The sequence below is a fragment of the Pholis gunnellus genome, assembly GCF_910591455.1.
Source record: "Pholis gunnellus genome assembly, chromosome: 16".
In the NCBI taxonomy this organism is placed as follows: Eukaryota; Metazoa; Chordata; class Actinopteri; order Perciformes; family Pholidae; genus Pholis; species Pholis gunnellus.
In genome coordinates, this window is record NC_136543.1 from 7,567,120 (window position 1) to 7,703,481 (window position 136,362).

General features: G+C 43.0%; 11 protein-coding genes across 13 annotated transcripts; 7 read left to right on the forward strand and 4 right to left on the reverse strand.

Moving 5' to 3' along the window:
• Window positions 1-2,517: 2,517 nt before the first annotated feature.
• scamp3 (secretory carrier membrane protein 3) lies at window positions 2,518-8,294 on the forward strand. The gene is made up of 9 exons (XM_079176069.1): window positions 2,518-2,937; window positions 3,266-3,346; window positions 4,577-4,690; window positions 4,967-5,087; window positions 5,209-5,337; window positions 6,375-6,534; window positions 6,675-6,776; window positions 6,861-6,978; window positions 8,122-8,294. The coding sequence occupies exons 1-9, from the start codon at window positions 2,884-2,886 to the stop codon at window positions 8,281-8,283; spliced, it is 1,041 nt and encodes a 346-aa protein (XP_079032195.1). The 5' UTR covers window positions 2,518-2,883; the 3' UTR covers window positions 8,284-8,294.
• A 1,318-nt stretch (window positions 8,295-9,612) lies between these two features.
• On the forward strand, window positions 9,613-15,599 carry rnf115b (ring finger protein 115b). The gene is made up of 9 exons (XM_079175681.1): window positions 9,613-9,693; window positions 11,403-11,461; window positions 11,649-11,706; window positions 11,793-12,004; window positions 12,563-12,631; window positions 12,741-12,819; window positions 13,081-13,174; window positions 14,036-14,151; window positions 14,563-15,599. Exons 1-9 carry the CDS (start codon window positions 9,616-9,618, stop codon window positions 14,683-14,685), a joined length of 888 nt encoding a protein of 295 aa, XP_079031807.1. The 5' UTR covers window positions 9,613-9,615; the 3' UTR covers window positions 14,686-15,599.
• Window positions 15,600-16,501: 902 nt separating this feature from the next.
• Window positions 16,502-44,216, forward strand: ash1l (ash1 (absent, small, or homeotic)-like). 2 transcript variants are annotated; one of them, XM_079176037.1, is made up of 27 exons: window positions 16,502-16,630; window positions 17,612-17,709; window positions 20,476-21,277; window positions 22,073-26,423; window positions 29,278-29,950; window positions 30,119-30,292; window positions 30,414-30,508; window positions 31,042-31,115; window positions 31,287-31,332; window positions 31,578-31,686; window positions 31,847-32,053; window positions 32,220-32,366; window positions 34,686-34,794; window positions 34,942-35,091; window positions 35,526-35,593; window positions 36,078-36,244; window positions 36,347-36,499; window positions 36,740-36,794; window positions 37,198-37,330; window positions 38,538-38,807; window positions 39,163-39,249; window positions 39,356-39,446; window positions 40,020-40,158; window positions 40,305-40,477; window positions 40,835-41,001; window positions 41,555-42,059; window positions 43,306-44,216. In XM_079176037.1, exons 3-27 carry the CDS (start codon window positions 20,663-20,665, stop codon window positions 43,395-43,397), a joined length of 8,850 nt encoding a protein of 2,949 aa, XP_079032163.1. In that variant the 5' UTR covers window positions 16,502-16,630; window positions 17,612-17,709; window positions 20,476-20,662; the 3' UTR covers window positions 43,398-44,216. The 2 variants fall into 2 exon arrangements, with proteins under 2 accessions (XP_079032163.1, XP_079032164.1); XM_079176038.1 differs by having other exon boundaries at window positions 41,555-42,032.
• Window positions 44,217-46,584: 2,368 nt separating this feature from the next.
• Window positions 46,585-51,662, forward strand: lrrc71 (leucine rich repeat containing 71; the record flags this gene model as incomplete). Its single annotated transcript, XM_079176243.1, has 13 exons — window positions 46,585-46,654; window positions 47,629-47,763; window positions 48,151-48,234; window positions 48,415-48,490; window positions 48,578-48,652; window positions 48,802-48,870; window positions 49,006-49,165; window positions 49,255-49,338; window positions 49,480-49,554; window positions 50,139-50,198; window positions 50,405-50,516; window positions 51,015-51,106; window positions 51,573-51,662. The coding sequence occupies 13 exons, from the start codon at window positions 46,585-46,587 to the stop codon at window positions 51,660-51,662; spliced, it is 1,182 nt and encodes a 393-aa protein (XP_079032369.1).
• Window positions 51,663-53,041: 1,379 nt separating this feature from the next.
• Window positions 53,042-56,012, forward strand: rps27.1 (ribosomal protein S27 isoform 1). The gene is made up of 4 exons (XM_079175519.1): window positions 53,042-53,092; window positions 53,705-53,813; window positions 54,451-54,561; window positions 55,758-56,012. Exons 1-4 carry the CDS (start codon window positions 53,087-53,089, stop codon window positions 55,784-55,786), a joined length of 255 nt encoding a protein of 84 aa, XP_079031645.1. The 5' UTR covers window positions 53,042-53,086; the 3' UTR covers window positions 55,787-56,012.
• A 2,607-nt stretch (window positions 56,013-58,619) lies between these two features.
• Window positions 58,620-66,309, reverse strand: LOC306708409 (small conductance calcium-activated potassium channel protein 1-like; the record flags this gene model as incomplete). Its single annotated transcript, XM_079176245.1, has 9 exons — window positions 58,620-58,847; window positions 58,994-59,063; window positions 61,713-61,840; window positions 62,253-62,363; window positions 62,448-62,589; window positions 62,999-63,120; window positions 63,759-64,058; window positions 64,778-64,873; window positions 65,452-66,309. The coding sequence occupies 9 exons, from the start codon at window positions 66,307-66,309 to the stop codon at window positions 58,620-58,622; spliced, it is 2,055 nt and encodes a 684-aa protein (XP_079032371.1).
• Window positions 66,310-72,077: 5,768 nt separating this feature from the next.
• On the forward strand, window positions 72,078-83,859 carry chrna11 (cholinergic receptor, nicotinic, alpha 11; the record flags this gene model as incomplete). Its single annotated transcript, XM_079175861.1, has 10 exons — window positions 72,078-72,129; window positions 73,963-74,102; window positions 74,311-74,355; window positions 74,682-74,791; window positions 74,885-74,964; window positions 77,250-77,417; window positions 77,511-77,705; window positions 80,396-80,482; window positions 81,581-81,690; window positions 83,137-83,859. 10 exons carry the CDS (start codon window positions 72,078-72,080, stop codon window positions 83,857-83,859), a joined length of 1,710 nt encoding a protein of 569 aa, XP_079031987.1.
• A 9,495-nt stretch (window positions 83,860-93,354) lies between these two features.
• On the reverse strand, window positions 93,355-104,983 carry snx27a (sorting nexin 27a). Its single transcript, XM_079175774.1, has 13 exons — window positions 104,572-104,983; window positions 101,815-102,040; window positions 101,502-101,694; window positions 101,061-101,125; window positions 100,296-100,400; window positions 100,050-100,128; window positions 99,600-99,763; window positions 98,624-98,713; window positions 97,763-97,912; window positions 97,372-97,500; window positions 96,968-97,027; window positions 96,724-96,772; window positions 93,355-95,855 (listed from the first exon to the last, which is right to left on the reverse strand). The coding sequence occupies exons 1-13, from the start codon at window positions 104,895-104,897 to the stop codon at window positions 95,785-95,787; spliced, it is 1,707 nt and encodes a 568-aa protein (XP_079031900.1). The 5' UTR covers window positions 104,898-104,983; the 3' UTR covers window positions 93,355-95,784.
• Window positions 104,984-107,075: 2,092 nt separating this feature from the next.
• On the reverse strand, window positions 107,076-109,034 carry LOC306708814 (ictacalcin-like). Its single transcript, XM_079176755.1, has 3 exons — window positions 108,915-109,034; window positions 107,545-107,690; window positions 107,076-107,383 (listed from the first exon to the last, which is right to left on the reverse strand). Exons 2-3 carry the CDS (start codon window positions 107,680-107,682, stop codon window positions 107,243-107,245), a joined length of 279 nt encoding a protein of 92 aa, XP_079032881.1. The 5' UTR covers window positions 107,683-107,690; window positions 108,915-109,034; the 3' UTR covers window positions 107,076-107,242.
• Window positions 109,035-112,510: 3,476 nt separating this feature from the next.
• On the reverse strand, window positions 112,511-114,442 carry LOC306708553 (protein S100-A1-like). Of its 2 annotated transcripts, none has more exons than XM_079176404.1 (3): window positions 114,305-114,442; window positions 112,880-113,041; window positions 112,511-112,754 (listed from the first exon to the last, which is right to left on the reverse strand). In XM_079176404.1, the coding sequence occupies exons 2-3, from the start codon at window positions 113,018-113,020 to the stop codon at window positions 112,596-112,598; spliced, it is 300 nt and encodes a 99-aa protein (XP_079032530.1). In that variant the 5' UTR covers window positions 113,021-113,041; window positions 114,305-114,442; the 3' UTR covers window positions 112,511-112,595. The 2 variants fall into 2 exon arrangements, with proteins under 2 accessions (XP_079032530.1, XP_079032531.1); XM_079176405.1 differs by having other exon boundaries at window positions 114,290-114,407.
• Window positions 114,443-118,148: 3,706 nt separating this feature from the next.
• trim46b (tripartite motif containing 46b) lies at window positions 118,149-130,646 on the forward strand (the record flags this gene model as incomplete). Its single annotated transcript, XM_079176447.1, has 12 exons — window positions 118,149-118,277; window positions 120,911-121,172; window positions 121,385-121,574; window positions 122,869-123,067; window positions 123,765-123,911; window positions 124,426-124,521; window positions 125,736-125,989; window positions 126,540-126,661; window positions 126,903-127,241; window positions 128,715-128,944; window positions 129,381-129,448; window positions 130,199-130,646. Exons 1-12 carry the CDS (start codon window positions 118,185-118,187, stop codon window positions 130,644-130,646), a joined length of 2,448 nt encoding a protein of 815 aa, XP_079032573.1. The 5' UTR covers window positions 118,149-118,184.
• Window positions 130,647-136,362: the final 5,716 nt, after the last annotated feature.

The following is a 136,362-nucleotide window of genomic DNA, read 5'->3' on the forward strand; positions in this document are numbered from 1 at the left end:
CCAAATCAGAAGTTTGGCCTCCAGTTACCAATCTGACCTGTTCTATGGTCATTATAGGGCTGTGACTAAGGATTCTTTTCTTCAATCAGTCGTATTTTCTCGATTCATCTTTTTTTATTGCTTGAATTTAATAAGATAACAGCCATAAAAACATGCAGCCCTGGGTTTTAATATTTCACTTAGTGTAAACATCATGGAGCAAGAGGATTTTTCTGACCACAGAGCAAATGGGAAGTTAAAGAATACTGGACGCTAAGCCTTTATCTTCTCACCCTTTAAGGCGGTCCTGACTCCATGATGATATCCATCACGCCAAAACCTATCCACATATATATATTTATTGTTAGTTAGTGTGCGCCTGCATGAACAGATCGTTCATGTGTGTGAAGATATGTTCATAAATAACAGGAGGATCCAGAAACAGGGCATGTACAGTATGAACATGGAGTGTGTGAGTACTGTATGCGAGCGTGACCTACGTGTATGTAATGGAATCATATGACTGCTCTCACCCATGTGACCCCATGTGACTTGTAGGAGAAGAGAATGAAGAGAGACTAGGCTGGATTGTTCAAGGGCATGAGGCCATGAAGTGTGTATAAACTAAAGGTGTAAGCCTAACATGTGACTGCAAGGGTATATGAGAAGTACAAAGACAAACCTATGAAAAGGCCCTTTGAGCATGCACACTTCATACAAGCCGGCACAAAAAAAGAGACAAAAAAAACTCACATTTAACAAATTCCAGGAAATTAACATTATTCGAAGCAAAAACAAATTATTTGAGATGAATTTTGAATGTGTTCAATGTAATAATAAAAAAAAACCCTACAAAAAATAGGATGAATGTTTCTTTTGCTGCACCTGAACATTTCCCTGAGGTTTAAATCTCACCTTCCTTCTGAGATTCTGAGCCCACAGAAGTGAGGGGAAATGATTCTGTCAAGACACAAGAGGGACATCTACTGGAAGAGGAGGGAGGTATCTTTTTATAACAGCCAAACATGAATATTAACCAACAGTTATAAAACACCAGGCAGAAACCATAGACCGAGATCAAACAGACAGCCTGTCTTTAGCTTAAAGCTAAATGCTGTGGAGCGCAAATTAGGATGATGGAGGGTTTCAGCAGACAGCGCTAGTAATAAAGGGATGTGTGTCCACTCAGGTGCTCTTTGGGTGCGTTCAGCCTAACAAAACGTTTTGGGTACTTTTATTAAAGATATGATATTCAAACACGGCATTCAAACTTGATCATTCGCCAACACCACAGCTCCCTGTCTGCTTCTTTTACACCTTCTCAAGGATTATTTCTCACCAAACGTAACGGTTTTATCTCCAAATGAATGTAGGCCTTCTCTGCAGAACTGTTGTCGGCTAACGTTGGCTAAACAATGTGCAAATGCCAAAAAGTAGAGATATAAAGGCTATAACGGCCCAGATTTAAAGAGGCATATCAAATATGTATATTAGCCACACCTCCTGGCAATAATATGAAATATCATTGAGAGAGCTCAAATAACAGTTTGATAGTAGGTTAGTTATTGATAACAAAGATGCTCTATTACAATCAAATTCATGTAGAATACTATTGGCTTGGCACTAATGGGAGTTCAGTGATGCAATGACAATCCATCTTTTATAGGTTCCTTGGTATGAACCTAGAAATGTCTCCTTTAAGGTAATTTACATTGTAGAGATAAAAGATAATTGTCTAAACCTTTTATTCTTTAACATCTGGCATATTTATATTATTACAGTTTTGGATTTGTGCGTTGTTTAAATCTATTATCATACATTGGCTACACTGGCTTCTTGTCCAACAAAGAATTGACTTTAAAATGCAGCTGTTGGTTATAAAGCACTGAATGGTTTAGGGCCAAAATACATCTCTGATCTGCTGCTGCCTTATGAACCATCCCGACCCCTTAGGTCTACTTTCTGTTCCCAGAGTCAGAACAAAACATGCAAGCAGCGTTCAGTTTTTCTGCTCCACACATCTGGAACAAAGTCCCAGAAAGCTGCAGGTCTGCTGAGACCCTCAGCTCCTTTAAATCAAGACTGAAGACGTTTCTGTTTGCTGCCTTTAATTTAACCAGATTCAAGGATATTAATCAATTTCTGCATTTTACTACTCCTGTATTTTATTTCCTACACTGCTTTATAGTGTTTAAACACATCAAAACATAAGGCAAAAGAAAAGGAGATTTAAAAACAATTAAAAACATTGATTGAAATATTAAAAACAGTCATTAAATGTTTTTATGTGAAGCACTTTGAATTGCCTTGTTCTTAAATGTGCTATACAAATAAACTTGCCTTGCCTTGCATTTGTGTTGTTATTTAATTGTTGGCAGCGCCACAGGGGCAGCGCACATGCACAGCCATGTCACGCCACGCCCCCTCGTGCTCCCACGTGTTCTCGCTCTCTCTCTGCCGCAGCAGCAGTCACATGACCGAGTCTTTGGCTGTCTACTTCCTGTACCACGGCTATTATTCTCTGCGGGAGACAAATAACGGATCTGTGGCGCTTATCCCTGCGACTCGGTGCGGCTGTTAACCCAGATTCCTGATAGACAGGACTGAACTGGGGGGAACAAACAAAGAAACGGGGCAGACAACCGTCAACCTGTCCGTACATCGTGTTCACCTGCCATCTAACGGGAGATGCCCACCGGAGGGGCGGGTAGCTAGTTGACAGGATAACACGACTACCCCGCCCGCCCTTTACATTTAGAAACAGACGCAGCGGTTCATCAGCTGGTACACAGACAGCTGCTCGTTTTTTGTCCTCCTCTCCGTGACTCACGCTAGCATTAGCAGCAAGTGGTGGCTAGTTGACGTTAGCTCTCTTTCCTCCCCCCAACACAACCCGCCGTCGACATGTCAAAATACACAAGCTTCCCCGAGCCGACGGACGACCACAACCCTTTCCAAGTGGGTGAAATGAAATATTAATCTTAACACCAGCCTGTGTCCGTGCAGCCCGTCACGGCGTGTTTGATGGATGGAAGCCATTGATGCAGCCGACATCCGTGTAACAGCGGGCGTGTTGTTGCTCATGTGACGTGTGTGGCTTGTTTCTGTTTCTGGGCCTTTGTGCCCTCCTTCATCGTTGCCCACTTGTGGCTCTTTCTTCACAATGAATGCATCAGTAGAAGCCTCTCGGGTTTGTTAAACGTGGATTAACGTGTCAGCAGACAGTGGAATGTGTCACTGTGATCATTTTAACAGCAATGTGTTCGCCTTTGTTTTTGTCTGCTAGGACCCTGCAGTGACTCAACACAGCAGCAACACAGGATATGCAACACTGGACCTGTACAACCCTTTTGATAATACTACTGGGGTGAGTACTACTACAACATATTATGGGGTATATAGATATATTATAGGGGATAATAGGGGATATGTATACTTGACATTCAGCATCACACACAGTCCCATATCATTCGTTTAATCCAGTTATGTTTGTCTGAAATGCCCCGTTTACGATTTGTTACAAACGTATAAGTGTGAAATTAGTTTAATGTGTTTCTACTCGTCAGATGTTTATTATGTCTACAGTTTATTTCAGTCTGCTCCCTGAAATGACTGCAATCTAAGGGAGGTTATCTGTTGTATAAACTAATGCATAAACTCATCCATTAAAAGTGAATTAGAGCATTTGAAACAAATTGTGATGAAAAGGCTTTTTTTAAATGTAAAACATGAATAAGTCATTAAATTAACTGACTGCATTTGTGCCTGCTATAGCCTGCGGATCAGACTGAACTGCCATTTAGTTTCACTTCCTACATTCATTTTATCTGAATTAATGATCAAATCACACATGATGGTGTCAGTTCAGTGATCTGGAGCCAGACTAGAGAAAGAGTGGGTAATAAAACTGCTGCGCCCTCCTTAATATGTCAGCGGAAACTGTGCTTTAGTGGTTCAATAGATCAACGCACATAAAATGTGTGTTTGCTGGACACACAGTGAGGCTGCAATCAGTCGTTTACTTATCCAGCCTTAACGAGGACTGGACTGGACTGGACACAAACGTACTTCATTATTACTACATTAAGACCGAAATATACGCATTGCCATGTGACTCACACCTCAGTTGCATGTTAAAGAGTTTAGTGTTTTTGTTGCTACGAAACGGCTTGGGTCCTTGGTACTTCCTGTCAGCTGGTCAACAGGAACTAAACTTGGACGTCGAAACTGAAGGAGTCTAGTTTTAGTTGCAGATCCCTTTAATCTCAGACCGAGCGCATGACCACAAGCAGCCCACAATGACTGATGACATTATTCTGTTTTTATCACTTGTATTAGAATAAAAATGTAGCTTCTAGAGTGAACGAAGCTCACACGCACATCTGTAAATGTTATGTCATTTCATAAAATTCTCCTTTTGGCATTATCCTTGTCATGCCACATTATTATAGCTTCAGTATAATGTTGTTTTATGTGAATGTATTAATATTCAATGGATAAAAAAAAAAAAAAAAAAGCTAGTTTCAATGTGGAAAATGGTGCACGTACTTTTTTTTGGATGAGGTCAAACTGATGTCTGTTTCTTTTTTTTTCCCAGCCTCCTCCTCCGTATGAAGCCACCTCTCCCTCTGCTCCATCTGTGCCTGCACAGACCCCACCCAGTAGGACAACACCCACTGAGCCTCGCAACTATGGCTCCTATACCTCGCAGGTAAACGTGCTGCAATGCAGAGACACTTGTTGCATGCTGCACTTAAGACGAGTGATTACCATCTGATTTATAATATCAGCGCATTCAGCTGCAAAAATGGGATTGTACACTTGTGCGCTAGATGCCAATATCGATTTATTCAGATGAAATCCTCTCTGGATCTCTTATGATAACAGGTCTTTCATATAATCCATTTCATTATTCATGACGCGCACACAACCCTCTCTCTTTTAAACTTGACTTGCATTTCTGATACTTCGTGTCTTGCTGCGTTAGACTGCGGTGAATGCTACCACAGCCGAGCTCCTGAGGAAGCAGGAGGAGCTGGAGAAGAAAGCCCAGGAGCTGGAGAGAAGAGAGAGGGAGCTCGAGTCACACAGCCTGGGACCTGGAGCCTGTAAGAGATGGAGGATAGGAGGCGATATAAATATCTGAGATACCTGAATGTTTTATGGATTTAATGATTTCATAAGACATCGCCGCGGGTGACGTTTTCCCTCCACTCTTCTCTTTATCAGCTCGTCAGAATAACTGGCCCCCGTTGCCTTCATTCTGCCCCGTGGGCCCCTGCTTCTACCAGGACATCAATGTGGAGATCACGCAGCACTTCCAGCGCACCGTCACCTTCATGTACTACTTCTGGATGTGTGAGTTCCTGTAACTCTTACTACGCGCTGACGTGTGAATTCCCATTATTGTTTTGGCAACATCAGTGTTATAACGTAGCATGGTTGTTGCTGTGATTGGAGTGAAACCTTAAAACCTCCATCTGTTGACGCTTAAGATGTATCAGTGGAAGGTGGTGGTAATGTAACCGAATCACTTAAGGGATCTGTGTGAAGGATTCTTAAAGTAGCCCATAACAGACAAACACTGGCTCTAGAGAGAGCCTTTTGCTTTTTTATGCTGTCTGAAGGACAGAAAAGTAGGGGAGATCGGAGGGTTATTCAGGTGGATGCAATCTGCGACCTCACCACCAGATGTCACTAACTCCTGCACTCATGTCTGTGGGATTCCTTCTGTACTGTCTGGAGTAAGAGCTGGAATGTTTGCACAAAGACTCTGACACTTAACTGCCAGATTGAGGAACCAACTGAAATCAGGGGCTGCCAAAAGGTAAAGGTGGTCTTCACCTACTGCACACAGCAACCATTTCCAATTGTTGGAAGTAACTAAGTTGTTCTTATTGAACGACCCAAAGCGTCAGGCGTCAGCACGCACACTGGGGGAAAAAACGTTACAGGGGTCTGTGTCCCATGCATGTTTGCATGGTTTAAATCCGGTTTATTGCATGAAATGAACCTTGATACTGATTATGAAAAATGACAGAAAGGGCGAGAAAGTGAGGCAGAAAGTCACCGCATAAGAGAAGAGAGTGGGCGAGCATAAAAAATGAATTAAGCCCTGGGCCGAGGGAATACCAAAAGAGCCAACTCCAAACCTCGCAGCAGGAAAAAAGAAGGTAATAAATCGCGTCATGTTGCATCAGCCAAAGTCCTGACAAGTTGGCCCCTACTGTAGAGAGGGGAGGGGAGCGTTGGCTGTGTGTTCTAGTCCACCGCTCTGTAATACAGCAACAAAGAGTCGATCCCTACACTCAGCTTGCACTGCTGTTCATTCTTCTCCCAACCGCTCCCGTTCATCCTTTTTGTCTCCCTTTTTATCCGATCTCGTCAATGTCCAGTCTGCACTTGCGCGCTGCTCCTCAACCTCGTCTCCTCCCTGGCCATGTTCTGCGTGGACACCACGGGTGGTGTTGGCCTGGGCCTGGCCATCCTGTGGGCCCTCCTCTTCACCCCCTGCTCCTTCCTCTGCTGGTACCGTCCTGTGTACAAAGCCTTCAGGTGTGTTGCGTCACTTGAATGAAAAAGCCCATCGACCGTAAAACGCGCTGGCCCGTTTGCTCGCCGGCTGCGTAAAGCATACGTGGCATTGAGCTGTTGCTTCATTATGCTCACTTACGATGTTTTTCTCTCCCCTGTAGGAGTGACAGCTCCTTCAATTTCTTTGTCTTCTTCTTCGTTTTCTTTGCCCAAGTGGTCGTCTCGGTCATCATGACGATTGGTATCCCTGGATGGGGTTTCAGGTATGACTAATAAACAAAACCACCGCTCAAGACAGATACATGGTTCTTTCCTCCGTTTATGTCTCCCCTGTCTCTTCCCCTCAGCGGGTGGATCGTGAGCCTGGCTGCTCTGAAATCCAGCGTCCCCGTCGGTGCGATCATGATGATGAACGCCGTCCTCTTTACTGCCCAAGCCGCCATGGGGTTCGTCATGCTGAAGAAGGTGAAAACTGAATCATTTTTGTTTACGTGCAGGGAACATTTTTACAGGTAGTGACTCAGATTAGGGTTGTATTTCTGCCATGGTGTCAGTCACACTTTCCCCTGTATCTAACTCAGGATGTGGCATTTTCATGGAACATGAAATCTGGTTATACACGTCCCTACACACGTGATCATGAACATATCCAGCTTTCTGATCATCTGACGGCAGATGTGTCTGAAATCCCGAACATCTCAGCCACTCGCTTCAGAGGATAACTGCAGAATTTAGCTTCTTCAACATGATTCGCCATCATATCTTTTATTTTATTTTACCAGCTAACTACGATGTAACTTGAGAATAAAAAGAAACCTTGACGAGGTATATACATGCTAAAGCATCCTGGATTCTGTCAGAGTACTCCTGCTGGCACATCCAGGTGTTATTATAGCCAGAACATGCTTTCCTTGCATACTGCAAAATGTGACCGCATGCAGTAGTACATCCTGGTATTCTTGGTACACTGCATTTGCCATACTATGTATTGGGACATACCAAATCCTATTATGGCATAATAAATAGTATGGTAGCGTGGACTTTGGAAGGTACACCTGGGCCAGGCTAGTTTCCATGGTAGATTAGGTCAATTTTCTTTCAACTAACAACAACCTCTATACCTGAAGTATCAGATTATAACCGAGATTTAATAAATAGTCAAATTTGAAATGCAGGCAATCGCACACAAAAGGCAGAAAAATAACTATAATTGTTAGTCCCAGTAAAGTACTCATTTAAATCCAATTAATAAGGGAAAGGACACGTAGGTCTAAGTCGACTTGAATACGAATGTACACTAATGAACTGTCTGGAGATACTGTGACATGAGTGGGTCACATTTCTGGAAAGAAGTCAAAGGGAAGAAAGTGAAATCAAAATGGTCATGCTGTGTTCGCACTTTCCACCTGCTCTGTGGAAATACTCGCACCCGCTGAGAGCCCAGGTGGTCCACCTACCGTGAAGCAGTCGGTAGATAACAAACGGTCCGAAGAATAGGCCCCGATATCGGGTTCTGCGTATCATATTCACCCTCACAATGTGCATGGCATGAGGATGAATTGCTGCATGTATCGGGTGTCAGCGCGCTCTGCTCTTCCCCTCCTCTAGGTCCACAGCCTGTACAGGCAGACCGATGCCAGCTTTCAGAAGGCCCAGGCCGAGTTTGCCACCGGAGTCATGTCCAATCAGGCCGTACGCCAGGCCGCCACCACCGCAGCCACCAGCGCCGCCACCAGCGCTGCCCAGGGGGCCTTCACCGCGCCTCGGTAGAGAGGGACGAGAGGGACGAGAGGGGTTGGGAGGGTAAGACGTGAAGGAGGGCTCATTCCTCTTGATAGAGGATCTGTTTAGGTATTTATTTCCCCAGAGGTGATTAGAATTTGATTGGGGCGGGGTGGGGGGGGGGGGATTTGTCTGTATAGTAACCCCTTGAGCAACTGAACATCAGGCCATGTGCATGAGACAGAGGTGGGGTTTTGTAATTTCTATCGATGTACAGGTCAAGTTAGCTACATTGCCAAACCGGGAGTCAACTAAATCATAAGTGTTGATTCAGGAAACAGAAAGATGGTGTGAAAACAATAACATGCTGAAGCTGTTTGAAACGTAGCGCACTCGTTACCGGTATCAGTGAATGCATGGAAAATGCTACTTTTTTTTTTTCTTTCTTTTTTAATAACAAGACGAGCTGTGTGCCAAGTAGGAAAGTTCTGGTCTGGATAGTTCCCATTTTTAAATGACCTGGATGAGTTTACAAAGAGCCAGTGTTTGAGTTGAACACTGAAAATGTTGCCATTCTAACATTCGACCCATAACTGAGTGGCTCAACGCTAATATTTTGTTGCTTTAGCGCAAACTAACACGTTTTGTTATCATCACTCCAAATGAGAATGCCTCTTTACCTATTTGCCAAAACCTCTCATACTGTAAAGAATATGTGTTTCTGTTACAATATATCTGTCACTGTTCTGTTGGTGCTGCTTGTGGTTCTTATGATTATTACACGTCACTGTCTTGGTTTTAATAAAAAATATATTGTCATGCGTACACAGTTATTATTGCTGTATCTCATTGTCAAGTTAAGTAACAGGATATGTATTTTGATGTTTTTAATGTTTTAAATGAGTCAAACCTCATTAAGTTCAGTATCCTGTAATGTCGTTAAATTACATTTTATAACTTGGATTGTGCTGCTCGTAACCAAGTTTGTCTTTAAAAAAAAAAAAAAGAGGATCCCACTTGAACGTTTTTTAGTCTCTGGCGACACCCACCATCCTCCAAGGAAACTGCATCCGTGATCCAACTTGTTGCTTTTTGAGCTCTTGGCTTCTTTTAGCAACTTGATCTTTGAAGCGGTGACCGAAGCAAATCTGATCATGAAGCTGCGGGTTAATGTGTGTTGTTTTTTTTACCCTGTATAAACTTTATTTATTAAAAATGACACTGTGAGGAGTGATAGTGTTGCCTGCTCTTTTAATGGTATTAATGTGCCGGTTTTCTGACATATGTCACGGGCACCAAACCGTCCGGTGACTGCTCTGACCCGTCGGAGACCTTTATGGACTGCCTCGCCGACGTCAGGCACTGGGCGTCACCGTGAAGATGGCGGAGGCTGCGGACACACCACAACACCGGTTTTTCTGTCACTGCTGTAAAAGTGAAACAAATCCCAAACTCCCGGTGAGTCACTTTGAAGCGTGTTTTTAATTCACCTCGTGGAGCCGGAAATCACCCATGCGGACGTGGAGGGACGTCTTAAGACGTTGACAGCGCTTTCTTTTTATAAACTTGTGTGAAGTGATACATTTCACTTTGCTCTCGAATTTAAAATAGTGGGACCACAAAAGCACACGTATGACAGCCTTCTTGTTGGTGTTTCTTTGCGTAAAGCATATGCGCCAAGATCTTACACGAGTTGGAGAGAGAGAGAATAAAATCTGGTGATTCACGTTGCCATATTTAGAAGCACCACTGTTGGCGACGATCTGTGTCCAGTTGTCTTCTGTCAACTGCGCGTGTGAGATGTAGGAGGGGCTGGTTGGGTGACATGCGCCAGCAGCGCTTGCAGGACTTCCTAAAAGTAGAGCCTAAAACTGCAAATGTGCCTTTAACCCCTGCAGCCCGATTTATTATGTCCGCTTATTGTATCGGCAAAGCCCAACTGAAAGATGAGTCGTTAACCTGGAGATTCATTTCTCCTGCTTGCTCGATCCGGAGCGCGCTGTGAAAGCCGCTGTTGGTGCCCATTTGTTGTGCAGCTGCCACTTTTAGTGGCACGAATAAGCACGCATGTTGTCATGATGGAACACACGCGCACGAGTGTGTGTGGGTGTGAATGAGAGATTAATCTGCTCTAGGCCAATATGTTCCCAAAACATGTGGACACCAATATGCAGATAAATGTGTATTCTATTCTTTAAAGCTTGTTTTTTTGGCATAGGATAAAAGGGATGATATGTAACAGGTCCCCAGCCGGAATCAAACCGGGGAAATTGCAATAACATCGTGCCTCACCACTAACCCACAGGAATGCCTCTTTTTTGTGTGTGTGTGTACATCCTGGTGGCCCAGTGGTTAAGATACCATACAAATTCAATGTACCTGGTTTGATTCTGACTTGCAACCTTGTTGCAGAAATTGACTGGAGCTCCTACTGTGGGCGACCTCACCAATGCTCTTGTGGTAGAATAAAAGCAAACGTCTGCAGCCACACTCTAAACTATTTCATCGTAAAATAACAGTAAAATACTGGCAGCAGAGACGCCAGTAATTTACTGTTATTTTACGGTGCAGCTATTGTAATTTATTTTAACAGTATCTTATCGTATATTGGATGACAGTATTTGATAGTAGAATAACTGGGCTTTAAGGTAATTCTACAGTATATACAAGTATGTTACCGTTTATTTACAATGGGTAATAAAATCTGCTACTTTTGCATATAATTCCCCACAACAATAACAAAAAAGTAGAAAACACAAGAACTCATATACAATACAATATTGCTGAAGTTTATTAATTGTCCTCAATCATTCATACCGCTGACTTTGTAAGACAGATAATATTATAGTGACTCACTGAACTTCACAGAAAATACTGTATGCTGATAAAATACAGTTATCTGCAGCTATGGTTAACTAACTGTTAATATACATGGGAAGGATGAATATTTACCTGTATGTTACAGGCATTATGAAATACTGTAAGATACTGTTGTAAATCCACCGTAAATTTACAGCAATTCATTACAGTGCAGGTCAAAAGCTTTACTAGAAGAATGTAGGCGGTTATAGCATCGGATTAATCATCATAGTTTTGTATTGAACTCAGAAGTTGGAGTTGCTGCATTCTTTTGGTCTTGTAGTGCATGTTTTTTTTCTTTTCACCAGGATTTCGTCTGCCCCAGATGTGACTCTGACTTCATTGAGGAGGTGACAGAAGACTCCAGGTACAGCTCCGTTTTGGTGTTTATATTTACTGTGCTTTATATCATAAAGTTTATAAAATGTTTTAAAGCATGCTCCTAAGCATTAAAATGCATGATGGTCACTGTAGCGGCAGTGTCAGGCTCTCAAGAGTTATGTTTTTAATTTCACACCACAGATATTAAAACCTATTAATATTTTTCTGCCTAGTCTTCTGCAGAACAGCACTTCGGTGGCCAGTGAAGATTCCAACTCGTTGTTCTCAGAGGTATGTCCCTACATATGGCATTTTAAAACGTCCACTCCTCTTATTCTGAAGCTCTGTTTGACATAGTACTTGGTCTCTCTCCCAAGTTATGGCAGCTGCTGTTCATGGAGCGCTCTGCTCTGCTGTCGCATCCGCCGTCTTCAGAGTCCGACCCAGATGACAGCGAGCAGGTATCTGCGGGTCAGAGCCGGCCTTCCCCAGTGTCGCCGGGCGCCGCTGAGGCCGGAGAACCAGAGTCTCCTCCCCAGCCTGAGCAAGAGAGGTCGCCCAGGCCTGAGCAAAGGCCTGCAGTGGAAGGGTGTGTGGACATGGTACACACAACCATCACCAGTGTGTACTGAACTCTGACCGTGCAAAAAATACTTTGTTCTATTTATGTCTTGTCATTTGCAGTACAAGGAAATAAAGGCATAGACATGACGAACCACCAACATATACAGCTTAAACACATACAACATGCTGTGTTTTTGCACAGATATTCCTTTATATTTTTCCTTTATTTCATAGTACATGTTCATAAGTTTCGACAAGTTTGCACATTCTTTTTTGTAATGTAAGCACTTCCTTATGTGATTGATTTGCTTCAAAAGGTGATTGTAGTCGGTAAAGCTTCAGTAAGCTTCCATACTAACGGCTGGATCTCTATGTAAAATCATTACTCTGCATTTGGTGCAGTCATGCAGTATCAGTATCAGACTAATATATATATATATATATATATTATATATTATTTACCAACTCCAAGTAAAAGTATGAAGGCCTGGCATGAATTTAAACTGCTGTAAATACAGTAACGTGTGTGTTTTCAAAGCACAATAAGGCAGACATCTCTGCTGTCTGTTTTCGCCCCTTCAAGGATTGTGCAGCAGTTCTTGGCCGGCCTGTTTGCCAACAACGGAAACCCCGGTGCTGCACCAGCTGCACTGTAAGCGCTTTTTAATTTCCGATTCACATCATTTACTTTTGATTTCATCTAGCGTTGTGTGATGACAACACCCCCTCCCTCTCCTTTGCTCTCTTTCTGTGTGTCTCAGAACCAGCATGCTACAGTTGCACTCAAACCCCGGGGATTATGCGTGGGGCCAGGGAGGTCTGGACTCTGTCATCACAGAGGTCAGTGGTATCAGAGGTGGGGATTTCTAAGCTTTGTGTTTAGTTTTAGCCTGGTTTCCTCCTCCTTCTCCTCCTTCTTCTTCTTTTACTTCCATCTCGATCAACCTTTTATAATGAAACACAAAACCCCCAAAGTCTGTTATTATTAAGTTACAAACTGTTCATTTCTTATTCTTTTATCCATTCCATTAGAACTCTGTTGCCTTCGTTTCCCCTCTCTGCCGCTCATGTCTCCTATGTCTCCTTACTTTCCACACCTAGTTGTTAGGACAGTTGGAGTGCACAGGTCCACCCCCTGCTGAAAAGGAGATGATCTCATCCCTGCCAACAGTTTGTATCTCTCAAGAACAGACAGGTAACAACTCAGCATGGCATCTCTTTCCCTCCTCTTTTTTTCCTTCTCTTTCTTCCTTCCCTCCATCTTTCCTTTTTTCCTCTTATCTCTCTTTTCCTTTTCCCATGATGGCTTTCCTTCACTCTTTTCCCCCTTGTATGTGCTTTTCTCGTCCTGTCTCTAAGCTCTCTTTATCTCCTCCTGCTTCTCCTTCCCTCCTCTTATCTTGTCTTCCCATTCCTCATTTCCTCATCCCAGCTTTCTTTCCCCCTCTCCTATTCTTCTACATCGTTTATTTTCCTATCTCTGCTTACTTCTTCTTATCTTTACTTTCCTCCTCACTTTTCCTTTCCTTGCATCCCTTTTTCTTTCCTTTCACCCTCCCATCGATCCTTCCCCCCCTCTTATGTTTCCTTTCCTCTGTCTGTCTTTACTTCCTCTTACATTTCTTTTCTTCCTCTCATCCTTCCTTTCCTCTTCCTACTTTGCCTTGCCTCCTCTCAATTTTCCTTGCATCCCTCTTTCTTTCCTTTCCTTCTCCTATCTTTTATTTACCTCTTCACTACTTTCATTCTGTCCTCCTATAATACATCCATCCTCTCTGTCCTAGTTACCAGTAATAGTAAGTAATTAATAAATGTTTTGTACTTAGTGAAGTAGTAAAAGTGGTATGAAAGTGGTATGTAAGCTTCTAAATCTTAATTCACACATCATTTAATTGGGTTAGCTACATAAAATAACAGAGGACTGCATTACAAAAGTGTCACTGTGTTACACTGTGTCAAACATGTTATGATGGGTTTTCTGTGTCTGCTTCTCTCTGTATCTGTTTCTCTCGCACACATTCTCATACTGTCTGTTTTTCTTGTTTGTCTCCCTCAGACTGCAGACTGGAGTGTCCAGTTTGTAGGGAGGAGTATTCATCAGGTGAATCTGTCAGGAAGCTACCCTGCCTCCATTACTTCCACAGTGAATGTATAGTGCCTTGGCTGGAGCTGGTAAGGACGAGGGGTGGATGATGGTCAGGGTTTGACGGTCTGTTAGATTTGTCATGAAGGTTTGAAGTGTCACACAACCTGAATTGAGGGTTGCGACGACAACACAGAGACAATGTTTTGTTACCAAATGTTTTAGTGCCTCTGAGCCTGAGAGAGCTATGGCCGGAGGCTTTGTGTTTTCGGGTTGGCCATCCAGTCCATTCTTGTGAATAATTATTTAGTAAATAATTCATATGCTAATTCTGACAATTTCACACAAATGTCTAATGGGATAAATTGATGGCATTTTGGATAGACATTAGCGGAGGCATCCGACTGCAAGGTGCAATTGTGGTCTCAGGTTGTACTGTAGATGCTGTTTTACCACTGACTTTTTGCCTTCAGATGAATACGTTTTTCTCCCTCCCCCAGCATGATACCTGCCCAGTGTGCCGAAAAAGCCTCGACGGTGTCGACAACAGCCTCCCGCCCACATCAGAACCCCCAGAAGCTCGCTCCATCAGGACAGAGCAACAGGAGAGGCAGGCGATCTGAGACACGGGCCAAGCAACTCTACCTCCTTCACTGTTTCCAAGAGACGCTTCTCACCACAGACCTTTCCCTCCACAACGACTGCTTTTAAATAAAATACATTACATGCATCACAGTCGTAACTTGCAGCTTCAACTCTTACTTTATTCATCCCTGCTGAGGACGTCTATGTTCTCTTTCCCAACATCGTCACCATTTTTAAGCTACACACAAGAGCGCCGTGCAGTTTGCAGACGAGACGTGGAGGTGATGTGTCCTTCTCGCTGCACTGCCCTCTTTAGTGGTTTTCTGAATGACTGACTTTGATGTCATGAACTAATCACCGCTGAGCTGCCTGTGATTGTCAAAGTGATGGGAATTCACAGAGTTATGAAGTAATGCTTTCATGTTAAGGCTCTTCGTACGATGATTTCTTACTGCTGAATATTTTGTTTTTCCACCCAGTCTGATTCAGCGTTTATATTAAAGCCTCCTGTGATCCCCGCCCTCTGCACCGTCTCCTTAAATAATCTTAAACCTCAATGGAAACATTTACTTGAATATGGAAGAATATGTGAAATACAGTACAATATAGCCTAATCCAATGAAATATAAACTGATACAAATGACAAGTGCACTATTAAGTTGACAGGAATATAAAATATACACCTCTGTTTCAATATAGTAGACAAATTGTTGGTTATGGGGCAGAATACAGCTGTGAGGGATATAGTGCTGAAACAGAATTAATCACCACCAATTTTGTTAATCGATTAAGTCACTTATTAAGCAAAAATACAAAACATTTGTTGGTTCCAGCTACTCTAATGTAAGGATTCACTGCTTTTCTCTGAATTATGTCACTGTAAATTGATGATTTTATTTGTAGGACTGTTAATCAGACAAAACAAGCAAATTAAAGAAATGATACCACTTTGCACCTTGGGTGACTTGTGATTGGCTTTGTCTTATTTTATAGACTTGTCAATTGGTCTGAGAAAGTCATGAACAAATTCATCTTATGACAATAAGCAGCTGCAGCCTTAAAGGAATATAATACGTGACTAATACAGCACAACCTACAGTATAATATATCGTATTATACATCTAACAAAAGATAAATGCAACAACAAAGAATAGAATATAGCACTGCAACTATTATTTTTTTTAAATAATTGAGCAGTTTATGAATCATTCATCAATTAATCATTTAGTTTATAAACTGGCAAAAAAATACTGACAAATGTCCATCAATTTATCCCAATCCCCAAGTTGACATGTTCAGTTAACATTTTTTTTGTGACCCAGAGTCCAAATCATTTTACAGTGATTAAAAAAACGAGAAACGCAGCAACTCCTCACATCTGACAAGACTGAAAAGACTTTTAACATCAATACACGGATCGATTAGCGGACTAATAGCTTCAGTAGAAAAGAAGAATTGCCATCTTCATGGAGAAGACTTTATTTATTTATAGGCTGAAGTGCTCCCGGTGCCGCCTCCTGTCTGTGCTGTGTTTATACTGTAACGTTATGTTGACACACGGTGCAGCAGCTGGGACCACGCACCGCCGGGTTGACAGTTGACTGCTGCATACCAGCAAACACACCGTTAACCGGCCGAGAACACAGCTGCCAAAGTCACCGACAAATACAGAAATACAAACATTGTTTTTTTGTCAATGACCGGGGCCCGCAGGAACCGACCGACATTTGCTCTCCTCTCCTTTCCTCTGCTCTCCCCTCCGCCCTCCTCGGTCCGTCCTCCTCCTCTCCTCTCCCTCCCTCCCTCCCTCCTCTCTGGGACTGAGAATGCCCGTGTTGTACTGACACAGTAGCGATACGGGCTGAGTAGACATGGAGGCCCAATTAACGAGAGAGGCCCGTGCTGACACATCCCGGCCTAGCTAACGGCGTGTCGGGAGTGGATTTTGGAGCATCTCGGGAGATATTACGGATACCAGTTGCTGTAAGGAAAAGGGATTTTAACACCAAGGAAGAAGAAATAGAAGGATATCCATTTCGGGTCTCTGTTGATTCAACGCAGCCGCCATTTTGTTGACAGTTAGTGTTTTTTTAATAACCTACACGGCGCTGCGACTGTTATTTTATAACCACCGGAATTTAATTCGCCACATTTTGTACGCGTGTGTTTCTGTCGACCTAACTGTGCGTTTGTCTCTGAGCCCACGTCGGAAGGGTTTTTCTGCTTTAGCTGACATGCTAGTGCATCGTTAGCCGTCTTAGCTGAGATGTAGTAACACGAGTGCCTACGAGAATGTGACGGAGATGTAAGATTATGTGCATCACTTGTCCGTTGTTGTGTCACATTCACACGGTTTACAGACGTGGTTTGAGAGCTGAAAGTGTTCGCTACTCATTTGCAGAACTGCACACAGTGTAAGTCAAAGCTGTGCCGCGCGACATTTGCTTAAATCAGGCTGCTGATGGATGGCTAGTTAGCTGCTGCCAGTGCCATTGATACACAGCGTAGCACAGGCTGTCTATTATTGGATGGTAGCTACTAGCTTGTGACAAAATAAACATAAACCTTTCACAATGCACGGGTTAGATTACTAGTGGCCACGCCATGCCTATTAATCGTTATTACCTTAAACATTTTGGAGATACATTTTTCTCGGGGGATGCTTTACATGGTGACACTCAGCTTACACCATCGCAACTTTGTGTTTTGGAGGTGGAAAGGTTAACAATCCGTGTTTGTACGCGGTCAGCAGCTGTGCAGTGATTTCTGTGTCTGCGTGCAGGACTACTACTTTGTTATAACCTATTTGGCTGATCTGAAAATAGCGCCACTATTTGTTACGCAATTGTAGCTTAGATATTTGAGACACCATTCTAATTTCAGGCTGTCAGGATATCACTAAAGACAACATTGAAGTAGCCCAAATCTTGACATTTTGCATGTTTTGGTTTTTTGGCAATTCAGGACTTGAAAGATTACAATATGTGGCCACCACGTTGATACACACGAAGGGAGGACACAGAGCCAAATAATGTGAACACCGTTTCTGGACAATTACAGAGGTGAGTGAATAAACGATTTGATGTATTTGCTGATTTGTTGCTGCCGTTGTTAGCAATCAGATTGCTCACTGCTCCTGTTATCGGTCCCTTCAGCCGGTGTCAATCTGATGTTTACGTGTCAGAAGCTAAATTACTTCATGACTGCGTGCACTGCAGTGTGTCACCTGCAACGGCTTCAGAAGCCACAGCAGCGTGTCTCTTAAGGCCGGATTTCCTTTCGATTGAGTCGCTAATTATGAGTGTGGTTAACCGGATGAATTTACTGAGTGAATGCGAGTAAATAAGGGCTGATGGGTCCTTGAGGGGCAGTGTTGACTGCACAGGAAACCGAGAGCAGATATAACGTTTCTTTGGGTTTGTTCAGTCCTCCGACAGCCAGCCACGTTTTTGCACAATATGAGGGAAAGTGTAAGTAACTGAAACGTAATACACGCATGTTGTGCCGTGTATTCATTTTAAAGCAGTTAAAAACACTAGAGGAACTTCCCCGGGCTGCTACAGACTTAGCATGTTTTCATGGTGCTGCTCTGACTGACACCTGTCATTCATTCCGGACCTATTTATTGTAGGTTTAAACATTACAGCCGCCTCTTTCGTTTAAGGCCACGGTGGGTTGTTGCATCTTCCGTTAGACGATATACATTAATGGTAGTAGTAAAGGAATTTAGGTGCTTCCCCCCCCCCCCCCCCCCCCCTCCCGAAACACGGCTCTGTATCTGATACCGATGGAGCAAAAGCCCCTGAAGTGACACGGAGCTCTGAGGGCGGACGCCAGCCCTCATGTGGATGAGGTTGGGGGTGGGTTGGTTGGATACTATTGCTATGGCCAAAGGGGAAATCGGCAGTTATGAACAACGTGTGCAAAAAGTGAGGAGGGAGGGAGAAAGGGGAGGAAAGAAATGGGAGGGGGCGCGGGAAGTTGTTTACTACGTCTCTGCCTGCTCTGCCATTTCTTAGGTTTGTTCTCCTGATATTGATTATCGATTCCACTGTTTTAATTTCTGACATTTGTGTTTTATACGTCCGTCGTCTTTAACTCCAGGCATGACTGATATCTGTCTTTTAAAACCAGTAGCGCTGTCCTTCTCAGTATGACTGTGAAACAACGAAATGACTGCAGAGTAGTGTTAACGCCTTTGTAAATACAAAAGCACCTTGATGCTAAACATGAAAGTGATATGCTTTAGTGTTTCGACTTATCAATCACGAATTAGAAAGCGATTCGGCCCAGTGTCGGATCATTTACAGGAGAACAAGTGCCAGTAAATGACCTGGCGTAGCTTGTTGGAGGTGAGGGGGATGTTTTGACTCCCCGGGCGGCTTCTCTCAAGACTTGTAGCCTTTTCAAAGAGTTCGGTACTACAGCGGCTTATTTCTGGCAAAGCTGCTGTCAGGGCGGAAGCAGCTAGTATCAATGTGAGCGCTTAGTGTGAAAGAATGAGGAGAACATTTGTCACTCTGTGAGAGACGGACACAGGGAATAGAGTTTAGGGCGGTGGGCGGGCTGAAATGTGTTTTTGATTAAAGTAGGAACACTGTGACTTTAGTTTTTGTGCTCTTGTTACTGCTTTCTAAGTTTGCGAACTAGAGTAGGAAGAGGACGGAAAAGCTCCAGGAAGACGGCGAAAGAACACAGAGATTGATGGAGTATTACAGACGAGAGGGAGGTGTGATTTGAGTGTGGTATGTGTAGCGAGGAGGAGTCTGCCGTTTTGAGGTGAAATAGAGTGAGTAATTGAAGTAAACACAGAAAAGCAGGGCGTGGGGGAACTATTGGCCAGACTCCAAAAATTGGGCTGTATGAACTGTGTGGTTCAACAACAACAAAAATCACTACTACTGTTTTCCACAGTCGTAATCCTAAACAAACATAGTCCAGATTTCTATTTTTTCTCTTGCCGCGACACTTCAGTGATGTGTCGACTTGTATGACTTTCCTCAGGCTCCATTAAGTGGCTCCTTTAGTGCTTTCCACTAATGTAGGGCGCAGAGAAACCGCCGGCACGTTGACGCTCTATCACTCACTCTCCGTTGCTGCTGGCGAAGGCTGGGAAAGGCGGCCGGATCCTCTTGCCTAGTCCCTGAGGGCCCAATGTGCTGAGGTCACAGTTCTGAATTGCCTGCAAATGACTTCATCCAGAGAAAGCACCTGCTTGGGGGTGAATCCGCATTAAATCACTCAGTGACCATGGGGAGCGGTAGACAACTTCATTGAATTGGGCTGTCCTCTAAGGTGCACAGCTGAAAACCATGCTGCTCTATGCTGCTGCTGTGCTGACGTAGGGTATGAGCACTTTGCCACCACTACAGGCACCAGTTTTCACTGCAACTAATGAGGGAACTTAAGGGATTGCTCATTTGGCATCTTATCTTGATACACCTTGGAAGGATGTGGCAGCACTTAGGGATTAACTGACTCTGGACCTCATGGGCATTTTAGTTCTCAGTCCTTTAAACCTAAGTTTACATTCCTCAGGTAGAAGAGCCGTGGATGTGCAAATAGGTCACAAATTGTTGTAGACTGAGGACGAACACACCATTAAAAAGTCACCCAGACAGGTTGAAGGACAGCCTATAACCAAAAAGATGATACAAATTGTTTCTCTCCGTCATCATTCATTCATTATAAGACATTTTATACTTCTCAGTTGTAGGGTGATGTTTAAAACTGTCACTGTTTGGTTGATGTTCTGTGTTGCGGTGACTAATCCTCCGTCATTCCTTTTTCCTTCTCTCTCCCTGCTATACCTGTCTTTACTCTAACAGTTGAAGGAAGGAGAAAGAGGGCTGGACTGCCGAGGAAGGGATAGAAGCCACCACAAAACAAGGAGAGCTTCAACCCTCACCGTTATCCCCCTCCCCCTTTCCCCCCTTAACCCTTACCCCATCCCCCAACAAAAACTCTACCTGGTATCCACATCCCTAGTAAACCTGCACACCCCGTAAAGTTCTTATGGATCCGAAAAATCAGGTGGGGACTGCAACTCCACCCCCTCCTCTCTCAGGAGTCCCCTCAGGGGAACGAGAGAAGGAGGTAGGGGGTGGAAAGAAAGAAGATGAAGAAGAGGAGGAGAAGAAGAGAGACAGAGAGAAGGAAGGCGCTGCCACTGTCTCCGCTGGTGCAGGAGGGGCAGGAGCAAGTGGGCCAGGAGGTGCCGGCGGTGACCAGTCCCATTTCTCCATCAAAGAGAGCAGCCTCTCCGAGGGCAATGTCAAACTTAAGATCGGCCTTCAAGCGAAACGCATGAAGAAGCCCCCTAAGATCTTGGAGAATTACGTGTGCCGACCAGCCTTCAGGGCCACTGTGAGGCATACGGGACGCGGAGGAGGTGGTGCTCGTGGAAACCGTGCCGGGGCTACAGGTGATGGGGCAGGCATTCAGAGCCAGAGTCCTTCACAAGGCAGGGAAAAAGATAAGAAGGAGAAATCCAGTGTCAACAGGCCGGCCTCATCGTCTTCATCAACCCCCTCTGCTAAAGCTCCTACGCCACCCCCTCCTGCGCCTCCTCTCACCAGCACTACCACCCTTTCACCCGCCCAAGTGAACGGGAGCACTCCGGCAAAAAGGGTAAGAACAGCCACTTTATCTATTTTGTTTCAGCAATGGATTCACTCTCTGCCAAAAGTTAATATTCAGTATTGACAGCCAGCATGTTCACTGTATTGTATTTGTTTCATGTACATACTTGTGTACGTTTACCTTACTTCCTTAAAATGTTATCAGTCAGTCGTCAGTGAGGCAGCGTTCCACAAAAAGGTCACCGCTGTAATGACCATGTCATTGCACAGATAAAGAGCGGAGCATAAATTGTTCTTTAGTTCTCTTTGTTTTCTCTGTTGGCGTGTCCCTATTCATCATGCACCGCCCCCTCCAATCCCCCTTCGTCTGTGTCGTCTATCCTCTGTCTCTGCACGGCCATGTCCTCTCCACCCCCCTCTCTAGCTCTCCCCTTCTGTCCCCAATCTGACCCTGATAAGTGTTATTGAGCCGAGTCTAACTTCACCCCTGGGCATGCCTGGGAAGCACAGAAAATCTTATCAATGAATTGCATTTTGTAAAGGGGGAACAGCAACGTATTTCTGATTGGTGGTTTGTATTTCTAGCTGGGGCTGTCTCTGGTCAGATGTGTTGGGTTCAATAGCACCATAGCTGCTTTAGATTTTGCCACATTTCTCTCAAATTTGTCATAAGATATCAGCGTATGACTTTAGTTAAAAACGTGTTCAAGCATTTTGAGGAAAGAACTTTTTGCATACATTCATACATTTAATATGGACATTTGTCAGTGTATTTCTTAAATGTAATAAATAATGATTAACTTGCCATCATTTTTAACTTGCCATCTCGTTCTTTATTTTCCAGGGTTCACCAAAGATGGATTGCAAGTCTGATACAAAGCCAGACACGAAAGCAGCCACCACCACATCTGAGAGACCCCTCAACCTTCACCGCCCTCCACCAGACAGCAAAACGCATCCATCTGGGAAGAAAACACCAACTCCACAACCCAACCCCCGGACATCTTCACCTTCTCCACCACTACCTGCATCAAAGGAAGCCAGCTTTGAAGCTGTTAAACCTGCTCCTCAATACCCCTTCAGCACTGAAAGTCAGAGAGACAAGGACAAGAGTGTTCAAAATTGGGTAGCACCCAAAATCACTGAGAAATTGGCTCAACTCATAGCAACTTGCCCACCATCAAAGACTCCTAAGCCCGCCAAACATACAAAGAGTGACGCCGCTCCTCCTCTCCCAAACTCAGGCTTTATGGCCCCCACAGCCAAGCAACGAGACAGGGCTATGGCCAATAGGAACACATATTCAAGAGTGGTACACCTTTCTCCACCACCTCCTGTATCACGACCGCCTGGTCGGCCCTATGGTTCGAGGAACAAAGACAGTGTGATGGAAAATTCAAGTGCCCTGACACCACAGAGCCAGGAGGACACAGACGGGGATGAGAAAGCTAGTAGCAGCAGCGATAACAGCATTGGCAACTGCAATAACTGCCTGTCAGCCATGTCGAACGACTGCAGCAACGACAACAGTAGCATTTCTAAGCCCCAGTCACGCCCAGGTCACTGCCTACCACACAACACATCTTTGCCATTTTGTCCCATTTCATCCTCTTCCACCAACTCAGCTGAGCAGAGGACAGTGAGTGCAGTGACACACCTGGGCTCCCCTGCTCTCTCACAAGCACACCATGCACGAGAGAGTCCTGCCTTGGCAGAAGAAAGCAATGCAAATAAGAGGGATCAGGGCAGTGACAGCCCTAGAGACTTTACCAAGTGCCCTCCTCCAGGAAAACCAGAAGGGAAAGACAAGGGGGCTAGTAATCAGTCACTGCGAGTTGAGAGGGTGAAGAGCTCTAGTCCAAATAAGCGCAGTCCCAATCGGGATAGTAGCCGATCCGGTCGGACCAGCAGTCCCGCTGAGCCTTTCAGACAAAGGGCATCTCCTTCACCGGAGCCAGATGATGACGAAAGTCCACTAACGCCCCTGAGAGATGATTCTCCTGATTCATCCATAGACTCTCCAGCAGAGCAGGACAGCAAACCCCTTAAAAAACGCAGGGGAAGGAAACCCCGCTGGGGCCGTCCTATGAACAAGATGCAGGGTCAAAGACCAGGCCTGGACAGTCCCTTCGAGCAGAGCAAAACCACCTTGCCTTTATCGTCAAGCTTGGAAACCCTGTCGCCACCAGTTAAGAGACCTGTGGGCAGGCCTCCAAACCCAAATAAGGTCAAACCAAATCCTGTGCCACAAGGTTCAGTGTCTCAGCTCTTCCCACCCCAGCCTAAGAAAAGGGGAAGGCCAAAGTCTATAATGCCACGGCTTGACGCTCCGGCCCGTGGGTGCCTTCCTAACAAGCTGGCTCCCTCCAAGGTCTTTTCCTCCTTACTGAAGTCTAAAGAAGAGCAGGATCCCCCTGTTCTTCACCCTGAGGTGGACCTGAACCCCCCTAAACCTATGCCTAGAAAACGTGGACGCCCCAAGCGGCTTCCTCCTACCTTACCCCAAGAGGGTCAGCCTCCCACGTTGGCTCCAGAGGCAGGGGACATGGGAGACAAACGGTTCCGCAGCAAAGGAAATGGGCAGCTAATCATGAAAACTATTATAGGCAAGATCAATAAGATGAAAAGTATGAAACGGAAGCGTATTCTCAGTCAAATCTTGTTAGGCCCAAGACCAGAAGACACCCCTAAATGCACCACCAGTGGGGTGGTCGGCTCTGTGGAAGCTGCAACCCAATCATTGTCGTCCCTGGCTGCTTCTTTTGGGGGGAAACTAGGGCCACAAATTAATGTCAGTAAAAAGGGCACAATATACATGGGTAAGAGACGAGGCCGCAAACCAAAATCAGCGAATAATGCAACAGCTACAACACCCCCACCAGAACCGTTCCTATCTCCAAACACCACTTCCCCTCTCCATCACCATCAATCACAGTCCCATCAACAGCACCAGCTCTCCTCCTCTGAGGTCTTTCCCTCCCCCTCCCTCTCGCAGTCTAGCGGAGGCCACAGTCCCATCAGCGATGCCAGCTTTGTGGAGCCAGGCTCAGTGCACTTTGCAGGTCACTCTCACTATTCTAACCCCCATCATAGCCACAACACGTTCTCTTTCCCTCCCCCAACCTTTTCCGCCCCTAATCCTCGCAACCCCGGCTCATCATCTATGGCCACGGCAGCTTCTCAGAAAAAGTCATCTTGCCGGGGATACCAGCACCACCACCATTATAGGCAGCACTACCATTATCATAAGCTTTCGCCTTCTCGGCCGCTCCATCCCACCTCCCCTGCTCCCCTCAGTGAGCTCAAAGAAGCCACTCCGTCACCAGTCAGTGAGTCGCACAGTGAGGAGACCGTGCCCAGTGACAGTGGTATAGGAACGGACAATAACAGCACCTCTGACCGTGGTGAGAAAGCTGGGGGTAGCTTGGGTGGAATTGGGATGCCGACTGGAATGGGCAGTGGATTATTAATGCCGGGGGTCATTGGTTCAGCTATGGGTCCAGGGGTGGGCCTTAATTCCAGAGGCAGGCGGCGTCACTCCGCTGTGCTTATGGAACATCCCTCACCCTCTCCATCACCCCAAGGGACAAGGTCATCACCAGATCCCAGGAGACCTCACCCAGCAGCTCCCGCTTCCTCCTTAATAGGACATAAGGACAAACATAAGCACAAGTGCAAACGCCGCACCCATGGATGCCCCGGCTACGACAAGCTAAAGAGACAGAAAAGGAAACGCAAGAAGAAGTACTTGCAGCTGCGCTCCCGGCGGCAAGACCCAGACTTTCTTGCTGAGCTGGAAGAGATTGTTGTGAGACTGAGTGAAATACGGATAGCACACCGGACCACTGGGCACCGGCTCGGCAGTGGAATAGGCATGGCGGCAGGAACAAGCAGAGTGCCAGGAGTGGGAGGCAGGGCCGGTGGTGGCATAGGAAGCACAAGTGGCCCTCCTCCACATCATTATGTTCACAGGGATCTCCTGCCTACAATCTTCAGGGTAAACTTCGGCAGCTTCTACTCCCATCCTGCATACTCCTGTGACCCATTGCACTATGTTCGTAAACCAGACATGAAGAAGAAACGGGGGCGGCCTCCCAAACTGAGGGAGTCCATGTCCGAGGTTCCCTTTGTACCTGGGCTTGGATTCCACCTCTCCAGTGGAGGCTTCTACCACCCCTCCTACAGCGTCCCCTACTCCTCTGGGCCCCTGGGTTTGGGCTATTACAGAGGCTATCCCCCAGCTAGCGCTCTGTATCCCCACCCACACCACCAGTCACCCCACACAGCCCCATCCCACCACTCTCACCACTCGCCGTCTTTCCCCCCTCCTCCCCCCACATCTTACATGCATCATCACCACCCTTCACATCTCCTGCTGAACCCCTCTAAATTTCACAAGAAAAAACATAAGCTTCTCAGGCAGGACTACCATGGAGGAGGAAGGTCCCCTGTCCTGTATCCACCCATGTCCTCTGAGCTTTCCTTCAACTGGCACCACAAACACAAACACAGACACAAACACAGAGAGCGCTGTGCTGAGGAGGACAGAGAGGAGGCGGCAAGAGGAGGATCAGCGAGCCGGGCAAGTACAGGGGTTTCTGAGAGTGGAACATCAGGGAAAGGGGAGCGAGTTGGCAGTTTAGGAATGGCAGAGTCTTTACAACGATGCCGCTTCGGACGAGAAACCGCCAGCACCAGTGCCAGCAAGCAAACTGCTTCCACTTCTGCCAACTCCCCATCTTCTTCCTCATCTTCATCTGCAGAAAGGTACAAGCGCAAAGAGAGCTCCATGTCCTGTCTAGGCCCCTCGAGGCTTGCACTGGGTAGCGGCTCAAAAGGCCACCACCCAGTAGAGTCTTGGTTCAGGATGGGCAGCTCAAAGGCAAGCTACTCTAAGCTTTCACGGAGTCACGTGGCACCTGGACAGGGTCCCTTCTCCGACGGGCAGGCCGAAGACCCAGCAGGCTGCTCAGACAGCGACGACGAGGAGCCTCTCAGTCCCGCGGAGGATGCGGAGCCCGGAGCCCATGATTCTCCAAACCTTACAAACCTGTTTGCCTCTGCTCTCACCCGCACTACGCTGAAAGGGGGCAGGAACAGAAAGACCGAGGTAGTCACAGAGAGCTCCACCTTCTCCCGCATTGACCGGCCGATGAGGAAGGACCGCTCAACATCAGCGGAAAGGAGAGAGTTGGGTAAGTCTCTAATTTTATTGAGTTTTAATTTGAAAGGAATCTGTATGAATGGGCTGCCTACAGCAGAGGCTCCACTGAAACTGATATAGGGGACAAAAGCATATGCATAGTTTATTTTGAATAATGAAAAGACTGTATAGTAACCAGTAACAATAGCAGCAGGGACCTATTTGCATTCAGTAGTTGCATTAAATCCCATATCGTTCCTATAGCCCTGTACGCCTTTGAGTTTGACGAGCTATTCAGCACAGAAAATCTTTTGACCCAAATTAAATTTGACATTGTTAAAGGTTATTGGAGTCAATTGTGCACCAAATTCATTTTCCAAAAATAGTTCCGTGTCTGCAGTTGTATCAGGAATCCTGTGGCTGAATATGATTGGCTGATGTCTGATGAGCCTCATGGCTTGGCACAGCTATAGTGAAACGGGCACAGCGTGCAATCCATTAGATCCAGCACTGGTTCCAGAACTATGTATTTGGGCAATAACCGTTTCAGACATTGCCATATGGCACAGCAAGTGTGCTCTCAAAGCTCGCTTGATCTCTGCTCAGTGAAGCCCGTGTATTTCCTGTGAAAATCGCTCACAGTGCTGAGAAGTTGCTTAGTGATTACAACTGGAACCATCCATACCTCAGTCATGGTTAGATCAAACAACACCAGAAAATGATCTGTTCTGTCTTTTTATGCCTCTCAGCTTTCTCCCTTCTGTACAAAGAAAACACTAAGTGGAATAGGCCACTTATATTTTAGTGAAAAAAGCCCCCTCGAAAGACAGTGACATCGCCTGTGCTTACGCTGTCTGAGATTTGGTAGCTCTTACTAGCGGTTACGGACTTGGCAAAAAAGTAATGACTTAAACTGGCTCCTCTGTGAGTGTGGATAGTCGCAGTTGACCACGGTTGATATAGCATTCCTGCCAGAGCAAAAGGGGTGGAGTGTTTTGTTAACATGCTATATTTAGTAGACATTTCCCTCAAAAGCCCACAATGCGAGGCCTCGTCCTATCCTTCAGTACACCCAGCACCTGGGCTGAGCTAATGTTGCTGATGTAAGACACAGCGCCGCAGCAATGGCCTTCATCAGTGTGACTCTGAATGTCCTCTGACAAAGGCCGATGTGCTTACGTGGGTTTATGTGCGAGCACCAGTAGGGTGGGTGTTAGTGTTTATGTGCGTGTCGACTAGTGAGATGTGAAGCTGTAAGGTCCCAGTTGAGGCATAATGGTTGCCGTTCAAACCACAGCAGGGTAATCCTGGATTACAGCTCAGGACTCGGGGGTCACCCAGCGGTCGCAGACTGTTAAGGTGGAGGAGGCCAAGGGTGGGGAACGGGCTGGCACACAAGACAAGTGGGGAATGATGGACGTAGATAGATGCATAGGTTTGCGAGTGAAGGCGTAAAGGATAAGACGGAGCATAAAAGAGCAGGTGTGAATAGGTAAACATCCAAATGTTCAGATTCTAAGTGAATGCCCAAATCAAAAGGAGAAAAAGCTAAATGTTTGTTTCGGTCAGCCAGTGTTAACTGAGCCATATTCATTCTGGATGACAACCTGTTTCACACCAGGCACTATAACCCATCATGACCACATGCCAAGCTGTTCACACAACACAGAAGAATGGGGCAGGGGGTCATGCAGTGTTTAATACTGTTAAACTCTCTGATAAGCTAGTTAATCGGTCATCCAACTTTGACCCGGTGTTACCCGGTGACTTGGGTCACGAGTAGGATCCCTGAGCCCACCGTGTCTCATCTTTGAGGGTCGCTGGACATGGAACAAGCCTCTTTCACTGATCCTGGACTCATGTCTGACACACACTGATGTGTACCAGTAGTAAAACTAGTATAGTATAAATCGAAATGTATATTATTTGGAATACTTTAGTCTGTTACAGTTGCTTTTTTGCAGCTTTTCCACCTTAGACGTGTTTGTAATATTCAGTATTCTTTTGAATTTGTGGCGTTTCCGTTCTGAATCTTATTCCATTAAAAATTTGCATTAATTATTGCAAAAATAAAACTTTTTTTAACAAGCAACGAAAAGTTTTAAAAGTCTTACCTGCTGATTCTGATTTTTGTGATTTTGTACCTAAAAACTATAATTGACAACAAGTCTCCAGACTAGCTTTTTTTCACCACTGTCCCGGAAACCATTGCAAAAACAATTGGCAGCCGATTGATATTTTGATCTTTATTTTGCAGTTGTGGAGGAATAAGTGGTCAAAGTTCTTTAGAAGTCAAGGATGAGTGTGAGATGAATTAAAAGATGTCGAAATTTACCGGGAGGAAGAGTTTTTTTTTTAAGGTCAAGCAAGAGGAGGAAGGAGAGAGAGGGTGAGGAGAACAATGTTAATGAAGAAAAAGACAAGAAGAGGAAAGAGGAAGATGTGTGAAAATGTTGTAATGTCAAAGGACGGGAAGTAGGAAGAGGTGAGGAAGGGTGAGATACGAGTTTAAGAATCATGTAAATGAGGAAACAGGAGAGATTTGAAGAGCGATGTGAGAATGGAAAGAGATGTAAAGCGGCAAGAGGAGAGAGAAAGTTGAGAGCAGCTAGGAAATGGTGAATAGATTAAGAAAACTACTCTATGTACTTGTGACCGCTTTCACTATTAAATTTGTGTTACAAATACCAGCCTGGTAGGACTAACATGGTCTTTGATGGTGTGTTAGTCAATTACTTGTATTTGGAGGTGTGAAACTCTTTCAAACAATCTTACCTCAGCTCCAAATTGTTGTCAAATTTGTAATTAATAAACATCCGTGATAGACTACTTTGTCATTCAGCTTAGGGACAGCCGTACGACAGTATCACACAGTGCTTATTCATTTTCTCTTCTTCTTTGACTAGGGTCATCATCAGGTATCCAAACGAGAGGCGTTGCCCTCTCGCCCCCTGAAGGGCCCGAAGGATCCATGCACCACCGGCAGCAGCACCATCACCAACCCTCCCTGTTTCACTCCCACAGCTCTGCTTCCTCCTCCTGCCTCTCCCCCTCACAGGACTGTTGCCTAGATGCTTCCCTGCCCCACCACTCCCATCGGGCACAGCCGTCCAAACACAGCCTGCACCACGTCAACAAAATCCTGCGTGCCAAGAAGCTCCAGAGACAGGCGCGCACCGGAAACAACGTGGTGAAGAAGAGGGGCCCCGGACGTCCCCGGAAGCACCCGTTGCCCTCCCCGCCACCGTCCCCGCCACCAGTGGTTGAGTTGAATCCGACCCGGCACAGGGACAGGGCGACAGAACGGCCAGCGGGGGGCCGAGGTTGGGAGGGGGACACTATTACAGATGCTATTGAGGCGGTAGTCCAGGGCCTGCGTCGAAAAAGTCAGAAGAAGAAGCGCTGGGACGGAGATGAGGAGGAAGAAGAAGAAGAGGAAGAAGAAGAGGACGGGGAGGTAGAAGAAACTGAGGAGCGATTGCCAGACAGAGAGGAGAACCTGGGCAACCTAGTAGCAAGGTCCAAAGCTGGGACAGGAAGAAGCTGGCTTACCCAGGACGAGCTCCAGCACTTTCGTGGGTAAGCAAATTTTAATTACACTGTTGCACATTAACCTTTATACTTCCTCTATACAGCCTCAGCTGTGGGTCACTGACAGAATATTCATGTTAGGATTCAATGCTGGTATATAAAGGAACATTATTCAATCCAGTCCTCACTAAAACCAAGTCACGGTTATATTTTTAGCTCGATGGAAAGCAAGCCAGATGGCCACTGCTCCCCGGACCGCCCAGCCACCGTCCCCCAGGAACAAGCTCCGCCCATGCCCATAACTACCCAACGGGAGAAGAGAGCAGCCAGACCTCCAAAGAAGAAGTTTCAGAAGGCGGGACTTTACTCTGATGTGTACAAGACCGAAGAGTGAGTTACAAAGAAATCTTAAACTACATCTCCTGATATTGACGTTTTATTTTAGATCAGGTTTTCTGAAGTGCTTGTAAACTGCCATGACATTTCACCATTTCTTTACCGCACCTTGTAGCCCCCGGAGTCAGCTTCTGCAGCTAAAGAAAGAGAAGCTCGAATACATACCTGGGGAACATGAGTTTGGATTGTTTCCATCTCCCATACATGTTGGTGAGTCTCAAATTGTTTAACTTTTTTTTTCAATGCTCCCCCTATTTTTGAAACACAGAACCTTATGTGATTACAACCACATTAACTGACCAGTCGTTTAAAACTAATCCAATCCAAATATTTATGTTTCTGGTGCTGTTAAAGAATTGACAGCATCAGTCAGGTTTCTATATGCGGAGGTATTACATTGGCCTGACTCGTGAAGTTTGATGAGTCAGTTTTGCTGAATAGAAGCCACAACTGCTCTTTCTACTTCAGTAGTTCTACATTTAAAGGGCCTCAGGGGTTACTCATCAAAACTCCCCAGATAACTCAGTAAACCGCTTCTGGGATAAGGAAACCACAGGTCTTTGTATCCAGCTATGATAGATGAGAAACACGATATGTTTCATCAAGAGGTCAAGCTTCTCATTTACATATGGTGTGTGAATATGAATGTGATTTATGTATATGGTCAAACATTGCTTCCCCTCTTCTCGTACGTTTCGGTTTCATTTTCGCCTTCCTAAATTTCCCCTGCTCTGTTTGTTCAGGGAAGTACCTGAGACAGAAGCGCATTGACTTCCAGTTGCCTTACGACATCTTATGGCTGTGGAAACATGATCAGGTGAGCAATCGTGTTGAGCACTAAGTGGTTTTTAGGGTTTTCCCATACTCACAGTGAATTATTATTGACAGGTAGTTTCAAGATGTACAGCCCCAGTGGAGGCCCACATAAGTACTTGTTTCTGCCTTTAAAACCCCTTTTTACATTTACCATTCTGTTTGTGTGTTTCAGCTTTACAAGAGGCCGGATGTCCCCCTTTATAAAAAGATCAGATCAAGTGAGTATCCGGCTTTGTTCAAGTGACTCAGCCAGAGTGTAATTTGGAGCCGGATCAATTCTTGTACATGCAGTTCTGTGTTGTACTACATTGGTTGTGTTGATTATTGAAGTCCTTGTTATCAATTATATGCATTGTTTGCAAAGCAGGAATTAAACATGATTGATGTTCCGACTGCCGGTCACACTTCACGAGGGTGTCAATAACTGTAAATGTAAAACTGTAATCCCCCGGTTGTGTCACAGATGTCTATGTGGATGTGAAGCCTCTCTCTGGTTATGAAACAACTACGTGCAGCTGTAAACCGCGTGAGGACTCCACTGAAAAGGGCTGCCTGGATGAATGTCTGAACAGGTAAAGACAAAACCTCAGCATGCAATGGCCACTTTTGAAAGGTTTCCATCTGATTATATTACAAAAATCAGTCCCCGGGTTAGTCTTGTTTGTTTACGACCGTTGTTGTAAAGATGTTTGTTTAGTAAAGAGTCATTCACTCTCATTTTGTCCATTGCAGGATGAGCTTTGCAGAGTGCTCTCCCAGCACCTGTCCAACTGGTGAACATTGTGACAACCAGCACATCCAGAGACACGACTGGGTCCAGTGTCTGGAGCGCTTCCGTGCTGAGGGCAAGGGCTGGGGCATCCGCACCAAGGAGACACTTCGCTCTGGACAGTTTATCATCGAGTACCTGGGCGAGGTGGTTAGCGAACAGGAGTTTAGGTGAGACCGTCAGATCACTCATGAAATTCTTGTGGTATGTGGATAGATTTAGAATATTCTGCGTCTGCAGTTCTGCCTGTTATGCTTCCTCCGTTCAGGGCGTAATTAATCTCGACGTGGAAACGAATGAAAAGCTCTCCTTTTAATCTCTCCTACCGTACTCCAGGAGCCGTATGATGGAGCAGTACTTCTCCCACAGTGGCCAGTACTGTCTGAACCTGGATAGCGGCATGGTGATCGACAGCTACAGAATGGGCAATGAGGCACGCTTCATAAACCACAGCTGTGAACCCAACTGTGAAATGCAGAAATGGTGGGTGTCATGGCAACTTCAAACCAGTTTCCCTGCTGATGTTCTTGTTGTGATGTTGGGTTCTCATCAAAGCACAGATTTGGCTTTTCAGGCACCAGTTATGGCGTTGGTAAACATTTAACGTGCCGTTAGCCTCTGGTAGCTATAGCTACTGACTCGGCATTAGTTCCCAAAACAATCACTGTTACCTGTTTCTCCTTTTAAAATCAGATTTTATGCAAGGTGGCTTTTCTAATATATCTGGGAAGTCACGCAAAACACCCACGTTTCATGTCCTCTTTAAGTATTTTAAGTCCATGTTTGTTAGCTTGCCGTCGTCTTCTTTTCTATCCTCGTTGGCACAGTTCAGTATATCTTGGCGTGTTACCAGCACCTATGTATCCGCGGGATAGTGTGACACCCACATGCATGTGTGTCCTTGTGTGCATGCACGGAACAAATAGAACACAGACCCACGCGTGGAAACGCAGCTCTGTGGCTCTGCTAGAGATCTAAAACTCCACAGGGAGCCTTTAATGACTGTCCGGTACATCAACAGTCACGCAGTGTATTAAGAGAGGCTGGAGAGCGGGAGACGCTGATTGGAAAATGTTCCAGCTTGATAATTCAGTGTTTTCTTTTCTAAATGCTTTCGTCACTTACGGTTAACAAACTGGAAAATGCCAGCCTATTACCTTAATAGTTTCAGTTAATTGCTTTCTGTTTGTGTGCCTGATGGTTTGGATGAGCTGGGTTTCTTTCTCTCTCAGTGAGAGGCAAACTGAGTATAGTGAACGTAACAGAAAGGAGAGAAAGACATTCACATGTAGAGAAAGAATCATTTTGATGATCAGATATGATCTTTCCAAACGGAGACGAGGCCAGTCAAGCCACTAAAGGTCCTCCTCATTTATGATTTCTCACTCATGTTATCAGATAATAAGGGTTTCATTATAAGTAACCACGCGTTCTTAGTAATCTTATCACTATTAAATACTGTTTGGGCACTTTAATGCATGAAGATGTGTGTGTTTGTTGTGCTGTTAGATTTCCTCAATGTGGCAGAAATTCTTTTTGAAGGTTCGTGGATTTATTACAGTTAAACCACTTTAACATGATAAGTAGCCACAGTGTACGCTTGCCATTATTTGACTGCCCTTGTTTGGGTATCTTACGCAAGCCCTAAAAGGGACACGTGTAGCAGGTGCACTTCATTGTGAACGAGAAAGCTCTGCCTTGTAACCCCAGCCTTATTCATGCGGCCGTGTGGCGGTAATCTGATGAGATCAACTCAGTCCGTCTCTGCCAGTGTTCACGGACCTAAATGGCTTAAGGGCCAAAACAATTCACTGGTTTCCTGAGGGATTGCTCTCACAGCATGGCTAAACCCACTGCTATTGTCGAGCTGGCTGAGCAGGCCTCTTGAGTGCGTGACTTCTATATGTGAGACCTACTCGGGTTTTTCTTTTAAGAAGTTGTTTGCATGCGTGCGGTAAATCTGCAACATGTGTCAGCACAGTTTAGAGGGTTTGATTGTGGACCTCTAACGAGCTCCAGAGAGTCCACTATCTAACCGTACCCTCTGCCCTCCAGCACAGACAAGCTCATAATCTAGGACACTGGTCGGTCTATATATGTGTGTGTGTGTATGTGTGTGTGTGTGTGTGTGTGACTGCTTGTGTGTATAATTTAGAGTGGCCGGGCTGAAATAAAAGACTCCACAAGGATGGAGGATTTTCAGCACAAAGCCTGACGAGTCATCCATCTTGTCACAGAAGAGAGATTACATGGAGCCGGGCCTTAGATACAGCTGTAGTGCCTGAAGACAATGCGCTGAACCAGCTTTTTACCCCTATAGAAGGAATAAATTATCAAGTGGCTGGCAAACAGAATAGTGTGCTTTATTCTTAGAAGAATGGTGAAAAGCTGGAGCACAGCTTTGGTTTGGAGAAGGGGATAATGGGGAGGACGGACGTGTTGAGCGGTTGCCAAATCGAGCGTATAAAAACCGGGGCCAGTCCTCTTCTCTTTTTTTCATGGATTTAAGATGCCTTAATTTAATTGTCATTCTAACGGGGCTAGTTTAGCATTGTTTTAAGTCAATATAGAAACCTTGACTTTAAACTTCACCAAAGGGTTAAAAGCTTGACCTGAAAATATGATCTCTCTTTACATTTGTTCGGAGGTGAATTTATCATTTGTAACTTTTATCTTTTAACTTCAATTTGTTATATTTACAGTTGTTAATTTGAATCCCATGCTTTATAATTAACGATAAAATGCATCACATATATGCTGCTTCCACTCACTCAGCCTCCCTGTGACTTCTCTCTCTCTCAGGTCCGTGAATGGGGTTTACAGAATAGGTCTCTTTGCTCTCAAGGACGTCATCAGCGGCACGGAGCTCACGTATGACTACAACTTCCATTCCTTCAACACCGAAGAACAGGTGAATCACCAGCGACCAGCTCCTCCCGGAATAACACTTTCTATATTTCATGTTTGGAGTTATCATCGCTGCTTCTTTAATTTTGGCTCGGCCCTTTTCTCACCTTTTTGTACAAATGAATGCTTTTTCTTTTCTTTTACTTCACAGCAAGCGTGTAAGTGTGGCTCAGAGAGCTGCCGGGGCATCATCGGAGGGAAGAGCCAGCGTATTAACGGCCTGCCTGGGAAGACCGGAGGGCCTCGGCGGCTGGGTCGACTCAAGGAGAAGAGGAAGTCCAAACACCAGCTCAAGAAACGAGTGAGTGATCAATGTACTTAAATGCATTCTTATCTGTTCACCCTTAAGATCGATAATACCAGAGAATAGCAAACAACCCTTTTCATTTCTTAAGAAAGAAAAATGTGTCCTTAATGTTTTTTTCTTACCTACCTGACTAGATTCCACCATAAGGGTTTGCTTGTAAACTCTTGTATATTGTTATATTACTATAGCTATCGCCTGACTAAAGAGTTTGGTAGTGTCTTATTAAATATCAGGTGCAGTGCCTATGTAGGTCACGAATGTGTATGAGTCTCAGAGGTGCTCTTATGGGCCACAAGGTGTCTAAAAAAGTAACTCAGGGTAGTCTTTTGAATTGAGGCTGAATGGTGTGACCTAAAATGTAGAGTGTACCATGGTATGTTTCCAACATGCTCTCTGCATCATGGTAATACAACGGTCTCTTTCTGCAGGAGGAGGAGTCGAGTGACAGCAACAAGTTTTACCCTCATCTCATGAAGCCCATGTCCAACAGAGAGAGGTGAACACACACACACACACACACACACACACACACACACACACACACACACACACACACACACACACACACACACAGAGAGAGTCAATTCATAACTGAAACAGAACTAAACTGTTTCCAACTTTGACACAAGGGGAATTCTATTCCGTTGCTAACGTTTCAGGTCAACTAAGTGTCAAACTTTTTGACAAAGGGTTTAAAAAAATGCACATTGATGGTAGATAGCTGACACATTTCTTCAATTTAAATGCAAAATATAACTTGTTGAACTATTACTTCTCAAATATTTTAGTACAAAACAACGTTTGGTTACATTTCTGAATCAATTAAATCAAACGTATGCGATTTTTGCTCTCAATCTCCGTACTTCCTTAACAGAATGGTGGAGTGGTATTAAGATTTTGAAAGTGTGGTGAGAGTTGATGTTGTCACTCGCAGACACATGCCACCTTCACACTTTTGTCCCCTCTGCCTCAATCCTCAGGAACTTTGTGCTGAAGCACAGCGTGTTTCTCCTGAGGAACTGGGAGAAGATGAGGGAGAAACAGGAGCTGCTGAAGAGAGAGGGTGAGCGAGAGAGGGACGCCAGCAGCCTGTCGTTGTACACGCGCTGGGGAGGAGTGATTCGTGACGATGGCAACATCAAGTCAGGTGAGTGTACAGCCTTTAGAGGTGTAAACATACAGTACGTGGTCTGAAATGAGGTGAGATTGTGTAAAAACGTCATCCATAATGCTCGTGCCTTGTTTCTAGACGTGTTCCTGACGCAGTTCTCGGCGCTGCAGACGTCGCGGTCGGTTCGCACGCGGAGACTCGCCGCCGCTGAGGAAAACACGGAAGTCACACGCACAGCTCGCCTCGCACACATCTTTAAGGAGATTTGTGACATGATCACCAGCTACAAGGGTTAGTGTCTGTAGTGTCTATATATATTCAGTATGTGCCAGTATGTAAGCACCAGTAGAGACCTTTCTATTGTACTATTCTATTAAATATTCTCATTAGTGTGACCTCTGGCTTTATCTGAGGTCTCATCAGTCCTCCAAACACATCTGTCAGCGCCTCTAATACCTAATGCCCGCTGAATGATAAGGCTCTGTGATTAAAACACGATGACAGGAGTGTTATTCTTCTGTCTTCCCTCAGATTCAGCCGGCCAGACACTTGCTGCTCCGCTGGTGAACCTCCCATCCAGGAAGAGGTAAGCGTGTGTAAAAGTGCAGACCTTGCATTTCGTCTGGTTCATTCATAATGTTTTACTTGTTTTCCAGACAGCAGTGTTGTTGTTTTATCTGGTCCATCAGTGTACAGCACCCACACAGCTTTTATCTCAAGCCACACATTTCAGCCGTGACAGCCTGTGCTTTGATTCTTTCCAGTATTGTGTCACTTTGAGTCAAAACAATAACAGCTCCTTTGGCTACATGCTACAAATACTGTCATGGTTGGCCACCACTGAGCCATACTTAACATCTCTAGAGACTCAATGATTTATAAGCACTACATGTTTTTTTTAAATAGTGTTGATGCTCAGACAAAAGGTTTTAAATGTTTTCAAACCAGACACGCAGAGACCAATCCTGCTGTTTGTTGTGTACCACCAGGAACAGCCAGTACTATGAGAAGGTGTCTGACCCTCTGGACCTGAGCACCATCGAGAAGCAAATCCTCACGGGCCACTACAAGACTGTAGAGGCGTTTGACACCGACATGCTCAAAGTGTTCCGAAATGCTGAGGTAGGCAAGGTGTCCCACCGGTTGTTAACATTGCTGTTTGTGTCTGTTTACATACATCATTTCTCTGTCGGTTGAGCTGCAAATGTTGCTGTTAGAAGAACTGAATATTTGAAAGGAGACTGTAGAAGTTAGCAGGGCTAAGTATCGCTTCAAAAACCAGTACCAATACCAGTACCCTTAAAGTGATACAGGTACCAACAGATCATTCATCGTGTGAATGGAAGCTGTTTGTGTGAGAAAGAAAGTACTTCCCCCGGAGCAGGGGCTTACTTTACAGTTGGAACTATCTTACAGGAACTAAATTGAGTCCCTGGTTCCTCTGGCCAAAGCTCAGGTTTAGATCCAGGTTTAGAGTCCAAGATGATCTTGATCTCTTTGGAAAGAGAGAAAAGGCTCTAAAGGACAAACCCACTGCCTAGACAGTCATCATTTGTAAATTATCTATCAAACTAAATGCTTAATCGATGTCATAGATCTTCTCTGCCTGTCAGATTTATGTCAACAATCATTAGAAAGATCAGTGTGATGATTGCATGAAAGCTAAGGCTGCTGAAGCATCCAGTCTTCATCATTTAATAACACTTATCACAAGAACACTCGAGTCTCTCGAGTTTAATCCCAGAATCTTAAGAGCCCAATCAATATCAAAAAGCCTCATCAAAAGGATCATTCAAGCTGTTACTGTGCAGCTCTAATACATTTTCCCTCCCACTCACTCAGTTCATTTCTTTTTTCCTGCCTCGCACACAAACACCTCCCAAATGGGATACAACTTCATGACTGCTGATCCTCTGCTTATATGTTCCAGGCCCTTTTTGATTTACATCTGTATAGCTTAAACAAGTGCCACTTGAAACCTCTCAGAGGTGTTTACTGTTCAAGTCATAGAAGTCTGAAGTGGACGTCTGAATTAGATTCACCCTTTGGTTCCAAGGCCCTGCCAGACTAAAAATAGCATGAGGGGAAAGTGGTTTATTGTTAAACTGAGAGCTGTGAAATTGTGGCAGCTGCAGAGACGGTTTTGAATGCATCTTTCTGTGCATGCTTCTGCTTTTTATATACATGACGTCTCTTTATGCAGTTTTGAGGTCTGTTGTCTTTGTGTCGTACGTCAGAACACACAACTTAACAAAGATGATTTCCTGTAAATTCATTGTTTTTGGCAACAACAACAAATTTTAACTCTTTTTTTTTTTTTTTTCACCAGAAATATTACGGCAGGAAGTCATCGGTCGGCAGGGACGTTTGTCGCCTGCGTAAAGCCTACTACAGCGCACGTCATGAAGCTGCTGTCCAGATAGATGAGATTGTGGGCGAGACAGCCAGCGAGGCCGACAGCTCGGACTCGCTGGAGCGCGACCATGGCCACCACGGAGGAGGAGGCCCAGGGCCGCACGACAAGGACGACGACGTCATCCGCTGCATCTGTGGAATGTACAAGGATGAAGGCCTTATGATCCAGTGTGAAAAGTGCATGGTAAGAAGCGAGGTGTCTAACATGCATAACTGTAAAAGATTGGGTGACAAATCTACATTTATAGTAGCTTAGAAAGAACGTCGGATTTCCCATCATGCATTCCGTCCTCCTGTGTATATTATCTGTTATTTTTATTCAACAATGAGGGTTAAAGATATTGATTGAGACTACCACAGATGCGAATCAAGGAGATTGTTACAAATGTGTTTGTCTTTGTTAGTAATGCAGGTTCAGAACATAACCGTTATTCTTGCCAGAGTTAGTCACTGTCGATACCAGCTCGGGAGTAATTGATTCAACTGTCCTTTTTTTTTTTTTGCATTCACGTGATTCAACAATTGATTGGTCTCTCTAGGTGTGGCAGCATTTTGACTGCATGCGGCTGGAGACCGAGGTGGAGCACTACCTGTGTGAGCAGTGTGACCCTCGGCCTGTAGAGCGGGTACGTCTATCTCCTTGAAAACAGCCATCAATGCTGAACCTCAGTCTCTGTCTTATCACCACCCTTCTCCATCTGATCTCACTCATATGTGTTGTTGTTGTTACAGGAAGTTCCCATGATACCCCAGCCCAGCTACGCCCAGGCCGGCTCCGTCTACTACATCTGCCTCCTCCGAGATGATCTGCTGCTACATCAAGGTATAGAACCCAGTCCTTCAGTCCTCCAATGTTTACATCCATGTTTACTAGCTTGCTGTGATCTTCCTTTTCTGGTCCATTGCTGTATTTCTTTGGCACATTAAAGCCACTTGTAGACAAGTGAAATAGTGTGAAACCATTGGCAGGACTGTGTATTGCATCACCCACGTGAAGCAACACACAGTGTGCATATGCCAAACAAAACGGGGACCCACTCATGGAAAGATCTACTCCATGGTGTTACTAGAGGTCAGAAACTCTGCAGAGAGCCTTTAAGTTTCTCTTTAAGCTATGTTTATTACAATTTTAGTCAAGGCAATTACATGTAATTCTAAACAACAGGCCTTGTATTGTAGCACGGGGTTGAAGTGAATTTTATGTTTCCTATGAGAGCTTTTTACCTATAAACGTTTTAAAGTGCCGAAATGCTTTCCAGCTCCGTAAAACAATTGTTACTGCACTGAGTCGTTACACTCAACCTGTCAGTTGACTTCTGTATCGAGGAGCCAACTTCTTGTAATATTTCACCATTGCAGACCAGAAACCTGTCAAGTGTCTGTGTCTTGTGTGCAGGTGATTGTGTGTATCTGATGAGAGACAGCAGGCGCTCACCTGAGGGACAGCCTGTCAGACAGTCTTACCGTCTCCTGTCTCACGTCAACCGAGACAAACTCGACATCTTCCGAATTGAGAAACTCTGGAAGAATGAAAAGTAAGTTCATCAAATGTAGTACTTTGAACAACTAGCATGAAGCACTGTAGATACCTGCCGGTGAGAATAGATCATTATTGTGCTCATCAAGTTGCATTACGGTGTTTAACTCGCTGGCGTTTTCTGTGTCCACTCAAACTCTAAAGGGGTGAGAGATTTGCCTTTGGCCACCACTACTTCCGTCCCCACGAGACGCATCATTCTCCATCACGGCGGTTTTACCAGAACGAGTTATTCCGCATGCCGCTCTACGAGATCATCCCCCTCGAGGCAGTGGTGGCAACCTGCTGTGTCCTCGATCTCTACACTTACTGCAAAGGTGAGAGGAAACACACGATAACTCACACATGAGCCATCTGAATGGAGTGTTTCTTTTTACCTATTGAATTAGTCATTCTTTCTGAGGTTTCTTTTTAAAGCTCAGTAAATTGTACACACAGGTATATGGGTTATACCCACCTCTTTTTCTAATAATTGTAATATATAGGAGAGCATACCCACTTGCTCCTCCGTAACCTACCTAACTACCAAGTAGTACACCCACCTCATCAACAACCACTACACCACTGACCTCAGACATGCTCGAACAAAAACATAGCGGAACAACTATCCACTGTTTTCACATTTTCTAATGACGTTAATTCCTGGCTAATACAAAATGTGTTCGTTCCTGCAGGACGGCCGAAGAGCGTAAAAGAGCAGGATGTGTACATCTGTGATTACCGCTTGGACAAGTCTGCTCACCTGTTCTATAAGATCCATCGGAACCGCTTCCCAGTGTGCACCAAGCCGTACGCCTTCAACCACTTCCCCAAGCGGCTAGCACCCAAAAGAGACTTCTCGGTGAGAGTGGTGGGGGGTGCTGCACTGGGATCTGTTACTGATTTATAAACACTGAAAGATATTTTAAGAGTCGGAGGTAATATTACAGCCCGGGGAACATTTCACTTCGGGCACCTCAGAAAACAAATGAGAGAACCCACAACTGCTTTTTGTTTCTAAATCAAAGCGCGTTGTTTGCAGTGAGCCGCATTCAAGTATCTGTGGAATGTTGTGTGGATTTTGTTATGTTGACAACTAATTATGTCCCATGTAAATTGTAATGCTAGTAGACTTGAGGAGAGTTTTTGTTAGTTTAGTTTGTTCTTGCTTTCATGGAGGACCGGATGGATAAGTTTCACATTAAATTAGTCCAGGGCTGTGTCAGGGAAACCTCACAGAAAACTAAATGAAGACGACTCTCCTAAACTTCTCCTGTGATTTATAAACTATGATGCACTGATTTTATTGTCCATTTGCAAACCCTAACTATCAGAAACCAAAGTCGGCTAAATTAGATTTAAAAAAATACTTGAAAATACTGTTTGACCCGGGACTGATTGTGACATTTTTGCAGCCTCACTACGTTCCCGACAACTACAAGAGGAACGGAGGTCGTTCTGCCTGGAAGAGCGAACAACCCAAAGGAGCCGCAGGCTGCGAGGACGACGGCTCTTCCTGCGACCGGGGCGACGACTTCCCACCCGAAGCTGAAGATGGGAGAGAAGGAGGAGAAGAGGACGACATGGACACGAATCCAGACGAACCTGAACTTCTTTCAGCTAAGCCCAGAAGAGCGGAACGGGAAGCTGAAGGAGACGAGGGCGAAGACGACAAGGACGACGACGACGAGGACGACGACGACGGGCAGGAGTCTGAGGAGTGCAAGGAGCTGGAGGACAGTTCCGCAGAGAGGATGGGAGAGATGCTCGAACTCCCGTCGTCGTCCGCCTCCTCGCCGCTGCACCACCCGGTGCTGGGCAGGAGGGAGGCCCAGAGGGAACGGCTCAACAAAATTCTGCTGGATCTGCTGCACAGAACTCCCAACAACAATGGTGAGGGAGCGGGAACAAAGCAGGGGGGTAGGTCATCAGATCATTTAGGGTTCTTAAGTTTCAGATCACTTGCATCATTTAAACATGTTGGATGAAACATCTTCTACACTGTTTCTAAATGGTTAAACTCAACGTTGGGGCAAAGAACTGCTTTAGAGGGAGTGGGGGATGGAGAGAGCGCAACATCTGCAGCTCACATTTAGCTTTTATTCATATTTGTGTTAAACTCTTTTTGGCATCCATCGAACAGATGGCAGCCTCTGTTTTCGGATCTGTTGCTTTCTCCGAGTCCCCTCCTCCCATGCAGTGTGTCGGTCTGTTGTCATTGCTTCAATCTGCTGACAGTATTACAAAGAAGTCTCTAAATCTAGACCAACTTTTAACACTAACGTTCAGTTGCTAATTTAAGTGTATCGAGAAATAGTCTGGTGACCGAAAACCAACAATGAATCAATCCTGCTGACAAGTGTTGCTGGTGTAGCCGATGCCCGATACAACTTATTCCTCTGTGCCCTCTATCGTTGTAACTATTTTTTGTGAGAAACAGTGGCTGAATCTGTAGACAGTGGGACAACATTTAGGCATAGATAGTTTCCGTTTGTAGTCCGGCGAGCAGTCTTTGATAGAATGCAGGTTAACAGTCCGATTGGAGAGCAAAAGAAGAGGAACGCATTAGTCGAAATGTAATCTTGGAACTCCCCGGCTGTCGTCCGGTGATGATTTAGCGTTTTATTTGTTTAATATTTGCCTGTGAACAGCTGCTTGTGAAACAGCCCAGTCCTACACGCCTCCAAATTCCAACTCTAGTCTTGCATCTCAAGTTGCTAATCGGACTGTAAACAAAGAGCAGGGCATGGATTAGGAAGTCTTGGCCCAGATATCTGCTGGCTAACACCAGAACCTCAGAAATAAGGTGTCCTAAGACGCGTATCCGTCCTCCGACCGATAGCCGATGGGTTCAGAGACTGGAGTGCGACAGACGAGGCAGGGCGGTCAGGAAGTATTAAAGGAGCGACTAACCCTAACACTGAAGCACCAAGGTAGCGTTTGCTGACCAAGAAACAAATTCATTTTCATTTCTTATTTGTGGATTACTCGTAACACACCTGTCAGGTGGTTTCAGATAGCCACAAACAGCTTTTGAGCACTTTGAAGCTTGATACATCAGTAACAGAAGAGACACCTTTGCCTACCTTTACATTTGATTACATTACTCTATGTGTCAGCTGTTTCTCAGCTCTAATCCCCCCCCACCCTCCTGTTCTTCCAACAGCCATAGATGTCTCCTATCTCCTGGAGGAGGGCGCAGGCCGCCGGCTACGGCGACGGACGCTTGGATTCGGTGATTTCGTGGGCAGAAAATAACTTTGCTACGTGCCTGTCAAGCACACTGCCTTTCCTGTTTGTGAGCAAGGGGCAGAACATGGAGAGACAGCGAGAAGGGAAACGCTGCATTGTTGGTTGTCCGACCATTAAGCACCACAATGCGTCCCTGGGGGCCTCTTCCAGGTTACCTCTTCCAAGACTGGTCATCTCAACTCTGAGAGGGTGGAGGGGGTTTGGAAGCGCTGACTCCATGGCAATTTCAGCTTTTCAAGAGTTCTCAAGGAGCAAGAAGAGAGAGCTGACCCAGACTTCTTGCTTATTTAAGTAGTATGATGCAAAACCTTTTTTTTTTTTTTTTTTTAATGAACATAGGAGAAATAACCCATGCACTTAATTGCATTGAATATTACAGACGTGGGCAGATGAATTCCCCTATCAAGCATCGTAAATGAACCAAGTGGTACTGAATAGGGATGGATAGATGGGAGTGATGGTTTCAGTCAGTGGGGACCTGAATGCTGGAGTTTTGTTCCCCCTAGTGGGACCTAGCTGCAACGACAAAGTACAACAGAGGAGAGAAGATCAGCGCCGGGGACACATGGGGGGAGAATGGCATAGGAGAGATGTAAGGTGAGCGGTGTGCTCACATGCTGCTCATGAGAAAGACAGAACGAGGGTGGTGAACTGCACTTTTGGTACCATGGATATTGTAATGTATCTATAACGAAAACACACTAACACTCTCACAGTATTAGATGATGCAGTCTGGAGAAAAACACAAAAAAAAAAGCGAGTTTAAAAAGTCTATTATCTTTTTCCTGTTATACAGTCGTAACTCATTTAGTAACAGAAGAAGCCGAGGGGGTGTGTTTGTTTTTTTTTTTGGGGGGGGGGGGGGGGGGGGGAGATTGAGTGTGCGCTTTAGTCAGTCAAAGTGTCTTGTTGAGGTTTTCATTTTAATCTTTTGATTTTCTTACGAGGCAGTCAGCTTCGCCCGTCTTAACATGATTCACCAGCTTAACTAAATCAGGCGCTTCGGGGGGACACCGGCTTCAACTGTAACGCCTTACACAGCCGTGCTCTCCGACTGCCTTGTGTGCGAGTGTGTGTGTGCGCGTGCACACGTAACGTGTGTCTGTACTCTGCCAGATTTCTTGAAGATATACCTTTTTCAAAAAAAAAATGGAGAAAAAAAAATTAAGGGCTCGATGGCAATTAACAGTTTTAAGAAAACTATGGAGAAACAATACTTAACATGAAATGTATCGTGATGGTCATATTTTCTTATCTCCTGTGAGACGGGTGGGGCGGTGTATATTGGGAGGGCAAAGGGACTTGAGACTTTTTCTTTCTTTAGACTATGTTCCTGATTGCCATGGAGAATGTTTTAAAAAGAAATTGTGATATTTAATGAGATTTCTTTTCCCCCCAAAATGCCTCTGCTGAAAAGGGACAGCCTGCAATGTCCCAGTGCGGTTAACAAGAACGAGACACTGACGGAGGGGGGAGAGCGGGGGAACAGACAGCTGTACAGTGCCAAGTTATGTAAATACACACACTTACATTGAGGAGTGTCTCCAAAAGCAATATCTTGAAAAATGGATTTTGTTTATTATTGTACTGTACAGGACTCAGCCCTAAATGTATTATGATTATTATAATATTATAATTTCTTCCGTTTGTATTACTATAATGAAGACACTTAAGCTCGGAGGAAAAATGATTTTTTTAATGTCCAGAAAAAGCTCACCAGACCTGACGACATAAATACTTAAGCTGAGTTTTCGTTGCCTATTAATGAAATTCATCTATGTACTGCATGAGCGAGAAGAATGTCAAGTGGACACAGAAGGCATTGGGACAACACAGTGACTCCACAACGACACCTTTGTCACTGAATATTGTTAATAATATTACTTTTTAAGGAGAAATGTACTCCTTGTTTTTTGCTGCAAAGTGTTGAACACTAAAAAAACAAACCAACATAAAAATGTTATGATATTTTTAAACGTTGACGGAAACAAAAGTAAAGCTGTCAACCCAATATCACGTTATTATTTTTGTTTTATTTTCAAATAGGAAATGGTTCCGTTTTGTGATAGCGGTCATCGTATGATGCTTGTACTTGTATTTGTGTGTTTTTGTGTGATTTGTTTAGTTATTTTTAGACAATCACAAAATAAGATGCAAGCATTGTAAATGGCAGACTGGCGGACATTTTGTGATGTGTACAGTTTGTCAAAAAACTTCTTCCACTCGTTAAAAGTTTGTAATTATGATTCTTAAGTCATGAAAAATGCTGTTGGTTTTTACTTTTTGTTTTATATTTGTTTTTTTTGTTTGTTTGTTTTTTTAATAAAAAGCACTACATTATTGTGAATACACTTTATGTTGTTGTGCTTTTAATATTCCTATAGCTCACAATGCAAACATGAAGCTAATTATATCCTCAAATTAAGGTATAATAGAGTTATGACATGTTTAAAATGCTGGACATGAGATGGTTGACTAGAGACAGTGAGCTCTGCGGAGTGAAACATTATGCAGGAATTCAACTTTTTAGATAAGAGTGCAAGAAAGGGGAGTAACTTGAAGTTGCATCTGCTGCTAACTAGTTAGCTAGCTAGCTAGCTGTTGTTGAGGTCATGATAATGATGATGTCATGCTACACTGGTTACAGAAAATGGGCCTGACAAAGTTGTTACTCATCTTGCAATAACAATGTGCTTCCCTACACTGTGACAAGAGTGTGTGGATGAAACATTAAGTTGTTAAATGTCTACTCACTTAGCGGTGGGCTAGCTGGCTCGCTAATTCCACGGCCCTGTCCCAGAGACAGTTCAGTTGACACTATTGAAAAGGAACAGTCATCTGAATTCTCACTGTTTTGGCACCAATTGTCAATTGACTACTCAACTCTCGCGATATTACGGCGTAATATGGTTCAACGACACGCTATCATGAATGTTGATGTTTTCAGCACGGTTACTAACATAAAGGACACGTAATATTTCCCAAAAGGCAAATATTGACACATTTTAATTGTAATCAAACAATACCAAGAGCGAAGGGAAAGCCTCCAAGTACCTTACGAGAAGTCTCGCGATGAATCCTACAAGTTGGGTTTAGTTGGTTACCGTAGTAACGCCAGTGAAGCCCGTGATACAGCGACGTTAGCTCACGTATCTACAATTGTTTAACTACATTTTGACTTCGAGATACAACAATGCCCAAAGAGAGACACAAAGAGAAAACAGATGAGGCAAATTCAGAGGACGCGGCCTCTAAACATACAGGTTAGATGAGTTGTTCGTCAGCAGGTCAGGAATAAAGTAGGAGCTGTTCAAATAAACTTGTTGCCGGTTTTAAGCCTTTATTTTCCGTGTTTTTACATTACGTGACAACACATTAAGGTCCTTGAGAGTATGACTGTTGGTGGTTGTAATTGGTTTAGTTAAAAAATGACAAATTGTGATATTATGTGCTAATCGTTTTGATTAAACTAAGCTAAGCTAAACACCTTCAGTCAATGAGCTGAAGGAATGCACATTGTAAATATGGATAAGATGTATTGTATTGTTTAGAATGATAACCCATAATACCTATTGACTTGGATATAAATATATATGTATAATCAATAAAGAATCAGTAGCAGCCCCCTATTTTGACAGGTTTGGGTAAATACACAGCTTTTACAATGAGCATTGGTGGCAGAAGTAGGCTAATAAGAGTAGTTAATAACACACTATAGCTACACATTCCATTATGAATAAAAGTCCAGCCTGTATAACTTTGTAAAACAAAGCAAAAGTATGCGAAGCAAAACATACTTCAGCAGAATCAAAGGTTAGTAGGCCTAGCATACTCATGTGGTGGCAGAATGGCCCCTGTTACAGTAAAAAGTGTAATATTTTCCTTTGAAATGTAGTGAAGCACAATGATAAAGTAAAATATAATTAATTAGGTTAAGTACACATATCTGGAAATGGTACATAGGTGTGATACGTAGTTACTTTCCAACACTGGAAATAAGTAGTAGTCTTTAAATAATCAAAACAAAGTCATCTTAATACATTTGTAACATATGTTCATCATGAAATCACATTTTGTACATTTTTGCTAAACTCTAGCCCTTCTATTGTTTTTAGGACATGAAGTTTTGCCTGAACAGAAGTTTGGTGAGTAACATTATCAGACTGTTGTTTTTTTTTGGTTTTTTTTAATCAAATGAGAGTTGTATTGTCACTGCTTTAAACCCTCCATCACACAGACGAATATCAGTGCTCAGGCAATGTGGAGATTGACTTCCCAGGGCTTTGTGCTCTTTTGGACATGAAGGACATCCCAACTGTCAGCACCAAGCAAGCAGCCTCATCCACCACTGAAATTGAAGAAGAGTACACAGGTAAACCAGAGCTGCTCCTAATCTAAACGCGTGGCAGACACATGGTATCTTGTTTCACCCTGTTAACACATGTTTTCCAGTGTTAATTTATAAATGGAAGTGTTTGTTCTCTGCAGCTGATATCTTGAATTGCTGTGAATGGACGTTCATTGAATAAACATTAATAAGATTCTATATTAATTCTAGTTTAACGTACCTTGAATATAATCTAATTTTAGATTTTCTAAACAGACACTTGTAGGAGTAATCTAAAAATATGAACCAAAGAAAACCGGACGACCTAGGAACGCTTGGTGCACTGGAAATATGTCTCCCTGTACTGCATAGTTCATCATGTTGGAAGTCTGAATGTACAGTCACTGTCCTTTCTTATAATCTCAGTTTCAGCTGCACCAAACCGGTCTAAAGCATGCCTCCAAGTGGAACTGGAGAGCGAAGATCCCCTCAGCGCCAACAAACTGACGGTTTTTGGTAAGAAAAAAAAAAGAATTTGCAGAAAAGTATTTACAGCCATATTTGACATTTTTTCTCTTTTTAAATTCTCATTTGACTACCCCGAGGTGCAGTCTGCAACCAACAATGCCCCCCCCCCCCAGTATTTCTGCTGGATGTTGAAGAACACATAATATAATCTGTTTCAAATACACACAGGGTGGAAGGTAGACGAGCAGATTGCCCGAGTGCTACTGAAGATGTTTCCCTCCTTGGACAAGCTACAGAGCCTTCAGTGAGTAATGAGCTGATACCCTCCTGTTACAGCCGTCCCTGTTTTGTACTTGTTTGTTTGTGGAATCTTGTCCTCTCTGTGTCGCAGTTTTTGGCAGGCAGGACTGACGGATCAAATGGTAACCTCCCTCATGAACACAGTGTCACTGTGCTCCAACCTCAGGTGGGCGGATTCCGCTGGCACTCACACTGTGAGACTTGTTGACAAAAAGGTTCTAGGACTGCCAGGAAATTCACACCACTATGTTTTAACATTGTCATTCACACACTGAGGGTTCACTGATGGTTCTCCACCTCTTTGTTTAATGTTAGAGTTGTTACATTGGAGGGCAACCATCTTCCAGAGCGGAGCTACCACCTTCTTCTCTCTGAAGGCAGCGTGTGAGTCCCCAGGTGTTTTACACATCTCACATAGTAGTACAGAACCTGTTCAAGTAGACCCCCCGACTTGCATTCGCACACACAAAAAGAGGCACCCACATGCCCGATTCATGTTGTGTGTTTCCTTTGGTCAAGCCTCACCCACCTGTACCTGCGAAATAACCGGATCGGAGACAAGGGAGCTCATCTGATTGGGTCGGCTCTCTCAACAACCAGATCTGCCAACCATAACCTCATTTTCCTCAACCTGGCTTTCAATTGTATCGGTGATGCAGGTGCTGCACATATCGCACAGGTATGACCCAGAACGGACCCCATGTTTGCACCCATGTGTTCCCCTCATGACTGCTGAGGTGGAGTCCTCATCCTTGTTTTGTCCCTCAGGGCCTGCGGTTCAACCGTGCTTTGCTCATGCTCTCACTGTGCAACAATCAGATTGGAGACTCCGGAGCTGCTCATCTGGCTGCGGTATCCATTTACATGAACGATTTTAACCTGAGACATAATGCGTTTAAATCAGTGGTTACATTGTTTCAAATTATATTCAGATAATTGCTTTATATCCCGTAATTTAATACGCCTCCACCCCTTTACCGCTAACGTTTTTAGATTCTTAGCGAGTTCGCTCTCACTCATGAAGAAGTTGTGGAGAGGAGGAAGATGCGTCTGGAAAGACCACGATCTGTAAGTGCAGCAATATCTAATACCCACTCTACCTTCAAATGAATCCTAATCCTAAACATCAAAGGGTCTTGGGCAAAAAGTAAATTGATATTCATAACTCTGCAAAAATCCTCTGGTTTGAAAGGTTTCAAACAGGTTCTCACAAGTATAGAAGTGCAAGGACATGTATGAGACATTCTAATAAACACATTAAACTATACTCTCACAGTCACCTTTAATTGTGGACCTGCCTGACCCGCCTGACCCGCCTGCTGACCAACCTCTCTCAGTAGCCACTGCCAGCAGCTGTTCACTGAGTGTCAGCAAACAGTCGAACAAAGCCAAAAAAAAGGTAACAAGCCAAACATCGGTGTAACTCATTTGGTATCTGTGGTTAGTAATCTTGAGATCTTTTAACGAACAGATAACAGCCAAAAGAGACAAGAAACCAGCTGCCAACAAAGGGAGCCCAAAGTCTAACAGGAAATGTAATTGCTTCCATCACAGAATAACACTTTTTGCTATTTTCTTATGACAGCCGGGGTGTTTATCTTCTCATTTTCATTCATTGCTGTCTCTTTAAATCTCCCCCAGTCTCTACAAAGTTGACTCAAAGTAAAGCCGAAGAGCAAGGGGAGCCAGAGAAACCACTACATGCACAAGAGGTACCAGAGACATGCTTTCTGCATCTGTGTACCAAGCAGCACATGGACACAGTACAGTACTTTTAATAATTCAGGTGTTTTACTTTGTTTTTGGGGGCAGGATAAATCGAGTACTGCCCAGGCCGAGGATTTTGTTGATGCAATTTTCTGATGACCAAAAAGCTTGTCCTGTCACACACTTGTTTATGTCTCACCCGCTCCATCAGAAGGTACAGTCGGTGGAGATAGTGAACCCCCTGCAGGACGAGCAGGTGCAGCACAGGGATGGTGAGGTTTTTCTGCCTGGAAACAAGACTCTCGCCTCCCTCAACTTGGCAGGTCAGTAACTGTGGGGTGTTCCTCTCAGCTTGACACGAGACATTGAATCCGAAACCCTTTCACATCAAGGTATTTCCAGCACAGATACAGTTAGGTTTGACAGCAGGAACATTCTCAGCTGAACTCATAAATGTTAAACATCAATTACGATATGAGTTCCTCAGAATCAACGTGCAAAGGTTTCTTTTTCAAAATCCTTTATCACAGATGGAATCGTTTTCAGTTTACTTTATACTAGCTATTATATTACTCTTTTTTTTTTCAGAAGTCCTACATGTAATATTTGTAATTTGTTTAGAAAAAACACATAAAAGGTTTATTCTTTACAGATCACATTACATGAATGAAATCTATTTACTATCTGTTTTGTACAAGCTGGTAGCTAGTTGACAGCTGCTTCTGCAGGACTATGCGCGTAATAAATGATGAAACCTTAAAAGGCCTATTGAGGGTTCAAGTAAAATGGTTGTGTTGTGTGTTGTGTGTGTATTTGTGTAGGAAACAGAATTACAAAGAAGTCGCTGCCTCTTTTCCTGACATCACTAGAGATGCAGGGGGAGGGACGACGCCTGCTGCGTCTCTGTCTGCAGGTGTGTGTCTCATGCAAACACAACAAAAACTGTGCACCATTAACTTTAGTTCATAGTTATTTTAAAACGGCCATCATTCCTATTAATAATGATAATATTGTACTTGCCAAGTTAATTACTGAGATCTGGGAATGTGGGAAAATTGTTTCAGGTACATTTTAAATGTGCTGTTTTTACTTTCCTTTATTATCTATTAAAGCATATCATTTAATAGAATCATTTTAATTTCACTGAAATAATCTGATTCTAAAGTGCCCCACTTAGTGCTTTGTTTAATGGTATTTCTGCTGAAGTAAAGTATTTTATTATTGTGGATTATTTAAATTATATTAGTTTAGGTGTATCAGTGAATTACCATATACTGTCAATACACCACGGCCACGTTTGATGGAATCTACAGTGTTAACTAACAGTTGCAGAGGAACATGAAAATGATTTGCGTGATGATTTCTGATCTGTCTTTTAGAGAAACCGCTTCCCACCAGAGTGTGAGTCTTATGTGAAGATAATGGAACTGATGACACTCAGAGATCCACTCAACAAAAACAGCTCCTAACAGACAGAAGAGGAGGAACAGTTACTAGGGCGTACCAGTACTGAGAGAACTAATCTAATTTTACTGACTGTGTACTTTTAATTTGGTATATAACATTAAAAGACATGCATTTATTTTGCCCTCTGTTGTGCTTTTGTAACACAAGATAAAAAAGTGAAGTATCAACAGAAACAGCCTTGAGGTACATAAAAAGGCAGTGCCTGAACAGAAGGACAGTGTGGCACATTAAATTCCAGATGCTTTGCCCAGGACAGCTAATTAGAACCCTGTTTACAGATCCGTTTTACTGCTTTGTTTTGCTCACAGTCAGAATTTACACCAAGGACAAAAGGAACTGCCAGATACCAAGAACCAAGTCGATGAATCATTGCTATCATATCTTACAAGTGTCAGCCAGTGTGACAGGTACTTATTGTTTTATCTGATTCTATTCTACCCAGATGTGGTCTGGTTCTACCCAGATCTGATCCTATTCTACCTCGATCTACCCTGTCAAATGCCAATTACAGAACACTCAAAAGTAATTGTATTTCAAAAACAAGTAACAGAAATACTGCCCACCTCTGATTGTAATCTTTGCAAATATCAAATCATTTCACTTGGGCAGATGGTGGCCATTTTTTATTTCCCTTGAGATTATTCATTAACACTTTTTGTATGTCAAAGAGGATACCTTTAGGGGTTCGATGCAAGTAAAATGGCTTTTATTGCCATTTGCGTGAGGTCAAGTTACATTATTACTTTCCTAGTTTGTGTTTCCAGGCTGCTGATAGCCTGATATTAGCTTCAGTTGAACTTTAAATATGTTTTTTTTTCATAGGAGCTATTGATTTTGTCCCCCATCTCTTATAATGAAGCTGAGCTATGAAGGGATTACTTCATGGCCAGTATGAACTGGAGAAAGAACCAGAGCTCTTTCAATTTTGACAAAGTTTGTCAGCTGCCTGGGGCCTTAAAGAGCCACCAGGGGGCCTGAAAGGGAATTAAAGTATGAAGTAGGTAACACTGTTCATTTTCATTTAAGTGAATAAACATAAACTATTACAGAGCATATTGTCAAATAATTGTACATGCAATAATAGGCTACATTTTGTGATTTGTGATTGCCCTAGCAAAATTGGGGGAGTGTGTCTTAAAATTACAATATTTTTTTTATCTTTTACTTTTCTTATTTTTATCAAAATAGTAGTTGTTGTGTGTTGTTGTGCATCGTTAGATATTTGGGGATTAGATATTTAAACGTTCGCTCGGCAGAGGGAGCCCGTTGGTGTACAGAGGGAGCAGGGTGGAGTTTGGACCTCACCAATATGGCCGCCACGTCCTGTGAAATCGTCACATCCGGTTCGTGCTGAAAGGATCCACCGATATCAACCCGTCGCTTCCGGTAATGCCTCCTTTTCGGCAGCGGCTATTTCCTCGCCAACATGCCAGTGAGTATTCGCAGGCCGTTGTAAAATGACATTTCTAACATGTAGTAGCGCGTTGGAGAGCCGCCTCACGGCTCAATTGTTACGTAAGAAAATACCGAATCGACGGGTGTCAGTTTCAGATGCTTTGGTTCAGTTTTGGTCCCGGTTTTACACGAATAATTCCGCACATTAGAGCGCATTGCGAGCGCGTTGTGACACAAGATGGCCGCGCGCACTCCGCAGACATGGAGCCAGTTGAACGGAGGATCTGAACGTGCTTATAACCTCATGGACTTGACTTCAACAGTCGTAGTTTCCTCTCGTTTGACGTAGATAGGTCGATGATCAGACTAATGTTCAACTGGTTTCCTAATTTATAGTAATACGCGCGATGTACGTAAAATGCGTAGCCTGCGTTACCTAATCCAAATCCTGTAGGCCGGCCGAGGAGCCTGAACGCACCGAATAAAAACAATGCCAACTCTACAGTTGAAGCATTTTGATATATCCGAATGACCAGTGTTTGTTTTACTTTAATAGCCCGTGCATTATCTTAAATAACAGTTTAACCTGATCTAACAGTTAACGGTATTCTAAGTTTCACCAACCCTTTGTTCATTCTTCTCTTTGCAGCTCGCAAAAGACTTGTTGCATCCGTCCCCTGAGGAGGAGAAGAGGAGGCACAAGAAGAAGCGTCTTGTTCAGAGTCCTAACTCTTATTTCATGGATGTGAAATGTCCAGGTACGGGTTTTTTCCTCCATGCAGATCCACAGCCAAATATTTCCACTAGTCCTCTGCATAGGACTGAGAATCATGTGGTCCGACTGTTTCTTCGTGTATTGAAGTGGTCGCCTTGTGAAAACGTTCTCTTGTTCAGAAGCCTCACACTTCATTGAATGTCAACCAATATTTGATTCAGAGGCTACAACTCTATGCTTGACAGCCAACCCGGACCATGTTCATTATAGGAACCGTTGATTTATCATCTCTCCCAGTGTGACAGATGGGTAACATTTTCTAACATGGCCGAAGTTCACCTGATTGTCGGTATTTGGCTGGTGCTTCGGACCCCTAAAAACAGGGATTATTTGCGCATTCATGTAACATATTTTGAAGTTTATTGTCCGCACTGCCAAGTGACTGGACTTCCTCTTCAGTGGTCTTCCAATCTCATTCCAGTGCCAGATCGACCTCCGTTTGCAGAAGGGTTGAGCTAGACTCATGGCTCCCCCCTTTCGAAGACAGAGAACAAATACCTACTTTATAGCCACTGTTTAGTTTAACCCCAATACTGTTGGAGGCCCAGTCATTTGGGATGGCTGGTGTCTATTCTTCTACCTTGAGTTGTAACCCCGCGTCTCGTTTTGCCTCCTTCCAGGATGCTACAAGATCACGACGGTGTTCAGCCACGCTCAGACAGTCGTGCTGTGTGTCGGCTGTTCAACAGTCCTGTGTCAGCCAACTGGAGGCAAAGCCCGTCTCACAGAGGGTCAGTATTCACCGGCCACGTGCACGTCACACGGGTATCCCACCCACATGCAGGGTTCAGTTGTAGTCAAGTTGATTGGTGCGGCGCAGCATCATACATGCACGCCCACCGTTTTTAAGTTGCTGAACTACGGTGTATGTCCTGTAGGAGCCTCAAATGTCTTTTTCAATTTGTTCAATTATAATTTATTGAGGCAAGCTTTTGGTAAGTGTCCTTCAACAGCAACAGAACCTAAAATAATGCGGTACCAATGTGATTCCTTGTAATTTACTTTTACAATACAGTGCAGTTATTGTTTTTCCACAATAGATGCATTTATCTGCACTAGATTAACCAAAAAAATAACTTCTATTAGAAGGCGTTCAAGAATTTCTTCAAACCTGAAAGTGCAGTTTGTTAGTTTTGAAGCCAAATATTTCCACTAGTCCTCTGCATAGGACCGAACGTCATGTGGTCCGACTGTTTCTTCGTGTATTGAAGTTGTCGCCTTGTGAAAACGTCCTCTTGTTCAGAAGCCTCACACTTCATTCAATGTCAACCAATATTTGATCCAGAGGCTACAACTCTGTGCTTGACAGCCAACCAGGACCATGTTCACTATAGGAGGCATTTAAAACGCTTTATGCTCATAATCAGAAGAGTATACATTTTCTAACATGGCCTAAGTTCACCTGATTGTCAGCATTTGGCTGGTGCGTCGGACCCCTAAAAACAGATTATTTGTGCATAAATTCATGTGACATATTTTTAAGTTTATTGGCCGCACTGCCAAGTGACTGGACTTCCTCTCCTGTGGTCTTCCAATCTCATTCCAGTGCCAGATCGACCTCTGTTTGCAGAAGGGTTGAGCTAGACTCATGGCTCCCCCCTTTCGAAGACAGAGAACAAATACCTACTTTATAGCCACTGTTTAGTTTAACCCAGATACTGTTGGAGGCCTAGTTAGCATCGCGTAGCTCGTCTTATCTTCATGATTTAATTCTTGTGTCGGTTTTTGCTGTGGACGCTTCCACCAGCCTTGTGATGCTTTAGCTACTGCAGTTCTTACTGGGAAGTGATCAGTTGACTTTATCGGGCACATGATGGGAAAGGATGTCTCTTGAATCAGCACTGTGTAGCACAATAGTGCACCACATGCAGTGTTTCTGTACTGTATGGCCTGTCTTCTGTCTCACTGTCTTTGCCTCCTCTATCAGGGTGCTCATTCAGGAGGAAGCAGCACTAGCTGTTGTCCCCGGAGCTGAAGGGGAGAGAAGGGATGGACCGGTTGATATCAGCGCCGTCTGCCTCCTAAGATGACGGTGGACCCAGTGGTCTGATCTGAAACGAGACCTGAAGACCAACTAGACAGCAGATGGGTTCCCACTGTTCCTGTTGACAGATCGGTTGTTGCTGTACCTCTACCCTCCAGCCCTGTCTCTCTTAATAAAATATTGTTTTGGCTAATGGAATGGTCTGTGCGTGGTCAGTTTCCTGTTTGAATGGAAGGATTTAGTTACCGTCTGATTCATTGAATGCAAACGCAGTAGTTTTATCATTTATTTTATAAAGTACTAGAGGTTATCTTCATAATTCTGTTGGTTTACAGCTTCATATTGTAACACCAAATTGTACTTCAATTAATGCAATTTAATGTATTACCTGATCAAAAGGAAGTGCACAGTTATTAGGTATGGCTGTTTGACATGGGACTGATAATGGTTACCCAAAAAATGTCTGGTGTACATTCTGTTAAAGTATTATTCAGGGCTGTGACTTAGTTATTTGCATTATATTTATATTAGAGTATTTTCTCCATTAATTCACCTGTTACAAGACAGTAAAAAATGCCATAGTAAGTTGTATCTTTATTGTAGTACGAAGTATGTAGTACACACTATAAAATATAATTTATATGTAGGATTTGGGCACTAGAACGGTTTAGTACTGAACAGCAGCAGTGTGTTGATTGCTCATGAGTTCAACTTCTCATTTGTAAGAGGAGGGGATGTGTGTTCTGTTTTCAGAGGTTACACAGTTAATTTTGGAGGATATCTAAAATCCTCTAGATGGGACAATCTGCATGGCTATAACTATAATTTACTTCCATGACATTATGGCGTACTATACAGTGATTGTAATTGTTTTAGAGATGTATTTTAGATGTACTCATTTAGACTTTCATGACTTCTTTTGACACACTACTAACTGACTTTTACCACTTTATTGACTTACTGTACTGAAACGTTTTTTTATGACTTCTTCCACATACTGTACTGCAGCTTTTTTGCCATAATACAATGAATTGTTTTACATACTATACTATGACTTTTTAAAATGTATTTCAACATATTGTATGATTTATTTCGACATACTGTACTATAACTTTATTTTGCAATACTATACTATGCCCTTTTTATGACTTTCTTTCGACATGCTATACATCATACTATTATACATACATGTATGTATGCGCATACATGGCCAATAAAGCTGATTCTGATTCTGATACCATTACTTTATTTCAAAATACTATAGTATGACTTCATTCGATGTACTATACTGTGACTTTTTCCGACATACTATTTTCTGTTTTTTTAAAAATCATTTCCACATTCTGTGCCATGACCTTTTTTATTTATTTTGATATACTATACTGTTTTTTTATTACTTTTTTCGAAAATTCTATACTATCACTTTTTTCGACATAGTACATTATGACTCTTTTTCAACATACTATAATATGACTTATTCTGACATGCAACACTATGACTATGACATTTCTCTACATTTTATACTATCACTTTTTTATTTACTTTTTTTAACAAGCGATACTATGACACTTTTTTTTGGGACTTTGGACATGTGTTGCTAATACTTTTTATGACTTTTTCTACAGACTATACTATGACTGTTTTTGATAAAGAACACTACGACTTCTTATGACTGTTTTTGACGTACCATACTATGACTTTTGAGTCACAGTATATATGCTATACCATGACTTTCAATCCTATATACTGAGTTTTTAGCCACCGAGTAGTAAGCAGTATTTCTGTCTGTCATTGTCTCCTCTATCAGGGTGCTCATTCAGGAGGAAGCAGCACTAGCTGTTCTCCCCGGTGCTGAAGGGGAGAGAAGGGATGGTTTGGGTTATATCAGCAACTTATTCCTCCCGAGCTGGCGGTGGTCCCAACACTCTAATCTGAAATAAAAGCTGAAAACAAACTGGACAGCAGATGGATTTCCACTATTTGCTTTAACTCTTCTCTCCAACCCTTGATAACATATTGTTTCGGCTAAAGTGTGGTTTGTTTGTGGTTAGTTATTTGAAGGAAGGGATTTCTTTACTGTCTGAAACACTTAATACAAAGGCAGTAATTCTCTTCATTTTTATTAGAAAGTACTACATATTAACTTCATAATTCTGTCAAATGACGTAGTAATATTACAACACCAAACCGTATTTCAATGTATTCAATTTTCATTACATGATAATAGGAAAGTGCAGTCTTCACAGGTAAAGCTACTCACTAACATGGAAGTGGTAACAGCTCTCCTGAGCTGTCCAGGTTTATTTCTTTGGTTGACTTAATGTACTGATTAGGGCTGTGACACTTCGTCAATAAAACTTCACAAAACAGTGAAAAATGGCCACCACAAGTTCTTTATTTTAACAGCCCAAAATAATCAATTCACTAACATATAAGACCAAGAAAAACAGCAACTCAAATTGTCCTTAAACAAGTCACAGTTTGGTGGCAAGTTGTTATTTTATTACCACAATCTTTTGATTTTTTCCAGCAAATATATAAAAAGCCTTCATAAGAAGGGAGTTATGACTGACTTCTACATTTTGGTTTCATTGTATTTCTGGCACAGAAATGGGTGCAACCTATTTAATTATACAATTGACATACTTCTGTACAGTCTTCATTTTATCATATACATGTATCTGTTCGCCTCCTGTAAGAGTAATGTCCCGACATCATTGCTATAGCTGTATTAAAGGCAGATAACTCCCCCAGGAGCACTTGAGAAGCCTTAATGTCTTCTCCATCACCTCCCTAAGCCTCTTTCTACCGGTCTACGTTGGCTCCAGCAGTCTCCGTCTTCCCCTCTCTCTCCCTGAGCAGGTGGCGGATGGAAGAGTTCTGCGTAGACAAGGTGCTGGACAGGAGCGGCATCAGGCTCCTGAAGCCCTCCCTCAACTCCTCCACGTGCTTCTCCAGGCTGTGGATGTGAGTGTCCAGCTCCCCCCTACAGCCCTGCACCTCTGCCAGCACGTCATACATCAGGGTTTGCATCTAGATTGGGGTTGATGTCCATGGGGGTTTATGTAGGTCCATATGGAGAAGAGAAAAAGAAAAGCCATTAGGGAATATTAGATGCTACTTTGTTGCGGGTTTGCCAGTTTGAGATGGAAAATGATACATTCACTTGCCTCTCTCACCTTGCCAATGTCCACCAGTGTGTTCCCCTGGTCCACCAGAATGATCTTCTCTATCTTCACCTTGCGCAGCCTGCAGACACAATTATGTAGGTGCTACAGGAGGTTAGTATGATAGTGCTACTTTTATGATGTAAAAAAATGTGATGAGAAGAGAAATAATAAAATACATTCAGTCGATTTTTGAGTGTACTGCTGATTAACACTATTTCTTTGCAATGCATTGCACAAAGGAGATGGAGGGGCTACTAACAGGCGGGTAAAATGAATTAATTGTGGATGGTGTGAAACAGCTCCAAAGAAATCATGGAAAACAAAACAACAAAGTGTTAACACTTTTTTATTTGAATATGTTTTGTATCATAGTGTAAAATATATAATGTTAAACTATTAAATGTTAAATTATGTTATTTGTATATACTAAATGCTACGACAGTGTACTATGAGGAGGATGTGGCACATACTGTAGAATTGGTATGTTTAATGGATTTGGGACGCAGCACCAGAAAGGCTGTAGCATCAAAAGAACAGTGTGTCTTATTCCTTACGACTCAACTACTCAGCTGCAAGAGAAATCATTTCTTTCTCAGAGGACACAGAGTCTCATTTCATTTCGAGAATATCTCAAATTCTCAGGACATAAAACAAACTGCAAAGCTAAAACTACTGTATACTGTGACTTCTTTCATGACATGTAATAATTATTAGTTGTTCAGTAACTGTGAAGTCATACTATACAATGACTTTTACAGTATTATTTAATGTGTTTTTTTCCTGGCATATATACCATGACTTTTAATCTCTTAGTAAACTGTGATTTTTGATGATTTTTTAATGACGTTTTTAAGGCATACTATGCTGTGACTATTTCATGGCATGCTATATTTCGGATTTTTATGACATTTTGATTGCATACTGAACTGAAGTTTTTAATGATACTTTCATGACGTACAATACTATGAATTTTTCATGACATACTATGCTATGGCATGTTTATCACTTCGTTAAATCACATATACTATGACTTTTTATGGCATAACATACTGTTATTTTTTATTATCAGATTTATGATTTACTAAATTCTGACTTTTTAAATAACATTTTTATGGCATACTATACGATGACCTATTTTCATATAATATGACCTTTTTTATTTCTTTTTTTATGGAACACTGTGGCAAACATACTACGCAAAGAGTTTTTTAACAGCATTTGTATGACTTGCTATACATTAGTAAGACATGAGACACTAAGACATTTCATGACATTTCTTATTGAAATATTTTACTATGATTTTTTAGGGCATACTATCCTATGCCTAAAACTCATTTTATGACTTTTTATGGCACGCTATACCGAAATTTTGTATGAATATTTCATGCCATACAATTCTATGAATATTTTAATTATATTTAAATGGCATTATGACTTTTATATGGCATCATTATTGCACACTAAACTATAGCTGCATTCCGGTTCACAGTGTACGTAAACAGTGCTCCTGCTCCCTGTTTGGGGAATGTCGGTTCAGGGAACTTCCTTTGACAAAAGTCAGAACACACAACGTCACCAACGCAGACACACGATACAATCACTGTCTTTATGGCATTTTTATGACATACCATACAGTGATCTTTTTAAATCGCATTTTATAGACTTTTTGATTACTTTTCATGGCACACTACATAATGACATTTTTATGGCATAACAATACTACAGCATAATAAACTATGACAGCTTTGATGAATAACAAAAAAACAGATGTTCATGTCAATTGGTTTAAAAGAACAGTGTGTAGGATTAAGGGGGTTTAAAAATAATATACATATTGTTATTCATAACATTACTGTCTAATCCTCGAAACTAAGAATTGTTGTGTTTGCATTACCTTAGAGCAGGGGCCTCAAACTCGTCTTCACTCTGGGCCACATCAGCATCACGGTCGCCCTCAGAGGGCCGGTTGTAAATGTAAGACTGTGTAAATGTAACTACTCCTAACATCTTGGTAAATAACTGTCTCTGCATTTGATTATTGTTTATTCAAGTGTACAAATATTGTACATGCAGTTATATAAATGTAGAAATATATTTAAGCACATTTCTGTGATTATAACTTAAATCCTTTTAATTTAGGGTTAAGAAACCCACATTACTCAACCAAACATTTAAAGAAAATAGCAAAGACAAATATCAAACTCAAGTTAATACATTAACTTTGTTCAATGCTTAAAATCCTTTCAAGGGTGCGTTTGCACAATCCCACGTGAAGTATTTCATGTGTTGTAAAGCCACGTTTAAAGTCGTCTTCAATGTACTCACAATACATTTCCATGTCAAATGTAAGTATGAAGAGCTGCTTCTATGACTGTGTTTAAGTATCTCAGAATTATGACTTTCTATCTCAGAATTTCGATTATGGGGATATTTTTATTCTCAAGTCTAACTTTTTATTTATTTATTTATTTATAACTTTTTTTTAACGGGAAGGGTGAGCGGAGGGGTATTCAGTTGGATGCCATCTGCAACCTCACCACCACCAGATGCAACAAAATACTACACACTACTCCTTTACAATGTTTACGTCGGTACACTATTTGTCAGGATGTAGAACTAATCAGGCATTCAATGATGAACAGGTTCATACTATTATGCATCTAGCACATGGAGCAAGTAAAGTGAAAAGGCAGGTAAAACAGCTTTATAATAGGGTTAAGTGTCTTACTGGTGGATGGCCAGAAGCAGCTTCCGTTGATGCATGCGGACTCTGCTGTGGTCTCTCTCTCTTGACAGCTTAGTGTGTTTGTAGATAAGCCAAGTCTCTCTCAGCACATTTGCTGCAGCAATTTTTATCTGGAGAAAGGATGAAGAAAATCTGTCAGGATTGTTATTTTATGTTTATGCATATGACCTGAGAGCACTGTTATTTACTGCAAAAATACTGCACAACCCCGACATAATAAACTCAGTGCACTACCATCCTTTTGTCCCATATTCCACTTTCAAGAATGATTTATTTCTGCACTGTAAAACAAAAAGAAATAAATCAGCTTGTAAGGTGAGATAATTCTTCTGTTTTCCAAATGAAAGTATCTGGTTTTAGAGTTTATATGTGGTATCTGAAGTGTGCAAGGATAAAACTACACACTAAGCTGTTGCATAACAAAAAGAGAATTAGTCATAGTCTGTACAAAATCTCTCTCACCTTTGGGCCTATTTATTATTAATATGGAAAATAAAGCCAGACTATCGGTATATACTGTACCCTCTTGGTGATGTGCGAGTCCATCATGAAGTTGTGAACATGTTTCTCTGCTCTGGTCAACTCCAGCTTCCTGGCAACCACCGCCACCACCAGGACTGTGCAGCCAGCTCCCTATAAAAGAATTAGACACTTTTATTAGGATTTACAGTGAGAATTTTACGATACTATCAACACAGTGTCAACTCTCTGTCTCACCATTATCCCAGTGAGGAGACAGATGCTGCGACCGCAGTAGGTGTGAGGCACCACGTCTCCGTAACCGATGGACAAGAAGGTGACAGAGACCATCCACAAGGCCTCCATGTAGTTGCTACTCAGGTCCCTGTAGTTGTGGTGTCTGTAGGGATTAAAAGGATATTATACTACTATATTTTCATGTAGCTTATATTCTGTCTTTTTCTGGTCTTAAATGAACTTGTCTGATTGCTGCAGCTGAATAGAGTGCCGCAGGGATGAGCCCGAAAACCTGGAACATTAATATCTACTCTACTTTCACATTACTGATGATTTCTTTACCCTCTCCTAGTTTACTTTGCATTTCATATTATAAAACCACCAATATTCATCCCCAAAGAAACCTCATATTATCAACACCAAGTCAACAGCAGAGTGAACATTGGATTTGTTTGCATTGAAGTAATGCTGTGTATATGCGAATATTTGGATGATAATGAAGTATAAAATGTACCGGCCTTGAGCGCTACAGACACCACTACAGATTCAGCGGTTGGCAGATCACCACTTACCTCTCACAAACATGTAAACCCCACGCTGCCACAATCCACAGAGAGACACTGAAAATCATCAGCACAGTCCCGGGGTAGGTGGTCATTAGTGTTTTCCCCACAAACCGGGTGTTGAAGTGTATCTAAAGATAACAAACGGGGATACATTTGCGTCATGATTTTCACAGTAGGGGCCTGTACTTAGCCGGGCAATTTAGGAGAGCACCTGTCAGGTTGTGATTATATAATACAGAGGAGATGAGGGAAAAGAAAACTTGTTGTCCGTCTGCCTTGATACACGGGTAGTAGGTTTGGCATTGCGGTGGGGGAGACAAAGGTCATTTTCATCACTCTTAAATACATTTATAAGGGAAGGGATTAGTCAGGTGCATATTATATTATCAACTGCGGAAAAGAAAGCAGGCAAGCGAAGGAGAGCTAGCGAGGGACGTAATCGACCACTGACACCACCGGGGTTCATGGGGGTGAAGCCGTCATAGTCACACCTCTACAGACCCCTCAGCCCACCTAGACATAAGACATAAACAGATGTGCATGAGATGTTCATAGAGGAAACCCAGCCCAAATCACTGTCCAAAATATAAACTTTAACATCCCATGAATCATGTCCCTTAGCAGGTTTCTGCACAGTTTTTTTTAATTATATCAAAATTGACAGTGCAAATCCTCTTTCATTTAAAAGTGTGCGATCTCTTCACGGTACTCTCCAAGGCAGTTTAAGCCCCTGATTCTGTAGGCAGCACTACGGGTGACCTCCCACCTTGTTGAGCGCTCCAATGCTGCGGGATGCGGTGTCAGTGAAGAGGCGGCTGTGCAGCATCATGGCCCGGCCCAGCAGGTAGAGCCTCAGGAACATGGGCAGAGCCAGCACGATCTCCAGCTCCGTCTCCGACAGGGTCAGGCGACTCGCGGTGTGTTGGAAGGTCTCCTGGAAGTACGCCGCCAGACCCACCGGGTACGGATGAATGGCCGACGCTGCCAGCTCCAGGCCTAGCAGAGCCAAACGATTGGTTGTCATGGCAATCCGCCAATCCTCTGCACCAATGTCGTGAACGTAGAGCTGGAGAGATGGGGAGAGATGAGCATCTAACCTGGATCCAAGGTAAATCTGGAGGTCACACGATTGTTAAATGTAAACTCCACCGATTTAACACAACGTTAACTGCGTATGTACAAACCTTTGTGTTAAGCCTTTCGCGGCTCCAGAGGGAGCTTCACAAAGTTAGAATATAAGCAAATAAATTGCTTCAAGTTGATGTCACAAAGAACTCTGGTTCTTCTGCTCTCTTCTTTAAAATGCCCAAAATGAGTCTGACAATGTTTGTGCTCTTTTAAAGGACTACAAAAAGAAAATGTGTTTCTGTTTCACACAGTGATTTTCATTTTCTCTGACTTTCCTTTCAATGTTCGCTTTCTGCTTGTGAAATATTGCACTCTTTCGCTTCTAAAAATCCACCAAAGGAAACAGAGTGAGAGTGAATAATCACTGTTTGGTTTGCTCACAGTACCGTGACCTGTGATGAGTCGGCCTAAGTAGACTTTTCTCAACTTTACAAGGACTAAAAGGTTGAGCACCACTGCATGTAGAAACCTAGAAGCCTCTCAATGGTACTATTTTCAGTTCCCCATGAAATGACTATCCGGGAGGTGATTCCTCCATTACAAATATGTACTGCTTCAGCCACAGATTTTCAGAGAGAGCCTCAGTTTGAAAGAATGTCCCTGGAGGAGAACTTGGGGAAAATAAGAGCTAATAGCACCGTTATGAACAGACATTACCTGAACCTCACAGCAATGGTACGCTATGATGAGGCCCAGCAGGATGATCGTAGAAAAACTGATGATGGACTTGAGTGCGAGGGAGTAGACGGAGCTCTGTGGGTAAGACACACACACACACACACACACACACACACACACACACACACACACACACACACACACACACACACACACACACACACACACACACACACACACACACACAACATCATCATCAAGCTGATAGCTGTTTGTCATTACAAAGCTCAATCTAAATGGCATCCTTGATCCTCTATAACCTTGTAATCTTACATAAATTTGATAATCCATGTGCATGATGTAATGACCATCTTATAGGCACACTGTGCATTTTCCTGCAGTCGGTGGGAGATCAAGTCTCAACATATTTTCCAGTGCGGCCCAGATATAAAGATCCAAAAATAGAGGAAGTACAACAAAAAAAAATCAATTAACAGGTTTTTTTCTCTGAGAAATTAAGTGAAAAGTGTGATATGTTATGACTCAAAATCCAATTATCTAGCCGACTCAGTACAGAAAAGATGATAACTACTGATGCAGTTTGATTTCTTTTCTTGAAAAATCCCTTTTTTGATTATTGCAAAACCTTTACATTCACATTCCTCAAAGGATTTCTCAGGGTCTCAGTGTGGGGGGTTTCCTGTCTTTCTGACCTTGCTGTAGACGCTCCAGGAGAGCTCTGTCTCCGTCACCATCAACAACATCCCGAATATCCCCACTGCCAAGGCGCAGTCGTTCAGCCGCTGCCTCCTCAAAAAGAGAGCCCTCCTGCGGACCAGCCGCTGCCCGATGTTTTGGGTCTTCCAGAATGAGTCATCTTTGGAGTCTTTCTTGTGTTTCGGGCTGGTTTGGGAACTGGGATTGGGGTTCGGACCGGGACACTCGACTCCTGGCAGAAGGCCTTTGGTGTCAGTCGGGTCCTGGCGATGCTGGAACGTCTCGTTGTGATGCTGGAAGTCGTCATCTTTGCTGGTGATGATGATCTCCGGTAGACTCTGGCGGTCGTGCATCTCCAAAGAAATGTTGCCTGACTTGCGGCGCCCTCTGCACTCAACATCCTTGACCTCTATGTGGGACCTGCAGGGGCCCTTAAAGGGTGACCCGCAGGGAGATACGGGGACGTCAGTGAAAGAGGTGACTTTCTCCTGGAGTCTGTGAGCTGCTGCGTTTTGGGCTTTGCACTGGTGATTACACTCCTTGTGTGCTGGATTTTGCCTCCTCCCCCCTGACCTTTTCTCACACTTCTTCTCTTTGCCTTTGTCTCCCCTCCTGTTGGAGCGAGGTGAAGCTGTGACATAAAGGTGGCCGTTGTATAAAGGTGTGGTGGCCATGGCCTGGGTTCTGTCCAGCCACACGGGGTGATCGGCTGACATTTGGACTGTGCGGTGTATCCCGCACTGCAGAGAGCAGGTCTGAGTTGGAGGAACCATCCTCGGCGGGAGGAGGGGACGCTGGTCCTCCACATCGTCTCCATCCACCACTGACATGTTCATAGAGGGTGAGTGCTCCATGGCGAGAGAGTCTCCAGGTGATAATTCACCGGGTCTTTTTAAGAGGTTTGAACGGAGAAGGAGTGAGAGGGACAGACGACAATGTTAGCGGCAAGTGAGGTTTAACAGATAAGAACAACGCTGTGAAAGAAAACTACAGGTACAAGAAAGATCCTGTGATTAATAGCTTCGTCATCAGAGAAGATTTCTACTTGTTAAGTTTGCTGATGCGCATTTTTATTCTGAATTGTATTATTTTGTATTTATCTGTTTATTATATCATTTTAGAATTACGTAAAATCTGAATAGCAGCAAAATAATCTAAAATGTTCACAAATGTTTGTTTTATAGTAATCAATATTTAGTCACAAACTTTACTGGAGTGTAAGCTGAAAGCAGTTCAAATATTTTCTATTTCAACACAGCTTTTTCTTTTTTTATTCTTACCTTCTCAAGTCAGGTTTTCCAGTATGTGAGGAAGAAGAAGAAGAAGAAAAGGCCTCAACTCTCACAGCAACTGTTTTATCTGGAAATTATTTTAGTATTCAATCTTTTTACGGTCCTGAAGGTCACATCCGCCTGAGTCACAAAGAGATAAAGTGAACTCAAACGCACCACTTTCATTCGGAAGTTTAAATTCAAAGTTGAACCGCAAGAACTGATCAAGCTGCGGGATCAAATCAAAATATTCCAAACGTCCCTGCTCTGCATGTATAAACTTTCCAGCAATCCTTTAGCTGCCTCAGCATCACGGAGCCCCTCCCACAGAGTCAAGCTGAGGTTGTGAACTTCTCCTGCATATGACGCCATACGAGGCAAATACCCGTAGAAATCCATTACATTTTCAGGCATGTATCTCCTTGTCTGGCTTTGTACGATTGTCCACCATCAGGACATCTTCCTTAAAGCTGGAGGGGCTTATTGACTGCAAAGTATCTAAGTTGCAGATGTTGCATTGAGCAAAGGCAAAGAATGAGTCATCTGTCTGTGTTTTTTTTAGCTGGGATTGGCAGATTTCCTCCTCCCTATGTGTGTGTGTGTGTGTGTGTGTGTGTGTGTGTGTGTGTGTGTGTGTGTGTGGGGGGGGGGGGGGGGGGGGGGGGGGGTATATCCGCTTATACATTGGTGTCAAAACTCGGCCTGAAATTCATTCTTAGAAGAAATGCTATTATATCACTTTTCATTTGTAATTCCTTCATTGCAAGTGGGTTATAGGATATATATATATAGTCTTTTTTCCTTTTTTATTAAATAAATCTAACCTTCAAAAGAGAATAACTTCACTCAATATCAATTCAGCAGATTAGTATTGCAGATTAATCAAGTGAGACAGAGATCTGATACTTATGAGCTTACGAAATATCAAATATGTCACTCCTTAAGCGAACAATATGCACAGAGGAGGGTAGAGTATTAAGCATTAAAGTCCTAACAATGACATTCAGCATCATTTATTTATCTAAATCCTTGTGACAGATGGGTCTACAGATAACATGGCCCCCTCCCAGTGGAAAGACCCAAGGAGCAAAGGGGTGGGCGGAGCGCGTATGGGTAGTGGCAGGATAAAGAAAGGCATTATCTAATCTGAAGACATGCATTTAAAGACAGATATAGAGGGTGAATGAGGCTGGTTCATTTGCAGATGTGGGACAGCAAAAACCTGGTGGTAGTCTGATCAGACAGTCTGACATCCTTCCAGATGTAAAATAGATTAATTATGCTAAAACTACTACGTTCCACTCTGAGACTTAGCCAGATGCTGTCTCGATTTCTTTGTTTTGATATTCTGCGGGCAGGAAGCTCCCAACTGTCTGTGCCTCAGAGCGTGACTGTCAACACCACAAACCCTTACGGATGGTGTCTGGTAAATACAGACCACATCTCACATCCTTGCAGAGAACTAGATCCTAAAATATGACTATTCAGTCTGCTGAAGCAAGACTCACTCTGAAAAAGACTACAAAATCTCCTTAAATTAAGTTGTCCTTTAAATAACAAGATGCTGAAAGGATATATGCACATCTGCCATGTGCTTGTAAATCCTGGCCGCTGTGGTTAGTGGCTAAGTCTGTCAATTCTTTTTGCCCCTGTGGCCGATCGCCAGGAGCTTTTCAATTAGTATCCTCCATTGCAAATCATCGTTTGGCAGCTAAAAGAGTGAAATGAAACTGGTATTGTAGGTCAACTAATTGCTGTGGCAAATCTACTTTGCGCTAAATCTCGAGTGCGTGTCAGTTTCATCTTCTGGTCAGGATATTAATTGCTTCAGTCTGATCCGTTGGTCAAAAGATAAAAAACCTCCCATTAGGATGCAAACGGCAGTAAGAAATGATTGTGCTTTAAAGGTCAAAAGTCACGATTAGGTTTAAATGAATAGTTTGACCTTTTGGGGAATGTCCTTATTTGCCAAGAGATAGATAAGAAAATGTGTACCACTCTCATGTCGGCCCCTTGCGCATTACCGTTACATTTGAGTCACATATATAAGCTTTATTTTGCACACAGTTATAGAAAGTATTATTAATATATAAATTATATACAAATAGAACTGATAATGAATGTGTTACATTTTGGTTCATTTTTTGAACTGGTTAAACATTTTATTAATTGTGCAGCAAACTGTGTTTTTTGTTTCAGAGTCTTTAAGAATTCTAGAAAAACTTTCAGAACAGGAAGTTTTGTTAAACTTAATTAACTACCTTTTGGGTTTTTCAAAGATCACATGCTATTTACCAGAAATGAAATACAACAATTGCAAGAACATATCGATGACCATAAATAGAGAGTATAACATTACAGTCAACATATCACAACATTCTCAAACGAGCACTTTTTCATTTTAATCTACACTGTAAATGGGTAAAAGGTTGAATATCCTTCTCTCACTATATGTAAACAACTAGGCTTTCATCCTAATGATTCAGACTCCTCTTTCACGACACAGTGTATTCACATTACGTATTTTCAAAGTAAATTGAATCCAATAGCAAAATATGCATCAAGAAATTGGAGGAACAAATATTAACCAGTAGACTCAACAGAAATGACTTCATGCCTCATTTCTCATTGAAAACTACAACCAGGAAATCGTTCCTGTGAGGTTGCCAATCAACCAGCGGAGACTCCAGGAAGTCACTGCACCCGGCCAAGAAATAGTCCACCATAAAACCACAACGGGTCCTTTTTACACGTCATATTAAAGAAACAAGGCATGCCACGTAAATTACAGAGTTTAAAAGGTGGGCAGAGTTTGTTTATTACCTCTGAACAAAACCAAGCTAGCTGTTTCCCCCTGTTTCCAGTCTTTATGCTAAGCTAACTGTCTCATGGCTGCAGCTTTATAGTGTTCAGGTTTTGCCAAGGAAGAAGACAACGTGGAATGAAAAGAAGGAATACATCTGGTTCTGCACCGTCGACATTGATACAGCGGCACGATGCTAAAGTGGTGGACAGCAGTCTACAATTTCCCAATTTCTCCAGGGCTTGTTGGTGCAGGAGGACATAGTTGTCTATTAGAAGAGAACTTCATCTACTCAACTCCATTCAAGACTAAAAAGGCCAATCTCTACAAATCAGACGTCACAGGCGGGTGGATGTATGTGCTGGTTTTGTCGATAATACCCTATTAAGTGGAGGGGACGTGTCAGCGTAGGAGAGGGCCTAATCCAATCAGCAGAGTAATTAAAATTACACAGCACAGCAGCCCTGATGGCTGCAATGCCAGGGACGGCATTCAGCATTTAGAACAGTGAGGGATGAGCTGTCATGCCAGGTCAGAGTGGTGGCCATCACTGCTGCTGTGCAATGAGCATCAATCACGATCAGGAACAGCAAAAAAAAAAAGGGGAAAAAAGAGCTGTTCAGAGAGTGGCACCATATTATCGTCCACATGATGTTCACAATCCTCATTATCTCCGTCCAGCTCTCATCATCATTAATATGGCTTCAATCCACAACCCCGCTCAGTGTTTCCGTTCATCTGCCTGCATTCTGACCTAATGAGCCTCTTCACAGCGTTGGATCTCATCATGTTCTCGTTTCATTCAGCCTGATTTCTTCCTCGTTAATTTACACCATCGCATCACTCTCTCTGCCAGTGTTGCACGAGCTCCAGCCAGCATGCAGTCTGAAAAGAAACCACCAGATGTCACACACGCCTCGGTGCCTTCAATCTGTGTTTTTATGAAGCCTAATGAATTTTTGTTTTTTGGCAGCGTGTCACACTGGTGCTTGGCGCATAACAGCACAAGGAGCTGCTTCTTTTTTCTTTCTTTTTTTTTTTTTTTACACTTTCACGAGATGAACTCAAAGTCAGTTTTGCACACGTTTTTTTTAGCAGCAATACTGCCGGGATGCAGCAGCAACAGGGTTCTTCTCCTCTGATGATACGTTGCTGATGCACAATGTGTGTCCTCACTCCAGGCTTGATGCAGTTTTCTCTGCTTTCACCGGCGACTTAGCCATCCTTCTCTTCTCCTCCGAGGGCCACTCTCCATCTCCTGTGTGTGCAGCCGAGCATGACTCCGTAGCTCGGGAGCGCCCTGGATGTGCGACAGGCTGCCTCGGAGAAGGGGTAATTCCGAAGGGCAGAGCAAGTAATAGGGTAATCTATTATACAGTCCAACTCTTCCTCCTCTCTTGCCCCCCCCCCATCCTCTCCCTCCTCCCTCCTCACTCTCCCAGTCTTTCGGTTTCTCGCTGCCTCTGCCCTTGCATCAGCATTTCGTGAGGACAAATGAGAAGTAGAGTTTAACTATGCACATTCCCGATGCCCTCCTGCAGAGCCCAGCACTTTCGCAATTAAACGGGAGTCCATCGCCCCTATATGACTCAAGGCTCACCCCCCCCCACCGAGTGGGAGCCGCTCACACACAGACGCACACATTTACAGTCTGGCAGTGCCGTTACCACTGTGGTGTGTTATCATGTGTGTAACCAGCTGCCATATATTTGGGATTGCATGTTGCGCTGCACGTGTTAACCAGCCATAACACATGGATATTAAAAGGGAATGAAATGCATGGGATTTTAAATGAGGTTTCAAACAATGATTCATCTTTTACAATTCTCTTCTTCACATATAGAGAAAGGGGATGGGAGACGTTAAATGCAGAGGGGATTCATTTTTTCCCATATTTTTTTCCAATACTGCTGTTTTTTGTGCTCAGTTTTCACACAAAAAATGGCAGTGAGAGATAAAAGCATATCTAAATCATTCTCTTTTTTTGTTGTCTATGAGCTGCTTTACCACCTTTTTCTGGACATAAACCTTTTTCCTTTTCACACTTTTTCACTCAATTCTCCGGTGGCGTTTACAATGTTGTGCATCATCTGTTTCTATTGTCTTGAAAAAGGTCAACTCATGGCGACAGACCAATCAAAAGCTCTCCCTCCTCCACCTCCTGCTCTTTCTTCAACCCCATTCTCCCCCATCACTGACATTTTTCTCCCCCGTGCTCTCCATTTTAGTTCCACCTCCCAGAGAGACAAGGAGACAGAGAGACAGAGAGAGAGAGAGAGAGAGAGAGCCCACAGCCATCATCTCCTCCTCCTCCTCCTCCTCTTCCTCCCCTTGCGCTCCCTCTCTTCCAGCACACGCTCACACTCCTTCCCTCTGATGCCGACTGGATGCAGAACGGGGGATCTCCAGCAGCTTCCTTAATCTGTCCTCCCAACCCTCCTCCTCCTCCTCCTCCTCCTCCTCCTCCTCCTCATCCTCCTCCTCCTCCTTCAACATCCGGAGCTTCTCCTCCTCTGCCTCCTATTTTCTCCTGCTCCCCACCACCAAGATGTGGCACTCGGTGGCTCTGCTCCTCTCTGGATTCTCAGCTTTGATTCACGGTGAGCCTGAACGACTCTCTCTCTACGTCTTTCATGATGTTTTCAGAATTTCAGCAGCGGCACTTTAGTCTCAAAGTGTGATTTTGTAGGGAATTCAGGAATTGGAGTCGGTTTTGATGGAATAAGAATTCAAAGTAGAGAAAAAAAAGACTCCAGGAGAAGAAAAGTGAAAGCTGGCTCACCTGGTTGCTTTTTTTGTTGAAATCTCTAGGATTTTTCCAAAATTGTGTTCCTGTTTCTTTGGATGTACATGACCTCGGGGATGGATGCCACTACAGGAGACATTTAAACGGGCAGATTGACAGAAACAGTGTGTAGAGAAATCGGAGCAGTCATAACATTTCATTGCTTTTCTTTCCTCGTTCCACAAGCCTCTTTCCGTCTAAATCTGTGTGCATGACAGGAGATTTTACCCCCACAGAAAGCAGTTCACGGATCAGTTAAATTGCACATATAGATCGGCTCTTCTGTCTTGCCTCCCCTGTTGTGTTGAGGACGCGTTACTGCAGCTGAGCTGACGGAGCTCTAAGCAACAGAAGTGAATATAAAGGCTGACAGAGCTGAGAGGAAAACAGGCGAACTTTCCCCACAGGCAGACGTACCCGCAATGAGACGCTGTTCTTTTTGTTTGTGTTTTCAAGAGGAGGTTTTCGTACCAGAAAGTGCAGCAAAGAAAAGACAAGGGGGGAAAAAAAGTTTCAGACTATACTGATGAGACACTGGGTTTAAGGAAAGGGCTCCAGGGCTTTTCCATGACTCTGCTTTGAATGAAACCATCTTTCAATGCGTGAACATTTTGCCACTGCTATACCGCGACTTAAACCTGTTATGTTCTTTGCACTAGAGCCCCTTGAACCCTGACGTTCTCCACAAATAAGCTTCAAAGTCAGAAACAAAAGGAATCTTCCACATTGTTCAACAATGTCTCACACACAGTATGTTCAGCATCTGGCATCAGCATCATTTTTTTTAATTGCTTTACTATTGCACTGACTGGAGACATCTTAGATGTTTTGAGCATCATTTAATATAATAATTTCCTTGTACTTGAGCATGGTATAAACGGTAGATTAAGAAACCTTTAAAAACTAGAATTAGGGCAAAGCTCGGCTGTGTTACGATGGTCCCACTGATTGGAAACTACAGCAACATTCTTAATTCATTCTGAATTGGTCTGCACATTTGTGGTTCACAGTTTGCTTCAGTTAGCGCATAAATAAATCTATTTAATATTTTATGTGTATTAGGTCTGAACACTTCAAACTAACCTCATTATACAACCATTAGTGCCAATTACCCCCTAATAAGGTTTCTCACTATTTCTAATTACTTTTTGTTTACCGGCTGTTCTGCGCGCTCTCTCTGAATCTCTGACTGACTGACTGACTGAGATGCTGGATCTCTCTTCCTTTGCGAAACCATAAAAGTCAAGATAAGTGTGAATAGTGGTGATAACATTTCTTTTTTTTATATTTCTGCAAATTTCATCATTAAACCCCGTTTCGCTTATCTTTTTAGTCTTGTTCTTCGGGCACTGATAGATAAGGGAGTTCAGTTCCTTAGAGCTAAATCTTCTGGTTTGATCTGCAACATTACTTTTATTTTTTTATTATGAGTATCCGTCCCTGCCTGAATATACTCCCACCCAAAAGTCTCATTTGAATCCCTAGTGATGGTTTTTCTTGAAGATTGGTGTCCTTTTTATTCGCTACGCAGAAAACACAAATCTGCTATTAAGGGCTTTATAGGGGACCTGGACTTTAACATACAGTGTGGAGTGCAGCTTGTTTTCCCAGATTTATATAGATATTATACATTTGTCTGCCTCTTTAGTGTCGTTGCAGGGTCCTCACCAGAGGAACCTGTTGAAGAACCTCCTGAAGGACTACAACCGGATGGAGCGGCCGGTGGGCAACGACTCCCACCCGCTCACCGTCATCTTCACCCTGAGCATGGTACAGATCATGGACGTGGTAGGTGTCTACAGACGCCATCAAATACATGATGACGTTTGAAAGTTGTTTCTTGGAGAACAATAATAATAGGAGACTTTTTCCAGTGTTTTCGGGATTTGGAGATAAAAAATGTTTCTTTAATCTTAAATAGGGAAAATAGTTTCTACTCTTTGGCTCTATTCGAAGAAAATAAATGTGCAATTCTTTTTGAATTTATATTTTGTAGGATGAGAAGAACCAGGTTCTCACCACTAACATGTGGCTACGGATGGTAAGGACCCCCGAAAAGACACGATAATGAATTTGTTGCTCGGTGATTTTTATCTGAACTAGTAAATTAAGATCATGGTTGAGATTCAGAGGAGAGGGATTTCAAAATGAAGGTCAAAATGTGAATCTAACGATATCTCTAATACTTAGAAGAAAGTGGAGATGTTTTCAGAAACAGCTCACCTTTTTGACTGTAAGGTAATAAACCGATTTATGTCCTTGATAAATATGAATCTTACATGTAAACTCAGGGGATTGAAGATAAAGTAGCCTGCCTGTACTGCAGTGCATCGGGATACAGACTGTATCTGCCTCTGTGTGTTTAAGAGTTGGTTCGACCACTATCTCCAGTGGAACCAGAGCGAACATCCCGGAGTGAAGAACCTCCGCTTCACCACAGACCAGGTCTGGACACCAGACATCCTGCTCTACAACAGGTAAAAGACGGATAAACAACACAACTCGTGCCTCTTACAAACACACATTATATTTCAACAAGTAGTGTCACTTCCTTCCCTGTCCTTCCTCAGTGCAGATGACGACTTTGACTCCACCTTTAAGACCAATGTTCTGGTGAACTCCAGCGGCTACGCCGAGTACCTGCCTCCAGGTGAAGTAACTTATTTCTTTTTCATTGGCTCACGCTCTCACTCTTCTTCATTCCTTTCTCCCTTTCCCGTCATCCTGTCCGATGCAGAGGCAGCATCTCATTCTGCAATATCTGCATGTCTCAACTGTTTGTACATTTAACATTAATATTTTATTAGAATAAAACAGCATCGCTTGTTTCTCACTGGTTACAGATCCTCAGCGCTGTGAGCAACACCTATAAATAGGAGGCGCACGCTTCCTCCGTTTTCTGTCATAACCCAAATGCAAGAGTGTGCAAGTGTGCAAGTAATATAGTAATAGTAACATAGCGGCTCCCCTGGGTTTCCACGGATCTTTACTTTACTTTGCATTCCTTTGTACACCAGCAGCAGGCTGGATTGAGGTGAAAAGGCCGTCTGAAGTAAAAGTCGAGGACTGTCTGCTGAAAAAGCCACAGTATCAATTCTATCCAGTGGTCCATGTTTATTAATAAGGTGCTGCGGAATTTAAATACAGCTCCTAATGCTGTGATTTGGATCAGAGTCAACAAGGGAAAAATAAAGAGATAGTGCCCTGCTTTGGTAGAATAAGGACAAGAGATTGTGCTAGAAAAGATGATGAGAAAGAGAACAGGGAGAGATGGACTAAATAAAACAAAATGAAGAGAAAAGGGAAAGAGAATATGCAGCCAACCAGCTTGTTTTTTTGACTCCCTCACACAAGCCTGGTTGCAATTTGTGAGGTGTTTTTGGGCTGTTATGATCAGCAAATAAAAGGCAACAGGTCTGTGGGTAGCAGGCATGGAGAAGGAGCTTGACAAACGGTAAATAATTTAAAGGTGGAGGATCTCAGGTGTTTGCTGCACACCATCATTTGTAGAAAAACCTAGCTTTGCAGAGGTAAAGGCGTCATGTTTGGGTTTAATGGTTTACCGGGAGATAAGGCGTAAGAGGGTTTGGCTCCTATCTTGATCGGGGGACATTTGCAAACGGGCAACCTTGTCTCCCGGTCTTGTAATGCCTTCTTGATTTTCAGAATGATGGAGTTTTATTTTGGGAGCCGTGCTGCGAGAGAGAAAGAGAGAAAGAGAGAGAGAGAGAGAGAGAGAGAGAGAGAAAGAGAGAGAGAGGGATTATTAAGTCGCAGAAAAATCCAGGTGTCTTTTTCTTGTGAGCGTTGCTTCAAGGTTACCGGATATCTGTGATGAGAGGCAGGGTACAAAATCATACTGTGCACGAAGGAGAACGGATCAGTGGACTGCAAAGGTAGACAGAACTACTAATTAAAGGTTTAGTGCCACAGAGGCTCATAACATGAGTAATTATAAAGACACCGTCCTCATGTAGCAAAGACAACAACCGGGTGTCAGTAACTGGATTTGAGAGAGCAAGGAGTGTATAAAAAGGAAATTTATTGATACCACTTACATCGGTGTCATTTTTGTGATCAACCTCTGCTTTCAAAGCAGCCTTCAACCCGCTAACCTCCACTCTCTGTCGGCTGATTTGCATAATCGGCAGCTTCATAACGAATGTCTCTGGCTGTAAGTCCTCGATGGCATTTTGGTTCTGCGTGCCTCTGAACGTCTCAACAGGGCTTGATTCATTTATTTCAGTAATTACTTTAAGGGCTGCAGTTTGCCAGCGACCACTGCGAAGATCCTTGTGATTCTTCGTTGGGGGGGGGGTGGACACCAGCGTACAACATACACATGTGAGGGCATTTGATTTGCATAATAAAAGCGGCATTATGATCAGAGCAGGGTGCACAATCTCATTTTGCAGTGTCACTGTTGGTGTTTCCTTCTATGGCCGAGGCTCAGCTGACAGCTGTGAGCGCAGAGCCGAGTTTCTGAAGCCTGCGGGTGACAACCCTGCTGCCAAGTTGTTGTTTTCTTTAAAGACATTTCTTTGATGGTTGGTTGTTTCTAACGTAGTCTTTGCTTTCACCTCTCTAGCCTCCAAACTCAATTTTAAAATAGAGAGAGAAAACTCTCTGTAGACAATGTTAATAAAAACCCTATGACAGTGCGTACTCTTGGTTGTGATGCGGCACATTCCACACCGTATAAAAATGTAAGGTGCTTGAGTTCAGAACTCAGTCATTGGAGCTGGATGGATATGAAATGAGTGAATGATTCTTTCTGACTAGCTACTTGATATTCAGGACAGGTTTTCTTTACAAGTGGGTCCTCCGGGTGATTTTTCACCTTGTCACCTCTGCACTAAACTGCAAAGGTCAACGCTGTCATTTAGTCAATTGAGCTTTAACCGTCTGCCTCCTGTTCTCTTGTCTTTTCCTCAGGAATCTTTATGAGCACTTGCAACGTGGACGTTCGCTGGTTCCCTTTCGACATCCAGAAGTGTGAGCTGAAGTTCGGCTCTTGGACGTACGACGGCTGGTTGCTGGACCTCCAGATGAACGACGCTGACATCTCAGGCTACATGACCAATGGAGAGTGGGACTTAATTGGTGAGAACGGTGAAACATTTACATCGCATCCTCATGTCAAACATCCAGGCACAGAGCAGACGAGTCAATTTCTCTCCGTCACTGTTCCTCCAGGAGTTCCCGGCACCAGAAGCGAGAACTTCTACGATTGTTGTAAGGAGCCTTACCCGGATGTGACGTTTGTTGTGACAATACGGCGGCGGACGCTCTACTACGCCCTTAACCTGCTCATTCCCTGTGTGTTGCTGTCTTCGATGACCCTGCTCATCTTTGTGCTGCCAGCTGACTCTGGGGAGAAGATCTCACTGGGTGAGTAGATCACAAAGATGGTGGAGGAAATAGATGGACAAAAAGGCAAACAACCACACAGGAAGTGGGAAAAGAAAGCTGGATTAGTTAGATGTAGATGTCTGTTTTTGACATGCACACACAGCGAGGTGCAGGCAAAATGTGAGCTTCAAAATGAAAACACGTTGCACAGCGTTTCTTTCTATCTTGCATTCATCGTGGTGGTGTCTGAGGTTGTCTCCGGTTTCATCACTTAAAGTCCATCGGTCATTCATAATTCCTGTTACAGGTGTGTGTTTTATGAGGAAGGACATGCACACAATTAAAAAAAAGATAATGTTGTGATCTCTTGTATAAGTCACATGAAACCGAAAACAACCTCAGATAACACAATTAGAAGTTTGGTGAGGTTAATAAAACACGGCGTACAGGAGACGAGTTGCATCACGGACTAAATGTAAAATCTACATTGAAAAGGCAACCGCACACTGTCCATCACCAGCCTACCCATGGAGCGTCCATGGCCAAATCATATCTCCAACTTGGGAGCTGTCATGCTCCGTGGTTTGTAGAACTGAAGCGTTCCCAAAAAGGAAACCTTCCTAGTATAAAGGCGAAAAGAAAGGAAGCGGTGGTGCTGAAGACTATGCGGGGCGTCGATGAAAGAGGCACCGGGAGAGAGGGTGGAGCCGAGAGAGGAGAGGGATTACAAGATGAAATAGAGAGATGAGAAATGTGAGGAGGAGGAGGAACAGGCACAGATGGGTGTGGGAAGGTAGAGAAATGGGGACGCAGACAGGAGAAGAATTTGAAAAGGATGAGACAGGACAGCACAAAAGAGAGAGGGAGGACTGATGGGAGGTGGGAGACAACCGAATCGCACAATAATAAGCTGGAAGAGAGAGAGAGGGAGGAAGCAGTGGCGCCATCAAACAGGAGCTGCAAATACATTTTAATATCCGTCCCAACCTGTTTAGCGCACAAGATGGATGATGTTCAACTCATCCCACACCAGACTCCAGATTATCTAACCTTGCATTGAAAGGATAGTTCCATTGATCATATGCCATTGGCAACAATTTTGATAATCAATTATTTGTTTCAACCATTTAAAAACTAAAAAAAGCTAAATTATCTGGTTTCGTCCTCTGAAATGTTTATTGAAAATTGATTATCTTTCGGGTTTTTTTCACACAAAAAAAACATTTTAATAAGTCAACTTGGGCTATGGAAACTACTATGGGATTTCTTACTATTTTCTAACATTTTACACACAAAACAATGAATTACTTTATCAAGATAATATCAGCAGATTAATAATAATTAAAAAAAAGTTAATTGCAGTCCTATTTCAGACATTAGAATATTGCCTGGTCTTTGTACCAGTCCCATCACTCACCATATACACCATAATAATAATAATGAATCATTAATGTTTATGCTTTTTCGTCGATACTTATGTCTGACTGAGAGGGAACTCAGAGGGAAGCCGTGGCAGCTTTGTCAAAGCATATCCTTAACCTCAATACAGGATGCATTACGCAGCATTTCTCCACAGAAAATAATGCCAAGCCTTACACACACGGCCAATTAACCTATCGATGTAATTAAGCCTAGTGAATTGATTAGAGGGAGAGCTTACACACGGCCTTCCAGGAAAAGTCACTCCGCTTGATGGAGAAGACACGGGGACCAAATGGCTGGGCCTTTAGTGTGACAGGGGCACGCTTTTAAAAAGAATAAGTGTCATTTCTAAGACAGAACGCAACATAAAGGAAGCATTTTTAATTTTCTTAATGTCCTTAAAGGACGATCATATTTTATCTCTCGGCCAAGGAGTTTAATTCATTGCTTCTGCATGGGGACAGTTATGCCAACAAAGCACTCCTTAAATTCAGTGAGACAGATAGTGTGGAGGTGGATAAATGAAGATGTAGATGAGTTTCAGTGCAGGAGCGTGTGTGTGTGTGTGTGTGTGTGTGTGTGTGTGTGTATGTGTGTTCTCATACAGAAAGCAGAGTTTGGACAACTTTAAAAAATGGCTATTTGCTGTGTGGAAGTGCTTTTTGTTGTAGAGCTACAAAAACATAAAAAAGTAATTTATCGTATGAGCATTAGCTGGTCATTTACATAAATCGAACGTGTTCTCGTCCCGAGTGCAACCATTTATCAAAACGCCAAACACACGCTCTCACAGGAACGTGCCACTACTCAGGGGAGGGGACTAAACCACGGTATTGATTGCTTAACTAAATGTAGTTCCAACATGAAGTTCTCATATCTATCTATCTATCTATCTATCTCTCTCTGTATCTATGTATCTATCTATCTATCTATCTATGTATCTATCTATCTATGTATCTATCTATCTATGTATCTATCTATCTATGTATCTATCTATCTGTCTAACTATGTATCTCTCTATCTATATATCTATCTGCCTATCTATCTATCTACGCATCTCTCTATCTATATATCTATGTATCTATCTATCTATGTATCTATCTATATATCTATGTATCTCTCTATCCGTCTATCTATGTATCTATGTATCTATATATCTATGTAGCTATATATCTATATATCTATGTATCTATCTCTCTATCCGTCTATCTATATATCTATGTATCTCTCTATCTATGTATCTATATATCTATATATCTATGTATCTATACATCTATATATCTATGTATCTATATATCTATCTGCAGGCATCACTGTCTTGCTGTCCCTGACGGTTTTCATGTTGCTGGTCGCAGAGATCATGCCAGCCACGTCTGACTCCGTCCCTCTTATAGGTATGTGACAGACAGTGTGCGTTTGTGCGTGCGTGTGCATGTTTTTCACGAGCGGTTCACATGGTCCTTTATGAGCAAGTTCTTTAACTAGACATATGACACATTGCTACAACAACATGTAACGAATGTCAATATAAAATCAAGACGTCTTCGACTGGCAGTGAAAAGTAAATCAATGTGTGGTCTTGCCTGTTAATTCTCCCCGTAGTAATTCCAAGAGGTGCACAGAAGGAACTAGCTTCTGGTTGACTTCTGGTGGTTGTGTGTTAGCATGACAACATGTGCTAATTAGCACTAAACAAAAATGACAGCTGAGGCTAATGGGAATATCATCAGCATTACAGCAGAATGATGTTTGCAGGTGTCAATTAATAAACCAAAATGGATGGATTGACACTGACTTGATGATGGCTCAACACAATAAGTTCCAAAGTCATTACAATTTATCTTGAGGGGGACATTGTCTGTGCAAAATGTCATGGCAATAGTTGTGTTGCCGTATTTGGTTGCATTGCATCCCTCCAGTAGTTGAGTTATTTCTGTCTGAGCTGACCAACATCTGCTTTAAGATCCTCTATTCACAGACTCTCGTCTTTGGAACAGAAAAACACAATTACAACAAACTACTAGACAGTGGCAAAGCTACAAAATGCCAAACAAACATAATTTTCACCATCTGCTCGCCTTAAAGTTTAACTGGCTAAATTGATTGCACATGCCTGGATATATTATATTTTGCCAGCTGAGATTGCAGCCAGCGACAGATGCAAGGCCACATTTGTCATTAAAAACTTCAGAAAACTTATAATCACTGGAGGGCTGCTTTTAGCATATTTCCTTTAATTAAAAAGCTATCCATATGCAGTCTTAATCTTGCTTTTACAAACACAATGTTGAGACTAGCAGGCAGCGGGTGCAGGTCGGTAGCAGGTCACAGGTTGGCACGAGGATATTTTACCACGGATGTATTCATTTTGACATAAATAGTGGAGAAACTGAACATGAAAATATGGCCAAAGTGGCTGTCAATATGCAAGTAGGTATTACATTGTGTGTGAAATGAAACCTAACACTGTTCCATAATCTACTCCGTCTCAGGTCAGTACTTCGCCAGTATAATGATCATTGTTGGGATGTCAGTCATTGCCACAGTGGTGGTACTGCAGTATCATCACCACGATCCAAATGGGGGCAACATGCCAAAATGGGTGAGTCTTAGAGCTCAGACTCTTCATCATAACCTGAAGTGTATTATCAGTTCCACACATCGTGCTGTCCAGCCGGTTAATTACTGTTAATGGTTGGTCTCCCTACTTCAGACGTGATAATCTCAATTTAACATCATTATTCAATATCGTATCATGCTCTGCCATTTTCATTTCATCTGTCAGTGCTACCTGCGCTCCTCTGCCAGTTTCCTTTCCACTTTTCACTCTCCGACTTCCCCGGCTATGACTCATTCGGCAGTGTCAGTCTGCAAAGGGCTCGCCACAGACTTTAACAGGAGTGTTTTTCAAAGAGCTCTGAATGCGTAGGCGGTTTGATTTGACTCATTCCCTCTTCTTTAGTTTTTCTGGCCTTCTGTTAAACGCAAAACAATTTGAAATGTGGAAAAAAAGGTCTGAAATAATGACATGGCATATGCAAATGATATGCTATTGTTTAAAAACCCTAGAATTGTAATCAGCAAATGAAATATAGGAAAACATTGTTGAGCTTTTTAAAAATTGACAGGTCAACATTTATCGATATTTGTACAAAAAGCCAGGCTGCATGAGAATGCAGATGCCGCATTTATCGACACATTGAAGGACGTTCTGTTGATGAATGGCCTGTTAAGACAGTCCGACGGCCAATTAACAAGCTAATTGATATGGTCCGGATGAGAGCACTGAACCAGCACAGTTCATAATTGCAGCCTGGACAAAAACAACATCAACAGCAGCAGCAGCAGCAACAGGGACCGTTACCTAGACAGTAAACACACTCGGTGGAGACTTCATCCCGCAGTCATCTGGACATTAGCTTCTCATTAGATGCCCATCTGGCAGCTGTTGGACTAAAACGCCCCTTTCAGGGGACATGTAGTCTCTTTCCAAGGGAGTTTTGTTTTCATGTTGAGGAAACAGGAGAAGAATAGAACAAGCTTTACTCAACTCAACTTGCAAGCAGCTCATCTTCCCTTTATTCTAATGCTGCAGTTAACTGAGACAATATTGGAGGCTCACTACACTGTAATCTGACAGTCAATCTCAATAATTCCACCGTTTGAATGGAATGCTGTCTTTGTAAGTATCCTCTCTGCTGGAAATACGGTTACAGCGAAAAATCTTCTCTGCCTCAGGCACTTTAACTGGGCGTCCCTGGCGAGGATCTCATACTTCTACTTATGCAAGTGCAGCTGCATTTTTAAACAAGCTGCAAGGTTGGAAATATTATTACGAACATCAATCCACGACAAATGAGGCTATTCACCCGGCTTAACTGAAGGTCAAAATGTGTAGTTATCATTGTTTAGTGGCCCTCAATGCTTTGCAGCTTTCTCATTATTTCCCTTTGCTTCCTGGTAGGCTTTTATGCTCTTCTGCTCGGCTACCTCCTGTCCTCCACTCTCATCTTTACATATCTCAGTTTCTCTCTCTTTCTCCCTGCAGGTGCAGCTCGTCTTGCTGCAGTGGGTAGCGTGGTTCTTGCGTATGAAGCGACCAGGAGAGAATGACGACCCCGAGCGGCCCCCGTGTGCCCCCCACTTGCGGCGCTGCTCCTCGGGCTCCCAGAGTGGAAGCATCCCGAATCCACCGGACCCCACCCTCCATCCACTGCACCCACAGAACCTGGCTCCTCTCCATGCGGGGCATCCTCACTTCCACGTCCAATCGAGCGCCAACAACAACGGGAACCTTCTTTACATGGGCTACCAGAGCATGGAGGACCCTTCAATTCTCTCAGAGCCTCTCCAGAGAAATAACATCTGCACGGGGCCTCTGCGGGTACCAGGTAGCCCGCCTCCTCACCTCCCATCTCAGTTCTGCAGCTCCCCACCACCTCCCATCCCCAATATGGACACTGTAGGCTGCCCCAGCACTGTCTCCAGTGGTGGGGGCTTTGGAGGTGGACCCGGAGGGCTTGGCGGGTGCTCGAATGCAGGGATAGGAGACCCCCAGCTACAGGCCATCTTGGAGGAGGTGCGTTACATGGCAGACCGTTTCCGGGAGCAGGACGAAACCGAGAGCGTGGCCGACCAGTGGAAATTTGCAGGGGCTGTGATCGATCGTCTATGCCTGGTGGCGTTCAGCGTTTTCAACATCATATGCACCATCTCTATCCTCATGTCAGCTCCCAACTTTGTGGACGCCATTTCAAAAGACTTTGTTTGAAAGCAAAGGGGAAAAAGGAGGAGGAGAAGCGTGAAGAAAAGGATGACGGGAATTAAATAGAGGATGAAGGATCGAGTGGGCCCGGATCCAAGGAAACACAATTTCCAGCGGACTGTAAGCTCTGTGATTTGTGATTGCAAGGAAATTGGAAATAGTAAAAACAACAAAAAAAAAAGATTTTCTTTGCAATACATTCTGTTTTGTAACCGATTTATAAGAAGAAAACAGACGAGAAAAGGGGTACCGAGTGAACTTAAAGTGAGACTAGGGTGAGCAGGGTGCTTTATCGGATTCTTGACCAGGTGAAATGGATTCAAAGACTTTAACCACAAAGATGAGGAAGAAAGAAAGAAGAAGCAAGAGAAGAGTATTAGTCACAAGCAAGCTCAAGTAATAAAGCTCTTAAAGCAATGGGGAGATTGAGAGAGTAAGAGGGCAAAAGAGACGGCAGATAGGCCGAGACAGATAAGACCGATATTTGGCTGTTCTTTCTTTCTTCTTGAGGAGGGGAGACAGTTGGTCACTCCCACATGTTGACAACGGACTGCATCATTTAAAGTGTTGTAAGGAAGAGAGCGTGGGGAGAGGAGGAAAATCATTTTACAGACAACAAAGAGCGATGTTGACTGAACGACACTTCATAGCTTGTGACATCGGTTCGGAGGAGTAAACAGCTTGATGCTCGGATATATAAAATTGGACAGAAGATCAGGAAGCAGAGAGGAACAGAAGAGGATCTCAGCATCTATTCAATCACATCCATCCAATGACCGTCAAAATGAAAGACCTTGGATAATCTTTAGGACTAATAAGCTTTTAAAAAGATCAAGTCCCCTCTCTGCTCGACGCAAACCACTTTAAATCTAAAGGCCTTATCTCTTTGAGACGATTGCCAATCTGCAACAATCAGCAGAGATCAAAAGCTCCTTAGCAGCGGGCACAGTGTGCAGCGCTTATTACGACCGGGAAACTGAATTAACCGGTCATCAACAACGCAATGGCCAGTAACTGCACCACAGTGGGGGCTCGAACCGATCATAACCACGAAGCAGTTACCTAACTGCATGTGGCAGGTCCTAATGGACCAACAGACCTCATTGGATCTCATGTTAAAGGTTTAATAACTGAAATGAGAGGTCAGGTCTTTAAAAGAACACGAGAGGGACGACAACAACAAAAAATAAATCGTTCAAAATCCCCAATTTGATATGGAGAAGCAACATCCTATCAAATCTCTGTCGGATCCCTTCAAGAGGTTATAGCGATATAGAGATTTCACACATATCTAAAATGAAAGATGAGATTTTAATGGAGCTGTATTTTCGTGAAATTGAGTCCAGTTGATAAAGTGTTGATTTAAAAGGTTTGACAAAATATGTCTTTAATTAGTTTGGGTTTGAGAGAATTTGAGTTGTCTGCTAGCAGTTTGAATGTGTGCTGGATGCAAGGTTAGCCTAGCGTAGTTCAATTCAAGGATGTCTGTCTAAAAGCTGTATGACACCATTTACAATAAGCAGAGATACTATCTACTTTTATTCTACCTTTTATGGCCGTGTTGAAAATCATTCCCATTTCACTATATAGAGTTTTGTAACCCTAAACCAGAGAGGAACGTCTGTGGCATGTAACATTTCTGCAAACAATTCCAGTATAACAAAATACGGAATATAGTGAAAGAGTCAATAATGGAGTGATTTTGGACACGGCTCAAGATTATAAGAAAAGGATGCGTCATGAGTCAGGAATCCAGCTGAGAGCGCAGCTACAACAGCTCTGTTCTGTACAATTCAGCAAAGGTCATTGCTGAGTCCCTCAATGCTTCACTGATTCAAAGATAGTGTCACATTGTCTTCAATATAAGTTTTCATGTGGATACAGCTCGTGTGCACAGCCACTGAAAATAAATGTGGAAATATCTACCTGCAAAAACGGTAGAATAAATAGTATTTTATTGATTCACGCCCACACACCTAACATAACTGGTGAAAACAAATGTTTAAGCATTAAAAACTGGATGAAGTGCGTTTTGTTCGCAGTTGAGAGATTCATTCTAAGCAAAGACAGAGAAGTTAACCCTCAGCTTGCAGCTGTAGTTGGATAAATTCGTCAAAAACCAAACAACCCTCAAAAATTGCTCTATACATTTTATATTGTCAACATATCCTATGAAAAAAAACCTGGAATAAGTTATGTTACATTATCTGTGACATACAGCCTCATGCCTACGTGTTTCCAATACTTAAAACCAGGTCAGAAGCGTATAGTTTTCCTTACACGTGCTGGCTTGGCACGACACGGTTTGACTTGGCGCGTCACTCAAGCACGGCAGGGATTTGCATCTCCATTACAGCAGAACAGGGCAACCTGCTTAAAGGTGTGTAAGAGGAGACAAGCGGTCACAGTAGACGTGTTTTTAATCGTTTTTGAGAATGGTCTATGGTAGAGGAATAAACGACTGGCTACACAGATAACACTTGTTAGTAGTAGGATAAGTGTGTTGTTGATTTTGGTATTTTCAGGGGACTTGATGACAATATAATATTGGCAGCCTTATCCTGTAAGTTCATTAAGGTTTGCTTCAGCGCAAAGATCCAACAGGACAAAGTACGTTTAATACATTCCTGACCTACACTGTCTCCGGTGGCTTGACACATTTACTATCCACAAAGAGAGTTTAGAGACAGTTGTACAAATACTTCATTTCTAAACCTCTCTTCATCTTCTGTCTCCTCTGTCTTTCTCTCTAAAGCCAAAGTCTCCCAGCAGGCGGAAAGTAAACTTCCTGCTGGGAGGTTTGTAGAAGGATATTTTCCTTCCAGCACACACCGACACCTAAACCCTGACATCTGTACATTTCTCATCCTGAAAATAAAGGATTCTCCCTTTTTTCTACCACCTTTGGTCTGCTCCCTATCTTTCTCTGTTGACAGTGGCTGGCCCTACACCCAAAAAGAAGAGGAAAAAAATGACAGAGAGAGAGAAAGAGGGGCTAAGAGGAGGAGAGAAAGTGCTGACGTGCAGTGAGAGCTGGACAGGGCCTTAATTGATCACTCGTTCAGGAAGGAGAGAGGAGGGAGGGGAGGGATGAGATGGGGAGAAGACGAGGGGATGGTAAATGGAGGAGGGGGGGGGGGGGGGCACAGCGGGTAATTCATCGGATTTATGAGGGACAGAGGCAGGGGAGATGGGTGCTCTGACAAGCATAACTCAGTCACAGACATCAAACGAAAGGCCACTGCAGTATATCACACCACAAGGGAAAATATATACGACAGAAATAAAGAGAAATTAGAGACATATTTTCATGCAGCTTTATGTCAATCAAGCAGCGGGACTGTGTAGGGGTTGATGTGTGGCCCTCACTGTGTCACTCAGTCAGTGTGCCAGACGGAGTAAAGAGTCCAGGGTGTATTTATAGTAGTGTGCTGGTCCTCATTCAGCTCAGGCAAGGCCCCCCTCTGTTTGACGGGCTAACTCTCCTCCGCTCTGAGGTCGAAAAATGTGCCGCGTTAGCAATCTAGCAGCACTTAAGATTTACTGTGTTCACTCAGATGGAATAAAAGAAGAGTGAGAATGTGTGTGAAGGGTGTGTGTGTGTGTGCGCGTGTGTGTCCATGGGAAAGATGAGCCTCAGGGTTTGCGTATATGTGTAGAATCATTCAGTTGTTTTGTTTTTTTCTCACCCCACAATTTGTATTTAATAAGAGCTCGCTGACCTTTCTCCCAGGCCTCAGATATTTTACCAGATGTGTAATTCAACTGAACCTCACTGGAGGCCCATTAGGCCTCACACAGCTCTATATCTGTGTAAATGGGGCGGCGATAAGCTAAAAAGATGCAATCACCGCAGAGCATACAAATGAACCACAAAGACATCAACCGAAGAAAAGACTAAACACAGCCAGAGATATCACACGAGGCGGTCCCATACGGCAAGAAAGCTCATTAATTCATAATCTACATTAAACATTTGCACAACACACTCATTGCACACATATTGAGACGCACCCGTCCATGTGCGTGCACACCTGTTCTCTCCAAGGGTCCCGGGTGCGTTCTGCTGCATGAAAGCTCCCCGACATCTTGCGGCTGGGGCCGATCAATGCCTTTTAATTACCAAGGGCCCAAAGCGCTGGTCGATGCAGCTGACGAGAAGCAGAGAGAGAGGGAAAGAGAGAAAGAGAGGGAAAGAGAGAAAGAGAAGGAGATGCTCCAGATGGTGATTGATGCTCACTCCTACCACCGAGCCTACCTACAGATGTGTCGTTAGGCTTGATTAATCCTGCCAAGCCACATTCATTCACTTTACAGACCGCCGTATAACCGGCCTGGGCCGCCGCAGTCACAAGGTTAAGTGGACACGAGGTGTCCGTCCAGAGGAGCAAAGGCCTCTTAAACAATAAGTCAACAGTGGCTGGATGCTCTCTGTAGTACTGGCGACAGCACTCTGGTTTATTACTTGACTGGTAGCTGATAGTAGGATATAATGCACCCAACATGCCAAGGAAAGCTACAAATAACCTCATTCATGAAGTTCCTTCCAACTAATTCCTACCCAGGGACCTGCCAGCATTGGCAAAGGCATAAGTTTAGTTATTGAGGAATTTTACTCACTTTCCCACCCGAGGAACTCAATGAAGTTTCACTTCACTTGCACCGTGAATAATGAACGAAGTCTCCTCTGTTCATTCATTTCTTTGAGGCTATATTCACTTTCATAAGATTCGGGGACTCACAAAAGTCAGGTTAAAGAAAAGAATGATCAAAACTTAAAAGGAGGCCAAGATAACAAAATCCTTGTGACGAGTAAATTTAGGTGTAAAATTGGTTGAGTGTCCCTTTAAACGGTGCTTAATTCTAATGATCAGAATGAGGGGGAAATGAATGTCATGGTTAATCAGCTCTTTATACTTTTAATTTCATGTGATGAATCTGCAATCAGGTTGAAAATCATCACGCAGCTTTATACGGACAGTAATTATTTTAGACGCTGTATTTTTTTCACCCCTCACCATTACAGCGCTAGAGTAAATTATATCAAAAAGCTGTGACCAAAATATGAACGAAAAGAGGTATATGTCCCAGAAACTGCAGAAATGTTTGAGCTTGAGGTGAAGCATACCTGATGAAAATGTGTTATAATTTGATGCAACCCACAGTACTGTAAGACGCATAGAATTGCATTTAAATTTCACGAGACACTAAGTTTGATGCACATATTCATATCTTATGCAACTAACTCGTCCTTAGTTGCCCCTCTCTGGAGAATGTTGCAATTCACAGCAACTCAATTGGCTTTGCTAAAATGAGGAAAAACAAACGGGGATAATCCAGGACGTCTATGCACGAAGGGTGTTAGGAGGAGTCGGGATTTGAAGCTGTTATGCCTTTTTTTAATTACACATTACATAATTATGCAAGTTTTTTGTTATATAACGTTATTGGAGATTTCAGATCCATCCTTCTATTCTGAGAAGCAGACAAGGAACAGGCACAAGAAAGACGGACAAAGAAGAAATCAAACAAGCTTAAGACCACCACAGCTGCTTCTGAGTAGAACAGTGTGTGTGGGAGAGAGTCCCACACACACTGTTCTCACTGAAGCCTCAACACAAGCGGACGTTAAGTGGACTCAACACATTTCCCCTCAGGGGAGACCACAAGCCTGAGGACATTATTGCAGCATGACAGTTAAAATCAGTCGACTGTTAAAAAAAAAAAAAAGAAAGAAAAGGTTTTCTTATTGAACGACATCTTGGGTCTTAATTCTCTGCTCTCACTTTATTCAGGCTGCTCATTAAGAATAACTTGGTGCACTACAAACTGCTAGTGAGGATTGATTTGGTAAGTCACAGGTCAAAAGACATCTAAACATTTCAATTAAAAACAAGTTAATATAAATGGCTACAATTAAATGTGAAGCAGGTCCTAATTCCACTCTTGAATTGTTCAATGGTGCAAAACTACTATTTGCATGTGTTATTGGTATCACAATTAAAACCATTAATTTGTAATGTTTTACTGGTGAAGTCAGTTTGAAGAAGAAGCACAAAGTTGAAAGTATATGTCAAGTACTTCAAATTTGTACTCAAATCCAGTACTTGAGTGATTGTACATCCTCTTTTTTTAGCTTTAACAGACGTCTTGACCTTTTTTTGACCTGCAAATCATCAAATAAAGACAGTGTTACATCTCGCTGTTAGATGTTATGGTATAAGTAACTTGAGAGCTAGAGTTGTCTACAGACAGGCATTTAATAAGTCTTAAGACCACGCATGCTACTTAGTAACAGTTTATAGTCTTAATAAGGATTAACAATACCTCAAATAGTCACACCTGATAAATAACGAGTATGCACACGAGTGAGTTTTAAATTCATAAGAGACATAAGAGAAATGTAACGTGAGGGCAGGTGGTAGCGTCAGGGTGGCAGCCTGCAGTCAGCACATAGTGCCCATGTGAGACGGCACTTTCACCTCAGCAGTGCCAATGCACACAACATTTGATGGGCTTGGTCACAGGCCCTGTATTTTTGGTTTTGAATAATGCCTCGCCTCAGTTTCTCGCTACCTTCCTCCTTCGCGGACTGGAACAGCGAGGCGTGAGCGACATAAAGACCTGTGCAGCATGTGACCGTCACAATGTCACCTTTCCCGTTGCTCAGCCAGACTGAGGTGCCTGTGGCCCTTTTATTAGCGGCCGTGCTGCCTGCCATGGGACCCGTTATGTACTGCACAGCACTACTCCCTTTCCTGCAGACCTGGGGCTGTTTTCAGGAAGGAAAAGTGCTTTTTATTAAATGGAAGAGTGGACGGTGCACTAGGAAGTAGCTGTTCATAAATGAGATATCTACGAATCAAGAACAGTCTCTTTGGTCTGTTCCATCATTCGTTAAGCTCCCAAAAAAGTAGTGGCACTCTGCATTTCTATTCATCTTCAACACCTTTAAGCTACAGAAATGTGCATAAGGGAAATGTTTCCTTCCAGCAAACCTTCACATCTGTTTCCGTGTCACATCTCCTCCAGCACGGCTGAGCACGGCAGTAACAAGGGTTGAGAAACACAAATAAAATGGCTGTCACATTAGCTTTAGCCCCTTACCTCAGACATTCTGTGACAAACTATTTAGCTCTGAACTTTTACGACCGGCGACTCGATATGAACAACATTTGCATAAATGCCTCCCACGCAGGCACAAACTACTTATCTCACCAAACGCAAGGCGGTAAAAAAAATAAAATAAACCTCAACACTCTGCTATCCCCTCGCTTGGCAGCTCATTAAAAGCAATTTGTTCAGCACGGCTGTAACATTTTAGACCAATTGAAATATAAATACATTTAAAAGCTTGTTAGGTGCGCTCGTCTTTTTTTCCCCTCTTCAAGAAGTTAATCAGTCTCAGTTGAGCACTGCTGTTGCTTTATGTCTTTATGTCTTTATAGGGAGACAGTCTTGACATTGGTCACGTCCCGCTGGAAAGGAAGAGAATCAATACATTGATAACCACAACCTGAGAGCTTTATCGCTTACCAGCGGGTGGAACGCCCCTTGGAAGACAATTCAGATTACCAACGCCATAAAGACACCGAGTCCACGGTACAGTTTATGTCATGGAGGGATTAAATAACTTCAGACCGTCAGCATTTGTTCCCAATATATAACTTTATTTAAAATATTGTTACAATTTATTACTCTACACAACATTTTCAAACCTTTTTTTTTTCCTTTTTCTTATATTGGTTAGTAAACCTTCATGTGTTTTTCTTTTTTTAGATATAAAACTCTCCATTTAGTAGCCAAGTTCTGCATCAGGTGTTAATTGATGGAGTTTTTAAGACGCTGCCTCTCTTTTAAACCGTTTGTTTCCTGTCGTGGTGAGCTATACTCCGTACAGCCGTTCCCCACGCACACAACTAACGATCAGCGGTGGCTCTAGCTTTGTACACCATCATTTCCCCCAATCTTTAGAATTTCTGCTAAAAATAAATAAAAGTTTTGAGTTGGAGAAACAAGAGTGCATTTTGTCCAAGAGATATTCTCTTTTTCTTTTAAAAAAAACAACTATTTACAGGTTATGCTGAAGACAGACGAACAAGGCGTAGGTCTTGAATTAATGTCACTGCCTACTTGCCATGAAAAAAAGGCCCCGTGTTTCAAAGCAATGAGCAGAAATCAATATCACAAAGGCTAACACTTTTTAAAAACTGCACGTACATCCACCCTTCACGTTAGTCATAGGGGAGGACCAGTCGGCTGAAATGGAGAAACCAGCAGCTAATGCCCTCCGAGCCGGATGTGCGTTCCAGAGGTCGAGGAGCGTCGAGTCTACACAAAAGCGCCGACGATGACGACGAGACGAGACGACGCAGCGGTTCTGACTGAACCAACGGCGTCAGAAGGAAAGAGGCCGAGCGGCCGCTGGACTCTGAAATGCTGTAGAATTCGAGGCAACAATAAAAACATCTTACACAACATCTGCCACTGAATGAAAGTGATGGAAATCAGCGCCGATTTGGCACGAGATTCCCCAAAAACTGATGCGTTACTATAGCAACAGCATCATCGAGACGAGCGTTTCAGTGGCGACCGTGATGAACACAAACTTCCTGAGCCTCACGTGACGTCCACACAAGGACAAGTTCTTCTTTTTATTTTTATTCTACTGCCACCATGCTTGCCGTACCATCTTTTATCCGTTACGTCCTGTGTGGAACTCAATCCTCCTTTTTGTAAATAATCATTCCCTGACGAGCCACGGCTGTCCAGCCTCTCACACAACAACACAGGTAAGCTCACAGCACGGCGCACACTGACGAACAAACACGGGCCGACCGTACAAAAGACGTGCTTCTTAACATTCCCGGCATCTCTCTGCGTTCACCTAAACACCGTCACAATGACATTTATCTCACCGACGGCAGAGACACACAACAACTGACAGTATGCGCACCTGCCTGTGACGGAGCGGAAGACGGCAGCTGGCGCAGACAAGACGACCCGAAAACACACAAAAAAAAAATATAGAGAGAGAGAAAGAAAAGAAGAAAAAAAACAGCAGCTTTCTAAAAGCCTATTCACAGCAGCATGAGTCACGGGGACAGAGAACAAACATCAAACACAAAGAAACACTGCTTTGAATACAATATTGGGGGAATGAGTCATTTGACTGACGGGAATCAAACCAACAGAGAGCCAACGTGGTGCTGCCACGGCAACCACATCCCCCTTGGCTGACGGGAGACCAACCTGGAGAGAGAGTACCAACACACGCACAGTCAGTCAGTCAGTCACACCACCTCAACCTGCCTCTCCCTCTGCATCTTATAAAGAACCATCACGGTTGAACAGCTCCAATTCTTATGTCATCCATCTCTAAATTGGCTATTACTCTGGCTGTCAAAATGACCATCCAGCAATCTGCACATTGCAGAGTTTTTCACAATCCAGCTATCCGTGGTGTGTGCATATGTATATGTGTGTGTATGTGTATGTGTATGTGTGTGTGTGTGTGTGTGTGTGTGTGTGTGTGTGTGTGTGTGTGTGTGTGTGTGTGTGTGTGTGTGTGTAAAACACACGCATGTATTGCTTTAGGCTGTTGTATAACAGAGGCCTGTCCATAGAGGCAACAGGATGACAAATAACTAAATCTCTTGCAATGTTACAGTTTTGTCATGGACAACATGGAAACAGGTGTGTGTGTGTGTGTGTGTGTGTGTGTGTGTGTGTGTGTGTGTTCTGTGCACGTGAGCGCCTGTGTATGTTTAGCGAGACAACAGGAGACGCCTCCCATTTGTCTCCATCTGTCTGGCGTCTCTGCCGCCGTGCGGATACAAAATCCCATCTTCCTTTGCTGGCTCTCACACCAGCAGCTCATCAGACGCGTCCAATCAGAGCCTAAAAGCTTATCAGCAATGTCAATGATAAACACAGAGGACGAGCGCACACGAACAAGCATGCTCCAAGGTAACCCACTGAAAGCAAATCATGACTAAAGCTAGGGACGAATTAACCATTCGATTGAACCGAAAACTAAGCTTAACTGTAAATATATATATTTTGAGTAAAGCAGAACTTGTGCTCTAAGTCAGTTTGAATAAAAATAACCAACGATACTCTTGGTTTCAGGTTTTTGGTCGCTGCCAGACAGCGAGCGAAGCTTAAGGATGAGTCAATAATTAATAAGCCGCAATAAACTACTTGCCATTAGTGGGATGAACAAAACTCTATTGCATTCAGAAGGAAATCAATACATTTACGCACATCGTCTCCTTTCAAAGGTTTTTTTTATCTTTTCTCGCCGGCATGTAAACCTGCTTTCTACACACTTAAAGTGAGACAAAAATGTTTCAAACTGAAAATCTACAAAGAGAAAAACGTGTTGCTCTAAAAACACACAACAAAAATCTGTGTAAATTGTCATGTAATCATGTGCAAATAACACACAACTAATACTGTACCAATGTAGGTGCAGTAGGAGGCATTGCAGCTGCCTGCATTGCTATGTATGCTGGTTGCAGTCACACAACGTTATGCACCATCTACTCTAGACACACACACTCCATCTGTCTTCCTGACATGGTTATTGGACAACCTGAAGAGGAGTGATACTTTTGGGTAGGTTACAGCGCCGGAGGGATCACTCTGTAAGAAGCTGAGAATTTCAATTTCTCTCCTCAAAGCCTACGACTAAATATGTCTTGCACTCTGCTGCTCTCTGCTGCCTGTTCAGAAAACTGCAACTCAACAGGAATAACTCTCTCGTCCCGTCTTTATACTCACAATCAGTCAGTCACGCACACCGTGTGCCGTTTCAAAAACGTTTGGCCCATCAACTTTTTGTTCAAGAGTTCCTCCCTGCACCGAGACGGAGAACACGTCTTCCTCTCGACTTACTAGCTCTGCAAAATCACCACATTGAAACACACACACACACACACACACCGACACCAGCGGCAGACAACAGACGTGGTTCTGTCGGTAGCGTGGGTTAGACCGGAAACAAAAGGTGAAAAACTTAAATTTGTTAGAGCAGCTTGAATGCAATCCAGTTAGTGTTTCGTTGTGTTAGATCAAGAAACAATGTTTTTTTTTTTATAGCTCTTATATTAATCTATATTTTATCAGAAGTAAGATAAACATACACATACGTATGAAACATCCCCCCACATCCTTTTTCGGTTACATTTGTGTCGACTATGTTTTGTTTTGACAAAGACAGAATACGTCTGACCTTACAGATAGAAAACATCATTTTTGCGTTGTTGTCCATCATCAGCGTAAAGCAGGATTTTGCTTGCTTGCTTTCTTTCTTTCTTTCTTTCTCTTTCTTTCTGACGTTTAAAGAACTGAAAACCCCCGTTTTCCTGTTTGTCTCCATTCGTATTTTCATCAGCTCAGCTCAGCAGACGAGGGCCAGGCTGAAAGCTTTGCAGCGAGCCCGTCGCCGTCGGACAATTCTATCTCACGTGTTGGGCTCTCGCGCCAAGCGGCGGTTCGTCGAGGAAGCTCCCTTTGCAGCGCTGTGGTGACCCGGACCGGTCACGCGCCGCACGTGTGTGTGTGTGTGTGTGTGTGTGTTACATCTCAACCGGTGTCCTGCCACACACCACAGGGCAGATGCACGGAGGGAAACAACTGACACGCTATGGAGATCTAGTGAATGACATGGAAGTTGGCGTTTGTTGATTTATCCTTCATCGCTCTTCTTGCGGTGTGTATCCCTGGGGTCGGTAAAGTCTGGGCGATTCCATTTCCGGTGCTCTTCCGGTTTGTTTTTCGGGGTCGGTGGGGGGGGGGGGGGGGGGGGCATGGATCGCCTCGAGTGGTTCGGTGTTTTGTCGATGGGCGCTCTCTGGGGTGGCTGTGATGATGCGAGTGGACCAGTTCTAGTTCCGAGTGATGACAAATGATTTTTTTTTTTCTTTTTTAGGACGTTGCGATCTCTCCCCCTAGGTGGCGCCATCCCTTCTGCTGCGTCTCCAGAGGAGGCAGATACTCTGGAACACAGAGAGACGATTCAGGGAACAAGTCTGAATGATGCTGCCACAGAAACAAACAACACATCGGTCAGTTTCTCAGCACCGTCACCGGGAACATTCCCTGAATTCCGACTGCTTGATTATAAGTGATTGTGATTCAACAAGTGCCTTTGTGGCACGCTGAAGCCTTCGTCTCATACATGGACGTCATCGGCCATCTCATTTTCTGAGTCCTCAGCTGACATTATCTCTGTTCCTGTATCTCCAAAAAGGTTGCTGACTCAGCCTCATGCCTCGTAGCTGCTTTTCCACATTCTTGTATTGCTGGTCTTGCGCCGTCTCATATGGAACATATAGTTTCAACTTCCTTCTACTGTGTGGGTCTCTTGGAGACGGCCCTGATAGCGAGTCACGCGTCTTCGCATGCATCTAATCTGAACACTTCTTACAGTGATCGGATGGCACCGGAGTAGGAATTGACTCTCTCCTTCCTTATAATGCATTAAGAGCTGCACAAGAGAGATAAAGAAACACAAGCGTATCTGAAAGTGCCTTTTTAGGGGCCAAGTGTGGTTCAATGTCACTGAACATAAGTTACTTATAAACTAGGAAAGCGTGTAGATATATTTTTGCCTTTATTACACATGAAGAAGAAGGTAGCATACTTAAAATGCTCTCCCTGCCCTTGCCCTTTTAGTTTTTGTAGAGTTTTTTGCATAATTCATGATGCTTGATGGGTGATGTCACTCAGTACCACACCTGAATACATATTTCTTTATAATTTGCCCTAGATAAGGCCTCTTACCATTCAGTGTCGGTGCTGTTTTATCAAGTAGTTACAAACGCCGTTATATTTAGGAGATAAAAAAAGACACTTGCTGCTTACCATTGTTACTGCAGTTTTTGTTGTCTTTGTCAGATGCCTCTTCCTCAACCTGATAGCAAAAAAAAAAAATCAATACACAAGAAATGTAAAGTCCATAATTCTGAACAAAGCCCAGACGACGACATCTTAGGGGTCTTTTTGTATTTGTAAAGAAAAATGTAAGCAATAAGCTATGTTTAGAATATCAAACTTGGCATGGAGTCGTGCGTTTCCCACAAGGAAAGAGGAAAGGAGTGGTCCTTACCTGTTTCCTCCACTTCAGCTCACAAAAGACCCGCTCAAAGCACTCATGCATGTAGTTAAACTGGGGGAAATAAAACAAAGAGAATGTCAAGGGAGCCTTCTTTATACACCACAATCAGCCTGCAAAGTCACAGTGACAAGGTTTTGCTTTTTACTACCGTTATTATTGCATGTGAAGGAAAGTGTGTCGACTGTCAAACCAAGTATAACTTGTTCTTTTAAAAAAAACATCCCAACATATGTCCCTCTAAAACTGCAAATTCAAACAAAGCAGGACTGTCCCCTTCCGGTCGGTTGGTCGATATTCTTATTGGTAGAATTGGTAAAAGAATGTCAGTCCAGCTAGATGATCTTTTGACTACAGCCCTACAACAAAGAACACAACAAATACACGTGGTGACTTACATATGGAGTGAAGATCTTGACCCAGCGAGGCTTCTTCTCTCCTCTGGCGTATTCAAAGCAGAAAGCCATCCCCTCCTCGTCAGTGTCCCAACGCTGCATCTCCGCCCACTCAAAAGCTATCACCTGGTTCTGTGGGAGAGAGTTCAAAGTGGGTAAGCTCTGTGCATAGATAAGACATTTACATCTTAAGCTCAACATTTGCTTTGCTTCACTATCTGGGAAATCCATTTCGGGAAAATACAGGATTGTACTTTATTATACACGCTAAATTGTTGTATACAATAATGTAAAAATCTCTATTTTCACATACCGTGTTGCACTAAAAAGTGATGGCTTGGATCCCCTACTTGTGCTGTACTTCTATATCAAACCAGCAAAAACAAACGCTCACCTCCAGCGTGCCGTCCTCGGTGCAAGCGTGCAGCTTGAAGTGATGGATGCTGATAGCTGTGATGACATGTCCTTTCCGCCGGGAGTCACAGGAGCAGTGGGGGAAGGCCACCTCGTTGTAGCCCTCACATGTCCGCAACAGACTCAGGTACTAGTATTAGAGAGCAAACACATCCGTCACTAATCCTATAATTAACCAGGCTGTGGCAATCTAAATAAGATGAGGTTTACATCTCTCTCTCTCTCTCTCTCACTCTCTCTCTCTCTCTCTCCTTAGTACAATTACTTATGAGTAGGACTTTTTGGTTTGTAACGGAAAGAATAATGCAGTAATGCCGACTTTGAGTCAGAATTGTGAGCAAATGAATTTGTAACAATCTCTATTTCTCTTGCACTACTTTGTGATATCGCTACATTCAGAGTCCTGTGCTTCTTTCATGCAGATACTGACCTTTTCCGAGATACAAGTAAGGGTTTACGATTACCAAATATTTAGGTTTCTCCGTCTAGTTGATCCGGATGAAGCAAATGTTCTTATCTGTGTGAACATTCCTTTTAAGATACTGCCTAACATTTGGAAATGTTGTGCTGGCTGGCTGCATAGATCACACACACACAGAGAAGCCTTCAGACTCTCACATGCCACAGGTCGGTTAATGTTCAACACACATCAATATTTAACTCAATGGCTCTATCTCCGTTTAAACCACAGAAGGCCTTATTCTGAAGTAAAAGGGTTTGTGACTTCTCTGTCCATCTCTATTTGGTAACGTTTTGGTGATGGCTCTGGTCAGCAGGCAAAAAAAAAAAGTGCAGTCATCCCAATCCCCTCCCTGAACAAAGAGTGGTCTGTAGGACTGACCGTGGCCATCTTGCGCTGCTCTGCCAGTTTCTGCAGCTGGTAGGATTTGTCCTCTGTTTTTATGAATCCCTTCTTCACATCTTCCAATGCCTAGGACAGACGGGTATTATGTAAGGTCACTGCACAAAAATGATTATCCATTCAAAACATTGAGCAAAAGGACATTCTGCCTCAAGTGACCAAGTTCAATCAATGACAGCAGTTACTTATGTGTACACCTCAAAGTGGCTATAATCAATATTTCTACGTTACCAACGATCAGGCGACATTGTGAAAGGGGTCGTCAGTAGCGATTTATGCAGCTGCCTTAAGATCAGCTAAACAGAGCTTAACAACAAGTTTAAACTCGCTGACTTTAAAGCAGAAATTGCTGTTATGGGTCACTGCTGAACCTCACATGCCTAAAACGCTTCAGGCAGTGACCTTTATTAGTCAGCGGACAGCTTGTAGACTGCTGCTGCTGCTGCTGCTGCTATGTTGCTTTTTTGTGCATTTCCAGTCGAGGATTATTTCAGTTCACACTTTATACTAGATTATTATGTTTCTCTGGATCTCTGGTCCTGATTAAGGACATAAGTGGTGGCATTTCAAAGCCTAGACTAGTTGTTTAACACTACAAGATAATCAGATTGTGTTTAATGTCTAGCAAAGCTGGATAAAATAACAAGTACGCATTGACTCTAAATGAGTGAACCTGTGTGTGTGTGTTTACCCTGAATGCAGATATATTCAAAAGCCACGGTAAACAAATATTGTTAACTGTGGGAATAATGAACTAGACTGAACTGGATGATTTTAAAACCAGTTTAAGTGGTTTAGCGTAAAAGAGTAGAGTAATACAGTTAATTTCCCTCATTATACCAGAAATAATCCATGTAAAAAGTATATTAACTCTTGAGGAAAAAGCCCAGAAGAACACATTTTGGGCCACGTTCCCTGAAGTCCGTGGCAAGTGGGATTCAATTATTGTTCTCACCTGGTGAAAGCAGTAGTGCAGCGCCAGCGGGTTTTCTCTTAGTAACTCCTCCTCCTGGAAGCTGAACAACCATTTGCGGAGCGCCAAGCACGTCCCCGGCACTGCTGATGTGTAGTTCTGCACATACAGCTTGTGGGGAAACTCATTAGGAACCAGCTTCCGCACTGCAACGAATAATAGAAAGGAGAGGGGGGGAGGAGAGGGGGGAGGGGTGTCCGTTCAGTCACTAGAAAATAATTCATTCTGGCCTGTACAACATTACCTGCCCTTGCTGTCCAAAACTGTGCATACCCTTAGGCCCAATGCATTAAAACAACCAGTGGAATGGTACACGTCTTTATTTAGAAAACTCATGTGGTAAGTCACCCAAGCAAGGCTTTTAAAATTAAACAAGAAAGAAAAAATGCTCTGTGAATTTCCATACAACGTCGATACACACATGGTTCTTACCAAAGGAGTGGTTGATGACTTCAAAAAGGGCAAAGTAGCTCGCCATAATACTGTCCATTCCAACCTTCATCACTAATGCCTGCAGAAAGGAAAAACAATGTTTGAGACTTTTTATTGCAGCATGAAAGTTTGATTTCGCAATTCTCAGTGTTATAATTCTAGCTAAGAACTGAATCCAAAGACAAATTCAGAAGTCCAAAACAATGGGGCAGTATACTGTACGATATGTGTGTCATGTGATCTTACCTGGTACACCTGATCTGTGGTGCTGTTCTTGCGTACTCTGACAGAGATGGTGGTCTTGTCTGGCAGGGCTATCCGCAGCTCTACATCTGTCACTCCATTGTAGTTCTGCACAGCGAAGCAACACATAATGAGAACAGCTGTAGAGCTGGCTTAACAAGGGCGTGTGCCTGCTTGTACGAGTGTGCGTTTGTTCTGAATTACTGGTGAATGCTTCGTTTGCATCAGAACCATAACAAAAAAGCAAAGAAGACACAACTAAACCAGACCTACGATCAGTTTTAGTCCTGATCCTCCGATTTATGTTTCTTTAAGTACTATTGCATTTGTCTCTGATGCTGTCATTCGTTCAACACTAGAAAGGCAACGCAATTGACTGTTCAATTGTTTTGCCTCTCACATTTAAACTCCATGCTGGCAGACAGCTACTTGAAGGAATTAAACTTGACTACTGATGCTTGTTTATGGCAAATAACCTCCTTCTTTTTGCGCTAAAAGACTAAAAAGGAGGTTGATGAATATATTCAGAACTTTATCACAAGTGATAAATTCTTACTTGAATCAGAAAAATACATCCCTAACCATACGACCTATTAGAAAAGCTAAAATGACGGACTGAATTTAGGAAAGCACGGTATAATAAACGAGGTGCTGTGCAGATCCCCTTCCTGACAAGACAAACAACTTTTTTCAAAGCTAAAATTCACACAGAAATAGCTCAAGCCAAATATATTACAGTGTCAGAACAATAATAAAGAAGGTGCATACCTCATCTGATTCAGAGAGAAACTCCTGCATGATGTCACTCTCTCCGACCACCCGCACAGAGCAAACTAGAGACAAATACAGAAGCAGATGGAGAGAAAGAGAGGGAGGTCAAAGTCAATCAAATAAACATGCTTTGTTCAGATTTATAGTATTTCAGTATATGGTGGAAAATGGATCAAAGCCAGAACTATTTTATATCCTAACTACATGATTTCTGCATGTACACATTCAATTATTCCTTCCGTTCCTTCGTATGACTATTATGGACTCTGATGGGTCTGAATAGCTCATCGTACTTAAACTACAACCATGGAAAATCAAGCAGTAATTCTTCTGAAACAACATGTGGATTGGTAAGAGAAAATCCTTTTGTCCTTGCCCATTTCGAAAATCAGCAAACAATTTGGTTTATGAGGCCAATGACCTTCCATATCAGCCTACCTCGCTCGAGATATTCCTCCAGGCCTCTACGGCGAGCATCCAGCTGCTGTTCAGACAGGGAGAAGGGCCATTTACCGGGAAGCTTTGGGAAGTTGAAGTTCGAATACTCCCTCTTGAGGTTCTGGTGCAGGATGGCAAACTCCCGGTAGCGCTTTGAACACAGCTGTCTACCTGACATGTACACGTTGTACACCTACGGTCATTGAGACAAAGACAGGACAGGACAAGTGGTTTTCAATACCATTTGTAAACATCTAAATTTGAGGGGCAGCTGTAAGAGGTTGTACAAGTTGTGTGTCAGATTGGTACTCACCACAAACCTCTCTGAGTGCTGCTCTACATGTTTGTACGTGGGAACAGAAATGGGCACTGCCTGCTTGTCGCTGTAGTCATAGTTAAGTTGGACTTCATCTCCTCCTTCCAAGCCATCGGCCTCCTGAGCAGGAACCGACAGCACAGCCAGAACCAGCTCCTTCTCCCCTGCACGGATGAGGTCCACCACCTGCTTGTGGGTGGCACCTTCCACGCTCACCCCATTACTGGAGGGAAAGTAAGAGCAGGAGAAGGAAGGGAGAGACAGAAGGAAAGTTGACAGTAAGTTTTAAAAACCCTCTTTTCCCAGCGTTTGTTAAAAGATCAATTGTTTCGACATGGCAGACGATTCAACGCTCTACACTAAACAGATCAAGCATTCAAACACTGACCAGAGCGAGGCTTGACTGGACTTTTACCACCTCTAAATGCATCTATGGTGGAAATAATAATTAGGAGTGCACTGATCCAACCATTTCTATCTCAATACTAATTCTAGTACCTCAACTCAGAGCATATTTGGATATCAAGTATCAATACAATACAGGCATCCTGCTCGTTTTACTCATCACGGTGTGTGGTAATGTCCTCCATTGATAAACACAATGTTGGGAGTGCTGAGTAACCAGGTCAGGTCTGATGTCTCTCTTTCCTTTGGTGCTGTGAGACACCTCCCTTCTTGGCTTTTGCTGAGGCCAGATGGCCCCAGCATCAGGTGTCTCTGCTAATCGTCCTAAGAGAACCAGCGGGGCAGACACAGGAGAGGACGGAGCACGCAAGAGTCCAATCATTGGTCTGTCCACCATATGCCATGCCTCTCTTATTGCTTATAGAAGGTTTATCTGTAGAGCATCGTGGATCAAAGTGGGAATAAGTCTAACGGATAAAGGGAAGTTAAAAATAGTCAACAATGGAAGGAATGGGAATAGAGATCGACATGACGACATTCCTCAGATTTGTTCAACTAGACAGCAAAGGAGTCGGAGGCGAACAAAAAGACAAAGATAAAAAGGAGAAGTTTTGGTCTCAACACTAATCTGATCCCATCATCCTCTTATTAGACACAACAGCAGCAAAGCAATGTCTGCCAGAAAGGTGTCACACTAGCTGATCAGCTACAAAGAGGGTTGGATGAATGTGAATTAGGCTAAGTGAATGTGTAGTTAATATGTTTCAATGAAATATTTAGTCTATAAATGAATGGAACAGTGACGCATTCCTGTAACAATTTACAATGGCCAATTTACAATGGCCTAAATTGCAAAGCAAGCAGCTCTTCACGTTATATTATAAGATATTGGGTATTTCCTCTGAATAAAAGATTTAACTATAAGATAAATCATTATTTTTTTGAAATTGTGAGAATCAATAATCAAAACTTGTTGAGAATATTATCCGCTTTATAAAAGGTGACTCGTAAAAATATGATTCTACACAAACTATACACAGACAGTGAAGCCAGGACGTAGCTAAAGTTAGCTGGTTATCACCAGTGGTGGTCGGAGCATTGTTACCCTTAAATTGTTCATAAAACTAGGAAGATGCTGACATTTGACATAACTAACCGGAGGATTCTTCAGAGTTTCTCCGAAATGATCGAGCTGGTCACATGATAAGTACTGGTATAGTCACATGACCAGAGAGAGACTCAGCAGTAAACATGGAGAAAACAAAGGTTGAGTGAAACTTTTTTTTTTATGCCTCAGCAAGACGTAGATCCTTGTTTTCTGTTCCTCTTCTCCCTTTGTCGAAGTTTAACCTATGACCCAGTCACAGTAATACATGAACATGTTCAAATCCTGATGTTACAGCTTATAGGCCGGCCACACACACACACACACTTCTAAGATTCACATACAGGGGGTAGATCATTGATAGTTTGATTTAATCATGGAGACTGACTCTTCCATTTGGACTACAAATATGAACTGAAGAGCTCAGTGGGAACATTATTTCCCTTTTGTATTTTTGTAAGTATAAGCAATTCTAGGTCTCACTCATATATATCTGTTAAAAGTTAAAGTCTAGAAGAGACGTTTCACAATTAGGTTATTCTCATGAAAATCTCCTTTAGGGAAAGACAGACAGTTCATTAGCATGTTCAAGTCCTGTACATTAACGCCAATCACGTGCACTTATTGAAATAAAGGGTCAAAACAAAAGACTAAAACTGACCCATGTAAACAGCATGTCAGTATTGAAGGATAGTCTTACAAAATGTTTATCTTCAAGACAAGATGCGTGCAGACGCTGATCATTTGATATTGAATTGTGCGTGACAACACTGCCATCCACTGTCTCCGGACAGGGTCAAAACACACCTCCACACTATGAAGGATATGACAATACAACGTCAACAAGATTGTCATTTAATTCCCGTCATTACAACCACGCTGAAGCAGTCACTGCGCAAAGTGAGCCAACAACAATACGTTAGCTACCTGGCTCGCTAGCTAGCTACAGCTAATCAACATGCACAGCCTGTTGTCCAACTTATGTAAGACGGTTAGCTTTCTGGATAACTCTCCAGCGTTAGCTTTAGCTACAACACCAAGTGTTGAGTGACGTTAACGCATTACTAGTTAGCCTGGTAAACGGCTTACATTACTTGTGCAGTCATAACATACAGGTGACGTAGCGTTATACCTTGATGATAGCTCATATTAACGCACGCTTTGGATCAACACGGGCTAAACTGGGTAGCTAGCCTCACTTGCTAACTACCTGGCCATGTTGAACAGACAGAGGCTGAACTTACACTTCCAGGATCCTGTCACCCTTTGCTATCCCAGCTCGGTCTGCCGCTCCTCCGGGTAAAACAGCGCTGACGTGCTGCAGGGGAGCGTACAGCTCTCCGTTGATGCTCCGGAGCTGTCCTCCTTCGCTAACTTGACCGCGAACGTTGAACCCGTAGCCGGACTCCGACTTGACTATCCTCACCATCCGCGGACCTGACGTAACCATAATGCTGGCTATGTTCTGGCCCGCGGTGCCCGCAGACGAACCGACAACCGGACCGTTACGGGATGCCGAAGGGGGAGCAGACTGAGTTTCATCGTCTTCTACATCCGCCATCTTATCCATAGGCCCTAGCCCCCCTTCCGATCGGTGTCTTATCGTAAATTCAAAACAACACTCGAGCTCTGTCCCTCAGTAAACGTTAGCACCACAGACCTGATAACCCGCCCCTCAGCAGCGTCACGAGACACGGCCTCACAACGTGACTGACCGGAGGCGTCACCCAAAGTCTGGTCTGTTGAGCTTTTCAATGCGAAGTTATTCAGTTGACAATAAATAAACAAAAATAAACAACCTACGAAGACACGATGTATTGGTTTATTTTTTATATTGTAAGAAGATTTTTTTTTTTTTTAGAAGTAACCTTCTGTAACTTTCATTTTTTGATTGAACTCTCTCAGGGAGACTATAGGTAATATGTAATCCACCTATATATGGGTCTTTTCAACTTCTTGTTGTTTTATTTTTGAAATCTCTCTCACTCTCTCTCTCCCTCGCTCTCATTTTTTAATTCCCACTCCCTGATTGTCTGACACAGACACAGACACTGATATCATTTAGCTTCTTCTCAAATGATCTTGAGTAGTCCATGTGATTGGGACAGGCCATCATGTACGGTACAGGGTACAAGTGCTGATTACACATTTTAAAACAGAGAGGGAGAAGTAATCTGTGACGTCACCAGCTGAAGTGGTTGTTAAGCCGTGTTCACACCAAACGCGTTTAACGCGTTTAACGCGGCGCGATTACATTCAAAGTCTATGTACAGACGCGTTGGACGCGATGGCGCGTTTGGCGCGTTTGACGCGTCAAAACGCCGAAACGCCGAAACGCCCCAAACGCCCCAAACGCAGAAGTTGAAATATTTGAACTTCTGCGAAAAAATCGCGTGACGCTCCAGCGCGATAGCCAATCAGCGTTGAGTTGCTCTCTCCGTCATCAGTGAAGTCCTGCCGTTGCTAAATCAGAAAATAAATGCTGTAGCCGCTATGTTCACCCAGAGCTCTACGATACCTCATATCAGTAGAGACCGGACCAAACTATGTGTAGACATGTTTGTGTGTAAACCATATGGTACAAACAATGAATAGACGCTGCCGTATTTACGTCTATATGACGTTATCGTAATGTTAGCATAGCCTAGCACCGATCGATCCGAGCTTCATTGATAAAACAAGTACAAATCGGCATCATTACGTAGTTATTTCGGAGTCCCTTTTTGTCGGTTTATTGCCGTTAAATCACAGCCAAGTCAGTTTATAGTGTGTTCATACAGCTGTAGTAAACAGCCGACGTGTGGCTCGCTAGACACAGTGAGCTCGATGAAATCCACGGAGCTCCTCCGGACTATGTTATGAACCAGACATGACGGCGTTTAGTTCCCCGTGATATCTGGGACTTCCACAACACGTATTGAGCAGAAATAGAGGCTATTTTTCTACGGTTGATGGCGGACAGTTGAACAGCTTTCAGGCCGATAAGCCACGCCCCCTTTTGGGCCTCGTTGGACGCGATGGACGCGAATGAACACAAATAGTCCCCGGCGATGCCGGCGGCGCGTTTGGCGCGTTTGGCGCGATTCGCGCCGCGTTAAACGCGTTTGGTGTGAACACGGCTTTAGGAATGGAAGCATGCAGGTTGTCAGTCCTGAAGGCATACGGCTAGTCACATGGCGTTAAAATAATATTAGGGTTAATAAGGCTTCACAGTGCTTTAGTGACACACATCAGCGATAGTGATCCTATACTAACCTATATTAACCTCTTTTTAGAAAAAAAAAGCCATCACATAGGCTCAATGTGGAGTCTATAACAAAATAAAATATACAGGTTACAATACTATATATTAAAATCATAAAGCAAGACTGTGTTACTTGAACTAAAATGGGTTAGGTATGATTAAAGTCAGCTAGTACAACAACACCTAAAGTTTGCCAATTAATAATGACTAATAAATAACCATTATCCACCATAAGCTACTGCAATATACCAGGCCAAGTAAGGCCGTAACAAAAAACTGTATAGAATCGTGTTATTGCTTATGACTTTACACTTCTCGCTCTAAATACGATAAGCAACATCAATGACGCCCTTTCTTTTTTAACCTGCGGTTGTATTGCTCCTTTCCTGAAGTGTTTTTGGCAAGGATCATAAGCTCACTTGGACGATGGCACCGACGTGTCTGTGCAACTCTCTAATATTGTCACAACTATTGTTCCCCCTCACCACACAGTCACAGACAAAGTGTTTCAAAGTAAGAAGTTTATTTCATTGTGCGTTACAATATAATGTTTTGTGCCTTTGTGGTAATTTAGTTAATTGGGAGTTATTATTTACTCCATGGCTGTGTCATGGGATCTCTTTCACAGGAAGGCAGCTCTCTATGCTGGCCCCAAGGTGGCGCTTGGATCCTTATTTTTTGCTGAAGTGTTCGTGGCACATCACGGTGATGCAGCTGACCAAGTTGGTAAACTCGTTGAAGTCCACACTGTTGTCCTGGTTTGCGTCCAGGCCCTTGAAGAGGCTGTCCAGAGCCTTCTTGTCAGAGGCTTTCTGCAGGTGAGAAATGCGTGGAAAATTGTCACTAGGGCATGTGCACGACCGGAGAGTTCTACAGGCTGTGATGATGTACACATTCTACCACGAGCATTTACCAATCTCCATACAATGCATCACCATTAGATGCACCAGTAGAGAGGCCAGAGGTCACTTACCCCCAGCATATCCCCAAATTCATTCTGAATCAGCTCTTTCAGCTCTCCCTTAGTCAGGGTGTCCTTGGCCCCCTCCTTGCCGGCGTATTTATCGAAGGTGGCGATGAGGAGGGCCATAGCCTGCTGGGTGTCAGACATGATGATTGCTGGTTTAAAGGGACAGAAAGAATAAAGAGTTAATTTTGTCACATGGAATCTTTCCTCATGTCTCTTCATTTGTTTGGTTGCACGGGTTCAGGTCAGGTGGTCTAGTTAGTATTTTCCCCCTTAAATACCTTCAGGTGACTCACTGAAGAAGTTGCTTGAGCATGATGCTCTCATTTAATGCTGCTGTGACTCCATCTAGAGGCCGAGTCTAGGTCTGGTAGCTTTTACTGACGCGCCCCCTGACGAATCACGTGGCATTGTGGGCAAAGATGGAACGTTAACAAAGGACAACATTTATATCCACAACATGTGGGAATGGTTTGGAGGGGAAGAAAAGGGAAAACATCTGACTTCATGAAGTCTGCTTCACTATTGCGCAAGTGTTGGCCAGTTGTTTGACTGCTTTTTACTCCTACTGCAGTTTAAGTGGCTAACTTATTAATATACTATAATTGTTGAGACAATATATATATATATATATATAGAGGAATGCAAACTAATTTATTGACTAAGATGTTTTGAGCCGCAGGCAGTGGCTGACATCATTGATTTAGTCTCTGCCAGTGTTTTTCTCTGAGCTTTCCGTGGAGCTGGATAACAATAAACTGGTTTCCACCGTTGCCCAGCCACTCTTCTTTCCCCCTATCAACGGACCGTAACGCACACTCTCTGCCGACTGACACAGGTCATTGTTATGGCAGCAGCTTAATTTCTGCAGGTATAACTCAGTCAAACGTAAATAAGATTTTTTTTTTCCACTGACCCCATGAACACAAGAGAGTTGGTTCTGGTTACATTCTGTCTCACCTGGTACCGCTCCCTCTCTGGGGTGTGGCACGCTGAGGAGGCTGTGGCAGCAGAGGGTTTGTGACCAGAGTGGAATTGTGCAAGCGAAACGAATATCATATTTCTGTTTGCTTTTAATTTAAAGCACATTTCGAAAGCTTGACGCTAGCCTCTGAATGAGCAATGCTTCGGTGGAAGGACATTCCAGGCTGAAGTCTGCCAAATAACTGGCCTCAGAGCTAAATGAGCAGCGTTTGTTGCCAACCAAAACCCCGGAATGCACACTGAGCTGGTAACTCGGTAACTTTGAAGTTGCATTTAACACAAATAAAAATGGCATTAAATGTGTTGAGTTCAAAAGAATATCCTCTTGGAAAAAAGTCAGTAAATGAAATCAAACAACAAACAAAATAATATTGTTCCGATTTTCTACTCACCAAAGCTGATTTGTAGAGATTTAAGGAGACTGGAGAGTTAAAGTCAGAGGAGCTGTAGTGATGGAAAATGATGCAATGGGTGCTTTATAAACCACCACTCCCTTCATCCCTTCCTCCTTTCCTCTCTTCCTCCCTCCCTCCCTCCCTCTCTTTTAATCTCCAACCACTCCCACTTCTCCCCTCGTTGTCATTTTGTCATTTCCCAAGTTATTCTTTAAGAAACAGTGGCTTTATAATTGTTGCTTAGAAAATCACCGTCAAAGCGCTAATGAGTATGCATGCTGGTTGTTTGGGAGTCTGCTTTGAGCATCAAAAACAATCCCTTTAATGTTATGAACACAAGATTGCATTTGAACTTGTGATTATTGTTATTAAGACTGTAGAAAGCATTAGAGAGGAAGTGTAGCAGTGTGATGCATCGTTTTTTTCAAAGCAAAAAGGGGATCTTTTGTACCACCTCATGCTTCTTACAGCTACACTATAATTGAAGCCAATGTAGTCATGTGACAGAATCATGAAGAGCTTTTTCCACTTTTTGATTGCAATGTATTAAAGTACATAGTAGTTTTTCTTCCAGATAAAAACGTCTCTTAACGGAATATGAACTGCTATTATTGATTGTTTCAAAAATGAATTTCGGGGAAACATCCAAAACCAGATTGCATTTTTCTCTTGTTCATTGAAGATGTTTTGTAAACTGATGAATGGAAGGATGCAGCAGTATGTGAACTGAATCACCACTTGTATTGATGTGGTCACATACAGCTGCTCTATTTAGAGGGTCACGTTTGTTAATCCTTTAAAAGTAAATAAGCAACTCTGGAGTCAAGAGACAAATGCTGGAGAAGTTTTAGATGGGTTTTATTTTTCTTCCCCAAAGAACTAACTTTAATTATTACATATTTGTGGGCATGCATTCTCAATCATAAGTCTACTTCCCCCTTCTTTGTTTGAGTTTGCATTGTGAGTTTTGATTGTTTTTTCTGACTTTTCTAAAGACGAAGACCAAATGTGACGAGACTTTTGCTGCAATGCCCCTCTTGAAAATCTTGAAAAACAGAAACCAAAGCAACGAACAGTTATGTACATTTAAGTTAAATGTGTATCAGATAATACTTTAATTGTATATTATACTAACTCATTTCTTTTTGTTTTTGTGTATATAATTGACATTTTTCTTTCTATTTTCATTTAATTGTTGGAGATGCACATGATTCCAAAATAAAACCATTGAGGCACAGTGACTCATTGTTAGGTCCTGAGTGGGGCCTCTCTTCCTTGCAATTTTGTGGTGGAGGCTGTGACTCACAATCATGTCCCCAGAGCTCATGAGTCATGCTGCAGAGACCAGGAATCAGAGACAGAAGAATTAGCACGGTGGCAACTCGCTGCGATGTGTGTGTGGTCCGTCGCATGACTTTGAGTTGGAGATATCAAAAGGCCTTTTCCTGTCTCTCCTGTTTGGGCATAGTGCAATTGTTTTGGTCTCTAATTAACAACTTCAATCAAAGTTCTGATGATAGGTTGGAAGTCAAGTCACCAACATTCATGGAGTCTGCAACTGAATTTAGGATTTCTACATTGCATTGTGCTTTTTCACTTCATGTGGAAACCTTTAGTCAAACTGTTTTCCTGTCTTCTTCCCTCCCTACTCACTCAGATTGACCAAACATGGAGGGAGTATCCGCGGAAACCACATTTTGTATAATATCCAGCTGTGATTCATATGAAACTATTTGCAGTTGTTAAATGTTCACATGCAGCCATTATGATTAGTTACTGTTATGCCATCTAGTGGTACACTGAAAAGAAAGCGTCTTTTCAGAGGATTCACTTGGAGCCGCGAGTCTTCTCTTGATTCATACAACCACCGACTGCACTTTTTAATGTAACATCCACTCAGGATTTGAGGAATACTGCGGCCATGATGAGGCTCCACAACACTCCCCGCACCACCCTCAGAAGACTTTGGCATTCTTTTTAATAGGCAGCATTTTGAGGGTTTATTGGAGACACAAGGAGAAAAAGTTTGGGAATGACGAGGAAAGAAAGTGTTACGCTCACATACTTTTGACATTTTTATATCATCCGCTGCAACCAGATCACAAGACGTAATTTTCCATGGCAGCAGCTACAAACCGGATGTGGGAAGGGTTTGTTAGGTTCAGAATGTTGCTGTTATTGTTTAACACATTTAATTGTCCACATAGAGGAGCTGTTCTTCCTGTGTGTGTGTCCAAGGAAGGTGCGGCATTCATTCCCGAATGCAATGTTTGCAGATCTCGGGTCTCTCGCTTCATTGAAGAGAGTTATTCATCCTCACAAATAATGATTGCATTGTTTAAGGCCGCATGATGAACATACAGCATGTACCGTATGTACCGTACGTCGATGAATTTAGTGCACTTCCTGCTTAACTACACAAAAGGGAAAACAGTCAACAAAGTGGGAAATCCCGGCTGTAGCCTCAGCTGTGGGTCACATGGGTGTGGTGCCTGTGTAAACTGGGGAGGGGGGTTACAGACACACACACACTCGCGCTTTGTAACCTAGCAACTTGAGTGTTTCCCCTGTAACCATGCACTCTGGTAGGCCACAGTGCAAGGCTCTGCCTCAAGGGTGTGTGTGAAGGGCTCAGGAGACCATTTCCCCCTGAGTTTTGCCTCCGAGGCAGGCCTTCCTCAGGCCTGGGGAGTCACTGTTGGCAGACCCTGACCTCAACGGTTGCACCCATAATTATAGGAGTCATATCTTAATCATTTATGACTAAAACATTTGAAGGGAGGAGCTTGTCAGTGCCAGAACAAAGCCTGAGAAGAAGTGTTGCCTGAGAGACTTTATTTTAGAGAGGAAAAAAAAGTCTCTCTTCAGTTCAGGAAGAGTCAGAAGGAGGGGGTTATCCTGGTCATCTCTCTTGTGTTTATCCACGTTTCACCAGATATGAAAATAATTTGGTGGAAACAGTGGTGTACTGACGCGCTGGGCCATGTGACTCCACATTTCCACCCCGTGCCCAAGAACGTCCGGCTCAATCAAATCTAATCTACAAGAATGCAGCAAACTTTATTCAGTTACAAAGCACCCGATCACCTTATTTATCTGCTCATGAATCATGATTCAGAGAGCTGCAACAGTCTGCTTCACAGAGAGGCGCGTTCACAACCTGAACATTCTGCAGATTCCTCAGAGCAGCGATAAGCAGGACTTTATGGAACAGTGAGGGGGGAGCTCGTCTGTACTTTCACACTCAGGGAAGCATGAATTACAGGTGGGAATTACATCATCACACCTAGTGTTTATGGTACAGTTGCCAAGGGAGTCAGTCGACTTGTGATCTCTGGAATGAACTTCTCCAGGGCGTGAATTCAGCACAATGCTACACATGGGGAAGAGCAATAACGAAGGGCTTTGTGTCCATTTTTTATATATATACGAGTAAAAAACACTAGAAACTAAAAGAGGGGCAGTTGTGCTTTTATGTTTAAATGAGAGAAAAAATGCAGGCTTATGATAACTTGCAGGCTAACGTGTGTACTTAAACATACAGTAACTTGCAAATACACATACAATAACCACCAGACACAACAGGTTTGAAATTCTTCAGTGTATTTAATGAACAAAACTATCTTTACAAAACTTGAAATGCTTTTTGGTTTCTTTCCCTTCTCCAGCTGTTGCCGATTACTTCTTCCCCATCTTCATTTCCTGCTGGTAGCACTGCTCACAGGCAATGGAAAGTCCAACAACCAGGGAAACAAACTCCTCAAAGTCAACCTGGCCATCACAGTTGCTGTCCAGGTCCTTCATGATTTTGTCCACAGCAGCAGGGTCCTTCTGAGACTGGGTTAAAAAAAAGGGGTCGGGAGGTGAGCTTCAACAAGAAAACGCTGGATTGTACCGTATTATGTGATGAATTATTTTACAATCAACGTGTCTAAGTCGTGGACACGTTGTTCCCGTCTCACCTTGAGGAAGTTAGACAACTCGTTCTCCATCAACTGTCTGAGCTGTCCCCGGCTGAGTCCGTATTTCTTGCCTTCCTTAGTGGCGTAGCGGTGGAACACCTTGATGAGTGACTCCATGGCTGTTTCCAGTTCTGAAGGCATGGCTGCTGAGGTGTGTTTGGACTGAAAAAAAAAAAAAAAAAAGTTCAAACAGAGAATAAATTGTTGATTATGATCGGTGACAGCATAGAGTTTAGTGGACAATTCTGGATCAACTTTCATGAAAAAATGGAAAAGAGGTTGTTTGTTTTGTGATACTTGATGATACTGATGAGCTTATCTAAGGATATGAAAGAGCACGGAGGGTTCAAAAGCCAGGGAGCTGATCCCTCAGTGTAAACAGTCTCCTTTATTTGCAAGAAACAAAAGCTGGATTTACAATCGGCCCCCTCCTGTAGTGAGACTGAGCTTCATCAGAGGATCTTGCAGAGAAAATAAGTCTTGGACTGAAAATAACTTGACTGTAAATTCACAACTGGCCACTACTTGCTTCACCTATGGGTGAACTGAAGTTCAAATTCTGTTGTGCAAAAGTGGACATTGCATTTAATGAGGACGTCATGTAGCTCAATGATGGGGTAGCAACACCTTTCTCTTCACTCCAACGCCCTTCCACACAATGTGTAATGCTCACAAGGCATGTTGGCTCTGTTATTAGGTTGTTAGAATAACAAAACAAAAAAGAAATCACCAAACTCAAAAGAGTCCGTTCTGTCACCAACTGTTGCTGTATGATTACAACAGTGCAAAAGGAGAAGTGGGAGGGAGTGTTATTTGAGTTAGAGGGAATGGAAAACTTTAGCTGAATGAGGGGAAAAATGTGCGAATAGACAAAATGGTGGTTGTGCAGCAAATGAGAGGAGACGCAGAGTACATGCCCACAGTCCAACCACACCCTCTGTAGAGCACCTATATGGGCTATGACTTGTATATGTATGTGTTGACATTACAAGAAAAGAGGATGCAGTGGAGTAAAATGTGATAAACTAGGAGCCAATGTTCAGTAAGTGCTTATTGTATCAGCTAACATGTATACATCTTCTATAATTATTTTTAAAAAAAGTGTGAGCTCAAAAGTAAAAAAAAGAAAAAAGGACTTTCATATCAATACATTGCAACATTTTTCAATAGATACAAATAAAGAATACTAGCATAATAGCACAAAAAGTAAAATAATAATGTAACATAAACGGTATTAAGAATAAACAGACATGCTTCCCTTCAGGCAAACTTTGATTGGCAGATTTAAAAAAAAAAAAAGAAGTAATTAATCCAATACTCATTGGTCTTCCCCACCCAGTTGCTTAGCTGCAGGAGTTAAAGGATTTTTGAAAACCCTCCCGGAGGCAGCTAGACAGGACCGTTACATACCGATATAGTTCTTACCGTGCAGGGCGGGACGTCGTCGGCAGAGGAGAGGTGGGAATGTGTAGTGGTCGGGGAAAAGTGCAGCAGAGATTTTATAGTGAGACGCCGCCCTGACTGCTGAGCAGTGAGTCAACCTGCGGTGTGGACAGTGGACCCTGTCGACTAGAAGCGACGGCGGTGGGCGGTAACGCCATATAGTAATAAACTTCATATTAGGTTTTGGGAGATGTTGGACTAACTTACATATATATATATATATATATTACTTATATATATATAAACTCAACTGAAGCTATAATGTAGACGTAGAGGAGTAAAAATGCCATCACAACATGATTACTAATCGATTAATCATCTTTCACATGGAATGTGTTCTTGTGCTAGAAGTCATTTCCCGCCCCCCTTTGACACAGTATGCTGCAACACAAGACCAATACTATCAGCTATCTGTTCAGTCGACTAATGATGAATTGCGTGATTGCAGGAAATAGCAAAGAGTCAAAGAGAGACCCTGCTGGACTCAACAACACATGGTGGAGTTAATGAATGGGGCTCGATGTAATCAGCAGCTTTGTTTTAACCACACAAAGTCTCTCAGTGACTGCCAACACAGGCAACAATGTACACAGTGTGCTAAAGTCAAGAATAGTTTACAGTGTTGTCTTATGTGATTGCTTTAGCATTGCTGCATCTCATAGAGTTTTCGAATGGAGACTAAACTAAACAAACAGACAGATTACATTTCAGCATATAGTTATTTTGCTAAATATTTTACAGCACATACATATAATAGACTGTACGTTTTTGTACCGGAAGTTCTGTTTTGGTTCACTTTTCTTCTTATTATTGCATGCTCCTCTTTATGATGGTGATCCATAAAGCCAGTGGTGGAAAGTAACTAAGTACATTTACTTGTACTAAAGTACAATTTTGAGGTACTTTTTCTTTACTTGAGTATTTCCATTTTCTGTTACTTTTTACTTTGTACTCTTGACTCCATTTAATGTATTTGATATATTTAGTTTTATCGTTACTTGCTACATTCAGATTGATGCTGCAAAATGTAATCAACAAATACATTATACTATTATCATCTTACACTTCCAGGGTATTTTATTTCACAAGCTACTGCAATATTAACGGGATGTACACATCAATGCATGTGATTTGAAAAATGTAAAATTTAAAATGTGGACCTTAGCAGTGGTGAAAGAAGTATCCAGACGCTTAACTTAGGTATACTGCAATATAATATAAATACTTCATTACAAGTACAAGTATTTAAGATCTTCAAAAGTAACCTATTATCAGTAAGATATACTTCCAAAGTAAAAGTAGACTACTCATTATCAATAATAGGCCCTGTCAGCATTATGTTTTGTATATTTTAATCTTGGATTATTGATGCATTAATGTGCAAGCTTTGTTTTTAATGTCTCTAATTAGAACAATTCCATCCATGACTCAACTTATATTTTTGTAAACTAATTTGGAACGTATTTATCTGAAAAGTGAATAAATGTGTCAGATAACTTAAGAGCAGTGGTAAAAGTTTACATTTCTACTGCAATTGATTGAGGCGATGCCTGAATAGAGCTCTATGCCACCACCTTGTGGATATCATTAGTAATACGACTGAGGACCGGCACACTGTTTAGTTTCTACAACATCATGGTTAATGGATGTGTTTCTGTGTTTATATGACAAATAATGTATTTGTTCCCATATTGAAAACACAAATACCCAGAGCTGCTATACTGTTTTTTTCTCTGCAGTGCAAACTCAAGCGGTGGAATGTATAAATGTAAGTACATTTACTCAAATCTAAGAACAATTTGGAGGTACTTGTATTTCATCTGAGTATTTCTATTTGATGCTACTTTATACACCAACTCCACTAAAATTCAGAGGGAAAAGCTACTTTTTTAACTGCACCATATTTATCTGACACTTAAAAGATATAACATTTAGCCTACATATGATGAGTTCATATGACATGATACATTGTTAAAGATTGAACAACCCAGCAGTATATAAAGCAGTTAGAATGAGCCCAACCTCAACCAGCTACAACATTAAAAAAAATGTTGCTTGCACTGTAAATTACCATGATAAATGATCATAAGATCATTTAAAAAGGACTTTTACTTAAAGTAAAACATTGTTGATATTTGTATGGTTTTGCTACTTTTACTCAAGTGAAGTCTCAGTACTTCTTCCACAGGAGTCTTGTGATGAATTAAGCCATACTCCACAAAAGTACTTTAGGGCAACAATCCTTCATGCTCCTGAGCTGTGTTTGGTCATGTAAGAGCTATTCTGTTTGTGTCACGGTCAATGAAATCCAACTTAACTGCACAAGCAGCAGCTTAACTGAACTAGCAAACTAGAACACACATGTTTCTTTGTATTCTCCGGTGTCCCTTGTGCTAAACCAGTAGACTGACCCAGAAGTTTCCACTCACACAGAGCTTTCTTCATTGAGTTTCTACATTCTGTGCAGTCTGGCTCTGATTTTGCAAGAGAGTATGATTTAATACAGAACCAATGCAATGTTTCCCCACAAATTGGCTTTCGTACTATCTGTCTGCAGTGGCTTGATTCTATGTATCCTATTCGTGAATTCAATTTGTACACCAAATTACACGTTGAAGTGAAGAGCTGTGATTACTGTCTATTATGCAGCAAACCATGAAAAAAAAAATACACAACATTAAGTATAGTAATGTTACGTTATGAGCATACTGCATACAGTATGACTGCCATGTGCTTAAGCGCTATCTAATCTCCTAATGTGGACAAACATATTGATCAATCTTACCATAAACGATTTTTGTTGTGAAAGTTAAAAAGTAACCACACTGATGTGGACTTGACCCCACATTGCTGGAAAGGATGAAGATTGAATATGTCACACTCTACTTTCCCCTGTATGTTTTGTTTATCTTGTACTGCTATATAGGAAAACATCCATATTTCTACTAATTAAGTCAATAAAGTAAAATAAATAAATATAAATACATAAATATGAAAAAGACATGGTTGTACCTTTTGCATTTAATTGACTCCTTACTTTGCATACAAGCCATAATTGTATAGTACATGATGCGCTGATGGAGATTAAACTGCTGTGAGTTTTAAAACCTTGTTCAAATTCGCTCCACATCCACCAGCTACATTAAAGTCTTTTAAAGACATGTGTTTACATGTTACTGCATCAGTAGTAATAATCACATGATATATTATTAACATAACGCTTCGTCCCAGGTAATGTTGCCAGTGAGACTCTGTGTTTACAGTCAAACCCGAGGCGCAGCGCCACATAGAGGCCAAAGAGTATTCTTTCCACACCCATGGGGCATTTGTTCCCCACCAGCTGTGCGGGGCTAACAGATTATTTTCTGAGGATCCTGAACACGTTTTCCGTCTCCACGGCTTTGCATTTCTGTAACAGTCGAAGATGTCATTGAGGAAACAATATGCAGCTTGATGAGAGATTCACTATTGTCTATAATAGTGGATTCAGACCGCTATGGCATCAAGCTTCCAGCCCGCTGTGTGCCACACCATTTGAAGGCGTCCGTTGCGGGATGGGAAGGGTGGGGGCCAGGATGTCTGGGTGAGGAATAAAGCCACAGGCATCTCTTAGAGTGGATATACATAACAACATATTTAGAAAGCGGTTTGTTGTTTGTTTTTTAATTCAGAAGATGTTTTTCTGCTTTTTGGTTTTTCGTGCGTAAAAAAAAAAGCCCAGATCGAGTGTCTTTTGAAAAAAAAATCTTAAGAAAACGAGGAATTTACCACACGGTAAACGGGCAACGATTTTATTTTAGGGAATATTTTTTTATATGTACCGTATGGTGTATGGCCTAGATTCATCGAGATTTGTGTCCAGATGAAAAAACCAGGAGGCAGCTATTTTCTTAAAATGGCAGAGATGGATTTAAAAACAGCCACATCAACGATGGAAGCATTGGTTCGTATAAGTGTGAGTATAATATGACTGTGTATGTGTTGTCACTGGTTGTATAATCACATTACGATACATATTTTAAAGAAATTCTTATTCGAGCCTGCATTTTCAAATGGAGAACCGCTTGGATGGCACGTCTCCATGTTTCACCTGCCGCACCATGTATGGCAAATTGGCCTTCCATATGTTTTTCTGCACCCAGGAGAAAGGCTGTTGAAATAAAATGTAATATATTTTCTAAAATAACCATAACATATTGTCCATCCTCAATGGTTGTAGACAATCGTTCGTTATGTTGTCTTGATGCTGAAACTCACGTTAACGGAGGTCCTACAATGCCTCGGTGCACCAGACTCGAGCTAAATTGCTCCTCAGAAATGGAGGAAAGCGTGCTCTTTTTTTAATTATACATCAGCGTGCTCCATTATTAAATGTCAAAACAGCGTGAGTGCAGAGTGAAAAGACACGTTTCTATTTTTGGGGGCTCGCGGGACTCGTTTCCATGGAGACGGGATGCAGGACCTTCGGATGCTGCTGAGGCAATTAAGGGGAGGGAGAGAAAAAAAAAAGGCTCTGAGCGTGCTGCTTGTAGCAGATGGTTACACATAGAGCAATATAGCGACTATATGTTGCAGCAGCTTACAGCACATACCACATTAAAACAGCTCAGGAAATAAGCATGATTTTTGGTGTTGTCGAATCAGCCACTACGGTCGTTTCGTGCCAAACCCATCTAACCGGCGCGGAGGGCTCATTGCTCGCGATAAAATCATGCCTCAAACCCCTCCCCTTCTTTCCAAGAGCCGTGCAGCGCTCCCTTGATGCTGGAGTTACACACGTAGTCTGCTGCCATGGCGCCTAGATTCCAGGTGAAGGTAAGGATGCGCTGTCGCATCGCCTGTTTCACGCCTTCACCGCGCCGGGCTCAGCGCTATAGCAGTGCGCACATATCCACCGTTGATGGATACAACAGAGCCACAGTCCGTCGTGCTGCATATAGCCTGTAGCCTGCTGGGATTGCAATAGGGCTGAAACTGCGATAGGCAACATTGCTAGAGAAGAGAAAGGCAGGCCGGAGTTGACATTGGAGAATGACACAGAGCGACTGGGCTGCACTGAGGAGGAATGTAGGTTATTTTGATTCATCTAATTACTCCAATGTAACGCGTCAGTAGGGTATATAGGTCTAAGTGGTTTTCTTTCCTCCCGCTGCAGACTAATTCTGTCTCAAACGTGTCGGCAGCTGTTATTTTATTTGACTATGTAAACTGGGAAGATATTACTTTCCACAATCCACTTGTAGTCCGATTTCTGAATTTTCGTCCAGCTGTGTTAACACTGTGTGAGCTCCCGGCCTTAATAAAATCAAATCTACATATATTGTATGATCCCCTCTGCATTATCCCCTACTGATTCTGCATCCACTTCCCCAGAATCAGGGGTGTTAACAGCGGTTTCTGGTGTGCTGTTATAAGCTGTCCCGATGCTGCAGCTCATCACATCACAGCCCCCAAACCCGTCTGTGCAGCAGCAGCACCGTCTGTCAGTTCGTCTTGTCCTGGTTTTGAAGTTAATTCATAGTGACAGTGATGGAGCCTACTGCCTTTGAGGTTGTGAGTCAAGGGCATCCTATTGCAACACATAAATGCTGACTGAACACTAAAACTGAGTAATTATAACGCCAGCGAGGAGAAATGGCTAAAGGAACAGGTCCCTTCGACCGTCTCATTGTTAATGAGGCACGGTAGTCTTTTGGTTGGACCGACTGTAGCTGTGATGTCTGTGCAGGTCACTGCAACAGCCAGAGTGTCCTTTTCTATCCAATGTCCTTGAGCTGGACTTCAACATGCTCACTGCCTCAGAGGTGCAGCTTTTCACACCCCCCCCCCACCATCTCCAGCTCTGCCCACTGTGGTTACATCGAGTACTGAAGGTGCTGATTCAGCAGAGAGGTATACTTGAGAAGCACTCGCCTATACAAGGAAACAACTCCAATAATCGGTACATTACGTGGCAAATCTTATTATATGACAAATGTGTCTTTGTACAGTGACTTATTCCTTGTTATCGATTTCATCATGGGTCAGTATTTACTTCTGAGTAAATACGGCGTAAAAAAATATGCCATGAAGACTGAAAATGCTGGGCCATCTCTTGCTTATCCAAAAGCATAATGTGACTAATGGCTAAAGAGCTCATGTTGATATGCAGAGCTGCAGTTAAGGGATGCACTCTGTGCAGTGGTTTAATAATTAATGCCTGGCCTTTTTCTATATTTAACAAGAATGATGCCCAATGTCGCTTGCCTGGGACAGCTTTTTCCCATTGCCACGTCTCTCTCTCTCTCTCAGTTCAGTCTCTCTATCTCATGTGATGTTGAACCTCCTCGGTGGTACCGACTAAAACGTGTACAGAAAACCCTTCAAGTACAGAAAATTGGCTTTGAGTGCCTGGTCAGATTCCTAATCTTAATAATTTGCTTCGTCTTTTGTCAGATAGTTTTCTGATTTAAATCAAAAATGTTGCAGATTTTCTTGTTTCTTTGTACTTTTCCCCTTACAGGCTAATCGTGCACATTTCTTCCTCTCTGTGTGTCACATGCTCTTACATGTGCAGATCATAACCCCTCACCTCTTTGCCTCCGACAGTCCAACATGAAGAGCCTGGAGCATGAGCTGCATTGCACCGTGTGTAAGGACATAGTCAAACAGCCCGTGGTCCTGCCATGCCAGCACAGTGTCTGCCTCATGTGTGCCTCGGAGGTCCTGGTGGCAAACGGCTACCCGCCTCCGGATCTCCCCCCAGAGCCAAACTCCCCAGCCTCCACACCCAACACCCGCTCCCCCCGTCAGGCCCGAAGGCCTACACCTAAAGCTGAGCAGCGACCTATTGACCGCGTGCTGCGGGCAGGTTTGGAACGCTCCTTCTTCCGCCATATCAATATAATCTGTCGAGGGGGATATTTATGTCTTGTGTGGATAAAAATGGAGGCTTTTTTTTATGCGAGTGCTTTGGATTGCAGACCGATATGCAAACCATGTGATTACACGCTAACCTTCCCTTGATCCATTGTCGTTTTCTGTCTGCCTCTGCTCATAACTGGCTTTTCTTCTTGGTTCGAGGTCCCCACCCGCCATCGCCATCCATGCCCCGGTCTCCGGGATACGGCACGTATCAGGGGCGGCGCCGTAAGGAGGGCCCACCCCTGGTGATGATGTTCCCCTGTATCCCGTGCGGCCGAGATGTGGAGCTGGGAGAGAAGGGCCTTACTGACTGTCTGCGCAACCTCACCTTAGAGCGTATAGTGGAGAGGTAGGTACCACACACACACACACAAATGCACACCCTTTTCAGCCAAAAAAGTGAAATGCAAAAATATGCACAAAAGTACCCACACAGGGATCTTGTCCTTCAGTGGTTATGGTGTTTTGTGCCAAATGTACACGAGTAGTTGATTTGGGCGTGAAAAACAGAGGGTGTGGGAACATGTCCAATTTGGATTGTAATTATTCACTCTGCAGGATTCATCTTGCTGTTGATGAATCCTGCAGAGTGTGCACTGCAACATATTGTAGCTACCAAGGCTGACTGTGTGCTTCCATAGTCCAGTGGCTTCGTGCTCACTTTACAACCCATTCAATACTACTTGGCTCACTCTCTCACAGTGGGCCTTTTGCCCTCTCATTTAATTGTGTTCAAAACCTTTACATTTCTTTTGATTAGAATTTTACTCAGGTCTATAATAGTTTTAAGCTTTTGACTTTAACCCATGTGTGTGTGTGTGTGTGTCTGAGAGAGAGAGAGTATGTGAGTGAGTGCACATCTCTGTGTCATGGCTAATCTCGCATACCGCTGCACCAAACTGCACAATATTTTATGATGCTCGTTTATGGCTGAATGCTCAAAGGACCTCTCGGTGTTGCAGTGACTCACACTTTGCTTGTTTGATACTGCCATTGATTGGACTGCTGTCTGCTGACTGCTCGATCACTACTCTTAACCGGCCCCCGGCCAGTTGGGTTTCATCACCGCCGCTCTGAGGCTGCTCTGCGGCCAGAGCCAGAGTGGGGAAAAACCGTTTCACACTTTGTTTTGGATGGTGTGTTCGGCTAACAGCTAACGGAACTACACACACAGCTGACTGCATTACCGCTGCTATGCGTCTGCTCTGCGTCTGCTCTGCGTCTGCTATGCAGCCAGAGACACAGTCATGCTGTGCTGTTTTATTGGGCATTAACCTCACGTTTACAGGCAGATTGCCGAAAAAATAGACATGGAGCTTAAATAAATGCTTCCATGAGATGAAGCTGAGATGCGCTTATGCACACAGCCGGTGTAGACATCTGCATAAATTAAATGATCGTGTATCTGTTGTGTGAGACATACAGGTGGAAAACGCAGGTGAAAAACGCGTCTGAATAACTTTCAGTCTAGACGGGGGTTTAGCCGTCTGTGGGTTGTATTACATCAAACATTACAGCAGTGGTGTAGATCTACACTGAGTGCACCTTTCTGTTTGTTGGCAGATCTCTCTTAATAAAAAGTCATGAGATCACAATGGAACAAGCCTGCTTAAAGGTTAAATCCGTCTTTCTATCACTACCAGGTACAGACACACAGTGAGTCTGGGCAGTGTGGCTGTGATGTGCCAGTTCTGTAAACCTCCTCAAGCTCTGGAGGCCACCAAGGGCTGCGCTGACTGCAGGGCCAATTTCTGTAACGAGTGTTTCAAGCTGTATCACCCGTGGGGGACGCCACGAGCACAACATGAACACATCCAGCCGACGCTCAACTTCAGACCAAAGGTAAGACTTTGGAACAATCACTGTTCATTTTTTAATAATAACATGTCATGAACTTGTATTTACAGAGATTAAACCAATTATTTTAAAAACATTTTAAAACCTTTGGTACAACTTTGTAATAAGGCACCCTTTATACACATGTATAAGTCATAACTACTGGCTTCAATTGTGGTTGATTTATCCTTAACTAATGCTTCACAGATAAGTTGTATGCCAAACATAAAACAATTTACGGGTTGCCAGGTTGTGAAAACATTTCTTTGATTGGTGTTGTGATCCTTTCTATGTGTTAATAAGTATAAATCTTGGTAATATTTTAATAACTACTCATGGATTCCTCACTTTCCAATAAGCCATTCAGCATGCAGGCATAAAAGGTAGTTTGTTATAATAATGAAGTGTATTTACAAGGATGAATGAACTTCTAAGTGTACATGGAGCTGTTAAGAAACAGAACTTTTTATATGATTAATAAAAGAGCTAGATGAAAATATAAAGTGTAATCCTGAAGTGGGATCATTTTTCACAACCTGGCGACCAAAAGCAGATCAATAAAGCATCAGAAATGATGCATTCGACACAATGAATGTTGTTGCATACATATACACACTTCCTTATAATGATCTACTCTTTCTCCCTTGAGGTAAAATGTGCCTTAGAGAAATATGTTGAGATGTAATTTAGCTCTTGTCCTCAGGTTCTGACCTGTCCGGAGCATGACCAGGAGAAGCTGCAGTTCTACTGCAGGTCCTGTCAGCGGCTGCTCTGCCCTCTCTGCAAACTGCGCCGCGTCCACACAGGACACAAAATCCTGCCAGTGGCCCACGCATACCAAGCCCTGAAGGTACGACTCTGACTCTGACATAGTCTGGACTGGGTTCCTCTAAATGCTCTGCAAAATGAAAGGCGTGATACATAAGATAGTTCTGACCAACTCAGTTAAACATAGAAGTAGACATATAAGATTGAAATGGATACTTATATTTGCCTAATATCAGACAGAATTGTCGACACATACTCGCTGGAGTGGAGGAATTCAAAGCTTCTGGACCCAGGCAATACTTTTTTTATTCGTAAAGGACGATATCTCAGTTTTGGAATTGCAAGATTGAATTTGCTTTGTTGAAACACAAAGTTAAATTAAGTGTTGAGTAAATTAATTTGGATATTTTACACAGTGAACTGATGCAGTTGCATTATTTCAAAATGTTACAAAACAGCGTTCAGCGTATCAGAGACGAGCATCGCACAGCACTACAGAGCAGTGCAGTAAGTGTTACAGATTTAATGTGTAACGATTAAGCCGTCTGATGCGTATTTGTTGTATGCATATCGTGTTGTTGCTGTTTGTTTGACAGGAGAAGATTACGAAGGAGATGAACTACATTCTGTCCAACCAGGACACAGTGCTGGCTCAGATTACCCAGCTGGAGAGCTCCATCACTCAGACTGAGGTGATTCATTCTTAAAATGTTGCTGAACATGGAATTACTGTAACACCACTCAGCAGCTAAACACCATAAAACTTTGTGTTGTTTTTTTTAAGCAGCTTCTTTGACAGACTTGTCTTTTCTTTGCGACCTCACACACAACTTTTGAAAATTCATACCTTGTTTATAACACAATATTATGAAGCTTTAATCATATATATGGATTTTGTTGAAGTCTTTATTATTGTATTTGTATTATTATTGCATTTATCAACAATAAGCCTGTGACTCCTCCTGTGAAGCACCCATAACTGGAGTATGAACCTTTAATTATAGATTGATAACAACGTTTTTACGTATATACAAGTAATTTATAGGCCAGTTTAATATGGTGTACAAATGTTTTCAAAACTCATGAGGACAGTAACTTAATTCCTTCTGGAGCTTTTTAAGCTTTAAATCATGGCCTCCGTCTGCTGGTTGGGTTTGCTAAGTTGTCATGAGAGTGAAGAAGGGTCTCGAATAAAAGAATACTGCAAGAATACCATTCAATTAATCAATGTATTGCATAAATACATGTGTAGAAATACTGTACCTTTTATATTCATTACATGTTACATTGTTACTTATTATCTATTTATATGCCAGTAATTGATGTTTTACAGGCGGAGTTGCAGCGTGATTGTTGACAAATACAATAGTAATAAGATAATGTCCTTATATCTGACTGCAACTACATTTGAATGTGTTAGAAATCTTTATTAATTGTTTATTTCCTGATTATAAGTGCTACATAGGATAGGCTAACATAAAAGGTCAATGACATGTCATCATCCGATTTTATGTGTGATCGAACCTTTCACTCAATACTGTCTGTTTGTAACCAGGAGCAGCCATACAAAACACGTCCTGTTTTCTATCACAGATGATTGTTAAAGTCACAGTTTTAAGATTTAGTCCATTCGGATAAAGAAATCAGTAAAAAAAACAGCTAACACCTTGTTGTAAGGCTTAAAGTCACAGAGTGCACAGCAGTAATCTGTCCATTATAACATTGGTGTCACAATCTGCCACATTTAAAAAGCACACACAAGCTTGTTTTCAATATTTTCATCTGTTTTTGTCTTCTTCGAACGTTCCGGCGAAACTGTCCTCTGAAACAACCACAACGTAAAGGCTCGCATCAGCTGGGTGTTGCCAAACGTTTGAGCCTGTCCGTCTGCGTTGTTCTTCAACAGGTGAACAGTGTGTCGGCCAGAGAGCAGCTGGCTCAGAGCATCAGGGATCTGACGGCCGCTCTGGCCGAGCGCCACGCTTCGCTCACGCAGGCTCTGGAGGTGGCGCGCAAGAAGCGAGGCGAGGCGCTGTCCGCTCAAGTGGCGGAGAGGCGGGGCTTGATGGAACACACGGGGCTCATGGCGTTTACCCAGGAGCTGCTGAAAGAGACGGACCAGCCCTGCTTTGTGCAGGCCGCTCGCCAGACCCATAACAGGTTTGATTGACAAATCCATATAAAAACAGCAATAAACTGATCCTAACAAGTACTGCCTCTGTAGCCAAAGCCTGAATAAAGCGTATTCGTCTCTCCACATCAGTGTGCCACACCGTGTCACTGGCTGACGTGTTTCTTCATTACAATGAATGTGGTCTCTGCAGTTTGCTAAGAGTCAATCCCACATACAGTACATTGTCCCGCTCACATAAATACTCACTAGTGCACCAAATATGTATGAATCCGCAGCTTAAAATAGTCCCCAAGAAATGGACAGTGTACTTGTGTTTGAGAAACATTAGTGAAGAACTACAGTGCCCACTTAATAAAACAATTGAATGGCTTGTGATTGAGTGACAAAGACGCATTATTGTTTTTTAAAATCTTTTTTGGTATTTGTTGACACTAAGAATAACAAAGAATGACGTCAGCCTAATCTTTTAAAAGGTAATCATACGCCCTTTCCTCCTCATCAGTCTGTTTCAGCCCTCACTGTTCCTCCCTAGTTCTTCTAACACTGCTCTCCCTGCTTTTTTTCCCACTGCACCAGGTTCAGCAAAGCAATTGAGAATCTGGAGCATTTCACTCTGGCTGCTGACCCATCCTTCAGACATTTCCAGCTGGACGTCTCCAAAGAACTCAAACTCCTGACAGAGTTGAACTTCATCCAGGGTGAGGAGGGGAGTGATGGGAGGATGGGAGCGGAAGGGAAAGGGTGGGCAACACGATAAGAAAGGAAGGGAGTAGAAGACGAGAGGAGCTTTTTGACAGCTTTCTTATCTCCCTTAAACTGTCTTATGAAGAAGAGTAACATAGTAGGTTCATGTTAGTCAGTGAAGTGAAGGTGGCAGTACAACTATCACACGTTCTAGATTTGAGTTATTCGTGTACATTAAAACTATTTTTGTCGCAGCTCCACTGGCTCCAGTGATTGATACCCAGCACACCCTGGCCTATGACCAGCTCTTTCTGTGCTGGCGACTGCCCCAAGACTCCGTGTCTGCCTGGCACTTCTCCGTCGAGTATCGCCGCCGGGGTGTGGTACCGGGAGGAGCGTCTAGAGGCGGCGTCAGAGGAGGATTGTCCGCCGCCCGCTGGGGCTGGCAGCGATTGGATGAAGTGAGCGGGAGCAGCGCGGTGATCGACAGGTTGGAGATGGACAGCGTGTACGTGCTGCGGGTGAGAGGCTGCAACAAGGCCGGCTACGGGGAGTACAGCGAGGAGGTGTACCTGCACACCCCTCCTGCACCAGGTGAGAGAACACGTTTTCGGTGTAAGAAGGGGTCAAACGCTGCCCTAGTTTGGTAGTGTCCCACTGTGTGTGTGTGTGAGTCATTATAGCAAAATGTGGTCCTGCAGACATCTACTGTAGCGGAACTACCACAAAGCGGTTTTGAGTACTTTGCCAGGTGTTTATATTTCTGTATGTGTACGAATTGTGTCACTGCGATAGCGTCACAACCGGACAAGATGCGGTCACGACATTTTACAGGTGTGTAGTTGAGATCAAATGAAGACAGAGTTTGAAGACGGGATCGTCCCTCACCACCATAAAGTGTCCAGAATATCTTATTTATACATTTCTTTTGGCATCTTCCACTCCACCATGCAAGAGTATTTCTTCTATTTTTGGTTCATGACTTAAATCAGTGACACGTGTATGATAGCGACAAAAAATGCCGTTATATCCAAACAGCAAGCTGTAGTTTCTGTCACCCAGGAGCCATTCATCTCTTCACACCTGCTATTATTTAAAAGCATATGGGATGGTTTCCATGATGAGCAGTTAATAATTCATTCTCTTTTTTTCTGCCCATTCCTATCTTCTCTTCTCCAATTTTCGTCCTCCACTTTCTCACATGCTCCCTTTCTTACTCTTTTTTTGTTACTTCATCCCTCTCTCATGTTTTATTTCCATTTCACAGCTTTTTACTTGTCACCCTCTTCTGCGCTCCTTCCACGCTGCCAACCTACATGCCTCCTACGGAACGTAAGAAGTGCATTCATATCTCATGAACCACCCCGCTGTACCCTCATGCTCTTCTCCTCTTTCTCTTCCTGGTCATCCCATGCATCCTCTGTTCTTCCACCCCCATCTAGAACCCCAATCTCACCCCTCAGCCTCCCGCTCTATGGCGAGATCTGTCAGAGCGCTGATGAGGTTTGCAGTTTGTTAAGACGCAAGGCTTAACAACGTGGATCGGAATCCGATCCGGGGCTTTTTGATTGGTTGAGTTGAGTGATTGGTGACTTCCTTGTGCCCCAGTAGGCTGTTTTTCCTCCCTGCTACTGCGTATGTTCCCTCAGTAAATTGTACTTCCTTTGGAAAAATCTGCACTCCCCACAGCCGGAGCTTCTTTGTGATACCTTCTGTATTTTACTCCCCGAGTCATCAATCTATAGTGTCCTTTTCTCTTCCAGTGCTGCTGTGAGGAGGTGCATGCCTGCTCTCGCCCCCTAGTTTCTCCTCTCAATTGCTTCCTATTCTCCTCATTTCTCTTCTCCTTGCTGCTTTCGGACTGTAAATCTGTACCACTTTCCCTCTGTTGCCTCCCAAACGTCTTCTGTCGTTACTAAAACCCCTATATGTCATTTTTGAATGTACCTGTCTCTTTGTCCTCCCCTTCCCCTCACATCTAATTCTTCCTCCCTCCCTTCTCTTTCTACCCCCCCCCCCCTTTTTTTCCTTTTCTCTGCTGTGTCCTACCTCCCTGTCTCCTCCCAGTGCTCAACTTCTACCTGGACTCTCGCTGGGGTCTTCATGCTGACCGGCTGGTGGTCAGTAAAGAGCAGCGCTGTGCTCGCAGCGTCCCCGGTCTGTCCCTGCTGCAGGCCGCTGACCACGCCCTCACTTCCTGTCACCTGACCTCAGACCTCCTGGTGGGGGATGTGGCTATTACACAGGGAAGGCACTACTGGGCATGCTCAGTGGAGCCTGGGTCTTACCTCGTGAAGGTTAGTCAAGTCTAGTAGTAAATTCTACGTATCTTATGTACTGAAAACGACATAATATTAGTGCATACTGCCAGTATGTGGAAGGTTTGGTTTCAAGGTTTTCTCAATGATCATCTATATTCCTGATAACATAAGCAACAATTGTAGATAACGTTTTAAACAAAACTATTACTTCTTACAAATTTAAAACTCAGTTGATCTTCTCCATCAGGACTGATTAGATTCGATTGACAGTAACCTAGCCTGCATTGTAACACTGCACATTCTAAAATGAGTGTTTCTACTATTAATAGTACGGAACAATGTTTGTATTTCTGCTTCCCTAAAATAATGAAATGGGGAAATAGAGAACTAGATCAATCAGTTGTGTGAAGATTTTCTACAAGATAAATGTTTAGTTGATTACAAATTGATTGCTTTTTTTCTTTTTGAACAGGTGGGAGTTGGTCTGGAATCTAAACTGCAGGAGTGGTTTCACCTTCCACAAGACATGGCCAGTCCCCGGTGAGTACCTGTAGTAGTAGTTCAGGTATTTGACTTGGGTATTTGTATTTCTCCACTACATTTCAGGGGGGAATATTATACTTTTATATTCTCTACATTTGATTGATGAGCTCTAGTTACTTTTCCTATGAAGATTTTACATTAAATAAAAACATTGGATGAAATAGAATTTTGTCACAGTTGGTGAGTATGAGGCAACAGGGATACGACCCAAATGCAGACAAAGCACATTAAAAGGTATGAAAACCGATCAAAAATCTGGAAAGGCAGTCCAAACAGGCAAACAATTCCAGAGGGGTAAAAGAAGATCTAAAGTTCAAAAAGATCAGGCAAGGTTCAAAAGCACACAATCACAATCGTCTTGGGCGGCACTAAGAGCTGGATGCAGAGATGGCGCCCTTGAATAACAGATTCCCGCAAATAGAGACATATAATATTCCCGATATTTCCTTCGGGACAATAAAGTCTATCTTATCTTATCTTAATAACATGTCAGTCACAAGGGCCATTTTGCAGAATGAGTACTTTTTTTGTTTGATATTTTACTGCTAGTACTTTTGTAAGTAGGACTTTGAATGCAGGACTTTTGTTTTGGAGTATTTTTACATTGATGTCTTGGTACTTATATTTAAGTAAAAGGAAATGAAAATGTTCATTGCCACTATACAACAGATGCAAGTAAATAAGCAGTGTAACATAAGGAGATGACTCATCCATTATAAGTGTTTTCAAACTGCGCTCTCCCTCCAGCTACGACCCGGACAGTGGTCATGACAGCGGAGCAGAGGACGCTCTGGACTCCGCCCCACCATTCTGCTTCCTCACTATGGGGATGGGTAAGATCTACCTGCCCCAGCACAACTACCACCACCACAGTAGCCATGGGAACGGTATCCGAGACCCCATCACCAACGGCAACGGCCCCTCCTCGTCCGCGGGCCTCACCTACCCGCTGCCCCCTCGGCTCGGCGTGTGCCTTGACTTTGAGAAGGGTCGCGTCACCTTCTATGATGCCCACTCCCTTCGGCCTCTGTGGGAAGGTCACGTGGATTGCTCCGGCCCCGTGTGCCCGGCGTTCTGCTTCATTGGCGGGGGGGCTCTGCAGCTGCAGGAGCTGGTAGCCAATCGCAATGCGGACCAGACTCCGGTCAGAAGGGTAACCATCCAACCCCGGGTCTCCAACTCAAAGAACAACTGACGGCTGATCTGAGGTCATAGGTCATATGGTTATTTGGAATGTAATTGGTAATTGTGAAGTATTTACTCAGCTAGAGCGAAAAAGTTAGAAATCTCAGCGATTTTGTTTTGTATTTTATTTTCTTTGTACAAGATAATGTTTCTATAGCAACAAATATGCAATGTAATTAAGTTTATAACATTTTTGTTATATGCAGTTTTGCAAGAGTTATTGCTTACGTAGTGTCTGGGATATCCAGCACTTCATATTATGTTATATCTTTGATGCTTGCACTTGTAGCCAGGCTATATTGCATACATTTATAAAGCTAATGTAGATACAGCGCCACACAATGTCGTCCTCTCTGTAGAAGCTTTTACTCTGTTATTTCATGCCCTTAATGTTTAAAGCTTAAGAACTCTTATGTTTTAGAGATATATTTGTATGTAAAAAAAAAAAAAAAAGGCCTTGACTATTGAATCTATAACTAAACTTGTGTTTAACCACACAGATTTCACCCGTTATGATCCCCAACCAAAGCTATTGTTTTTCTGGGATGTAAATGTGGTAAATTAGAGATAGAGAGGAACAATGAGGCAATACTGTAATTAGAAGCTCCAATTATACCTCTGCTGCACAGCTAATCACTAGTTCCCGCAATTCTGTTTGTGCATTGCTGTTTTGTGTTTCAAAGACATGAGTCTGATGTGTGTGTGTGTGTGTGTGTGTGTGTGTGTGTGTGTGTGTGTGTTTGCTTGCCTATGCGCATGGGTGCGTGTGGTTTGACTGATAACAGCATTGATTCATTGGCTGACGGTGAAAAGTTGTTTTCTTGCAAACAATGCTTTTTTTTGTGTTTTTTTCAACCTTGCTTGATTGTAAGTTAATGAGCAGCGCTTCTTATGAAATGATTAGTAGATTAAATCCATGTGAACTTCACCTGCTGGCAGAATATTTGCAAAATAAAATTACATACACTACCGTTCAAAAGTTTGGGGTCACTTAGAAATGTCCTTATTTCTCAAAGAAAATTTCTTTCAATGAAGATAACATTAAATTAATCAGAACTCTCTATACATTGTTAATGTGGTTAATGACTATTCTAGGTGGAAACGTCTGGTTTTTAATGAAATATCTACATAGGAGTATCTGGAGCATCACATTTGTGGGTTCGATTATACTCTCAACATGGCCAGAAAAAGAGAACTTTCATGTGAAACTCGCCAGTCTATTCTTGTTCTTAGAAATGAAGCTATTCCATGCGAGAAATTGCGAAGAAACTGAAAATTGACACGAAATTGTCTGGGTGACCCCAAACTTTTGAACGGTAGTGTAAATACTAAATAAACGCAAATTTGAATTACTAAAACACCTTCTGTTTCCTTTTGATGTTGTTTTATTCTGATCTGAATTCTGCTCCATTCCAGAATTCATTGTTGCAATCTTCTCTGAGAGGATGACGCTCTCCTGTTTCACCACTAGAGTGCAGCAAGTCATAGTAGAAGACAGATATCTCCAACCTCATCTGAACACACTGCAGCTATTGTAACGGTCAGAATATTTATATTTGGAAAGAAAAATAATTGGACCCATTTTCCATACAAATGGTCCTTCTTTATAGGATGTTGGCAGACGCACACTTTGAAATGTGCGGTTAAAAATTGGAAACCGGAAAAACTGGCATAGTTTTCCAAATCTCCTAAAACTATAGTTTATATAGGCTACTACCTGCCTTTTTTTGTTACGTTCTCATTTAACAGCACCGTTTCTGGCTTTACTTACAGTTCATTTGTTATTTATTCTTTTGAAAGGTACTGTGTATAATTCAAGGTGAAATATGAGACAATGAGATGAAGAAAAGAGGGAGAATTTAAAGTCAGTGACAAAATAAATATGTTTAACTCTTACCATATATCCATTGCCACGCTTTGATTGATTGTCACCGATTGCCATAATAATATATGACTCCATACCAGCACACAAACCTTTATATTTGTTGGCCGATCTGGACAACCATCATAAAGTAAAACTAGACGACTCATGCCAAGTCTTGATATATACAGAATAGCATTTCCTGCCAAAAGGTCTCTTGTATGAATGTATGAGTTCATGTGTAGAAATTACCATGAATCAAACTTTATTGTTTACACACATGCAATAAAAAGTTGACTTAACAGCAGACGTAAAATACATGTCCTTGAGTCCTGCATGGCCTCTGATCTACTGCATATAACATCAGTTTAGTTTCATAAATTGCAAAAGACGCCACCTATTGGCTAATCACAGTTTAAAATAGGAAACAGACTTGATGGAGAGATTCTGGCTCAATGAAACACCTTGGATAAGAATAATGCATAGTGATGACCATCTGCTTTTGATCGAGATATTAACACCTCACATGTGTAGGTACTTAGCATTCCTTATGTAAATGTAATGTAAATCGCTGGCGTTTACCTTTTATGAGCTTCAATATGAAAATCCACATGTGTGTTTAATTGGACCAACATTAAAGGGGAAACTGTTGGGGGATTTGGGTTTGCTTCGACCACAAAGGGAAAATAAAAATGTAGAAGAAGAAAAAAAAAAAAAAAAGAGAGTTGAATCGAGAAAAAATATATCTAAAGCGCACAGCCTTGACACAAGCCAAGGTTCTTGTTTAACGTCCTAATACACACAGATAAAAGTACTGCCTCCAAAGGGAGGTTTAGCTCTGATCCCCCATGATATAGAAGAAGCGGAATGTACAGTAAAGCATGAATACAGCACGGCACAGCCCTCCACCCACCCCCTTGAGCTTGCTGCACCTCTCTTCTTTAGTCCAAATCTGTAACAGATTGGGTTTAGTCTGACTGGAGGTATGCAGCCACAACACCACATGTAGGGGTCTGCATAATCCCTCCACTAAGTATTAAGCACACAGCATGGGCATTCTTTTAAAGAGCTGGCAGGAATTACCAATACATAATCTCCATGATCATCATTTAACATAGTTCAGTGGGAGAGCATGGGGGGAGGGAATCGTCGGAATATATGAGGGATCTAAAAGCTGTATGCAATCTGTGAGAGACAGTGTGCGGTGCCATCTGGAGAACACATAGACAAAGTCTGTCGGAATCCTCTCACCCAACTGTCTTAAACAACATGAAGCTACATCACATGTCCGAGACCTGATTTGTTTGTTGAATCTGCTGTGTGGTTTCTATAGCCTGAAGAGGAATACGTTGTTTATGGGGAACCTGCTTGAAACGATTCTGCTGAGTTGAGACCATTAGCGTGGATCTCTGCGGTGGAGGCCTGCAGTAGGAATTAAGTAGGCAGGGGGTGGAATAAAATGTGGAAATGTGTTTCCGCTGCAAGCTGCAGTTCATGACAGCTGCTCCCTGCGCTTTATAGTCGTGGACTTTTCATTCGATTGAAGATTAATTATTCATCTTCATAAGCACAAACCTCCACATTACAATCACAAGAGGTGGCGTCTCTTAATTTCTGCCTCCCCATATGAAACCGGTTATTTCTGGAGCAATTTAATCACACCCACGTCATTCATTTCTCTTACTCGGTTTGCTCTGCCTTAAAACTCAATAACGTTGCCTTGATATTATTCTTCCAGACGCGGCCACAGCTGAAACATTTATTTTTCTCCTTCTCGTCCATCCATCCATCCACCCATGAGACGGAGAGGCATGAATAATATACTACTTCCTGCTTTTATCTCACTGATAATCTGAATAGAGGTAGAAGGGGGAAAAAAAATCAATCAGCTAAATGTTGGCTAAGAGGATTTGAGGGGCATGGCTGGGCCGTCTTCCGTCACTATAATAAATGAAGGGTGACAGTAATGCTACACTGAGCCCATATGGCCACATACTGTAACCTAGTGCACTGCAACTGTGAGAGAAGACACAGGGCTAATTCAGTATAACATTTACGCTACAGTGGCATATCCTCCTGTATTGGATTGCACTTTGTTTTTCTCTGCCTAATGATGCAATGAGTAGTATGCAATGCTTGGTAGTTTACTGCATAAATCAAACTGCACACAGTGCACAATTGGACAATTACAGTGCCCTCTGACATCAAAGGCTATATTACAGGAATGGTTTGACATCTCAGGAACTTCGCTTATTCGCCTGCTTGCTAAGAGTTACATGAGAAGATCGATGCCACTCTCGTGTTTGTTCACTAAATATAAGTCGTTTGGCCTGCAGCTGGGTAGCTTAGCTTAGCATGAAGACCGTAGATGGTATAAAATACCCTACAGAGAAATAAAACTGTTTTCTTTACCGTTACCTTTTGCTTGATCCGGTTTGTTTTTAACAAAGTCTCCTTCGGAGAGGTCTCGCTGTCGAAATCACCTAAATATTCAACCATGACATTGAAAATCTTTCAGATGAGACTAAGCTACGCTTTCTGTACTCCAACACAACAAACCCCCACAACACTCTTCAACTCTCACTTTCCACTGTTCACATGACACAATAACAAACAGATCTATTACATTTCAAGCGAAACGTAATAGAAAAAACGTTTTAGTTTGTTTTCCTTTCCTTTCCATAACAGGGTCCAGGTTGAAAAATACCAAAGTTACCTTTTAGAAAGGTCATGCTATGTTGAGGTTAATGTTCCCGCTGCCTCCAAGTGACTAAAATGAAAGCTATCTCAGGTTTAACTAGTCTGCAATGTGGGGATGTTATCCTTTAGAAACGATTTAATTCTGAACCCAAAATAATGGTTCACTGGTTTGAACCATTAAAATCTGTCTTTTGGATCACGAGTGTGAAGTGGACCAAACTATATTACACAGCTTTTGGCCCTAAAGTGGAACTTTAAGGCTGGCGTAAAAATTCAGATATATATCTCTACAGTCTGTCTGTACCTAGGATATTATTGTTTCCATAAAACCGAGGTGTGGAATAACATTTTAGCCAGACTAATGGCTCAGAATTCTTTGTAAGAAATGGTGTGAGCAGGTGTGGGACCATTGCACGTGTGGTTGGAAACCATGATTTCTGGTTGAGCTTTACGTACTATGTGACAGATCCATTCAGGGAGTAAGTAAGTCAGGACGCAGCATATTTTGTGTGGTTCTCCACCTTGGTCAAAAACGTGCTGAGTCGGACCTCAATAGCCCCTGCACTGTTAAAATTCCAGGGTCTCTGAAAAGTGAAAGGCAAGTCAAATCAGTGTGTCAACAGGGGATCTGTAAACCACACGTTTCCTGGACGGCTCTGTCAAGACCAGCTGTGCATACATCATAGCCTGCATGATCCGTGTGTACAGAAAGAAAGAAATAAAAGACAGACGGGGGGGGGAGAGACAGAAACAAAGACAGAAACAGACGTGAAACAACACACACCGACAGGCGTACACAAAAGGAGGAGGGGGAGTTGGTACTTGATCTGTGAGAAGAGAAAAACAGTCTAACCACGTCTCTGAAGTCTGACAACTCCATAGTCCTATCTGTTACCATGTCAATACTTCACAACAGCCCACCCCGGCCGCCTCGTCTGTCCCTCCTCACCTTCCAGATGCTCACGCAGTGAAGGGGTGAAAGGTTGGCAGGTGCCTGGGGGAGCGGCAATGAGCCTCAGGGGTCAGATTTCTGGGAGGTCAAGCACTCGCAGTCTTTGGAGTTGAACGAGCGGGGAGAGAGGGGGTGGAAGGGGGGGGGGGACAATATGGCTAGTGTCCAGAGCAGGAGATAGACGAGACCACAGAGCAATAGTCTCGCCAAACC

What these genes read in the sequence shown, in the direction of transcription:
- scamp3 (XM_079176069.1), top strand. Translation starts at nt 2,884, where the DNA reads ATGTCAAAATACACAAGCTTCCCCGAGCCGACGGACGACCACAACCCT. An exon ending in CAGCCTGGGACCTGGAGCCT is followed by an intron (nt 5,088 to 5,208) that starts GTAAGAGATGGA and finishes TCTCTTTATCAG; the next exon opens with CTCGTCAGAATAACTGGCCC. An exon ending in ATCCCTGGATGGGGTTTCAG is followed by an intron (nt 6,777 to 6,860) that starts GTATGACTAATA and finishes TCTTCCCCTCAG; the next exon opens with CGGGTGGATCGTGAGCCTGG.
- rnf115b (XM_079175681.1), top strand. Translation starts at nt 9,616, where the DNA reads ATGGCGGAGGCTGCGGACACACCACAACACCGGTTTTTCTGTCACTGC. An exon ending in AAACAAATCCCAAACTCCCG is followed by an intron (nt 9,694 to 11,402) that starts GTGAGTCACTTT and finishes TCTTTTCACCAG; the next exon opens with GATTTCGTCTGCCCCAGATG. An exon ending in TATCTCTCAAGAACAGACAG is followed by an intron (nt 13,175 to 14,035) that starts GTAACAACTCAG and finishes TGTCTCCCTCAG; the next exon opens with ACTGCAGACTGGAGTGTCCA.
- ash1l (XM_079176037.1), top strand. Translation starts at nt 20,663, where the DNA reads ATGGATCCGAAAAATCAGGTGGGGACTGCAACTCCACCCCCTCCTCTC. An exon ending in CTGGATGAATGTCTGAACAG is followed by an intron (nt 31,687 to 31,846) that starts GTAAAGACAAAA and finishes TGTCCATTGCAG; the next exon opens with GATGAGCTTTGCAGAGTGCT. An exon ending in AACTGTGAAATGCAGAAATG is followed by an intron (nt 32,367 to 34,685) that starts GTGGGTGTCATG and finishes TCTCTCTCTCAG; the next exon opens with GTCCGTGAATGGGGTTTACA.
- rps27.1 (XM_079175519.1), top strand. An exon ending in CATGGATGTGAAATGTCCAG is followed by an intron (nt 53,814 to 54,450) that starts GTACGGGTTTTT and finishes GCCTCCTTCCAG; the next exon opens with GATGCTACAAGATCACGACG. An exon ending in CAAAGCCCGTCTCACAGAGG is followed by an intron (nt 54,562 to 55,757) that starts GTCAGTATTCAC and finishes CTCCTCTATCAG; the next exon opens with GGTGCTCATTCAGGAGGAAG.
- snx27a (XM_079175774.1), bottom strand. Translation starts at nt 104,897, where the DNA reads ATGGATAAGATGGCGGATGTAGAAGACGATGAAACTCAGTCTGCTCCC. An exon ending in CCACAGATCAGGTGTACCAG is followed by an intron (nt 100,129 to 100,295) that starts GTAAGATCACAT and finishes TCCTTTCTGCAG; the next exon opens with GCATTAGTGATGAAGGTTGG. An exon ending in CAAAAACTGCAGTAACAATG is followed by an intron (nt 95,856 to 96,723) that starts GTAAGCAGCAAG and finishes TCTGTGTTCCAG; the next exon opens with AGTATCTGCCTCCTCTGGAG.
- LOC306708814 (XM_079176755.1), bottom strand. Translation starts at nt 107,682, where the DNA reads ATGTCTGACACCCAGCAGGCTATGGCCCTCCTCATCGCCACCTTCGAT. An exon ending in AATTTGGGGATATGCTGGGG is followed by an intron (nt 107,384 to 107,544) that starts GTAAGTGACCTC and finishes TCTCACCTGCAG; the next exon opens with AAAGCCTCTGACAAGAAGGC.
- LOC306708553 (XM_079176404.1), bottom strand. Translation starts at nt 113,020, where the DNA reads ATGCCTTCAGAACTGGAAACAGCCATGGAGTCACTCATCAAGGTGTTC. An exon ending in AGTTGTCTAACTTCCTCAAG is followed by an intron (nt 112,755 to 112,879) that starts GTGAGACGGGAA and finishes TTTTTAACCCAG; the next exon opens with TCTCAGAAGGACCCTGCTGC.